The 104867-nt window shown below is 45.1% G+C and overlaps 5 protein-coding genes and 1 long non-coding RNA gene across 13 annotated transcripts; 2 read left to right on the top strand and 4 right to left on the bottom strand.

Moving 5' to 3' along the window:
* Positions 1–5857: 5857 nt before the first annotated feature.
* Positions 5858–14896, top strand: CRIP1 (cysteine rich protein 1). The gene is made up of 5 exons (XM_083446566.1): positions 5858–6080; positions 11266–11360; positions 13077–13134; positions 14424–14471; positions 14579–14896. Exons 1-4 carry the CDS (start codon positions 6041–6043, stop codon positions 14462–14464), a joined length of 234 nt encoding a protein of 77 aa, XP_083302692.1. The 5' UTR covers positions 5858–6040; the 3' UTR covers positions 14465–14471; positions 14579–14896.
* LOC310680210 lies at positions 13346–19317 on the bottom strand. Its single transcript, XR_014512690.1, has 3 exons — positions 18353–19317; positions 15268–18299; positions 13346–13485 (listed from the first exon to the last, which is right to left on the bottom strand). It is a non-coding gene; the product is annotated as an uncharacterized lncRNA (long non-coding RNA).
* A 6074-nt stretch (positions 19318–25391) lies between these two features.
* Positions 25392–51651, bottom strand: ALDH9A1 (aldehyde dehydrogenase 9 family member A1). 5 transcript variants are annotated; one of them, XM_083446528.1, is made up of 12 exons: positions 51511–51651; positions 43062–43268; positions 34870–35015; positions 33359–33488; positions 31492–31626; positions 30520–30716; positions 29707–29847; positions 28644–28832; positions 27679–27766; positions 26903–27044; positions 26456–26568; positions 25392–25919 (listed from the first exon to the last, which is right to left on the bottom strand). In XM_083446528.1, the coding sequence occupies exons 2-12, from the start codon at positions 43240–43242 to the stop codon at positions 25825–25827; spliced, it is 1557 nt and encodes a 518-aa protein (XP_083302654.1). In that variant the 5' UTR covers positions 43243–43268; positions 51511–51651; the 3' UTR covers positions 25392–25824. The 5 variants fall into 5 exon arrangements, with proteins under 5 accessions (XP_083302654.1, XP_083302655.1, XP_083302653.1 ...); XM_083446529.1 differs by lacking the exon at positions 51511–51651 and adding an exon at positions 45270–45374; XM_083446527.1 differs by lacking the exon at positions 51511–51651 and adding an exon at positions 45136–45248.
* Positions 47192–61643, bottom strand: TMCO1 (transmembrane and coiled-coil domains 1). The gene is made up of 7 exons (XM_083446543.1): positions 61485–61643; positions 59880–59957; positions 59146–59205; positions 58190–58236; positions 54729–54796; positions 51511–51655; positions 47192–47604 (listed from the first exon to the last, which is right to left on the bottom strand). Exons 1-7 carry the CDS (start codon positions 61552–61554, stop codon positions 47506–47508), a joined length of 567 nt encoding a protein of 188 aa, XP_083302669.1. The 5' UTR covers positions 61555–61643; the 3' UTR covers positions 47192–47505.
* A 371-nt stretch (positions 61644–62014) lies between these two features.
* On the top strand, positions 62015–86333 carry UCK2 (uridine-cytidine kinase 2). Of its 3 annotated transcripts, none has more exons than XM_083446548.1 (7): positions 62015–62264; positions 70173–70332; positions 71698–71794; positions 81761–81903; positions 83454–83551; positions 84534–84582; positions 84924–86333. In XM_083446548.1, the coding sequence occupies exons 1-7, from the start codon at positions 62148–62150 to the stop codon at positions 85061–85063; spliced, it is 804 nt and encodes a 267-aa protein (XP_083302674.1). In that variant the 5' UTR covers positions 62015–62147; the 3' UTR covers positions 85064–86333. The 3 variants fall into 3 exon arrangements, with proteins under 3 accessions (XP_083302674.1, XP_083302676.1, XP_083302675.1); XM_083446550.1 differs by lacking the exon at positions 62015–62264 and adding an exon at positions 63572–66934 and having other exon boundaries at positions 68146–70332; XM_083446549.1 differs by lacking the exon at positions 62015–62264 and adding an exon at positions 63973–66917 and having other exon boundaries at positions 68132–70332.
* A 5497-nt stretch (positions 86334–91830) lies between these two features.
* On the bottom strand, positions 91831–104624 carry FAM78B (family with sequence similarity 78 member B). Of its 2 annotated transcripts, none has more exons than XM_083446589.1 (2): positions 104356–104624; positions 91831–101463 (listed from the first exon to the last, which is right to left on the bottom strand). In XM_083446589.1, exons 1-2 carry the CDS (start codon positions 104616–104618, stop codon positions 100941–100943), a joined length of 786 nt encoding a protein of 261 aa, XP_083302715.1. In that variant the 5' UTR covers positions 104619–104624; the 3' UTR covers positions 91831–100940. The 2 variants fall into 2 exon arrangements, with proteins under 2 accessions (XP_083302715.1, XP_083302716.1); XM_083446590.1 differs by lacking the exon at positions 104356–104624 and adding an exon at positions 103225–103380.
* Positions 104625–104867: the final 243 nt, after the last annotated feature.

Raw genomic sequence — 104867 nt, 5'->3', positions numbered from 1 at the left:
GCCCAGAACTGGACACAGTACTCCAGGTGATGTCTGACCAGAGCAGAATACAGTGGCACTATTACTTCCCTTGATCTAGATGCTATACTCCTATTGATGCAGCCCAGAATTGCATTGGCTTTTTTAGCTGCCGCGTCACACTGTTGGCTCATTATAAAGACACCAGACTCCTTGAGAGATCCGAAGGGTGGCAACATGAAAACGGGCCTTCTCTGCAGTGGCTCCCCATATGTGGAATGCTCTCCCCAGGGAAGTTTGCCTGGCACCTTCATTATACACCTTTAGGCGCCAGGCAAAAACATTCCTTTTTAACCAGGCCTTTGCTTGATAGATTAACATCCTATACCCTTTAAAAGGTGGCTCTTTTTGGGGGGGGGGTATTGAATTATTTTTATTTTTGATGTTATATATTGTGATTTTTATTGTGAACTGCCCTGAGACCTCTGGCTATAGGGCAGTATATAAAATCAATAAATGAATGAATGAATGTTGAACCTCTTTGTCCAAAAGAATAACATTGCCTTTTTTGGTGCTGCACCATATTGTTGACTCATGTTAAGCCTGTGGTCCCCTAAAATCTGTAGATCCTTTTCACATGAACTACTGGCCAGCCAGTTGTCTCCCGTCTTATATGCTTCCTAAGTGCAGAACCTGCCATTTGTCCCTATTGAAATTCCTGTTAGTTTTTGACGAGTTCTCCAATCTGTTAAGATCATCTTGAATCCTGATTCTGTCTTCTGCAGCACTAGCTACCCGTCCCAGATGGGTGTTATCTGCAGATTGAATGAGCATCCTCTCAATTCTTTCATCCATGTCATTTATAAACAAAAATGGGCCCAGGATAGAACCTTGTGGCTCTCCATGTGTCACTTTTTCCAAGGATGAAGAGGAACTGTTAGTGAGCATTAATGGGTTTGATCAGTCAACCAGCTACAAATTCACCTAACAGTTACCTTGTCCAACCCAAATTTCAGCAGTCCCTTTATCATGAGAGACTTTACCAAAAGCCCTAGTGAAATCAAGATACACAGCATTCCCCTTACCTACAAAGCTTGTAACTCCATCAAAAAAAAAAGAAATGATATTTGTCTGGCATGACTTATTTTTGAGAAACCCATGCTGGGTCTTAGTAATCACAGCATCTTTTTCTAAGTGCTCACAGACCGACTGTTGAACTATCTATTCTAAGACCTTTCCAGACACCAAAGTCAAGCTGACTGGTTGGTAGTTACCTAGGTCTCCCCGCCTCCACCCTGCTTTTGAAGATAGGGACATTGTCTGCCTCCAGTCTACAGGGACCTCACTTGTCCTAAAATTCTCAAAGGTTATAGACAGAGGTTCTGAGATTCCATCTGCAAGCTTCTTTAGAACCCTTGCTTGCAGCTCACCAGGCCCTGGAGATCTGAATTCCTTTAAAGTAGCACCTCTTTTCCTTTCTTGGGCTGCAGCTCCCTCCTTACACCTTTTATTCTCTTATCACCAGGTTGGGCATTGCTTTCCTTTGGAGTGAAGGCAGAGGCAGCACAGGTGTTGAGCAGTTCCATCTTCTCTCTGTCACCCAATAGCAATTAAAACATAAACAGTTGTAAAAAATATCTGCACATTCACAAAAAATGGAATGTAATCATTGAAAAATACATAAAAGAACCCCCTCAATTTAAAAAAAAAAGTTTCTTTGTTGTTTGGGTTGTCCATTCACTCAGTTAGAAGAGCTATTCATAGTTCATATGAGTTTTCACCATCCTAAATAAGTTGGTGTCATTTGCAAACCTACACAGTTCATATGACAGCATTATGGGGAATAACTTGGTGAATGTTGATTGTGGTGGAGGTGGGAGTTACCTGTTTGCTGTGGGAGTTACCGGTACCTGTTGCCATGTAGCTTTTGTTTCCAGTGACATTGTTTTTCTTTCTGCTTTGCTTCTGGGAGAGCTTAGGATCACAACAACCTCATGCTCACGCTGTGATTGCATAAAAGACCAGAAACAGACTCCAAACAAAAGGTTGGTTGCTGCACAGCTTCTAATACTCAAGCAAGACATTTGAGTTTCAGCTTTCAAATACTGGCAGATGCAGCCTACATGTCACCTGTGCAACATTTAGTTATGTATTTTATAAATATATGTGTATACCGCAAAAAACAAAGCTGTTTACAAGAATAATACCATAAAACCTACAGAGAAATTAAAACAGATCACTGATTAGTTCATCGGTTTGTAAAATCCAGGCCGATTCCCTTCCACCTGGCTTTTGAATCTTCCTTTCCTGAATAGTTTTCTTTCCCTTTATAAAAGAAGTAGGGAGTGCATGTCAAAATTAAGACAGGACTAGTCAGTCGAGGACTCCCCCAGTGCTTTTGACTGTATCCACTATGGGGGGCTAACAAAAGATAAGGCGTTCCCAAGAACCAGCAGATGTACTTCTGGAATGCTGCTTCGTGTACAAGGAATCCTGATTCTGTGCTGCACTTAACTGTCTGACAAGCCAGTCTGCTAAAGGAATTTTGCTTTGATGGCCAGCAGAAAGTAACACAGTTGCTCACGAAGTTAAACTCAAACTCTGAATTTTACCTGGGTAGAAACAAAAAATAAAAAAATGTCCAGTAGCACCTTAGAGACCAACTAAGTTTGTTCTGGGTATAAACTTTCATGTGCATTGTATAATTGCTCTGTTCAGGGGCACCAACTACTGGGGACAGAGCCCTTTTTGCCCCTCCTCATGTCCAAAGAAATCAGTGGGTGGAGAAGGAGGGTCAGAGCAGCCCCTGACAGTGTGGCAGCAGCAGCAGCAGCAAGAGGAGGAGGAACAGCTGCCAGCCATTGAAACCACGCTGCCACCCCTGCACTCAGCTCTGCCCAATGTCCTGACATCACGCGAGACGTTGCCCCCGCCATCGCCCTTTCGAGCTGGCGCCTCTGTCGCTGTTCAAGTGCTTTTCTAAAAGAAAAACAAAACTTAGTATGTGTGGGGAAAATAGAAACTTAGCTAGGTTAAGAAATTAATTTAGCCTCCCTGCCTCCTGTGGGAGCGAATTCCAGTTTTAACCCTGCACTGTGTGAAGAAGCCCTTTCTTTTATCTGCCCTGAATCTCTGAACATTCAGCTTCATTGGATGTCCATGAGTTTGTGATAGGAATTTTATGGTCTTAGATATATGGTAATGTTCATAACTGCACATACATAGATCAACACAGGAAGACCAACCTGGAACCATTTTGATTCTTAAACTGACCAAATCCTTTCTCTGCAAGGTTAAACTGGAAAAGCCTCCCCATTGTCTCTTTCATCACAAGATATGTCTGTTTGAATAAGGTGTGAGCCTGTGACCTGGCCCAGGAAATAAGTATTTTACCACTACAAAAGAATGGCCAGACACCCCAGGCAATCCAATCAAGTAACTTGCCAGACAGGAGATAAACTGTGACAGGAGAAAAACAACATTTAAATTTCTGTGATGTAGGTGGGATGTATCTGAGGGGTGGTCTTAGGTTACACCCTTTCTGTGATGTATGCATAATGTTTCTGGGGGTGGTCTTGATCTAGAGAATGGGAATTTCAAAAGTCTTTATAAGCCCTTGCACGGCATTTTGGGGGGTCCTCCTCCTCTCCTGCGTGTGAGGGAGTACCCTGTAGCAACAGATCAATAAAGATCAAGCTTACTAGCTGCTTTGCTTCTGAATATTCTCTGGTTGGCCTCTGTTATATTCTCCTACCAATAGGGAACCTATGTAAGGACTCTATATGGGCTCTTGGATACCCCATAAGAGAAAAGGGCATATTTTTATTTACAACAAGTTCTACTGTTATAGAGAAAAATCCTCTATCCACTTTCTCCATGCCATGCATACTTGTATAAACTTCTATCATGTCACTTCTTGGGCACCTTTTATCTATACTAAAAAGTCCCAAATGCTGCGAACGAACTTCATAGGGGAGCTGCTCCCTTGATGATTTTCATTGCCCTTTTCTGAACACTTTCCAACTCCTACAATGCCCCTTTTTAGGGGAGTTAACCAGAACTGTGCACAGGAAGCCTTGCCTGGATCCAAAGAAGTTTAATCCCGTGTAATATGTGGTCGTACTTTATTGCCCTACGTGAAGACAGATGGGTGGAGCCTCCTGATCTCAGCCATTGTTTTGGATTGAGCTTGGCTATGCGGAGCAGAGAGTTGACTGGCCAGAGAACAGGAAACTGAAAGAAAAGTATCCAAGGCTCTCTTTGCAATAACATGTGCAATAGCATGGTACAGGAAAGGAAGAATATAGCTTTGAGGTTTTGGGACGAACTTTTTGTTTCCATAAAAACGCTTGCCATTTCACTTGATACAGCTGAGCCCTGACTGCTCTAATGAACCCGTCTCCATGGGATAAATGCCCCATATGCAGACACTGCCTTCAGGAAAGCACACACACACACACCATAGGTGTGTGCAGCGGGGGGCGGGGGGCGGCACACACTAACTAAAAAAAAAGGATCTAGGGAAGCAGAGAGGTGCAGACAGAATAAAAAGGATGCTGAGGAACTCCCTCGTCCACAAGGCATAGATCCATTCCAGCTTTTTTCTTCTGCCTCGGTCTGTTTCTATTTCATGGCTGTGTCTTCCACTGAGCTCCTCTGGCCATCCTCTGCGGGGATGAGGGGCTACTACTTTGTGGTGTGCAAGCAAAGAGGAACAGTCATTCTGCCACCAGCCTTTCAGATTTGCTCTGCCTCTGGCCAACTTTGCACAGGTATTTTTCTCTGCTGGTGGTGACTGTATATAAAGATGTAGTTAATACTAGTGGTAAGGTTGAGCAGAGCTTGTGTCCATCAGATTGAGGGCAACCAGCTGCCCCCGCAGGATGCTTCATGGGAGCCAAGCAGCTATTATGGGAAGGAACTCCAACACTCAAAGGACGAGGCTCTAACTTTTCTTTTTGTGGAGACAAGGTAAGACAAAAATGCTGAGCTGAAGTTACAGGAATTCCACCCAAAATCTGTTTTATGCTGGGTTACTTCAGCGTGTAAGAACAACCAGCAGTGTAGCTGTTCTATTAACATACATATGGCAATGGAGGCAAGAGTCCCACTCTCCTTCCTTAGCCTCAACTTGTTCCTGTGCCAGCCAATGACATATTACTGATTCAGACAGAAGGGTTCAAAGGAGAGCAATAATGCTCTGATTCAGATGAGATAGGGAAGTGCTGAATCAGTGCTTGAGCACATTAATGCACTGAATGAGAGCCAATAAAGTGAAACTCAATTCAGGCAAGATGGGTTCATGCGTTCAGGTTGGTAGTCCAGCCAGTGTTGGATGAAGCTGTACCCCCTTAAAGGAGCAAGTTCACCATCGGGGTGCGTGTGTATACCTAGACCCAGGTATGTCACTAGGGGTGCATAGGGACTCTGGACATAGAATGCCTTCTGTCAGTTTGCCACTGGGGAATTGCCCTATTCAGTGGTACAGCAGCTGCTCGGCATGCAGAAGGTTCCAGGTTCAGCCCCCCATGGCATCTTCAGGTAGGGCTGGTGGAAGAGAACCCTGCCTCCAATCCTGGAGAGCTGCTGCCGGTCAGCGTGAACAACACTGAGCTAGATGGACTGATAAGCTGACGTGGGATAAAACGGCTCCTGTCTTTCTGTATTCATTACTGGTCAGAGAGAGAGCTTAGCCCCATATCTCCATCTCTGGTCATCGCTAAGGAGCCGCCTTTGGAAACAGTTGAATTCTAACTACCTGGGCATTTCCGTTAAACAACTACACTGGTTGGTACCCAGGTCATTTCTGAGCCCGCCGAGCTGCGAACTTGGACGAGCTTCGCTTGCGTTTAAGCCAAGGGCCGTCGGCTTCGGGCGGGACGCTTCCTCGCGGCGAGGAAAGGGCGAGGCGTCGCTGGCGGAGCTTCGAGGGTGCGGCCCAGGCGGGCGGGCGGGGCCGGAGGCGCCCAGGCCAGGCAGGATCCTCTCCGCCAGCAGCGAGCAGCCAGTGCAAGGGCTCTCCGCTCGTAGCTGCCACCGCTGCCTCCGTCGGGGAGACCGAGTGCTCGCCGCCGCCGCCGCCATGCCCAAGTGCCCCAAGTGCCAGAAGGAGGTGTACTTCGGTAAGACTGCCCGTCGGGGCGCCTGGACAGGGGTGGCGGGAGGCTCTCTCGCCCTGGATCGGGGGCGCGTCTCTCGCGCGGGCAGCCCTGCTTCGGGGACCCGCGCAGCGGAGGCGGGAGGGTCGGGCAAATGCGCGTCTGGACGGGACGGGCTGGGCCACCGGCTTCCCCGGGGAGAAACGGAGGTCCAATTGCAGGACCTGGACAGCTCTGTCCAGATTTGCGGGAGCCGAGCAGCCTCGGAGCCCGCGCTCCCGGGGATTCCTCGACGCCCAGCCCCTCGGCGGCAACAGAGATCCGCAGGCTCGGGCTCTTTGCGACGACGACGTGGGCTGCTCCGCGGTGGGGCGAAGGCACAGAAGAGCCAAGTTCGAAGGCTTGGCCAAGCCTGTTGTCTGGCAGACCCAGAAAACTGGGAAGAACCAAGACTGTATTGTCAAGGAATCTGCTCCCGACAGCCCTGTTTGCAATGCAGGCCCAATAAAATAGCGCTAAGTTGGGGGGGGGGGGACACAATAGGATAGAGGAAAATGAGTAGGAAGGAACCTGGAGAAAACAAGACGAGAGGATGGGGACTTCCAGACATAAGTTGCCATGTTGATGCAGCGGGTCTGGTCCGGCATGGATGATGCAATGGTACCAGATGAGGAAATATAATAGACCATAGGAGGAATGTTCAGTTAAGACCAGGGCGCCATGGTTGCTTGGGCACCCACAGTAATACAATGGTGGAGGCTGGGCACCCACAAATTCGAGGAGAAAGGCCGGCAGGCTGCGAGAGAAAGTTCAGCTTCGCCCCCTGCATCCAGCCCGTGAGGATGCGGCCTTTTGGGGAGCCTGGACATAGAGGCAGAGTCTGTGCCTCTGCGTCCGAGCCCCTCCCTGTGTGGCGTCGCACGTCCTGAGGGTGAGTTGGCACCCCGATATTAAGTATCACTATGGACAAGTAAAGAAGATAGGCAAACATTTTACAGAGGGGAGTCACATGTAATAAGCATGTATAAAATTTGGCATCAATATGAACTGTTCTTATTCCTCAAACCCTCCCCATTGACTTCTCTACTAGAAGATATGAACAGTTCAATCTAAACAGACAATTGGGAAATTTCCAGATATGGAAAGAAAACAAATAGAAAATCTTTCAAGATTGGAAAGATTTCCAGACCATTGACCAAGCAAAATTGAAGGTAGACCCACTCAGTATTTGCAAATTGGGACTTTTCCGAACAGGCTGACAATTAGGAAATTTGGAAGGAGAAGACTGAGTCAAACAAACTGAAAGATATCTCAAATGTTCTCCAAGATACTTAAATTATTATTTAAAAAAAATAGGTAAATAATCCATAATTATATGATGAAATTGAATTACAATACAAATAGAGAAATTCCAAGGGAATAATTTTGAAAACTAGTTGAACAAAAAATCCAGTTTTTGTTTCAGAGGGGCTCTAATTTTTCAATTGCCATATCTTATAAATAAAATTACATAAAAATGGCAGTTCAGTGGTACTGGAGGGAAAAAATCTGTAAATCAGAAGAGGGAAAGAGTTGGATTTGACAGGAACCAAAAGGTGATTTTTATTGGGGGAAAGCCTTGTAAGAAAGCAGTAATATTGGCAAATGGTAATAGAAATATTTAAGGAAATGTTTCACATACAAATCTTTACGTTTGCTGAATTTTACACACCGACAAGAGCATTAAAAACATAAAATACAGATTTTGCAAATACCAATCCATTGCAAGGATACTGATCGTGGAAACAACAGACCAGAGGACCAAATACTGAACTAATCAGGAAAGTTTGGGGGGAATTAGAGGTCATAGAACTAACTGTGATGATGTGTCATTACAAAACGTTAGAGAGGAAATGGCTAAGTGAGTTCTGACAGTCCCCAAAATAGAATTGAGTACAGTGGTACCTCAGGTTACATACGCTTCAGGTTACATACACTTCAGGTTACAGACTCTGCTAACCCAGAAATAGTGCTTCAGGTTAAGAACTTTGCTTCAGGATGAGAACAGAAATTGTGCTCTGGTGGCGCGGCAGCAGCAGGAGGCCCCATTAGCTAAAGTGGTGCTTCAGGTTAAGAACAGTTTCAGGTTAATAACGGACCCCCGGAATGAATTAAATACTTAACCCGAGGTACCACTGTATAATGGATATAGGGCTGCCAATAACTTGGATTCATATGTTCATGTACAGATCAATATTTATGTGTATGTATGTTTATGATTGTGAATGATTATGTGAAATATTCTTGCTTTTTGCACACACGCACGCATTTAAAAAGGAACAATGTCTAAGTGATACAACAGCCATGTAGAATGAACATACAGTCACAGCATATTGGTTTACACAGCTGGAAATACAAAACAGGCAGCCAGAACCATAAAAAGATTAAAAAATGAATCTTAAAAGCTAAAGAACACCAATTAAGCCTCCTTTTTTCAAATAGGGAAAAGGTGTACAGTATTTGTGTTACAAGTTTGTATGGGACCCAGAGAATTAGTGTTCAAGCATCATCTGAGGGAGTCTGGACTGCCAAGCAGACACTGTTCACCTCTAAGATGCGGTAATCAATTTCAGAGCTCCTGTGTACATTTGAGGACAAAATGTACAAATCCAACTATATGTGCAGTTATGTCTGATCTGCAGCAGAGCTCAGCCCTGGAGTCTTACAATATGGGAAGGGGAGCTCTGAGCATGTGCAGAGGCCAGGGCACACTTCCACAGGCAGCTTCCTCCTTAGATGAGTGAGGCTTCAAGTCAGATATGCATCCTGCCACACTGCTGTATTTAGAAAAACCATAACACTTTGTTCATGTCACTTTTCTTTTCATGTAATAGGTGCTGTTGAACAGGAAATGGTTAACAGGAAATGATTGCCTTTGACATTGATAGCTCCAGTTCATGGGGAAGTAGCTAGAAGTTTTCTGTAGACAGAGCTGGCTTGATGCCACTGACTTGAGTTGGCTCATATCACCTTTCATCCTGTGCTGCTTTTAGCATTTTCTTACCTATTTGCTCAAGGTGTTAATGCAGGGCCTGATCAACAGAAATCCAGCAATGTAGCTCTTGCTTCAAAATGCACTTGCAAAGCCCTTTAAATCTCCCAGCCCTTATAAATTGTAAACAGCAGTGGTTTAGCCTTTTAAAAAAACTTTATTTTTTGAAGTGTGTCCAGCAAAGTCTTCTCTTTCTGCATGCAGTGGATATTTGCCTGATTTTGTTGAGTTTTTCCTTTAATTTGTGGTTTGTGATCTGGAGACTTTTGCTCCTAGATTTCTAAATGACAAAGAGCAGGACCACAGTATTCCGAAGCAGCAAAGCTATTACACTGCTGCAAAAGGAACTTGCAGGAGCACCTCAAGGCATGTTTGAAATTGGGTAGTGCTTGGAACAATGGATGTAGCGCATCTTTATGTGTGAACATAAAGCTAAACAATGTTGCTGTGAAAAATCTAATCCTTGTCCCTTGGAAAATATTTGTGAGCTGCAGTAGTTGAAAGAGCCTTATTAAAATGACACCCTTTGTAAATAGAACTAGGAGAGGAAGCACATAGATTGTACTGGTGGTGGTTGAAATCTATGTGTTTGACTGAGCTGATGTGGCAAGTGAGTTCAAATGATACTTGCGGCAGGAGAGGCTGCCTGCCTGCAGTCCCTCAGAAGCTGAACAAGTAGGTGATCTATTTGGACAAATGTGTCACAGCAAATTCCCAAGTTCTTGGTTTGGGGCTTGCAGCATTCAAAATTTGCCAGGCGCCAAGCACATTTTGCACCTGGCTTTCGGCCACTTGCAACCAGGTGAAGATGCCAGGATGGCGCCTGATGTCTCCCCCAACTGGAGGTGCATGTCTGGAGATCCTTGGATCTTGACTGTTTTCACACACCAGCAACACATCCTGTAGAGTTCTATCTGTACTATTTTATCTGCACAATTAGAATGATTTCAGGAACTGAAATGTTGTATGGAAATAATATGGCTTTCGAGACGTCTGCCCCCCAAATGGCAACTAGTCATTCCGTTTTGGTGACTGTAACCCTGGTGTAAGGAGCCACCAACACTGAGTGCTTGTATACTGGGCTCTCACTTGCGGGGTGCCTCAGGGCTCTGTCCTCTCCCCCATGCTTTTTAACATCTACATGAAGCCCCTGGGAGAGATCATCAGGGCATTTGGGCTGGGTGTTCATCAGTATGCGGATGATACCCAGCTCTATCGCTCTTTCAAATTGGAACCAGTGAAGGCGGTGAAGGTCCTGTGTGAGTGTCTGGAGGCAGTTGGAGGATGGATGGCGGATAACGGATTGAGGTTGAATCTTGACAAAACAGAAGTACTGTTTCTGGGTGATGGGGCGAGCAGGTGTGGAGGACTCCCTGGTCCTGAATGGGGTAACTGTGCCCCTGGAGGATCAGGTGCACAGCCTGGGAGTCATTTTGGACTCACAACAGCCCATGGAGGCGCAGGTTAATTCTGTGTCCAGGGCGGCTGTCTACCAGCTCCACCTGGTACGAAGGCTGAGACCCTACCTGCCTGCGGACTGTCTTGCCACAGTGGTGCATGCTGAAGTTATCTCCCGCTTGGACTACTGCTTTGAAGGTGACCCAGAAACTGCAATTAATCCAGAATGCGGCAGCTAGACTGGTGACTGGGAGTGGCCGCTGGGACCACATAACACCAGTCCTGAGAGATCTGCATTGGCTCCCAGTACGTTTCCGAGCACAATTCAAAGTGTTGGTGCTGACCTTTAAAGCCCTAAACTGCCTTGGTCCTGTATACCTGAAGGAACATCTCCACCCCCATTGTTCAGCCCAGACACTGAGGTCCAGCACCGAGGGCCTTCTGGCGGTTCCCTCATTGCGAGAAGTGAGGTTACAGGGAACCAGACAGAGGGCATTCTTGGTAGTAGCGCCTGCCCTGTGGAATGCCCTCCCTTCAGATGTGAAGGAAATAAGCAGCTATCTTCTCTTTAAAAGACATCTGAAGGCAGCCCTGTTTAGGGAAGTTTTTAATATTTAATGCTGTATTGTTTTTAATACTTGATGGGAAACCGCCTAGAGTGGCTGGGGAAACTCAGCCAGATGGGCAGGGTATAAATAAAATTATTATTATTATTATTATTATTATTATTATTATTATTATTATTACCACTATTTCTTGTTTGTGTCCCTGCCATGGTAGCTGAGAAAGTCACTTCCCTGGGAAAAGACTGGCATCGGCCATGCTTGAAGTGTGAAAAATGCAGCAAGACCCTGACTGCAGGTGGCCATGCGGAGGTAAGTCGAGGTTTGAGGTGGCTGCTTCTTGCCTGCATGACAAACTTCCAGGTGGAGCCTGTTTGTAGAGTAACTGCATATGTCCATGTGACTTTTTCTGACGTGATGCTTCTGAATAATTTGCTGCAAACATATGCATGTGCCTCTAAAGTGGGTTGAGCAACAGAAGCAGAATTGTGATGTGTGCTTGCTCTGACAGATTGTGCAGATAGCCTGCTAACTAAAGCCACTGGCTTCTTCATCTTATTATTTATTACGTTTATATGCCATCTTTATCTCCCAAGGATATTGCAAGATACTTGCAGAATATCTATGTGAAATGGACTTTAGTCAATGATTTCTGGTCACCTGTTTCTTACTGTTTTTCACATGTCTCATTGGGGAGAACAATATATGATATCATCAATTATATTTATTTCTAAAAGCTACCTGTGCATGAAGATGTCCCCTTTTTAAAGTTCTACACAGGACCTATGGTTTACCCAATTTATTGGTGGGTGGTTGTTTCCCCCCCCCCAGTTAAATTATTGGGGTTCCCATTGTTTCCCTTGCACATACATATGAGCAGGAGGAAAAGGGGATCACAAAAACATTTCTTTTGGCAGCTTATTAACTGGTCTCCCACCTTTCAGGAGTGAATGTATGCTCCCCCTCCCTCAAGTAGAAGAGGGAAATAATTCAGAAGGAACGCCGGATGACAGACAGCCTTATTGTTCAGATTAGCTGGCTGCAGGTTGTGTTTGTGCTGCCAGGGTGGCTGGTTTTCACACCACGGTAACCACCAGCTAACAAACAAATCCCTGGTATGCAGTGCCGTTTCTCATGTTCATGGAAGGAGCTGCAATGATTTGCCACTTGGATTGCCCAACACTGTGTGCGGCCCCTCCTGATTATTACAGAGTTACAATTTATTTTCTTTAGTTTAACTTTGGGGGGGGGGGGAGAGAGAGTCCCATTACTAGTCCCATTACCAGCCATCCTGTTCCCTTCTCTCTGTGCAGAAGCTGAGCAGCAAAGGAAGAGGGTGGTGCAGCTGGAACGTTGCTTTGCAGCACACCCAGCCCAGCAGCCTCTTTTGAGAACAGGAAGAGGGGAGCACATGGGGAAAGGGAGCTGGGGCTGCCTGGCGAGGGGCGGGGTGCCTGTTTGAATGGCTTGTGTGTTCTTCCTGAGTGGGTGCGGGTGTGTTGTGTTACCATGGTATCTTTGTGTGAGTTTATTGTGAGCTGTGGAATGAGTGAGTTTGGGTTTCTTCCTGGGTGGGGGAACTGAAGGTTTCTCTGTCTCTCTTTGTGTGTGTTTTAAAGGGAGTCAGAGGACATATTGCTGGGTAGGTGGGGGAATGTGGAGTGGGAGTTTTAGGAGGGGTTGGTTTGGGGTTTTGGAAAGGAGAGACTCTTGTGGGGATTGGGTTTGTTTGTTTGTTTGTGAGGGGACTGTCACAACGGTTTGTCAAAATTGGCCACCCCTGCTTTGCCATTATTTGTGGGCTTCACTCCTCTGGCAGGGCAAACAGAGCTGCAGGCAGCTGCTCTGAGCAGCAGGCCTGGCTTTTGCCCCAAGAGCAGACAGGAAAGCGAGGCTCTGCCTTCTTAGCCTCCAGCAGGAATTGGTTGGTGGCTCTGGGTCTTTCCTGTCTTCCATACATACTACAATCCTTCCATCAACTGTCCCGTCTACCCTGCTTCCTCTGAGATGTTTGTATTCTCTCTGCAGCATGATGGGAAGCCTTATTGCAACCACCCTTGCTATGCTGCCTTGTTTGGACCAAAAGGTAAGATTCCTCCAGACAAGCACTTGTTGCTCCAAAGATTTCATCTTATGGAAATAGGATCACATGCCAGAGTATCCCCATGTATATTGGAGTCTCTCTGGCTCACAGGAGGCAGAACTCTCTCTGTGAAGGAGTTATAAACCGGATGCTGGCCGGGCTGCACATTAAGTGCCTCTGCTGTTTGCTGTTGTACATTAATGTGTGGCAGCCATATGGTGACAGACTTTACTGTCACATTTGAAGATTGCCTTGGAGCTTCACCCAATCACCTTTGCAACACGTCCGAGGCTCCATTTTCCATCTCTTCGCACCTTCTGTGCAGTTAGATGATTCTGAAGACATGGGGAAACTCTGGAAAAAAACAACATATTGTAAATGCTTATTGATATTTTTACGATTTCCATTCAGATAAACTGAGAGTATTTGGTCTGGTACAAAGTATGCAGCTATATGTTTAAACTATTTACAAAACTAGGGTGGGTCCCAACATTAAATGCTTTTATTTAAAAAAAATAATGTAAGACAATCTACAGTATTAGAGAATAAATTCTTATACTGAACACTCAGATGCAATATATATTTCCGCACCAAGTCTATGAAACGAGCATACAGGTAAATAGCATGTGAATTCTTCTTGCCTTTTATATTCTAAGTTGTAAATTATACATTTTACATTGTTAAAACAGTAAAATAAGATTATTTGATATGCTTTTTTATTTGATATGTTTTTCTGAGAAACACCAGGAAGAATCTGTTTTTTAATGGCTTCAACATTTCCTGTAATTTGACATAGCTGGTACCAATGGCAAAAGGGTGTGGACATAGCCCCAAATCCCCAAACTAGGATTTCTGCACCCATTCACAAGTGGGTCTGGGAGATGATCTTGAGTCTCTGTTCGAGAGGCTAATTGCTGCAGAAGAGCCAAATAGCCAAATGTACCCTTTGGAGGAGTATGTTGAAAGTACTGCCTTTCCATGTGGTGGGGATTGATGACACAAGCTGCTTGGTGATCATGGTCCACCAAACTAGAGATGTACTGTCCTTTCATTAAATTAATATGACTTTTCAGATCCCTGGATAACTATGGATGATGAACTAATCTTGTCCCTTGAGGGAAAAACCCCTTTTCTGTATATGTCTGGGAGGCTACAACAGAGGGAATTGTCATTATCTTTAAAAAGTCCTGGCCTAGGCCTATTCAGAGCCTCATCTTGGGTGGCTCTTTTCATGGCCAGATAACCAGGTGTGGAAAGTGCCATTAGTATTGATTTATCTGGTTTCCTTTCAGGGTTTGGCCGTGGAGGGGCTGAAAGCCACACCTTCAAATGAAGTTCAGGTAAATTCCTGTTATTAAAGCTTCTTCTTGAAAGACCCAGGATTGCTTTTGTAGTCCTGATGGTTAGATCCATTTTGATCACAGTATTCTCTTTGCCTTCTTTTTAGGGCTGGAAGGATGGAATTGGCTGTGGATTCCAGCAGTTTCACAAATCATAATAGCCGCAATGTGCCTCCCCCCCACCCCAAACATGTAGCAAGCTAGCTTATTATGAAGGCTTTCAAAAGAAGCATCATGCTAGATAACTGGGAGATTTCCTGCTCTGTATAAATGGAAACATACTTTGAGGTGGAGACCAGAATCTTTTTTCCTAATTTTAACACCGAGTTTCTTGGAAATGAATTCCTGCCCAAAGCCTAGCCCTGCTTTTAGACTCTGCTGTCCATGATGATGATTGTGTCTCAGTAATAAAATGTTGATTTGAAGAGGTTTGCTGCAGCTCATCTTTGGAAGCGGGGGAGGCGTGATGTGCTTGTATTTGCTGCCCTGGAGGCTCTTGAGCAGACCCTTTGGAATCTTCTTTGGAATCCCAGATGGAATGGATACTAGCCATTGCTGTGGGGATGTTTAGGATAATAGGTAAGGAAATATTTGTTACGTATTTGTTAAATCCTTCCTTCACTCATGCTAGAGAGTGACGTAGCAGAGCAAATCCCCTCTATATTCACAGAAGCTGGCTAGTAGATTCATTTGAATCTCTACAAAATGACTAATCCAATCTCCCCTTTTCTCCCTCCTAAAATATAATAAAGACTCACAAGTCTGCATTTAAAAGTATAACAATAAGTTTACTTACAAGTTGTTCACAGTACACATCCTAGAAGGCAGGCTTTAAGCTTCAGTTTACAAACATATAACGTGGCTTACATCCTTTGTGAGGATGGGCCTAAGTGCTAACAAAATGGATTAGACTTAACTATGAGATGAATCGAACAGGAACAAACAGGGCAGAGCATGAGTCACACTCATAGGCTGAGTCACTTAGAGCAGGAACAGGAAGTTACGCACCCCCTGTCTCTGTCCACTCTAGGAAGTAAAGCATGTTGTAATTGACTGTACTGATGTCACACATCCCACAATTGCACCCATGGAAAATTCCATTCAGGCGCTGACACTGATTAGCTGGTGACATCCATCACAGCCCAAAGTGATGCTCCACCCACCTCTGGCTGCTCTCTTGGCAGCCAATCAGCAAGAGGCTTCAGACCCCTGGTGGAATTCTGAGGGACTGCATTAGCAGACCCTACTTTGGCTCTGCTGTCCCCCCTTGCCTGTGGGGAGAGGTAGAGAAGAAGAGGGGAGAGGGATGCTGGGGATAGAAGGAGAGGGAAACACAAAAGACACTCCACACTTTCACAGTTATTTTTACATCTCTCCTCATAGAACTGGGGGACTCTCAAAAAAAGAAGGGAAGTTGTTGGTGCTGGTGGGGTTTATTAGTAGGGAAGGGTGTTACCAAAAAACCCCCAAACCCACAGGAGGGGGCAAACTTACACTTCTGGGCACACACACCGTCAAGCTACTTTGCTATTTTCTTGCATTTCTCAAACCCTATGTGTAGAATTAAGGAACTGTTACTGAAGCTGGGGTGGATTTTGGGTTTTTTGGGGGGTGGGATTTTAAGCAGACAAAAAGCAGTAGCAAGCAGTTGTCATACAGAAGCCTCAGATGCTACCTGAAAGATGCTACCTCAGATGCTACCTGAAAGGGGAAGGGCAAGGCACACAGGGAAGGAATCGCAGTATAAATCCCCAGATACCTGCACATCAACAGCCACCTGGGAACCTCCTCACCCAAATCCGTTGTCAGGGATGCTGCAGCAAGCAAACAAAGGCAAACTTCCTGCTTCCCCCAGATGTGCTTGTTATGTACTAAAGTTCTCACCCTGGGCCAGCAGGGGGATACTGTAGATAGTTATGCAAATAAGGGATCGAAAGTGACGTTCAGTGATTAGATAGTTACAGAAAATGGTTACTGTTGCGTTCTAGTAGAGCTCTATATAAGCAGTCTGGCTGAACCTTTCAGTTCAGTTCTGTTCTGGCCTGTGAATAAACAAGAGCTGTCTGAAGAATCGCTGTGTCGTCTGATATGTTCACCCACAACTTAACAGTGCTTGTGCTCTTCCTCGCCCTGAGCCCATGAGAGGACCCTTGGCATAAAGTGTGATAGAACTGGAGTGGGCAGAGGGGGAGACTGGGAATCTGGGAGGCAGCAAGCAGCAGCAGCAGGAGGAAGAGGACTCCGGGAAAGATGGCCAAGGCTCACTGTTTGACAACAAATGTCTACAGTGAAGATAGTCAACAGCGTCTTACACAAGCTACACATTCAAGGGGCTTCTCAAATATTCCAAAACCATGACACAATACACATACACAATTTACTATGTTATTTACATTTAAGTACATTTATATGTATTTTACTTATAATTTACTAGTTCACACTTTCTTTTTGAGGGGACACTTCTGCTGCAGAGGTTCTGTGTTATTGCTGCACTGAAAGAGCAATGTTTTGAACTGTAGTCACAAAATGACCCTTGAGAAACAACTAACCCTTCTCTTTGTACATGAGGCTCTAATATTTACAGAATAAGGTGACACCACTCTTGTTCTTTGAGCATCTGGGCTCCCCATCTCCTACTGCAGCAGCCATATACTTGGATTGTGGAAATTACTGTCTCTGCCAGAGCCTTTATGTAGACTTCAACTTAAGCAATCCTACTGAAGGGAGGAAAGGAAAACCTAAATGGAACCTTTCACTTATTTTTAGAAGCAAGGGTCAAGGGCCACCCTTTCCTTTTGCCAGTTCTACTGCTGCTACAACTATAGCTCCTGCTAATCGTTAGGTGAATGTGCAACAAAGAGGATTACAAAGGCGTTGGCATTAAAATTCATTTGCCAGACTGCAAAGAGATAAATGTGACAAATGTCAGATCATGATAGGGTAGGAATAATATGCTTTCAAAAAAGCGTGGATGAAATATGCTGCCTTTATTGTGGTTCACTGCAGGAAATTTTAAAGTTACTGCTGCATAATTGGTTGTTTAAATGGTAAATCCATCTAACTAGCAACTTGGTCACTTCAAACTCCCAAAGCAGAAAGTTAAAAGTGCATTTATCTGTTCTTAAGGGTATTTTTGTTCATGTTTACTGCTGCAATAGGAAATGAAAAAGAAAATAATAAAGGTGATACTTCCTTCTGACAGTAAGTGTGAGCTCCCACTTATTTTAAATGGAGTTTTTCCACTTCATTCCAACACCTAGATTGGTGTTCGGGTAATATTGGGTAAAATACAAATACATTGATATGATAAATTAATCTGTTACAAAGTAGGTGGCTGAGTATTCTTCAATAGATTGAGAAGCCTTAGATAACATGGATGGTTTTTAAAAAGACCGAGGCCCTTGGTGAGTGAGGCTGGAAATATGGTGGACATCTGCTATTCTGTTCTCAGAAGAAAATTGCAGCTTCTTGCCAAAGAACCCAAACAGTCTCTTGTCATAGCAAGCTTTTCCCAAGCAAATAATCTGACACCGAGAACATGAATAGGAAACTCTTGCTGTGCCATTTCAGAGGTTTGTGGAAATTCTGGTTGCTATAAACATTTAGTCATCAAAGCAAAAAACAATCTGTTACGCTGGGCGTGGGTGGAAATGGACAGATAATGAGTGGAATGAATCAAACAGGAAGTTGGCTGTCTTTGCAACAGATGCATAGTTGTAACAGCCTGAGACCAAGAAAAAGGGGAAGGTTATTTATACAATATCCAATTTATGCTGCTTTTGCCCATATCACTCCTCCTCCTCCTCCTCCTCCTCCTCTTTTCTTCTTCTTCTTCTTCTTCTTCTTCTTCTTCTTCTTCTTCTTCTTCTTCTTCTTCCAACCCTTCAGCTGTAGATATCAATATAAAACCACAAAATACATAAGAACAACAACAAAATAATAATAATAATAATAATCCCCCTCCCGCAACACATTTAAAAGTTCATCAAATGCCGATCAGCCAAAGACCTGCTTGAAGAGGAATGCTTTTGCCTGGCACCTAAAGGTGCCAGCTGAACCTCCCTGGGGAGAGCATTGCACAAATGGAATAGCCACCCATACTCTATTTTTGGCATAGCAGAGGAAGGAGACAGAATCATTGAATTGGAAGGGACCTTGAGGGCCATCCAGTCCAACCCCCTGCAATGCAGGAATCTCAGCTAAAGCATCCCTGACAGATGCCCATCCAACATCTGCTTAGAAACCTCCAATGAAGGCGAGCCCACAACCTCAATGGGAGACTGTTCCATGTCAAACAACTCTGTTAGAAAGTTCTGCCTGATGTTCAGTCAGAATCTCTGTTTCTCCATAGATAATGTGATATCCAATATTTAAGGTGTGGCTATAATTAATCACCACATAATTATCTCTGTTGACAGACTGTTGACAGGAGATGGCTAGATAGATAGAAAGGGGGGGGGGGACACACCTTGGAGAAAACTTTTGGCCAGGGAGCCTGAATGTACAATCAGACTCCATAGCAGCCAACTGCTATGGCTTTGTTTAAGACATGGGGCTGGCTAGGACTGAGAAAGAGTGAGAGAGCCACTCCAAATTCCTATTCAGCCACTGGATGGCTTTGTTCAAGCCACTCTCTCTCCCGCGATATATAAACACACTGTGCACTGAAAGATGAGATAGAAATCTATGGAGGCAATCTCTATGCCTTCCTTATGCTCAAGAACTTTAACCTGAACCCCAAAGAAACAGGGCTTCCCCTCCTAAGAAAAGCTCAACAACTCTGACCTGAAAACCACCCCCCAAAACAGGGCTTTTCCTCCTAAAAAAAAGTCCCCCAAAACCAGGGCTTTCCTTCCTAAAAAAAGCCCAACTTTGACCCGAACCCGTCAAAAGGTGGTAGATCACTGCCATCCCTGATCTAGAATACCGTATTTTTTGCTCTGTAACTCACTTTTTCCCTCCTAAAAAGTAAGGAGAAATGTGTGTGCATCTTATGGGGCGAATGCAGGCTGCACAGCTATCCCAGAAGCCAGAACAGCAAGTGGGATTGCTGCTTTCACTGCTCAGCAATCCCTCTTGCTGCTCTGGCATCTGAGATTCAGAATTTTTTTTTTCTTGTTTTCCTCCTTCAAAAACTAGGTACGTCTTGTGGTCTGGTGCGTCTTATAGAGCGAAAAATACGGTAACTGCCGTTTTGCATAGTGATGGCCGTCAGTCTGGGATGGTTTTAGACAGATTCCTGGCTCTGTCCTGCCTTTCCATGTTTGAGGCAGCAAATCCTTCTGATTGCATTGCTGGGAATCCCAAGCAGGGCGAGTTGCTGCTGTTGCCCAGGGGTCCTGGTGGTGGGCTTCCTTTGGGGCACCTGGTTGGCCCCGAGAGTACAGGATGTTGGACTAGAAGGGCCATGGGCCGGATCCTGCAGGTCTTTTCTTCGATTGTAATGTGTTTATAAGTTGCTCACCTTAAAGATTAGCATCTCCATCCCCAAGCATGGCAGGGGGTTCAACATATGCAAGTGGGGGGTGCCAGATCTTTGTCAAATGATTTTTAATTTGCACTCTGACCCTGAGTGTGTGAGCAGATCTTTCTTTGCTTTTCTCCTTTTCCCACTGAGGCGGCAGTTGTAGTTTCACTATCTGTCTAATCTTCACAGCAAACCTATAGTCTATTGACATTTAACACTTTCACTGCAGATTAACATTCAGCCTCTTTAGAGCACCCTTCAAGTGTTTAAGCAGACATATGCTATCCCAGTAACAACAGTCCTGTGAAGTTACAGTATTTTCACCTTTTTGCACACAGAGGCTGAGATATGGTGGCATCCTTGAAGAATCATAGAATCATAGAGTTGGAAGAGACCACAAGGGTCATCGAGTCCAACCCCCTGCCAAGCAGGAAACACCATCAGAGCACTCCTGACATATGGTTGTCAAGCCTCTGCTTAAAGACCTCCAAAGAAGGAGACTCCACCACACTCCTTGGCAGCAAATTCCACTGTCGAACAGCTCTTACTGTCAGGAAGTTCTTCCTAATGTTTAGGTGGAATCTTCTTTCTTGTAGTTTGGATCCATTGCTCCGTGTCCACTTCTCTGGAGCAGCAGAAAGCAACCTTTCTCCCTCCTCTATGTGACATCCTTTTATATATTTGAACATGGCTATCATATCACCCCTTAACCTCCTCTTCTCCAGGCTAAACATGCCCAGCTCCCTTAGCCGTTCCTCATAAGGCATTGTTTCCAGGCCTTTGACCATTTTGGTTGCCCTCCTCTGGACACGTTCTAGTTTGTCAGTGTCCTTCTTGAACTGTGGTGCCCAGAACTGGACACAGTACTCCAGGTGAGGTCTGACCAGCGCAGAATACAGTGGCACTATAACTTCCCTTGATCTAGATGCTATACTCCTATTGATGCAGCCCAGAATTGCATTGGCTTTTTTAGCTGCCGCGTCACACTGTTGGCTCATGTCAAGTTTGTGGTCAACCAAGACTCCTAACAAGACTCCTAAGAAACCTAGCAATGGTGTTTCATAGGTGACTCTGCTGTACTTGCATGCTTTTGGCATCACATATAAAAGTTGTCATTGTGGGAACAAATTCAGAAGGTGGGGAGGAATGAATGCACATCCTAGGCAGCACATATTTTATTTTCATGAATGTAGGTCAATTTGAAAATGATCCTAGTTGCTACCCACATCTCTCAGAATTGAGGAAACAAGAGAATGGCTGAATCATGGCTCTTCCCGGATCCAGATTTAACTTAGTACTCTGTGATGCAAGCTGCTGCCCGACAAAGCTTCCCTTTGTGATCAAACACAAGGGGTACTCCAGATGAGGGTTTTAAACACTGCCACCCATTGTTCTCCAACTTCAAGCTACAGAGCTTTTCATGCAGCCCCGTCACCTCAATTTTCACTCACTTTCTCCAGGGGAAAGAGTGGGAATTCCACATTTAAAGACTAATGTGGAAGTCCCCACTCTACTGGGCTCAACCAAGCAAAAACCTGTTTTCACTCACAAGATCACTCAAGTGATCTTGGCTCCTTCCTGCAACTGCAAGGAGAAAAGGTACCATGGCTAGTGAAGGGAGGAGGAACTGCTAAGTTGGCAGTAATCAGCTGATTTCAAGAATTTGTGGTCAAAGGTTGAGCAGCAATGCGGCCTACTTGCTCTCCTGAAAATATGGCAGCCGGGCCAGCCTCTTTGCTTGCTGCGCTGCAAGTAACATAATGGAAGAAACTCCTTTGGAGTTTCAGAAAGGTTGAACAGCAACCTACCAGAGATGCTTTTATCCTGATCTCACTCCAAGAAGTTTCTTTAGGGTTTTGATGACTACTTTTTGCCAGTGACTGATTTTGCTTTTAGCTTTAGGCTCCCCGCCCTGCCTTCTCTGTGGACCAAGAATGAATTGCGTCTAAACATTGACCCCTGCCTGCTATGGAAAGTCAGAAGCTGGCTGTTTTCAGAAGTTCACCTCAGACAAAGCACATTCCATTAATATTTTGGATTTCCTATTTATGAAAACAGGGCACATTGAGGACAGTTATTTTTATTCTGACATTAAGGGGCCTGAGAAATGCCAATCATCATCATAAACATGCCATAAGACTTTAGAGGATGGGAAAGCTGCTGTGAGAACTGAGGGAACACCAGAAGCCGGCTGAGCAGACCAAATTAGCAATGGAGATTCTCCCTAGTATTTTTTCTTTCTTTCCCCACAGTATCCTCCACAAGAAGTTAAGCCCATGAAGTCAGAGAATCTCCAGATGACTTTCCTACTGGGCTGGCTGATGCCTGCTCTTCGAACAGCTCCAGCTCAGCTTCAAGGTTTTTTGGTGCACAGCCAAAGAGACCAGGGGCAAGTGTTGCAGAGACAAATGTCTGTAGGCTCCCATGGAAAGGAACGGCCTTTCCCATGATCACTTCTACAGTCGTCTACAACTTGGTCGCGAGGGAGATGTTGGCAGTCCCGCCTCCTCTGCTTACAAGTGAAAGCGGACTGTGCTCCCTGAAGACAGGGAACAGGGAAAGAGTGTCCTCCAGTCTGCAAGTAGGATGACTTGTGTTCCTCTTCTTCAGGGCTCCCATGAGAGAGGGGCCTTCCCTCCCCCAGCCATCATGTTTCTACCTTTCCCCTTCCCACATATGGATATTCATTCAAAATATTTATACCCTGTTTTTCAGCCAGAAAAGCTCACAGGGCAGCTTAGAAAACAACAACAATCTGAGCATGACAATCTAAAAGAAGAAATGACCACAAAAGGAAAAGAGGATTTGTAGGGAAGATGCAAACTAGCAAAATCTACTTGTTTATAAATATACAGGGTTCACCAGCTTGGATGGAAACATAGTGTTGCACGCCACCCCAATCTTTGTGCGGCAAGAGGTTCCTGGGGCGCCTGCATTTCCTTGGTGTCCTGGAATGAAGGTCATCCCAAGATGGTGGTGTCTTTAGGATATATGGTTTTATTTACACGTATGTCCATGAGACCGAAAGGTTCTTGCTTCCTCATTTGGTTTCCAGGAGAGCCCAAACTCAGCTTTGGATCCAACACCAAGCAAGACGTTGCTGTCTCCTCCAGCTTCCAGCATCAGCTCAGCTCTCATGCGCAACTCTGGCTATTGTTCGTCTACCTGGGGCCATGTGGTCGAGTAATAATAATAATAAAAAAAATTATTTATATGCCGCCCTCCCCAGCCGAAGCCGGGCTCAGGGCGGCTAAAGTGTGAGAAAAGTGTAGGAAATGCCTAAGCCACCCATTTAGAGAGCCACATTGAGCTCATTCTTTGGGCTTCTGCTGATCAGCTAAAGCCATTGTGCCTTGATAAGGCAACTGGTTTGGCAGGCTTCCTCTTTTACACTCTGCCCTCACAGTACATTTACAAAGAGGTAAAGGACCTCTATCATAGACGGAGAGCTCCTCTTCATAGAACGCCCCATAAGGGAAAGAGTTGGCACCACCCAAAAGACATAAAAGGATCTCACAGATCTCCCTTAAGCGGCAGCTCCACAGGGTCTCCTTTCTGGCCCTCTTCCAGGGGCTTTTCTTCTGTCGCCTTGGGGCTGGCTAAGGAATGTGCTAAGTGGACAGAACGTGCAGCCAACACTTTAGCTCAGAGTTTTCCAAATTTGTCATGCTTTTTAGACATGCATCATTTCACAACACAGTAATTCAGTTTTATGAACTGGAGGTTATCCCTTTCTAGCCCCGGGAGGAAGCATTCACACGACACACTGCAGCCAACAGTTTGGAAAGCTCTGCTTTAGCCTCTCTACAGTGGTCCTCTGTAGGGAAGCAACTACCAAGCCTGCTGGGGAGGAGGCTGAACTGTCTTGAGGAAGCGGAGGTGGCTCAACCTCAGCCAAGGGTCATTTGCTTCTGGGTTTTTTAGCTCTTACAGGCAAAAGCACAGAGGGTGTTAATAGCTGATGGAAGATGAAGTTCCTGTGGGTTACCTCCCTTTAGTTTAATTTCTGCCTTTTGAATGCTGGACTGTGGTTTTCTGAACATCTGGCATGTTCCCTCTCTGTGCGGGAGTTACAAAGTGAGTCTCCCAAACTTTCAACTTATCTGTGCCACCTCCCTTCTCCCTTAAGGAGCAAGATGTCTGGGGAGGAAACTAAGAAAGCTCCAGGACTGTTTCTGCAAAGAGGTGAGACATTTTTCTCCTCAGAACAGGCAGGAGGGATATGGGAGTAGCCCTTCTTCACCTGCTTGGAGGTGCTAGAATTCAGGGTCAAAACCTTGCTCTTTAGAGTTGTCTGCTTTGCCATGTGGCCCCTGGAGAGGAGGTAAAGGTCTTCCAGAGGCATTGTCCCTCTGGTGTTATTTATTCATCATTCCCAGGAAACAGATTCACAACATACCACGTTTGGCTTGCCACACCTGGCTTTCCGCTTGCATCTTTGGGGCAGGTATGGCCAAACTTGGCCCTCCTAATGTCTGGGACTACAACTCCCATCATCCCTAGCTAACAGGACCAGTGGTCAGGGATGATAGGAATTGTAGTCCCAAAACATCTGGAGGACCAAGTTTGTGTGTTGACCACATGCCTTGTGCTATTTCTGCATTGCAAGTGGCTGGACTAGATGGTCCTTGGGGTCCCCCAACACTACAAGTCTAGATTCTGTTTTACAGGACAAGCACAAAGACCCCAGACTTACTGTTCCAAGGGCAATACTGGCCCTAAGAAGCAGAGCACGTCTTGCTCAGGCTGTAGGGAAGGAAGTCTGGCAAATACTCCTCAAAATGCCCCTTTCCCCTCTTACAGACTAAGGGAAAGGTCACCTGCAATCCCTTAGAATCCTAGAATTGTAGAGTTGGAAGGGACCCCAGGGGCCGTCTAGTCCAACCCCCTGCAAGGCAGGAATCTCAGCTGAAGCATCCATGGCTCAGTGGGGAAGCCAGAGAGGAAACCGCTGCTGCTGCTTTCCCACAATCTGTGAGGAAGGAACATGTGACAGATTTGGTTCCAGGTGGAGGTAGAGGCTCCCAACTTTGGGGAATTGATTCTGAAGCTAGCTGATAACCCGCTTTTTACAAAATGCTGCAGTGACATTGCTTCCTACATAAGTGGCATGGTTTGCCAGAGAGCTCCATCCCTCTTTAAAGCAGCCATGGCTCCTTCCCACCTGGGCACAGCTGATGGCCTCTGGGTTTAAGGCAGTTCCACCAGAGGCAGATTGCATTCACCATGTGAAACTGTCACATGTCACAATGCAGCTTGTCACCCCTGCCAGCCCCCCCCCCCCCGTTGAATTTTGCATTTAAATCAAAGAGCTATTAGGGACCCTATGGATCGCATGTCTGTGATGGGTGCATGGGGACAGCTAAACTCTGTGCATGTATATATGCCCACCCCTCCACCTCCACAGCACAGGTGTCCCTTGACGGCAAAGAGAGCTATTACCTCTTGCTCTATGCAATTAATACTGAAATAGTAGCTCTTTTATTTGCTCGGAAATCTGTGTACAAAAGTGCCAGATTAGAAAAGGTAGCAGATATATATGATCTACCTTCATTGCAGTAGTAGATGTCTAGTTACCTGACAGCTAAAATAGAGAGCTCGCAAGCAGATACGTTGTCACAGCCCCTCTAAATGGGAGCAGGTGGTTTTTGGCATGCACTGCTCCTAAAGTCAGAAAATTAGGCAAGAGGCAGAATGTGAGAACTGTTGGATAGGAACATTTTCTCCTATCTTCACCGTGAATTATTTCAAGGAAGCAGAGTAGAATAAGGGAATTCAAAGAAAGAGAGGGGCAGCAAGAGCAACACACACTCCAGCCCCCCTCCCCCCATGGCACACAGCACTTCAGTCGAGTGTTAGCTGGAATAAATGGACAAGACCAGGCCATTAGAACAATGTTTCCACGTTGCCCATCTCCACGCAGACAGTCTTCAGCTGAGAGTAATATTCTATTGCTGCTTCGCCATTCTCTCGGCCAAACCCTGCAAGAGAGAGGTCCACGGTAAGATTGCAACTCTATGGCTCCCTGTTAGAAGAACTCTGGAAAACTGCATGGCAGGAATTGCACCATGGGATGGAGAACATAGCATCTGATGCCACTATTTGCTCTTAAAAATATGTTTTTCCTTGTGAAGGTTTCAGAAGTAAGCTTGCTGGCAACTAACTGTGAGAATGCAAAGGACCCAAGGGAAGGGACTTCCTTACTTAAGTGTATGTACAGGTGAACCTAAAAGCTGGAGTTAGCATGTGCATGTCCTTTCTCACAGGGTGAGCACTGCAAACAACAGATGTATGCATCTCCAACTGTTTCAGGCAGGCTGTATAGCCAACACCCAGAATGACCAGAGGAACTAAATGACATCAGGATTCTTGGCGAGCACCACATCCCTCTGGAAGGATGCAACTCTCTTGGTCCACAACCCAAGCTTGGCTAATATTTCCATTCCCTTTTGCCAACTGGTACGTAATATGCTGAGAACCAAAGCCCAGCACTGTTGCCACCAGCTGAGCAGCTCACCTGACATCTTGTATCCTCCGAAGGGCAGCTCCACAGGGCTGACGTTGTAGTTGTTGATGAAGCACATCCCCGCCTGGAGACCAGCCACGACTCGATGAGCCCGTTGGATGTCCCTAGGAAGCAGAAGGATGGGGTGAAGCACCAGTGTGTCTCCCAAGGCCCAGAAACACTGCAGTGTTTCCTGGCCTTCCTATGGGACAGGCTAGAGTAGGCCAAATGCCACTAGGCACAGCTGTCACTTCAGAGGAATGCCAGCTGATGAGGATAGCACACAATTCCAACTGGCAGCAAGCATTTGCCATCATGCTCTGGGCTGATGTGCTGCTTCCCAACTTGCATCTTCCACAGATGCCACATTACAGAGCAGGCAGCCCCATTTACTGTCCAGTCTGGCCCGTTTCATTTTCCATCTCCCTTCCTGAAACCTATGCCCTTCCTTGATGGTACCTGGTAAAGACTCCTCCTGCCAGGCCAAAACGAGTGTTGTTGGCTCTTTCTAGGACTTCCTCTTCGGTGTCAAAGGGCAGGATGGACATGACAGGTCCAAAAATCTCCTCTTGTACACATGTCATGTTGTCATTACAGTTTCCTGAGAGCAACACAGAAGTGATCAAATAATATTAAATAGGTATGCAACTGTTCTGAATGCACAAGTGAGGAAGAAACAGATTCTCCCACCCAGTTATTCTGCAGTTATGAAACAAATTGGGATTTCCGAACTACCTGCTTGTTGCTTTAGATCTGGACTATCAGCCTATAAATCTATGCAAGTTTATTTGAAAATAAATTCCACTTTGTACAACAGGACTTGCTTCCAAGTAAAGTGTGGACAGGAGCTCAGTGCCTGACAACTGAATTATTTACTGCACCCTCAATACTCTAAATATGAAAGCTTCCTGCATAAATAAAACTACTATGTAAGGAGAAGAAATTACTTCTCTGCACAGGAGGTTATTTATAGTACAGAACATTCAAACATGTGGACCTTGAGTACCATCCCAAACGAATCATCTGATCATGTAGTTCAGATCATAGCATTAGGCACCTGCAGAACAATGAAAGGGGCCACCATCCTTTCTCAACCTCAGGAAAGATTATAAGGAAGCCAATTTCTTCAGCTAAAAATGCCATACAAATCTGTGCACTGTGCTCATCTTCCATCCCCTTCAGCACCAACATGGTACTGACCATGTTGGAGAATCAACCAATAATGGGGTTCATACCTAGCACACAGGGAGACATGTAAAAGCCACCACTCAACTTAGGGTCATCTGGCACATAGGCTTCTCCTCCACACAGCACCACTGCGCCCTGTAAATGCAAAATGTCCAGAGCAAACCATTAGACTCCTTAAAAGGAAACTATGGGAAGCATCCAGTGAAGTTGTTGCGTTAGCCATGGGTTTCCGTTTGTGCAATGGAATTTCCCCTCTCCGTCTCTTTCTCTCTTGCCCCCCTCCTTACACAGCCTCCCCAGATATGCTCCAGAGGGTTGGGCAACTCCCAGAACAGATTTAGGGAGAGGAGAGGGAAGGGAAGGGACAGAAGTTGCTGCAATAACAGAACTACTTTGCTGGACAGTGCCCTCTATTTATAGTCCTTTGACCAGTCCACCCTAGTCTCCACAGGGTTCTTTTGCAACTGACAGCATTATTCAGTCTTGAAAAGAGATAATCTGAGCACCAGGCAAACAAAAGTCATAACCCTTGCCAGAAGGCAAAGTACAATTGAGGGACAAAGTCCTTAAATGTGAATAGTCAAATGGTCTCGAATTCCTTGGGCTTATGTTGACTCTGGATTTCATAACCTTTAATCTTGCAGGGAGAATGTACTCCAACAGATCTGAAGCGACCTGCTAGATCCATAAGCAGAGAACTGACAGCATGGCCACCCCTGCAAAAGAGCCCTATTTATTTGCTTGATATGAATGGCTGAATCTGCTGTTGCTACTTATGGGGAGGTACAACACTGACAGCACATCCCACGAAGTCAACTTTCCTGTAAGTTATCAGGAACTGTTCAGATGTAGTCCCTCAGAACCTAGCAAAAGAGGGGAACACAACTTCATATATATCAAAATTCTATGTATGCCTTGCCAGGCACAGCCTTTGTTGTGAGCACAGAATATGGTGTCTGTATGATGTTCTCGGGGTGAAGAGAAGCTATCTGATATACTTCATGACTCTCACCTGATCCTTTGCTTGTTTAACAAAGCTCAACACCTTCTCCAGGTGGGAGTGGTTGATAAGTGCTCCCATTCGTGTGTCTTCCAGCAGGGGGTCACCAATTTTGATATTCTGTGTCTGTTTCATGACTTCCTTGGTGAAGGAATTCAGTATCTCGCTTTGCACAAACACCCGAGTGCCATTGCAACAAACCTGAGGCACAGAGAGAGATCTAAGAAAGTACCAACCAACCAACCAACCAACCAACCAACCAACCACACCTTGCTTGCTGGCTCTGGTAGCCACAATGAGCCACCTGCTCACTGGATCTTTGGCACTGATTTTAAATCTCCTGGGAATAGAGAAAATCAGACTCTTCCACACAGTACAAGAGTGTGAGCTGTAGTGCCACTTTTTGCATAGCAAACAAATGTTAGAATATAAGAATAGCATTGAAGTGTCTTCTTATGTGTCCTCTGAATATTGAGAATCTAGCCCACCAGAAAAACAGGAGCTGCTCTCCCTTGAATGAGATAAGAAAAAAGTTTGCTGGGAAGTAGAGCAGAAAGATTTTCTTAGAACCCTCAGTGCCACCATGTGGGGGAAATATAAAGAGCAGACAAGAGTGAACTACGGCATAAAGCAAAGCAGAAATGGCCTGAGACATTTGGGTGTCTATGGCCCAAAATCCAAATGGAACTCCATGTCAGTAAAAAATGTAATCAAACGTTATATTCTTGTTAGTGGTATCTTGAAGAAAGTCTGACTTACAGTTACAACATGAGTACTCTTGATGGAGCCTTATGGCTTCAAGTTCAAGAGTGGACTAAATACAACAAGTTGCATCAAAGGGGCAAACGTGAACCTAGCAGGCCCACCAGTAGGAAAGGGATAGGCCTTGGCCTCTTGCCCTAAATAGTTGGGACTTTACAGGCATCTGTTTTCATGTCAAGATCAGATTCTCATTTATCTTAAAAACCAAGGCCTTCCATGCTGCAGTAATTTAGAAATGGCAGATTTCTTTTTCAGCTGTAGAAGAATGTTACCACTGAACTTTGGACTTCCCTGACAAGACATAAACAAGCACCTCGCCTTGTGTGAGGAAGTTGGCCATGAGAGCTCCTTTTACAGCATTCTCCAGGACACAGTCAGAGAAGATAATAAGGGGGGATTTGCCCCCCAACTCCAGAGTAACTGGCTTGATCCCTTTGGCTGCCATCTCCATGATCTATTGAAGCAAAGATGGAAGAAGGTGTATGAGCAACACAAGCAAGTCTATCACAACTCTGCAAAATCTCTAGACAAGTGAAAAGGGACGTCCTCATTTGGGAGTCTGCTGAATAAGCATCTATATCTTTTGCTTATGGAAGATACTTTCTGGTGATAAGTCAGGATTAAATGTCAAGCAATTCTGAGCCTACAGTGATGTTACGCTAACACAACTCTGTCTTCCATGCATAAAAGCATTTTGTAACACATGATAGATTTAACCACTCAGGGCTGAAATTTCATCTTGCTTTTCATGTGTCCTTGCCAGACAATTCTCCAGCAACATGGATTGAAAGGCAGGCAGTGAAAGGCTAGTGCTTTCCCCAAAGGATACAACATGGAAAGCTCCGACTGTAAGTACAGTGTTGACATGCTTTACATCTGCGGCTTGCTCAAAACACACTGTCCTCTAGCAATTCAAAAGCCCAAAGGGATCTGACTGAAGCGAATGGCAAAGGCATAAACAGAAACTTCTCCTATGCTGCTCTCTGGGGCCCACTCCAGAGGCATGCCAGGTACTCCAAACTGGCCTTTGCATCGCATGCTTGCGCTCCTGTAGATTTACCACATGGGAAGCCAAAGGGCTAAACTTTGCAGTTCAATACTGCCAGCCGGCATTGGTGTCCTGTACCTTGATTCCTGTAGGAACGCTCCCGGTGAAAGAGACTTTGGCCACATTCGGGTGCTGGCACAGGAACTGGCCTGTGGCAACTCCACCTTGCACCACATTGAAAAGCCCCTTAGGAACTCCAGCCTCATGGTAGATCTCTGCCAGCATCACGGCGGAGACAGGGGTGAAGGGAGAAGGCTTGAAGACCATGGCGTTACCTAGGCAATTCACATGGGCCAAGGGGGAAAGAACAGCTGTGCATTAACTCTATCTGGAGGTGCAAAGGAGAAAACTGGGGTGGGCAATGGATTTGGCCTCTCTGATCCCAGCTGAATGCCCAGTCCAAACATGATTGTTGAGTAAAGGCTTCTACTAGGGACAGAAGCAAGAAATGGAGCTACCACAATGCTCATCCCGCAAATCCCCATCTTAATTTGGCGGCCTCACAATCCACATTAATGTGTTCTCTCTCCTTCACGGGACGTGGGTGGCGCTGTGGGTTAAACCAGAGCCTAGGACTTGCCGATCAGAAGGTCGGCGGTTCGAATCCCCACGACGGGGTGAGCTCCTGTTGCTCGGTCCCTGCTTCTGCCAACCTAGCAGTTCGAAAGCACGTCAAAGTGCAAGTAGATAAATTGCTCCTGCTCCGGTGGGAAGGTAAATGGTGTTTCCGTGTGCTGCTCTGGTGTGCCAGAAGCGGCTTAGTCATGCTGGCCACGTGACCCGGAAGCTGTACGCTGGCTCCCTTGGCCAATAAAGCGAGATGAGTGCTGCAACCCCAGAGTCGGTCACGACTGGACCTAATGGTCAGGGGTCCCCTTTACCTTTACCCTTTACCTCTCTTCTTCATCTGCCATTTATATACTTGACTTTATAATACTGCAGAGTATTGTTCCCTACTCCATGCATGGGCGCCCTACAAAGCCACCCCCTGGTACTAGCTGTTGGGATGACACCCACATTCTCACTCCTCATATAGAGCATCTCTTTTACCACAGGCCAAAGCCGGGGCAGACTTCCAGCAGGCAATCTGGAAAGGGTAGTTCCAGGCTCCTATTCCAACACAGACTCCAAGAGGTTCTCTTCTCGTATAAGCAAAGGATCCGCCGGGAAGCTGGATGTGCTGGCCTGGACAGGAAGGACAAAGCAAGATGAGCAGGAGCAGCACAGCTGGTCAGAGTGGCTTGCAAAGTAAAAACCACAACAAACCAAACCAAAACATTTTAAAGAGGTAAGAATAAAAAGAGTATAAAACATATGGTATATTTTATATTATAAAAGGTAAAAGTAAAGGTACCCCTGCCCGTACGGGCCAGTCATGTCCGACTCTAGGGTTGTGCGCTCATCTCTATAGGCCAGGAGCCAGCGCTGTCCGCAGACACTTCCGAGTCACGTTGCCAGCGTGACAAGCTGCATCTGGCGAGCCAGCGCAGCACACGGAACACCGTTTACCTTCCCGCTGGTAAGCGGTCCCTATTTATCTACTTGCACCCGGAGGTGCTTTCGAACTGCTAGGTGGGCAGGAGCTGGGACCGAACGACGGGAGCTCACCCCGCCACAGGGATTTGAACCGCCGACCATGCGATCGGCAAGTCCTAGGCGCTGAGGTTTTACCCACAGTGCCACCCGCATCCCACATTTTATATTATAAAAAGGATTGCAAATAAGTCCCCATTCCTTGAGTCCATTTGAATGGCTTTTTGCTTTGGATTCTGAGTGCAACCTTCTTCCTGAGGAAAAAAGATTTCATTTAATTGCTCCAATTTACCACCTGTGTGGTTCAAGGTCACCAGTGACTGCAGATATTGATTTTTAGCCACTGCATGATCTTCCAGCACTATACTCAAATTCCCAAAGGTTTCTTTATACTGGTAGTTTTCCTTAACTGTATTTTTTGAGGTGAAAGGGTTCTGTTTTGCTTTGTAACCTAATAGTTTTTGCATTTCTTCCCTCATGGTGCTTTCTGGGATACGCTTTCGGCTCTGAATTGGCTACCTGGGCGGGCTGGGTGATACCTGGTTTTCATCACTGTGATCTATCAGCAGCTAAATATTGGGATATGCTGATACATCCTCCACCCAAGTCATCTCCTCATTCCACAGAGTGAAACTCCCCACGTGCCCACTGGAACCTAACAAATTCAGCATGGAAACATTCTGTAGGGGCCCTGGTTGGTTGTGGCTGCCTGTGAAGTTTCTTTCTGCAGCTTTAAAAAGAAGAAATAATGCATTTTAAATATTAGACTAGTGATGGGGAACCTCCAGCCTGCTTATTCGGCCTGCTTGGTCTCAGAGGTTGGCTCAGCAGGTTGTTTGGGGCAAAATTTGCCCATCATATGTGAAGACAGGTGCAAGAAAGCTCAAGCTGTGGATACAAGGAAGAAGAATTGAGAATGCTTTAAGTGCACTCCCAATTTTTCCTTTGCATCAAGAAGTCACTGCTCTTTAAACTTGGCACCTTTTTTGTTGCACCACATTTAAAAAGGGCCAACTTTCTGATGCAAAGGAGGAACTGGTAATCCTGATTCTTTCCTTTGTAGCTGAGCCACCTGATGTCATATTAGTTTCAGCAAGTACACAACACTGGACACACGGAACCATTTTTCATGCCCAGTAGAAGAGCTGGACTCCAGACACCACTGCATAAAGCGGAATACAAGAATTCTGGAAAAAGTAGCAAACCATATTATCTAAACAACAAATGTTTCCTGTCTGAACATTCAGGCTCCTCCCATGATTTGAAGCTGTTACCCACATTTGACTTCTGTACTGTTCCAAGGAGTGTATTAGACGACATGGGAAGAATGAAAAAATACAGAGCTAATGGAACAGAACTAACAAACGGAGTTGCAGACTCTCACCTGCTAGGGAGCCAGCTAAGCCAGCATAATACTGCAGACACTGCCAAGATGTATCAATATCTATTCGGGCTTCAGTTATGGATTTGCCATTATTGATTGTTTCCAAGGTAGCTATTTCTTCCCTTCGCTCCTAGAATCCCAAAAGAGACACAGTATGAATCAAACTATGCTAGCAGCAAGTGGAACTGGAATTAAGTGGCTGCCCAAGCTTCCTTTATATTCCACCAAAAGAAAGTCTGTGCCAAAAAAGCTAGAACTGCGAAGTGATATACATTTGTGAATATTTCTTTGTGCTCTATAATCAGCTATTTCTAGCCATTCATTTATTAAAATAATGTATATACCACTTTTGAAGCAGAACATGACAAGGCAATGTGCACTATAATAACTGAAGACAAGTCACTAAAACACTACATTTATAAACATTTTTATCTGCTGTGTCTAAGGAACAGAAAAAAGGTACCGTATTTTTCGCCCTATAGGATGCACTTTTCCCCCTCCAAAAATGAAGGGGAAATGTGTGTGCGTCCTATGGGGCGAATGCAGGCTTCAGGTAGCTATCCGCAAGCCTTGGGAGCCCGGCGCGACTTCCCTCAGGCTCCCAGGGCTTGCAGATGGCAGCCTGCGGGCTCTTCAGGGAGGTGGGGGAATTCCCCCACCTCCCAGAAAAGCCAGGAGAAGCCGCGCGCTCTTTAAAGGGGTTGCACGGCTTCTGCAGGCTTTTGCGAGGGAATCCCTCCACCTCCCAGAAAACCCAGGAGAAGCCGTGCAGCCCTTTCAAAGAGCGCACAGCTTCTGCCAGTTTTGCGGGTCCCCTGCAGAGGAAACATGCAACTCCAAGTAGCTGTAACGTGTGTGTCGGCAGGACGTGGCAGGACCAAGAGGGCTTTTCCCTTGAACTGCTCTTATTTACTACCAGCAACCTCCTGCAACATGCAAAATAAAAACAAACATTAAAACATATCAAAATACCACTAAAGTACAAATAATTCAGAATAATGCAGTCAGCCAACAGGAATAAAAACCACCTTAACTCTTTTTGGTGAATTAAGCAATGGCTATATGGCAGAGGCATAACGGCAGCTATGATCCAAGGGCCTCCAAGCACATGTCATATAAAGCAGCTCTGAGCAGTATGATAAGGTTGGGAAGGCAAGGACACCCCAAGGCTTTCAATCTGAGCAAAGGTGACTTTTACTACCTAGAGCTGTTAATAGGTTAGTGATTGACACAGCACTGCAAACCAGAGTCCACAAATCTGGCTTCCAGGGGCAAATGCACTTCCATCTCTAGCAACCTCTCCTTCTATTGACACCTTGCACAAGATCTCCTCTCATTCTTCAAGCATTGCACAGAACTCAGGAGAAGAGAGAGGCCAGCAGCAACCACAAACTAGAGTTATTAAGCCAAGTGAAAACTGGTGGGCAATGGCTGAAAAGGTATCCCCTTGGAAAGCAGCCAACGCTGCCTGAGAGGAGGCTGGGCTGGCTCATGTGATTTTTAACACATACCCGGATTATCCTGGCAGCCTCCAGCAGGACAGTGCTCCGTTCCATGCCTGACTTCTGACTCCATATTTTAAAGGCAGCCTGTGCATTTTGCACAGCCAGATCTACTTCCTTCTCTCCAGAGAAGAGAAATTTGCCAATAACTCGCCCTGAAGGGAAAATAATAACAACAATAATAATAATTCAGGTTTCTAAAGCACAACTTGTTAGCATACCTCTGTCACAAAAAGCTTTTACAGAAGCAGGTCTTGCTTAGGCCGAATTGCTGTCATAAAGATGAATGTATTGCCAAGGCTGTTGTTTTTGTTTCAAACATTGCAAATTGTGGATAAAATGGACTGTTTCAAGAAGTGGCAGAGAGATATTTCTAGATTTGTCTGGCAGGGCAAGAAACCTCGAATAAAATTTAAGATATTAACAGATGCTAAAGAAAGGTGGATTTGCCCTGCCAGACCTTAAACTCTATTATGAATCAGCCGCATTTTGCTGGCTGAAAGAATGGATGCTTCTTGAAAATACTGATCTCTTAGATCTGGAAGGTTTTAACAATGTATTTGGTTGACATGCATATTTGTGGTATGACAAGGTTAAAGTTCACAGAGCCTTTAAAAATCATATTATTAGAAAAGCATTGTTTAATGTTTGGACAAGATACAAGGATTTGTTAGAAAATAAAACCCCAAGATGGTTGTCATCAATGGAAGCGAAGGCATTGAAAAAACTCAATATGGAGGCCAAAAGGCCGAAGTATTGGGAAATTCTGGAGCAAGAGGGAGACAGGCTAAAACTGCAGTTTTGAAAAACTGAAAAACAGAGTGCGAGATTGGCTCCATTATTATCAAATAATGGAGGCATATAATTTGGACAAAAAATTAGGTTTCCAGGTGGAAAAATCAAAATTAGAAACAGAATTGCTAGAACCCAAAGTTAAGAATTTGTCAAGAATGTATAACTTGCTGCTGAAATGGAATACTCAAGATGAAACGGTGAAACCTGCTATGATTAAATGGGCACAAGATGTCGGGCATAACATCATGATGGCTGACTGGGAACAGTTATGGACCACAGGTATGAAGTTTACGGCATGCAATGCCTTAAAGGAAAATTTAATGAAAATGATTTACCGGTGGTACATAACACCAGTCAAGCTGGCAAAAGCCTATCATTTGCCCGATAATAAATGTTGGAAATGTAATGAGACTGAAGGTACTTTCTTTCACCTTTGGTGGACGTGCCCAAGGATCAAGACCTTCTGGGAGATGATATATAATGAAATGAAAAAGGTATTTAAATATACCTTCTTGAAGAAACCAGAGGCCTTTCTCCTGGGCATGGTCGGCCAATTGGTGCCAAGGAAGGATAGAACCTTTTTTATGTACGATACAACAGCGGCAAGAATACTCATCGCAAAGTATTGGAAGACACAAGATCTACCCACCCAGGAAGAATGGCAGATGAAGCTGATGGACTACATGGAAATGGCGGAAATGACTGGCAGAATCCGAGACCAGGGAGAAGAGTCAATGGAAGAAGATTGGAACAATTTTAAAGTATAGTTACAGAAATATTGCAAAATTAATGAATGTTAGAAAAATACTGGAATGAAGTTATATGGTTTTAGCAGAAATGTTATAAAGAATTAAGCAAAAACTGATTGTTAATGGGATAAAATGGAAAATTTAGAGTAAGATAAATTATAGAACAAAAAATTGAGAAAGAGGGAAAGGATTTGCTGAATTAGCTAATTTGAACTAGAATACAAAAAAGGGAGGTGTGAGGAAGTCAAGGAAACAAGTAAATGAAAGATAAAGATATGGAATTTGGATGTGTTTTTAAATGTTTTTGTTTTTTCTTGTTGTTTTGATGTACTGTTTTTTCTTTCTATTTTTGATGTATTGTTTGTTATTTTTTTATTTTTTTAAATATTTCTCTTATACTTTCTTTCTGTAACTATAAAACTTCTAATAAACATTATTTTTAAAAAAACAGAAGCAGGTCTTGCATTTTGATTTTATGTTACTATTACAGAGTTATCTGAACGGCCACATTCCTTAATTTTGAAAAGCCACAATCCAGAAAGAAGATTATTATTTATTACATTTGTATACTGCCCTTCATCCACAGATCTCAGGAAGGTTCACAACATAAAAATAGACCAATGCACACTTAAAAACAAGCATCCAAGATAGTCCACATTCAGCATCAAGAAAAGCAGAATTCTGCACAATCATACTAATTAAGCAAGTTTAATTTGTAAATTGTTTGCTTTGCATAATGTATCCTGTTTCCACCAGTCATTAGGAAGGTTAAAAGTGGAGGCAAAACTGGTTTCTCCTACATTTCCCCCCATGCTTTTACAGTTCTACGATGAGTTGACTGAAAATCTTTTGAGATGTCAATAGCTATTACTTACATGCTTAAATCATATGTAACTGTAAGATCCAGAAACTTGGTAAAGAAAGTATTTTTCAGAGTTCTTGGAAAGCTGCCTTTTCTGCACTTGCAACGGATTGGGCTTTCAGATTCCTCTTCCTCAGGCTGGTTCAGGCTGCCTGGTCAGGGTGGTTCTCACAGGTTACTCTGAGCTGTTTCTTCTTCTTCTTCTTCTTCTTCTTCTTCTTCTTCTTCTTCTTCTTCACATTTGTGCCACTGTCCATTTCAACTAGCTTCCCGCCACTCTCAGCAAGCTCTGATTCTATCGTCTCTTTCTTCTTCTTCCTTGATTTCTGCTTGTAGCTCTGAAGAGTCTGAGGTAGATGAGGCTGCTGCTCTGTGTTCCCCAACACTCTCCATGACCTTCTTTGTCTGGCTCCACTGGGACGACTTCTTTTACGCTTTCCTTTCCAGCAACCCACATAGTTATACTTCCAGGCCTGGGGATTTTTCTCATGGGGCTTGCTGTGAGTGTCCAATAAGACTCACGCCTTGATCATCATCGTCTTCTGGGCAGCTTTCGGGACAAGCACCCACTTGTGAGCGTAGGTGTCTTTTCTTTTCCATTATCACATGCTTGATTTTTGGCATAACTCCATGACTGCAAGTACTGCAGTTGTCATCAGGGTACTGGCTGTCCAAATGGCCTCTCCTTTTGTGCTGATAACAACTTTCTTATGGACTTTGAGGCTGTCTTCATACCACAGCAGGCCAGGTCACATGCTCTTTTCACCATAACAAACAGCGTTCACTGCATTGTCCTACATAACCAGTCGCTTGTAGGATGTCTTTTTTTAAAAAAAAAATATAATTTTTATTAGCAGGCCAATCAAATCACATTATTTCCAAATCACATTAGTTCCAAATTATACAGCCAGATTTTTAAATTTTTGTTGGGGGTACCCATACTTCAAGCTCCGAACAGGGATCCAAGCATCACTTATATTGCTGCTTTAATTAGACAGTTCTATCCATTTCTGTCCAGATAGTCTCTTTATTACTTTCCTCATCTTGTTGTTATCATATATTCCTTTCTTTGCGATCTCTGATAATCTTCACAAGCGGGTTGAAAACAAACATCCCCTGTGTGGGTTTTACACTCTCCAAAAATCACACCACATAAGGACAGACGCCATTTCCACACCTCCATAAAAAACTTTCCCTCAGTCTGTCCGTTGATTTTCCCAGGCTTGCCAAGCATATCTCAGAGGGCTCTGCCAGGTCTAATCACATTCCGATCACCATTTACACTCTGATGACCCTGGTCCTCCTCCCCCCGTCCTTCTTAGGCAAGCCTGTCTTGGCGAGACGCCATTTAAAACTGCGTCATAAAACTTTCCTCCGTTCTCTGATGTTTACCAATCCTCTCTTTGATCAATAATTCACTCCACACAGTTCTTGAATTCCTGCTTGTGATTAATAAATTGCAACAATTCTTCTCTCTGGGGTGGAGGGTTATTAATACTCACATAAGGCAAAAAAAAAGAAAAGTTTTTTCCTCCACCCCCTTTCCGTTTCACTCCAAACATACCAGTCTCTTAATGGTGATTCATCACTTGATTTATTTGTCCCGCCCATCGCTCCGCTCACAGAGATCCATTAATCAGCACTTTACTCCCGATCTTCGCTTGATGTATGTGCTTTAGCTTCTTTCCAATTATATATTTCCAATTATATATTTCGAGCTAAAGCGAACCAGTGCGCTGATTGGAGACAGCGTCAGGAAGAAGAAGAAGAGAAGAAGAGTTTGGATTTGATATCCCGCCTTTCACTCCCTTTAAGGAGTCTCAAAGCGGCTAACATTCTCCTTTCCCTTCCTCCCCCACAACAAACACTCTGTGAGGTGAGTGGGGCTGAGAGGAAGAAGGAAGAGCCGACTTCACCCGAGGGCTTGTGCCAAGTGTCCGCACCCCCTTCTTTTGAATCTGGGGGTGAATTATGGACACCGCTGGCAAGGCAGTCCCCCCCCCATCTCCTTGGGGGGGCCGGGAAGGCTGCATACTCCCCATAGCAGCCTCTTAATTACCTCGTGTGGGTCAGAGAGATGTTATTGTCGGCCATCTTCCAATGCGCCACCTGGTGGCCCCCGTCGCTTGTAGGATGTCAGCAGCTTCTCCAAGGGGAAGATCACCCTCCTGAGAGAAGTCTCATACTTGCTGTTGTCATATTGCCACTAGGCATCCAGCACTGTCCTTCTCTTCCAGATCACACTTGCCAAAGCTCCTGCTTCTGACCTGCCACTCTCGGCAACGAGCCCAGGTGCACACATAGCATCCAGATGCAGGTCCTGGCTGCACAGCTCACCCAGAAAGTACCCAATCTTCTTTCTGGTTCATATTCATATGCATGTGGCTTGCTGAATACACACAATCAGACCCCCAGGCACTTTGGGGTCCAGCGTGCCACTGTGCAGTCTTCTCAACATGGAGGATGCAGCAGACCCAGACCACCACTTCATAGAAGAAGGGCTGGGAGGCTTGTTCTAATTGATGAAGCCCATCCTTACACACTCGCCAATCACTCTCCTTAAGAGATTGCAACCGAAAGGAAGGTGTAGCATGCTGTCATCACTTTCAGCTTGTCAAAGTTCTTGAGATGTAAAGGCCATTGTAATATGTCCAATTGAGCCTCTCTGGATTCAGGCTTGACAAGGAATTCTTCTGAATATTGTACATCAACAACTATTTATTGGGCAGAGTTTCTATTCTTTCTTTTTCCTATGCTTCTTAAGAGATGGAGTGTGGTTCATCTATTATCTTCTGCATAGGACTGCAGGCTGTGTGCTGAACAGGAAAAGCTACATGGCCTACCAAGAGGAAAAGCTTGAAGCGTCCCATCCCACCCATGACTGCACCAGGGGTAGGCAATTCATGGCCCTTGGCCTAATTTCATGAAAGTGGCGAGGGGGGAAACCGGAAGAAAAGGGCAGGCAGAAACTCACTTACAGCTCTGTCCCTGCCCACCTTTAGCAGGGTAATTAGCCATAAGAACACAAACTGATGTTCAAGACTAAAGTATTAAAAATTTGGTTCTTTGGTGTCAATGAACAAGATAATAATTAAAAATAAAATAAGCTTATATAAGCAATATTCTATGCCAATTAAATTGGGTGGGAAATGGTCTGACTTCTCAGACACGTTGGAAACTCAGCAACCTCTATCCCATTTGATGGCACTGCAATGGCATCAGGACACTTTGGTTTATGATGGAAAATGCATTACCACAGATTTTTTTAAATTGCCTTTTCTCCCCAAATAGTTTTATTAAATACTATAACAAGCCAAGTTCAATATTTGCTTGGTGTTGATTTGCTAACTGTAGCAAGAAAGTGATTTGCCAAATATTTGACACTGCACATCTCTGAAGAAATTGCTCCAAAAGGTTTGTATTGAAAACAGGACCTGATATTATATTGTGTAGACAGACATATAAAGAGACATACATAGTCATACACAGAGAACTGAATAAATGGTGTTTATTTATTGATTATTAGAGAGGGGGGAATCCATGCTTGAGGGAAAATGATACAGTAAAGTATCAATGATTTTTGGTAAATGACAGACAATAAGACTCTCTAACTTATCATAGAATCATAGAGTTGGAAAGGATTCTGAGATTCATGTAGTCCAACCCCCTACAATGCAGGAATCTCTGCTTAAAGCATCCCTGACAGATGGCCACTCAACCTCTGCTTAAAAACCTCCAAGGAAGGAGAGTCTACCACCTCTCGTGGGAGACCGTTCCACTGCCAAACAGGTTACTGTCAAAAAGTTTTTCCAGATGCTTATTTGGAATCTCCCTTCTGGTAACATGAATCCATTGGTTCAAGTCCTACCCTTCAAAGCAGGAGAAAACAAGCTTGCTTCATCTTCCATATGGCAGCTCTTAAGATATTAGAAAATGGTAATCCTATTTCTTCTCAGTCTCCTCTTTCCCAGGCTCCCTCAACTGATCCTCATAAGGGTCCTCATAAGGGTCTGGAAGCTGGGCTTCCAGACCCTTGATTACCTTGGTCACCCTCCCCTGGATATGTTCCAGCTTGTTAACATCCTTCTTGTAAACTGTGATGCTGAGAACTGGACACCACAAGCAGGGATGAAACTAGACTTGATTTCACCTGGGTCAAAAACAAGGTTTTAGGAGCCTCAATGGCGCCCCTCTGAAGACTTCACCCGGGGCAAAAAACCCCTGGTTAGCCTTACCATAGATATGGCTCTGCCACAAGGCAGAATAGAGCAATTCTACTGCTTCCCTTGTTTGGGTCACTACACATCTGTTGATGCAGCCTAGAATAGCATTCCCTTTTTTTGCTGCTGCATCACTCATGTTTAGCATGTGGTCTACTAAGACCCATAGATCCTTTTCACATGTACGTCTTATAGTTGACCAGGTGTCTTATAGTTGTGCAGCTGGTTATTCCTGCCTAAGTGTAGAACCTTAAATTTGTCCCAACTGAAATTCATTCTGTTAGCCTGGGCCCAGTTTTCCAGTCTGTTAAGGTAATCTTGAATCCTGATTCTGTCTTCTGTGGCATTAGCTCCCCCTCCCAGTTTGGTGTTTTCTACAAATTTGATGAGCATCCTCTCAATTCTTTCATCCAAGTCATTTATAAAGACACTGACCAACATCTTTATAAACATCTTTATCATTTATTATTGTTACAGCAAATACAATAGTTTAAAAAATACATGTGTCTGGACAAAAACCAGTACTCCACTGTCTCCATTATTTGCAAGTCTTGCATATCAGCCCTCAGCCACATTTTTTTACCAATCAGCAAATTCAAAGTTCAAGCATTAAAAGATAAACAATTCAGATAAACAAAAGATAAACAATTCAGTGCACCTTGGCACGAGTGCAGCCAGCCAACAGCTTCAAAGGTCATAGATTCCCGTTTCTTCTGGTTGGAATAAATCTAAGCCAGAAACTTATTTGAATAATGTAAATAGTGATGTTAAATTCTCGAGAATAATCTTTTGGAGAAAATTCTTGAGAATATTCTCAATTAATGAAAATATTGAAGAATTTTCATTTAAAATAGTAGAATGTGGCACCTTGTACCATTGAATGGCACTGCAAAAACCAGTTACTGGCACTAAATAAAAATATAGAAGCAACAACTGTTTAAATCAAGGCCACCTCACATGCTGTTACACATAATTGTATAGGCCTAGGTACTTTAAGTGTATAAAGCATTAAAGCTACTTTCTGTAAAAATAATCACACTGTATGGCCAAGGGTATAGAATCGCTAAGAATAAGATCACACCAAAATAGAAAAAAGGCTATTACATACAGTTGAAATACATATGAATTCAAATGTTCATCATATTAAATGAAAAGCACTTTTAAAACTAAAAAAAAATTGTTTTCTGTAGCTCACATTTCAAAACTGCCAATGGTGAAAGACACAAGGCCCAGTAATGTAACTGGATCAAAAAAATCATTATTCATTACTTACACTGCTAATATCACAGCTTGACTTATGATTTACTAGTTTTTTTAAATGAGTGTTGTAAAACTGGTTCTTACACTAGAATTTACAGTTTGTGGAGTGGAATTTTCTAGTAGAGAATATTCTCATTCTCGATAATATTCTCACCTCACATCACTGAATGTGAATGCTATCTAAAATGCCAAGTCAATAGCAAATTGATGTACTACAGAGTCTGGGGTGGGGATTCCAAAGCCACCTTTTGCAGCAACTGGGCTGCACTCCCTGAAGCCCACATCCCCCCAGAACATCACCCTGGAGATAATTACCAGTTGCTGGTTCATACGTCTCCTCACTGTGATCTCCATCCACAGGCTCAATGCGGGCACCCTCTCGGTAGTTGAGGGGCTGCTGCAGCTGAAATGTGCCAGTGATGGTGCTCATTGCTGCACAACGGAGCAGACCAGGAAAACCAGGAAGAATGAGTAAGAAGCGGGGACTGTGAAGCATCTGACAGCTGGCAAGCAGGAACAAGGCTGCATTGGACAGAAGAGAGGCCTATCAACCTCTGCTCCCGTAAAGCAGCAGGCAAGGTGCCTGGGAATCCGCCTATTGCTGTGTCATTTATCTGAAAGATTTATATACTGCCCTCCATAGAGCTACCAGGACAGTTCACAAAAACAAGATAAAACACACTATCTTATCAAGTTTTACCCTTCAAAGAATTTCAAGCATGTCTATAAAACACAGAGCCATGTACAATCCACTTTTAAACCCTCCTATTATTTTACGCAATTGGCTACAGATTGTCCCCAAGAGATAGGCCACACAAATCAGCCAACAGAGGGAAGGCTCCTTTCACCTTGTGCCAAGTGAAATCCAGTTGCTCAGAGCCACTCCAGAGCTGTAGAGGAGAACTGTGGGAGAGGGCGTAAGCATGGCACCCGGAAAAATCAAAAGCAAGAGCAGCAAAAGCTTCCTGAAGACTCCTGCATCCATATGGGTGCTGTGTGCAGGGTGGCCCTCCAAACTGGCTCTGGAAGGGGTCAGGGGAACCCCCCAGAACAGCCCATGGGGGTGGGGGAGGGGACGGAGATTAGAGTACAGTGTTGAGAATCTTTTGCAAGCTGTTTTGAGGCTCCGCAAATGATGCATCCTCATCCCCAGGAGTAGTCTCTAACTGCATGGGTCAAGGATTCAGGGTGGCCCAAAAGCTTCCTGCGGGGTGTATGCCCCTATCTCTTACTCTTTTTTACAGTTTGTTCACAGAGCTAAAATTCCCAACACAACAAAGGTTCCGAATGCACATTAAATGCATGGCTGTGGATGTGACTGGGTCAAATGTGATTCAATAGCATCTCACAGAGACACTAACACATCAAGGTGAGCGTCAAGATTTGGAGCAGTCCCAACATTATTTTAGTGTGCATACCCCCTATTCCTTCATCACTCCTATATACCACAATATCATGGGCAGGGGCAGAGCCCCCTGACAGGTTCTTCTTCTCAGAACCACATTCGGCCAGAGGCTATTCAATACTGTCTCATGGAAGACACTCTCCTGGAGCAAAGTTTTATTGTGGCCCTAAGCTTATTTGGGGGGAGGGGGCAGATATTAAGTCCTTATCGTTTTCTACATATTTTAGTAATTATTGGAGGGAAGAGAGCAAAAGAAATGAGTTAATGGAGTTTAAAGCATGAAAATCCATATGCTCAAGAGTATTTTACTTTGTTTCTTGAAGTTGGAAGTGCTTTGCTGATAAAACTCCACAGGCGCAGAGAATATTTTTAGAATCTATGAAAGCTCACGCCATGACCAATTGGCTGGTCCTTAAAATACCACCAGGCTTGCTTTGTGGCGCTTTAGGGGGGCGGGGGGGGGGCTACAGCGCCAAACCCGGATTTGCTGCAAGGTCCTCCTTGACTCCCAACCCCATTTCATTTCCCGCTTTCGGCCCAGCCGAGGCAGCGCCGCCGAGCTCCCATCGCCTCCTCTGCAGCGGTGGGCGCGCCAGGCGGAAACGCCCCTCTCTCTCCACAGGCCTCCCGCCTTTAACCACCGAGGCCTCTTCGAGGCTGGCGGGGGGGGGGCATAGAAACACCCCCCTTCGTGGTCGGGGGGGGCGTCTGAAGTCCTCGGGCAGGAGAAAGCGAGCAACCAACTGAACCACAGTATTGACAGCGGGCCTTGGCGCCCCCGGCCCAGCCGACGCCGCCCTCGGCGGGACTCCCTTCACAGGCCCCGGCCAGGGAAAGGGGAGGCCCCTCGCGGAAGGCCCAGCGGGGCCTCCAAGCGCTTCTCCGGGCGCCGCCGCAGGCGAAGGGGCTTCCCGGCCCGCTGCCCTGGGGGCGCGGTGGGACCCCCCCCGGGACCCCCTCCCCTCTCCCGCGACCCTCACTCACTCCGCCTCCTGACAACGTCCACGCAGCCCCGGGAGCGGCCGAGGGAGCAGGCGGGGCGGGGCGGGGGGGGCGGCCCTTGGCGAGCGCGGCGCGGGAGGGGCCGCCAGGACCCCGCCCCCGCCCCGCCCCCTCACCTGAGCCGGGCTTTCCTTTGGGGCAGAGAGAGGATCCAGGCAGGTTTGAAGACTTGCGTGTTGAGGGGAAAGCATCCGAGACACAGCAGCTCTTTTTGTTGCCCCCAAATTCGTGTCCCCCCAAACTGCGTCGTGCGCACTTTCTCCTGTCTCAATAGGGAGAATCTAGGCAGCGCAGTTCTCTACCCGTCTACTCAGAAATAAGAAATAAGCTGAGATCCATGAGACTCACTCCCAGGTAACTGCAACCTAAACCCGGTGCTCTTCTAAATGTATTTTTTTTAGCAATTATATTAATGCATACCAAAAATGAATAAAAAGAAATGTTTGCAAACAAGTTATTACAATAATGAAAACCTATTGTACAGTTGTATCTTATCTTGATAAGTGTGATAAAGCTCATCGTTATATAAACTTATTTGGCTGGTAATTAGTAGCACTTCTATAGGAAGTTAACTTATACAGTACTTTGTTATGGCAGTCCATACTGCTCTGAGATTGAAGGTGCACAATGCTCTTTCCAATTTTACGCTGCGCAGTTTCGCAGCAATAAGATTTCTTACTATTTCCAAATCATTTAATACTGTGTTTTAAAGTATCGTAATAAAGTTCTGTGTTTGCAAGGCTATGATGCACTGTTCTCTCCTCTCCAGGACCCTAAAGCACCCCTTATTTCAAATTAATTGAATTTGGGGCAGTTCAAGATGTTTTACATGATGCTGCTGGCAGATCTTTTTTTGCCAAAAGAGAGATTAACTACTGTAACTCTAGCTTCTGTTTACTGACCCAGTGAGGGGCAAACCCCCTTTCTAAAAAGAACCCTTCAAACTCTGATGTCTTTTCAAGAAGGTGTTGTCATGTTAAGGGTAAAGGGACCCCTGACCATTAGGTCTAGTCATGGCCGACTCCGGGGTTGCGGCGCTCATCTCGCTTTATTGGCCGAGGGAGCCAGCATACAGTTTCTGGGTCATGTGGCCAGTATGACTAAGCCGCTTCTGGCGAACCAGAGCAGGCACGAAAACGCCGTTTACCTTCCCGCTGGAGCGGTACCTATTTATCTACTTGCACTTTGATGAGCTTTCTAACTGTGCTAGTTTGGCAGGAGCAGGGACCGAGCAATGGGAGCTCACCCCGTCGCGGGGATTCGAACCGCCGACCTTCTAATCAGCAAAGCCCTAGGCTCTGGGGTTTAACCCACAGCGCCACCCGCGTCCCAAGCGCCACCCGTGTTAGGTGATTAAAATGTGATTTCTGATGGTCACATGGATAGCAAGGGCTCCATAACTTCTAAAATGAAAACACAAGCCAATACTTCACTGGTACATGGCACTTGCTTCACCCAACTTTTGTTTCTAGCCTCATCCCCACCAGCTATACAGTCATATTGATTTTGTCCCTTTGTCTTCTGCTGAATCATGCAAGCGGGCACCTGGCTTGGCAGTTCCCTCCCATGATGTTGCAGCACCACCTGGTGGTCAAGTGGATTGGGGAAGAATGGAAGTCGTATTTGGAACCAACACAGAAGGAATCAGAACTGCGACCGTATGGGAGGCAATGAAAGCTGTCATACAGGAAAACTGCATCAGCAAGACAGGAGACATGAAGAAAACGTGTGCCTGGGAAATGACCCATCTTGAGGTAGTTGTAAAACTTTTGGAGCAGCACTACAAATGGAGGAGACTGCCGGAGACTTGAAATCAAGCCGCCATTTGACTCAGCAGCAAGCCAAGCCCCTCTCAGCTGTCTCTTGACATTGCTTATATACAATGCTAATCTTAACCAACTGCAATTGAAAAACATCCAGGGGAAGCCAGTGGCTGAAACAAACCAATGCTGCCGTTCTGCAGCTGTCGGGAGTTTGTGGAATAAAAGCCTCCCTCAGAATAGTGTCTGAGGTGAACTATATGAACTGGAAGCACAGAGACAAAACAATTTTTGTTTTATTTTCACTTTGGTTAAGGTAAAGGTTATTACACAAGAAAGAATGCTACTGCTGCTTACTTCTAAGTCACACTTTTCTCATCAAACAGCACTCCATGTAATTCCACTAATATATTTCTCCACTGCCTCAGAGTAGTAAGTACAAGATCTAGCCCAAAGATGTGCTTCAGTGCTGATCTCTTTGCAAAACAAAGGTATGATAGTTACATAGGCAACATGTTCAGGAAGGCTTCTGTGCAATCCAGAGTTTCTTGTAAAGCCAGGATGTTTCGACTAGTGAGATGCAACTCTTATTTCAGGAGAACTTCCCAGATTGAGGTGGGGGGCCAAGGAATCCTCCAGCTTGCTTGGTGGCAGCTCGAGAAGGAGCCAAACCCAACAGCTTCTGAATATTCTGGCAAACAGGAGAAAAACACAAACTCACATTGGTTTGCTTTTGTGCAAGGGTGTGCATTGTTTAGGGCCCAACTGGGGTGATTTAGGGGTCTTCTCAGCATAGTCGGAACAGGGTCCCCACAAAGCCTTGTTGTATTTGTACTCTTCTATATGGAATAGCTCTATGCTTTGCCCACAGAGCACTGAAGAGCACAGCATTGGTTTTCACTAACTAGAAAACTGTATTTTACTGCAAGCAAAGAAACAAACAAAACCAGAGTTCTTCCAAACTCTGCAAGGAGCATTCTAGACAGGCTTACATTGCCAGGCCTATCAAGAGGCGTGCAAGGTCTAGCACTGGAAAGGCTGGTGTAAAGTTGCAAGTTTTAAAAAATGCACAAGCTAGAATACACACCACTCATCCACCTTTTAATTGTTTAAAGGTAAGAAAGAGCAAGAGACAAACCCCCCCTTTCAAAATATGAAACTGGGAGGCTCTGACCCTCCAATACACATTAAACCCCTAGAAACCTCATTCCCCTTTCTCCAACCCTATTTTGAAGCCACTTTTCTCTTCTATTCCGCAGCCCCGCTTTGCTTCAAAGTCTGCGCAGCTGCCTCCTCTCCTTTAGGGCAGCTCCCCTTGCACACAGGACACCTCCATGGGGAACCTCCTGCACCTGTCTCCTCCCACCAATTGCAACTACAAAGCACCCTTTACACCTTTCATCCAGTTATAAAGCTGCCACCCCCATCCGATTCTGCAGACCTTTTCTTTTGTCCCTTGGCTTTCATCTTTGTCCCCATTCCCATGCCTACCTCTTCCTTTATTGCACCCCATTTTTCCCCTTCCCTTTCCCCCCTCCTCACTCTTCTCAACTCTCTTGCTCCCAGACCGTTATCCTCTCTCATATTCTGCGGCCCTCTTTGTGCACCCCCAATCTTTAAGTTTGCTCAGTTAGACATTGCCCACACAGCAGTGTTTGCTTGTAGATTAAATGTATGTTCAAAATTACTACACTGAACCTGGACCTTCATGTTGAAGACAACACAGGGAACCAGGAGTGACACACATTGTATGAAGGTGCTATGGGATATCTGAGGGCTCTGCATCCTTGTGCACAAGGCAGCTGAGAAACAGAAGAGAGAACAGTGCAGCAAGAAAGGAGAGATGCTGAAAGGAAAAACGGGGCTATTTTAACCAACAGCAGAAGTTTGAGTAAAGCAGGGATGGACCTACACTAGTGGACTTTCCCCCCTCAAATGACGCCCCCCCCACCCAGCTGTAACAAGGAGAAACAGCAGAGATTACAACACAGAAGCTAACACCAAAACACTTAACACAACAGAACCTTTCCAAACTGTACTCAGTCCTTCCTTCAAACTGCCACTTCCCCCACCACCCCCTGCTCTCTAACCTCTGCCATTATTTGAAATCACCACTTTCCCCTTCTTATTGATTGATTGAATTTATATACCGCTCTATACTCAGGGTGGTTCACAGAAAAGATCAACATAAAAACCACCAACTACTTCACCCCTACTCTACTCAAACCTCTGCTGAGGTTTAAAATCACCATTTTCCTCTCAGTGATTCCCTATACCCACTTCGCTCAAACTTCTGCTGTTGTTTAAAACAACTACTTCTATCTTCTGTTTCTCCTTCCTGGCTCCCATGCCACAGCTGTTGCGCAACCAGCCTTGTCTTTGCTCCCCAATTTCACCCTGACGTTATGCAAATCCAGGGTTGTGATGACACGCTCCCAAACCTCCAATGGGAGCTGTACAGTGATAGACCAGTTGAGATAAAATTAAAATAAGTTATGGAGGAGAGTGAATCCTTTTTACTTCTGCCACAAAAGTCCCGTCTGCAATTGGGCATGTTTAATCCACTTTGGGGATAGCAAATTTCATTCATTTTGACCAAAATTCACAGCAGTTTTTAGATTCTACATTATGGTGAACAGGGATCAAGAGCTCTGTTTTATACAGAGTGACATGGAACCCCAAACACAGATCAAAGTGGAGGGAGCACAGGGTGACTCACACACATACAAAGCAAAACACTCCATTTCTTGTCCCACTACGTGTTTGAATTTTCTCAGCAATGCTAAAACTACTCTATTACCAATAACTGCTTCTGGGACACATCACTGTGCTGCTTTAGCATAAACTTAAGATCTAATCATGCTACCACTTGACACAATCATATCAGCATTGCCCACCACTCCTGTTGTGAATGATAGTTTTGCCTATGGTTAAGCTCTACTTTTGCGCTCCATTCAACTCCAACTTTAAATTCTCCCAACCCCCATTTACACGGTATGTCTGCATATGTATCTGTATGACACCCCCCCCCCGACAATAGAGCATCTCACCCTGTATGCATTTGATGAAGGGGCTCTAGTCCATGAATATTTATGTTGTAATAAAACTGGTTAGTCTTTAAGGTTCTATAAATTAATCCATGCTAACAGAGGCAACTCAGTTATGGAAGAGGAAATGGGAACAATCTGCCTTGAGTCATTTTAATCAGCCAAATTGTCACATGGAGTGAGCAGAGGAAGAACAAACAAGGGACAGGATGTACATCTTCACACCCAGTCCAGATGCTGGTCAACTTTCCCAGCCACTTAAGGGTCCTTGAAAAACAATCCATGCAGCACTTCACACCCTCAGCAGGAAAACTCCAAGGCAGGACTGACGTGCCAAGGGGACATGGAAACAGCACAGAGGAAGTTGCTTACTGCAGGGAGATATTTCAGGCAACCTCAAGCTCAAGTCAGGAGTGAGCAGTGTCCCAGCCAAGGCTCAAAACATTTCCTCAACATCAAAACATCCAAGGGCAAATCAATTGAGACCTAAGCTATTCACATCTCCTGGAGATCACCAGTGCAATGGCCTCAAACATTCCTCCCCAAAGTGTGAAAGAGTCAAATCTCTGCTACCCTCTTCCGGATCAACAGTTCTGCAATACTGCATGTCTCTCTAACGTACTTCCACTCATCAACAGATTCCAAACAATATATTATAATGTTTATACATTAATGTACACACATTTAATTTGTGTGCATTCAGCTTTATCCGCTTCTACAAAAAAGGGGGTGAGAGTCCAGGGGAAAAAGACTGGCCGTCCCACCCACCCTTGCACTTACTGTGTTTTGACTATATGCGATTTTGGCTTTTGCCGCTTTCCCCAGAATGTAGCCCCAGCATATTTTGTGGGGTTACTGTATTGCAATGTCTAATGGGACGGCCTCTGTGGTGCATGTGAAACTTTAGCCCATGCAGAATGAGGCACCTGTTAACCAGAGCTAGTTATTGGGGCCATGTTACTCTTCCATTTAAACAGCTGCAATGGCTGCTGGTTTGTTTTCAGCACTAAGAACTTATGACTAGTTTACGTAAAAGATCACTTGCTCTTATATGAGTCTGTAACTGCTAAGCATGTCCTGCCAATTTCTGAGTTGAATTTGGCTGTTTTTAAAATGGGAAGTACAAAGGCAAGGATACTGAGGACATGGACATGAAATACCATTATTATAATACGAGACTTCAGATATGCTTACAAACACAGTCAAAACAAAAATACGCTAGTCATTTGTGGCCTCCAAAAATAAGGGAGAGCAGCGCTCACTCATTTACAATAATCTGGAGACAATTCTTATTTGATACATGTGCCCCCTGAATGAGTGGTTATTTAATAAGCCCAAGAGAAAATATCAAGCTCATATGAATGAGTATCAAAATGGTGGAAGGTTAGGGGAAAGGAGGAAGAGAAGGCGGCTACGGCCGCATCTTTATATCACAGCATTGTAGTTGTGCCAGCCCTCTCTATCAATTATGATAAAAGTAATAAAATGTGAAACACGGTATTCCCAACAAAGTTTCTGAATAAGGCAACCCTCCACAGAGTAGCACTTACCTGCCGAATAGACATAGTGCAGAGAATGTAGAGGAAGATGAAGGAACAATCTGTATAATCCTCACCCAGAAGATTACGATGGGACAAACCCTGGATGTAGGAAAGTGGCACAAAGGGGAGCTTGGCAACTACTCGGCCATCAAATCTGGGAAAAGCATACAGATGTACTTGGTTATCAGTACAAGTTGTCTGTGGTCCAGACTCACATTCTCCAAACAAGGCAGCAGATGGAGCATTTAAGCCAAACAGTGTAACATTCAATGCATAGCATGAAGAGGGTTGCCATATTTCAAAAAAGTGAAAACCGAGACACAAAAGTTGTTTCTTTGGGGGGGGGGGGGCGCAAAGTCATTGAGCTTTTGGAAATTCACCAAAATCTAGACTTCCAACATGGGTTACCATACGTCTGGATTTTCCCAGACATTTCAGTTACTTCCGCCTGGACACGGTTTCCGACTGACATATTCTGGCTATATCCAGGAAATACGCTAAGGAATCCATCTTAACTAAAATCACTCAGAGGTACCAGATTAATGGTATTGTAAGAGCTGCTGAACTGAACTGACAGTTTGATATTAGAGCTGTTTGTGCCAAAGTATGGAATACAGTGGTATAGTGGTACCTTGGGTTAAGTACTTAATTCATTCCGGAGGTCTGTTCTTAACCTGAAACTCTTCTTAACCTGAAGCACCACTTTAGCTAATGGGGCCTCCTGCTGCTGCCACGCCGCTGGAGCACGGTTTCTCTTCTCATCCTGAAGCAAAGTTCTTAACCCGAGGTACTATTTCAGGGTTAGCGGAGTCTGTAACCTGAAGCGTATGTAACCCGAGGTACCACTGTAAGTCTGTAAACACATGCTGGTACAGTCAAACCTCGGTTGTCTAACATAATCTGTTCTGGAAGACCGCTCAACTTCCGAAACGTTCTGACAACCGAGGATCAAAGGGCAGCTGGCAAAGTCAATGGAGAAAAAAGAAAAAAACACCCCAGAAGCCATTCGGTTTCTGAAAAACGTTCGAAAACCGGAGCATTTACTTCTGGGTATTCAGCGCTTGGGAGCTGAAATGTTCCAAAACAGAGCTGTTCGGGAACCGAGCTTTGACTGTAGTAAAACTTACCCAGAAACAATCCGATTGTGAAGAGTGTGCCACCAGGAACCTTAAGCCACTGGAATACTACAAGGACTACAGGAAATTTGTAGCTCCCAGGTGAAAACGCCAAATTTAACTATATATCGTATTTGGTTCAAAGCAGATTAGTCCTCTCCTGATTAGAGCAACCACAATTTCTTTAGGTGTACAGAGATAAAGAAAAACCCTTTTGTTTACTTCAGTACTTCAGAGCCCCAACCCTCTGAGGTATACAGATTGAAGGCTGTACAACTGTGTTTTGGAGCTGAGCTCAGATCGCTCAGGTCCAATATCGTCACTCAGTGTTCAGATCCTTTAACAGAAGGAGAGCAACAGCACGTAAAATAAGGGACAAACTTCTCAGAAATCAATTAACCAAACTGGGTTTTGAAAACATTTTATGAGTTTCCAAAGGGGAACGAAGTTTCTTCCAGGCTCTACTTATACAGAGGAGAAAAGAAACTTGTGTATTTTAAGCTCCTGGCAGGGAGAGAAGTGCATAATGCTCCTTAACCAAGGTTACTGTGGGGACAAATGTAGATGGTGGACTCTAGGCATCGGGCTAACTAGTTTCCAACTGCATGTCCTATAGTGCATTGCTATATGAAGCTCTCTCTCATTTTCAGCAGGTGCTTCTGGTACTGTAAACTCTTAAATGAGTGTTTCTTCCTGCAGAGTTAACAATACAAGGAGCTGCACTTCCAGTAAGTGCCAACTGGAGAGCAAAGGAATTTTTGGCAGAACAGATAGGAACGGATGTTTATCTCCCTCTGACATTGTTGTGATATTCTACGTGGTTCCTGTCTTCTTTTCTGGACACAGCTAAAAGAAAAAATATCAGAAAGTGCTACAGGGTATGGGCCCCATGCCTTTTACATTGTTAGGGAAGAAAGATGAATGTAGGAATTTAATCTAATTATCCAAATGAATATGACTAAGTCACTTTGAGAGTTCTTACAAAAACTCACTTTTAATATAATGTAAGAAATACCCTGCTGGAACAGACCAAAATCTAGTCCAGCATCTCAAAGTCAAGGTCTTTCTTAATAAAGCTCACTGAGTAGCCTGACCAGATTACTTGATCTCAGCCTAGCTCATCTCACAGAAATGATGGGGAGATAAATGAGAATTGAAAAGCACCTTTTCTATAATGAAAAGATACCAAAATTACCAATGAGAATCCATATTGCTAGTGTGAGGAGCTCTCAGCTAATTTCTGCTAGAACCGTAACACTGAATATTTGGGATAAAAGTAGAAGATTGAAGTTCACTGCAAATAGAGAGATGCATATGTTTGACCAAAAATCTTGCTGGAGTCTGAGCTGAAATTCAACAGCCAGTGCAGACAGACAGCTTATGAGTGTATGACATGGGAATTAATGGGAAGTCACAGTGGCTACTTCCATTATTGGAAAACTGCAACTTTCCCCTGCAATCATGAAAATAGCTCTGTGATCTTCCACAGGTCCTATGTCACACATACACAACTCAGTTTGTGGGAGATGGCAGTCAAATAGAACTATGCATGCCTGCTAGTTAGTGAATGAAGGGGTTAAGGACCAGAGCTGTATGGCTAGATAGACTCGGGTCACACCCACTTTCCTCTGCAGAGGAAATTAAGCTTCCTATCCTCTTCTTTCCACCCCCCTTTATATATAAATTCCTACACACACACACGCACACACAGTTGACATCAACCGCTTGTAAGAATGGCTATTGCACAGCTGCAACCATGTCTGCATCAACACTGTTTCCTTTTATGCTAATTCGATGCAGTTCCCAGGAAGGCACAGTGAGCTATGGAAAACATATACAGTATACTTGCAACTTATGCGCATTTAACTTGAGCATATTCAGCTTTATGCGCATGGCAAAAAAATAAAAAATTACAAAGGGGGTGGGTGGGAAATAAACTCTGGCAATCCCACTTGCCATATCACCCAATGTGTTTTGGCTATATACAGTTTTGGCACTGGGCGCTTCCTGTAGCCCCGACATAAGTTGTGGGCTCACTGTACCCTGAAGGAAGAAGAGAACATAGAGCATTGTGAACAGTTCTTAAAGAAAAGAAGAGTGGTAACCACTTACATGGAATTGAACATTCCCATCAGAGCAGTGAAACAAAAACCAATTGCAAACATGGACTTCATGCGAACCTGCAGTCAAAAGAACAATTGAGGACCCATATTAGTGTCTGGCAAATGCAGATTCAATGAAGAGGAAAAATTGGAGAAGTGACTATGGCCACTGAGTGTCTCCTCCCACAAAAACTGATGAATCAACTGGGATGTGCATATGCATTATCTGGAGTCACTAAATAGTCAACCTTGGTGAGGCCATTGGATGTTTATGGAGTCCTCAGCCCAAAGGCTATAGAAGGTTAGACCAGGAAATGTAGTAGCACAGGGGTCGGCAAGGCTTACCGGGCATGGCCGGATCACTCCCACGGAGATCCTCCGTGGGCTGGACCGGTGCAGCGCAATGCCAGAAATCGCATCTGCGCATGTCCACAGTGCCAGAAATTGCTTCTGCACATGCCAAGACGCAGAAAATTGCGATTTCCGGTGCCGTGGACATGCGCAGACACTATTTCTGATGTCTGGGCATGTGTATAAGTGATTTCCAGAACCACGGAAGAGAGTCCCTGCGCTGTGCTGCGCCGGTTTAGAGCAGTGCGTGGGGACTCACCAAGCGGGCAGCTCGGTTTGGGGGCGGCTTTTGGGCCGGTTAAGCGACCCTCATGGGCTGCTTCCGGCCCATGGGCCTTAGGTTGCTGACCTCTGTACTAGCACTTGACTTCCAGATGCCAACTTGCTCTCAGTCTAAGTGAAGCAAAGTAGATTTTAAAAACTTAACTGGCTGGCAAAACTAACACAGCATTAGCACTCGTTAAATTGTCTAAGTATGGTTGGCTCCATTCAAAACAGCCATCCCTATTTCTATTTTAAGGGCTCAGGTCAGCAGTGAAGGTCGCCAATAGCTTGCCTCCTAACCTATCAGTGATGCTGACTCTAAAAAAAACAAGTAATGGCCTCATTTTATGCATCTTCCCTGCTCTTTTTTATTATGACTTAGCTTCTTTTATCCTGAAGCTCACACTTGGTTCCTAATTAATAGGAAATGTTGAGCTGACCTTTTGCATCTGTGGCATTGGCATTCATGAGACTGGGCCATTTTGTTGGCACATGCTCAGAACATGATTGCTTACTAGGTCTCAATGAGAAGTTTTTCTTCCTTCATAAGAGGTGTGTCCCGTCTTAATATGCTGCTGGGACTGACATGTACTGGTTTCCCAATCCCAGTCTTTGAACCACTGCATCCTGTAACCTGCCCCTTCTTCCTGCCGAGAGCCCACTGTTTACCAACTAGCATCAGTCTCCCATTCCACAGGGGAAGGACTGGGGGCAGGGATGGTGGGAGATGTGCTTTACTGTAGACTGCTCATCGTTTGGTGTATCCTCCTCCATATTCCAACACCATACCTGGGGCACGGATGTCAGGACTCATGACATACAATTAAATGCATCATGTAGTTGCATAGGTATTGTACCGCTGCCTGCCTTAACCCTACAGTTAGCAAATGGGAACCAAAACATTACAAGCCACTTAAGGAGTTTCAAATAAGCTATCCTTCACTAGTTGCCCAAGTACAATTCAAGTGTCAAACTTCACTACAACCTACAGAACACCTTACTTCCCCAAGCAATCCATGGTCACCACATGCAACTATTTAGAGGTGTTCCGGGGGTGGGGTGGTCCAGCAAGTCTATAAAGGTCATCCTAGGATTCTCTGCCAGATCTCAAAAATACCTTCCATTGTTGTCTGCACAAAAACCAAGCATTCCAATCACATGAGTGTTTATCCTTATTTAAAGTTCTGAAACTTGCTTATGTCATACAAATTAGGGAAGGTATAAAGAAATGTATAGGAAACATTAAAACCTTCAATTATTCCCCCAGTACTGGTATAGATACATCAGTATTGGTATGGGTACACTGAATGATAGGTTAAGGATGCCAAGATTTATCCAGTCCAACTCCCTGCAATGCAGAAATCACAGCTAGATATTAGCTGTATTAGATGTTAACTATATAACATAACGGGTGTTATGGGACGCGGGTGGCGCAGGGACGCGGGTGGCACTGTGGGTAAAACCTCAGTGCCTAGGACTTGCTGATCGTATGGTCAGCGGTTCAAATCCCCGCAGTGGGGTGAGCTCCCGTCGTTCGGTCCCAGCTCCTGCCCACCTAGCAGTTCGAATAAATAGGGACCGCTTTATAGCGGGAAGGTAAACGGCGTTTCCGTGTGCTGCGCTGGTGCTGGCTCGCCAGCTGCAGCTTCGTCACGCTGGCCAATGTGACCTGGAAGTGTCTTCAGACGGCGCCGGCTCACGGCCTCTAGAACGAGATGAGTACGCAACCCTAGAGTCGGACACGACTGGCCCGTACGGGCAGGGGTACCTTTACCTTTTTATATAACATAACATGGGACACGGGTGGCGCTGTGGGTTAAACCACAGAGCCTAGGACTTGCCGATCAGAAGGTCGGCGGTTCGAATCCCCGCAACGGGGTGAACTCCCGTAGCTCGGTCCCTGGTCCTGCTAACCTAGCAGTTCGAAAGCACGTCAAAGTGAAAGTAGATAAATAGGTACCGCTCCGGCGGGAAGGTAAACGGCGTTTCCGTGCGCTGCTCTGGTTCGCCAGAAGCAGCTTAGTCACGCTGGCCACATGACCCGGAAGCTGTACGCCAGCTCCCTCGGCCATTAAAGCAAGATGAGCGCCGCAACCCCAGAGTCGGTCACGACTGGACCTAATGGTCAGGGGTCCCTTTACCTTATATAACATAACAGTGTTGTTTAATTAATGCATGCAATTACATACATAATGTATACATAATGTATGCAATTAAAACTGGGTTTTAATTGACATTTTGTACTAACATTATTTAATCTTTTGGTCAATTTAATATTTTGTTAATATCTTGAATAAAAGCATAAAAACAAACTGAACACCAGGAACTATAAGTAATAAGTAATGTTTTTTCAATAACATCAGCAATAGCAGATAATGTAGCAGAAGAGGTAAATTGCACAGCAAGTGGCCAAGGGTGGTGCCAGCTGGGCACAGAATCCAAGCCTGGCAGGAGCCTCTGTGCAACAGGTGAGAGAGACAGGAGCACGGGTGTTCTACTGCCTAAAAGAACATCAAGCAGGTGGAGTTGGATGACAGACAATACTTCACAGGCATTAGTAATGGAAAAGTGAAATGTTGCATTAGTTGATGGTAGCTCTTGATTTTTTTTTCCTTTATGGTAGCTGTTGCCTAGTTTTCATATAAACTCATCATCACTTCAGTTCACTTCTACTGATCATCTATTTCTTAAGTGTTGCATCCTACAGAGATAGTGGAATTTGGTCTCACTTCCTAGTTGTAATGTCTGGTTTTCTGAAAAGCTGCCCCAGTTCCTACTCCTTATTACTTTCTTCATTTAGGAATCACTTTCCCAAAGGGATTTACAATAAAGGTTCACTTTGCTCTGTTTCCTCACCATTGACAGATCCCTGTTGTTGTTCTTCAGCTTCTCCTCCTGCCTCTCTGAAAAAGAGAAACAAATGATTGCAGGTCACAAAGTCAAGAACTTGCTCCCAATAAGGTTGTAAGGGACTTACGGCAGGAAAACAGCAACAAAAAGGCATACTGAAAGTCTGAGGCATGTAAAGGTCACCAACCCACTTCAGGTGCTCTGACATTCAGTACAGATAGTAGCAATCCTGTTCCTCCCCATGGAAGCTCAAGAGCGTTTCTCAATACAAACCATCCAAATAATGCAAAACTGTATACAGTACAGTGGTACCTTGGTTTACAAACTTAATCCGCTCCGGAAGTCCATTCTTAAACCAAGGCGTGCTTTCCCATAGAAAGTAATGGAAAACGGATTAATCCGTTCCAGATGATGAAAAACAACCCCTAAAACAGCAATTTAACATGCATTTTACTATCTAATGAGTAATGTAATGAATTACATGTTCTTGATTAAATAAATAAATAAATAAATAAATAGAAATAATAACAAGTTTTCAGGAAGCACCGTTTAAGAGGTGATCTCATACTGCATGATTTACAGAAGGAACTTGATTTTTTTCAACAGAGAGTGTGTGAAAACCACTTCCCTCACTCCCTCATGAAACTGTCTGAACTAGGGGTCAGCAAGCTTTTTCAGAAGGGGCTGGGCTATATTTTGGAAAAAAAATAATGAACTAATTCCTATGCCCCAGAGATGCATTTTAAATAAAAACACACATTCTACTCATATAAAAACACCAGGCAGGCCCCACAAATAACCCAGAGATGCATTTTAAATAAAAGGACACATTCTACACACATTCTACTGATTCCCGGACCATCTGCGGGCCGGATTGAGAAGGCAATTGGGCCAGATCTGTCCCCCAGGCCTACCCACTCTGAACACTGAAACATGACAAACCATGTAGCCCCCAATGTTACCTATTTTCTTTTTCTGCTGTCGGCCAGCTGATTCTGTAATAGTTTCCTTTTTCTTTTCCACTGCAGAGATAAAACAACACAGTGAGTTTTTTCATAAAGAAAACAGTTCCTCTTCCCATTGACCGTCAGGCCTCATAGAAATCTCTATAACAAAAATCAGACCAATGGGTATGGCAAGCAAGAGCTGAAAAGCAATTAATAATGGTGAAATGCTTATTTTTGCCTAAATTATATTATTATAAGGCTTCAATTCTATACTGGTTTAGCTGTGTTGAAATTAATGGGTCTTACTTCTGAGCAGACATGTTTAGGATGGTGCTGTAAGTGTCCAGAAGTGAAAGCGTCCAGAATGGAGTTCATATTGTAACATAAGCTTTATGAAGCACAAATACTGATTTTTCTTTTTTAAAAAACACCAACTTTGCTGAGCTTCCTGCTCACATTTACTCCCTTTTAAAAGTTTTACCCCTATGCCTATTTAAAATAATAAATCATGGATCTGATGGAGCAGACACTAGGCCACAAAAGCTCACGAAGTGTTTCACATTAATACACAGCCCATGACTATTTATTTATCAGCCATATAACTGCATTCTCTGGGTGGTTTACAGACAAATCCATGATGAGGGATCCATTTATTTCAAGATAAAGCAGTTAAGCTCAATTTAAAGAAATATTGCCCAGAATTGGAGTGTTGATGGACAAGACAAGCTCCATCATGCATTTGAACTTACATTTTTTACTCTGCTTCTCCACTTCTGCTTTCAGCCGCTTGTACTTGTCTGTTCTATAAACTAGCACCCATGTTATGCCTGAAACAAGTAGCACAATAATCAGGAAACAGACTAACCGATGTATCTACAAAGCGCTCAGCATGGCTGCCAGAGGACTTCCAAACCCAGTAACTTGAGCCCTAGTACCTTACGGTCTCCTTCCTACAACTGCAGTACCATGAGTTACAAGCTATTCCCAAACTGATTCCACCAGCCCAGTGACAGCATGCATGACTCAACCATCATTCACAAAGTCAGAGGTGGGAGCCCCTAGCACTGATGTCACTTTCCAAGAGAGATGAAGCCCATTGCCCATCATGGTAGGTCTTGTGAGCACATGAACTTTGAGATATTGATGGTGCTTTAAAACAGGCTTTGGTGCATGAGTAGGAGCATCTGAAAATAACAGACTGGGATTTTAAGTTGGACTGCAAGCATCAACATCATGTCTCTTCATTCCCTGCACCCAAGTTACAGAATGGCAAGAAGACACCATTGTAACCATTGCAGGTGCTAGTGCAACAGTAGCTGCAGTACAGTGGTACCTTGGTTCTCAAACTTAACCCGTTCCAGAGGTCCGTTCCAAACAAAAGGCACGCGTTCCCATGGAAAATAATGCAAAATGGATTAATCCATTCCAAACTTTTTAAAAACAACCACTAAAACAGCAATTTAACATAAATTTTACTATCTAACGAGACTAATAATCCATAAAATGAAAGCAATAATGTACTGCAGTCACACAATCCATCAATTTGTAGCTGAACTGGGTTCCACACAGTCACAAAAAAGAGCCACAAAAACGCAATATAAATAGCAAAAACAGACCTCAGTGTAACACCTAAAATGGAGCACGTCCTGCTTCCCTAAGAAGATCGCAAACCAGAACACTTATTTCCAGGCTTGCAGTGTTTGGGTTCCAAGTTGTTTGCGTACCAAGGTGTTTGAGAGCCAGGGTACCCACTGTACAGACAAAGAATTCAAGGACAGTCGACAACTCTCCCCGCCCGCCCCCCCCCCCGCGCAAACTGGCATTCATTGGTTTGGCTACATAAGGATCTAGAATGAAGTCACAATTAGTATATACTAGAATGGCTTAATCCACTCCTGAAGGTGAAGTGCTGCAAATCCATGGTTATAGCGAGGATTCATTGGGGGTGGGGAGACAGGCTTCATGTTGGGGAAGGGCAGAACCTGAGTTGGTTAAGTATTTTTCTTGATTTACTTGATGCAGCTGCCCCCCTGCTCATGTGCAACTCAGCTCCCTCCCTGGCAGGGTTTTTTTATAGTATTTGGAAATTCCAACTTGAGGAATTCAAAGCATGTTGCGAGGCTGTTGCCGAGGTGGGGCGGCGAGATTCCTGTGCCTTCCAGAACGACGAGGAAATTTAGGTGGATCCCTTTGTCTATCCCTACAGAATGGGGAGAGCTCCGCTGCCTCTGCCGCCCCACGGCTGCCGGCTAGTCTCTCCCACGGAGGCTCGAGCAGACGCTTCTCGCCTGGAGAAGCCACCCGCGAGCCCTCTCCGCCCCGCAACACCCTCGCCCGGCCCGGGCTCCCCTCACCCTCGGCCAGCAGCGCCGTGCACACCGAGATGAAGACGATGAGGACGGTGTCGGCGAACATGGTGCTCATCTTGGGCGGCCGGAAGTTGGGCCCAACCGGAAATCCGCCAGCCGCTCTCGAGACACGCGCCGCTCTGCTCCCGGCCTCGCTGGCCTCTGCGTCCCTCCTGGCGGTTAGTCGAGCCTGTCCTCGGTCTCGACAGCGCAGAGAACGCGGCTCTCGCTCGGCCAATCGCAAGCTTCCCCTGCCAGGACGCGGGGGAGGGACGGAGGGGGCCTTCCCCCAATCAGCGGCCTGGACGGTCGCGGCCTCTCTCAGCTTCCCCCCGCGGTGCCGGGACTTGATTGGCCCGCCCTCCCATCTCCCGCCTCCCCTCGCCACGGCCGGCGGTGAGGCGCGAGGAGAAAGGCCGTTTCTGAGGCGCCGATAGACGCGCGTCTCCCGGGGCGGGAGCTGCCGCCTCTTTCGCCGACGCATGACTCTCTTGGCGCGCGGGCTGCACCCGATGCGGCCGAGGGACACGAAAGAGCAGCCAGGCCGCCCCGGGGTCCTGTACACGTGACGGGCGCTTCCCACGTGCGTCAGGCGGGAGGGGCGGTCCTGCGAGGGCCAGGCGGCGGGGAGACCGAGGAGGCGCCGGCCGCAGGCGAGCGGGAGCGGCCATGGCCGGCGACAGCGAGCAGGGCGTGCAGGGCCGCGGGAGGTCGCCCGGCGACGGAGCAGGCGGCGGCGGGGAGCCTTTCCTCATCGGGGTCGGCGGAGGGACCGCCAGCGGCAAGGTGATCGGGGGGCCGCGCGGCGGCGCGCTTCCCGCTCCAGGCGCCTCTCTGCACGCGCTCAGAGGCACTGTCGCCATCCAGATGGAGAGCAGCCCGGCTGGGGCGGCTCTGCGACCTCACCGGCGCCTCCGTGGCTGAGGGAGGGGGGCTAGAGCGTCCCGCCACGTGCGCGCCCGCCCGCGCTTGAGGCCGGCCGGCTGGAGCCCGGGAGGGGCGGCCGGGGGGCCTCGGGAGCGCGCGCGGGGGGGATCGGGCGGCCACGCGGCGGCCTCGAGGGCCGGGGCGAGCGGGCTCCCGTTCTCCGTGTACGGGGAGCTCCGGGCCCAGAAGTGGCCCTTTGTCAAGGCAACAGCTGCGCGTGGAACTCACTGAAGTAGTGTACGCTAATAGCGAAAAGTTTTCCCCAAAATACAGGTACGGCATCCCTTTCCCCCCCGGCGCTGCTCTCCTGCCCCTTAGAGATTGGAGTGGTGGGAGCGGGGTAGGTTTGCAGGCCTGCCGGTGAGTTGCTGGGAGCAGCTCTGAGGGGGGAGCAAGCTGCTATAAGCAACAACCCCGTCGGGTTCCTTGTGCAGCTAGCTGGCTGTCTCCACATTCCCGCAAGACAAAAGCCAGATTCCGACTATCCTGTTCTGGAGGAAAATAAGAGCTTAGCCTGTCCTTCAGTGGCTAGAAAGCCCTCAGGGTGGCTTTGCTCTGCTGGCTTATCCTTTGGTGGCAGGAATATGATCACGGACTGGTGGGATCCTTCTCTTTCTGCTTCTCCTGCAGCTGGACTGATGAAACTCTAGTCTTGTTTCTGTTTTCTCCCCTCAAGTCCTTAAGACCCTGCATGCTTGGGGGTTTATATACTGTATTAAAACAGCCACTTGAAAACTCTTGATACCCGCTCCCACATTTTTTCCAGGCTTTGTGTTGTTCCTGAGACTTGATAGTCTTGATGCAAAACAGCATGTCGGAATTCTAGGTTTCATCTTGCACCTGCCCTTCCAAATAGCGGTTTGCAGTTGTTGTTTTTTAAATAAATATTTATTAAGTTTTACACAAATATCTCCAATTAACAATTTCCCAATTAACATATTTTCATCTTTTTGACTCCCCTCAGCTTCTCCGACAATCATCCGTATTTAAATTTATTATCTACGCATTCTCCAAAATTAGTATCGCCTTTTAAGATACCTTTACAAACATATTTGCATTCTTGCAATATTCCTTATTCTTTCACAAAGCTTCTTTAAAACCCACAAGCGTTGTTTGCTCATCACATACACTCTTCAAATACTCAGAAAATTTTCCCCAATCCTCAATGAACCTCAGTGATCTCGTTGGTATCTTATTTTTCCAGTTAGTTTGTCCAGTTCTGCATATTCTGTTAACTTCATTCTCCATTCCTCAAGAGTCGGTAGTTCTTCCTGCTTCCATTTTTGGGCCATTAATATTCTCCCTGCAGTTGTTGCATACTGAAAGAGTTTATGATCCTTTCTATTTATTTCATTTCTTGCGGTTTGCAGTTTTGAGTGCTGCAGGTGCTTCCGTTCTGGGTTTCTCTGCAGATGTCGGGGGTGAAGGCAACACAGATGTCACCATTCCCTCAGCTTCTAAGAAACTTGAGAGCTGTTCCTCCATTTTTCTTAAACTATTTACTGAGCTCTATTAGGAAAACAAATTAAGAGATGTTTTTAAATAGTGAGGTTTTTTTGTTTGAAATCACAACTCCCACTTTTAACAGCTGAATCAAGTGGCCAGTAATTGTTTGTTTCCTATTAAATTGAATTAATTTGGCAATGATTTTTAATAATTTTAAAATCAATAAAAATAATTGAAAAAAGTAATTGTTTGCTTCCTGTTTAAGTATTTGACCAATAAGTTCCACCTCCCCAATTTTCCTTGTTTTCCAGTGCAAAGCAGCCAAAGTACAAGACAGATGTGCTCATGGTAAAAATCAACAAGGTTCTCTTTGGGCTTTATATGTGAACCAAAAATAACAGCTAGCAAGGAAATAACATTAAAGAGAGAGAGATCTTTAATCCAGGACCCCTGGATGGTTAAGTCCAGTCAAAGGTGACTATGGGATGCTTTTCAGGCCGAGGGAGCCAGCATTTGTCCACAGACAGCTTTCCAGGTCATATGGCCAGCAGGACTAAACCACTTCTGGCTCAATGGGAAGCTGTGCTCCTAGATACTCTGCCAGTATATGGAGAGAGGGGTGTCATGGTGGTGACTGCTTAGGGCCATATGGCAGAACAAAATTGTGCTCCTTTCTAAGCCCTTTTCTAGGGCTGGGTGGTATCAATATAACATTCAGAATTGTTTTTTGAAGTCTATCATGATAACTGTTTAATTATTTATTTCTTGGCAATATATCACAAATCATGGGGGGCGGGGGGAATGTGCTATGCACATATAGCCAGCCAGTGCTGCTTTTGATTCCTGTGCAGTTCAGCTCTCTGCTACCTCCTGCAGGGGCCGTGAGTCACAAGGCACTGGCAAAAGCAGCCAGCAGAAACTTCCCTCAGATGCTCTTGCTTTAAGTAGGCTAGTAGGTGGTGCACCAGGCTGGTAGGTGGCTTATGGAGATGCCGGTCTGAGCTGGCTCTGGGCTTCTTGGTGGAAGCCCCTTTCCCCCTTCCTTTCTCCCGTGAAACGTTATTTACTTCAGAATAAAAACAAAAACTTCGCCCTACTGTTGAAGCTTCTTTCCTCACTTCTCCCCTTCTGCATGTTTGTGTGTGATAGTCTCTCCACCCTTGTTATCCTTCCCATTTTCTCCTTCTCACCCATGAACTCTCCCAATTCTCCCCTCCCCCCTTTGCTTTCTCACATTGTTTCACCAACCCTATACTTACTTATGTGCTGCTACTGCTTCCTTTTTATTCCCTCCCACCTACCCCACTGGCAAAAAAAGGAAAGGGGAGAAGTGTTTTTATTTTCTGGGGGTGTTTATGTTGTTTGTTCCCCCTAAATAGTTCCCCTCCATATAAAAAGGAAGATTTTAGGAAGAGGTAAGTAAAATTTTATCATTTTTAGACCCGTTAGTAGTAGCAGTTGCCAAGACATTACCACATTTGCCTCTACATAGCTCCATCCTTATTTCAGACATTTTGATGTATTGGTATATCACAGTGTTGAAACCCAGATACCGCCCAGCTTAGCCAGTATTCCTTGGACGCCCTAACCCAGGCTTCCTCAACCTTGGCCCTCCAGATGTTTTTGGCCTACAACTCCCATGATCCCTAGCTAGCAGGACCAGTGGTCAGGGATGGTGGGAACTGTAGTCTCAAAACATCTGGAGGGCCGAAGTTGAGGAAGCCTGCCCTAACCTGTGATCTAGGATGTGCTGCACGCTTCTCAATAGTTGAGCAGAAAACAGTTTTATTGTTAAAGATTCTTGCTTTTAGTCAATGCTAAAAATGATTCCTGTACAACAGATTAAGAATGAAGTGTAATTTGCTCCTGGATACACAAGCTTCTGACATACGGAAAAGAAAACAGGAAAAACCCTCTAGCTAGGCTAAATGGAAGGCTAGAGTTTAACACACCTTATCTGAACTCTCTTTAAGCATTTTCTGCTGGTTTTCCCCTGTGGAGAAGTGATTTTTGGCTTACCGAAAATATTGTGATATTTAGGTTATTAGTGTAGGTATGATTGTGGACCAGTGTGTCAACTCTAAAACAAATGGTAGTTGTCCACTGGGGAGCAGCAGCAGCTCATGATATTATATAAACAAGTTATTTCTAATGAGTCTAAACCATGGGTAGGCAAACTAAGGCCCGGGGGCCAGATCCAGCCCAATCGCCTTTAAAATCTGGCCCATGGATGGTCTGGCAATCAGCATGTTTTTACATGAGTAGAATGTGTCCTTTTATTTTAAATGCATCTCTGGGTTATTTGTGGGGCATAGGAATTTGTTCATTCCCCCCCCCCCAAAAAAAATATATAGTCCGGCCCGCCACAAAGTCTGAGGGACAGTGGACCGGCCCCCTGCTGTAAAAGTTTGCTGACCCCTGCTGTAAACAGTTTAAAAATGAATGTCAATACAAAGTCCACCATCATTATACCCAGATGGTAGGGGGAGACTTGCTGAGAATGGGAATTTCTCCCGCTAACAAATCAATCATTCAGAAACAGATGGGTTTTAAATCCTGCCACAAGTTAATAAAATATTTGGGAGTGCAGATAATTAAAAATCTGTCAACTCTAAGGAAAGCAGGCTTCACACCATTAGTTTTACATGTACAACGGGATTTTAGATCTTGTAAAGACCTACATTTATCATAGTTAGGACGTACAGCTGCTGTAAATACAGCTTTTCTTCTGAAAGCTTGGTTTCTCTTTCAAGTGTTGCCTATCATAAAATTGTCAAGCTGGCAGGCACTCCAAGGGTCATCTAGCCCAACCCCCTGCAACGCAGGAATCTCAACTAAGGCATCCCTGACAGATGGCCATCCAACCTCTGCTTAAAAACCTCCCTTCCAGGAAGACAGTTCCACTGTTGAACAGCTCTTATGGTCAGGAAGTTCCTTTTAATGTTTAGTTGGGATCTCCTTTCTTGTAACTTTAATCCATTGGTTCGGGTTCTACCCTCTGGAGAGGAGAAAAGAAGCTTGCTTCCTCTTCCATGTGATTCCCTTTAGATGTCACTCTCCTTCATGGCGCTTAGGGGGGAATTGTCATCGCGCCACTCCTTGGTGTGTGGAGTACCTCAGGGTGCGATACTCTCCCCGATGCTTTTCAACATCTTTATGCGCCCCCTCGCCCAGCTTGTCCGGAGTTTTGGGCTGGGTTGCCATCAGTATGCTGATGACACCCAACTCTATCTGTTGATGGATGGCCATCCTGACTCGGCCCCAGACACACTGACCAGATGTCTGGAAGCTGTGGCTGGATGGCTACGTGGGAGCCGGTTGAAGTTAAATCCTTCGAAGACAGAGGTCCTGTGGCTGGGACGGGACGATATGGGATTGAGGGGGCAACTCCCATCTCTTGCGGGGGTGCAATTAGTGCCAGCACCGTCCGTTAAGAGTTTGGGTGTAATCTTCGACACCTCCCTTTCAATGGAGGCGCAGATTGCAGCTACAACAAAGGTGGCATTTTTCCATCTCCGCCAAGCTAAGCAGTTGGCTCCTTACCTCTCTCGTCCTGACCTAGCCACTGTGATCCACGCGACGGTCACCTCCAGACTGGATTATTGTAACTCGCTCTACGTGGGGCTGCCCTTGAGACTGACCCAGAAACTCCAGCGGGTGCAGAATGCTGCAGCGAGACTCCTTACGGGGTCTTCGCTGCGAGATCACATTCACCCGGTGCTATACCAGCTGCACTGGCTCCCGGTGGAGTACAGGATCAGGTTTAAGGTGCTGGTTTTAACCTTTAAAGCCCTATACGGCCTAGGACCCTCGTACCTACGGGACCGCCTCTCCTGGTATGCCCCACAGAGAAACTTACGGTCTTCAAATAAAAACACCTTGAAGGTCCCAGGCCACAGAGAAGTTAGGCTGGCCTCAACTAGAGCCAGGGCTTTTTCGGCCGTGGCTCCGATCTGGTGGAACACTCTGTCACAAGAGACCAGGGCCCTGCGGGACTTAACATCTTTCCGCAGGGCCTGCAAGACAGAACTGTTCCACCAGGCCTTTGGCCAGGGCACAGCCTGACTCCCTCCACTGGCAATCTTCGCAGAGCTCTGGCCCAATGGTTGCCAGTGGCTTGAATTAATTAATTTTATAATGAATGATTTTAAAGTGTTGTTTGTGCTGTTTTACTGTTGTTAGCCGCCCTGAGCCCGGCTTTGGCTGGGGAGGGCGGGATATAAATAAAATTTATTATTATTATTATTATTATTATTATTATTATTATTATTATCTGTGAGGGTTTCTTTAACAGTGATTCCTGCGTTGCATGGATTAAACTAGATGAGTCTTGGGGGTCCCTTCCAACTCTACAGTTGTGATTCTAAAACTTCCTTGTGTGGTTCAGGGAAGGAAGGGTTTCTGTTAAGCTTCATTGTTTGTACCCTACTAACTTATCCCCATTTCTAGGACACTTGCTTTAAGCTGTTACAGGCCTGAATGGGCTGTTGCCCTCTTCCCTCCATTTTCCTTGTTGTTTTTTTTGTTGTTTGTTAACTGACCCTAGCATTGTGTGTCAACTCTGTTGGGTTGGCAGGATTTCTTGTCTGTCTAGGCTTGACTCCCATCAGCTTTCTGTAAATTCTGGGATTTGTCAGGTTATCTTGGGGTGTATATTTAAAAATCATCTTTAATTTGCAGATTTAAATGCTGCTGTGTCTCCTGAGTATGTAGAAACCACTACCTTGTTTTTCGGTGGTTCCCTTTCACTTCCAGGCTGGCAGGTACTCAGTCGTCAGAGTTTGCTATTAGGCCAGGGGATTGTGATAATTGAAGGCAATTGAAACATCAACTGTTAACATGTCAGCAGAAGCAAAGGTGAATAGGGGAAGATTGAGGGGAATTTGCCTGTTTGAACCTGTAGCAGTTGCTGATATCCTGGAAATAGGAATTGGAATTAGGGGGGATACATCCCATGAGGTTAAAAGGCTCTCTGCTTCAGGACTGGCAGCCTTCTAGTACCATATAGCACAGTGGGGAAAGTTTTTGATTGGGTGGGAAAGGGAGAAAGTGTCCTCCAAGAGTGCCAGAAATGTACTGTGAGATGTTTGTTCCAGGCTGACTAGAACCCTGATTTGGAGCACTCCTATTGGGGACTAAGGATAAACTGCAATATATTGTAGGTTTCCTATGGAATTTATTATAATGACTGTGCGGAAAGGTAACAGCTAGAGATGTTCTGGAAGGGGAGGAGGCAAATGTTGCTCCCAGCTGAGCCAGTGAAGTGAGCTTTGCTTCCGGTAGAATGATCACAAGTTAGGAGCCCCGCAGAAAGTCTCAGTAAGCTCTTCTCCTGTCTGGTAGATTTATCCTGTTCCTTTGACTAGTGTAGCAAACTGGAGACTTCCTGTCAGGAACATCAGAACAGGCCTGCTGTGACCTTGACCTGGCCTGGGCTGAGCCCAAGTCCCGTAAAATAGTGGAGCGTTCCCTGCTTGGTCATGGCCCCCCCCCCCCCCAGTGCCCAGATATGATGTACTTAATGAGTGCTGGAAAGAAGGTTGCAGACTGAGCTGGAAGCAAGTTGCACTACCCTTAGCCCAAGGTTGAGGAGGGATGGTCTGTTGACATTTGAAAGACCAGCAGGAGACGTTGAAATCCTCGCTGGGAGAGAAGCAGCTGGCCAAAGGACAGTCCAGTGGAAGGACAGAGCAGTGGGCCAAAGCCTATATAAGAATATATTTTCTGCCTATGATGACAATGCTCAGGTGTTGTCATTGCCTAATGCTCCGGCTACTGATTTTGAGATCCACTGATTTATATGTGAAAAGGGAAGCAGCTGATGATACATGCCTGCCCCTTCTGTCAGCATATTTCTACTGGAAAGGAAAAGATGGGGGGGGGGTCAGGAGGTGCTTGGAATGCCTTCCAGCCATGGGGCACAAACCTGTCTCCTCCCTGGCAAGGGAGAGGCAAGGAGATCAAATTAATTGTGGGTATGTAAGCTTGAAAGGGGTGAACTAACAGGAATGAAAGGACTGCCTGTTAATGAAGGACAAGTATGCCTGCAACATTTATAAAAGAAGTTTTACATGCTTGATCCCTGTCCTATGAACATGTTCCTGCTGGACTAGGTGTTGCAGTGCCTTCACTTTTCTGTTCTTTCCAGGGGACACAGTTATATATTTGGCAGATATTGCCGTACTCCTTTCCAGCCCCCTGCCCCTTGGAAGCTTGCGGATAAGTTGGGTCCTTTGCAACTGGAGGGTCAACGCCTGTCAGTCCTTCAGTCCACTTCAGATTATGTTTCTCTCTCTCTCTCTCACTTTGCATCTTTTGCAGTCCTCTGTCTGTGCCAAAATAGTCCAACTGCTTGGTCAGAATGAAGTAGACCATCGCCAGAAACAGGTGGTGATTCTGAGCCAGGACAGCTTCTATCGTGTGCTCAGTACAGAGCAAAAAGCCAAAGCTCTCAAAGGCCAGTTCAACTTTGACCACCCAGGTAACTCATCATGAAGCCTGGGAAGGGAGTAGAGGGGCACAGGCTTTTTCCTTAGCTTCTACTTAGACTTCCCAAAGACAGAACTGGGAAATTGCAATGTCAAAACAACCTGCCCTGCTCAAGAGAGATCATTTGAGAGCTGTTGAGAGGAGGCCCCACCTTGACAATAGGATAGATTGTTATTGCTGCTGTTGTTGTTATTATTTATTAAATTTATATGCTGCCCTTCATCCATAGAGCTTAGAACAGTTCACAGGGAAAAAAATGCAAGATAAAAACACACAACACATAAAAGAAGAACAACAACAAAACAATAACCCTTTCCCCTGCAAACCTCTTAATGTTCATCCTGCTACTTTAAATTTGCTTGGAGTACAAGCTTAACCAATTCTTTCTTCCCTTCAGCTACCCAAGTTACATAATATACAATGTTCTGATCGTTCATGATACTGATTATTGAAGTTATAACAATAAGTAATGAATAATTTTTGATTATTCTGTAGATGAAGTGGCTACCTAAATTAGCAGGTTACAGGCCTCAGAAAAAGAGAGGTAGAGCTGATCCATAGCTATCAAAAATTAAATTAAAGCAATGATATACAGTATAGTGGAAAACAATATAAAGCCAAGGTGAAACTACAATGAGCAAAGAGCAAAGAAGCGGGGAGGAAGAACAAAGTAGAAACCAGGCCTCCTGTTGGCTCCCCCCCCCCCATTGTACAGGTACCAAAGCTGAAGAGGCCTTTTCACTCATTCCCAAGCTCCAGATTTCCCACTGCAGTGGAAAGTTCTGGGTCAACTTATTTTAGATAGAAAGGAACCATGAGAGCAAATATAATCTTGTTCACTCTGATGAAAGGACTGTTCCTCTCCACTGAGTGTGACAACAATTTCTCCCAAGCTTGAAACTACAGAATTGGAGAGGAATTATCTGGCAGCTACCCAGTGATCCCCCCCCCCCACCAATACCCAGAGGCTGTTTGGCCAAGGCTCCTGGATCACCTTTGCCAGGTAGAGCCAAAATGGCAGGCCCCCCTCCCTTTCCTGTTCCAGAGCAGGAAATAAGAGTTTGGGGGCTTTCTTGGCTGGTGCTGCAGTCAGAGCCCACTAATTCCAAGCCATCCTTTCATTCAGAGGCTTCCTTGGCCACTGCTGTCAAGTGGGACTGGGTAGAAACCTGGCAGGCACAATTTCTGCTTAGCCAAAAATTGTATCTTTCTCGTGATCCAGAAGACTTCACCTAACTAGGAAGGTTTTGTGGGACGTGTATGCTTTCCTCTGAGGCTTCCTCTGCCTCACTAGGGAGACCTACCTCGCACTGAGAGACACAGCTGTTTAACTTCCCCTCTCTCATTCTTGCTACAGATGCCTTTGACAATGAGCTGATCGTCAAAACTCTTAGGGAGATAGTGGAAGGGAAAACAGTTCAGATCCCCGTTTATGACTTTGTCTCTCATTCTCGGTAAGTCTGCTTCTCCCCTCTTTTGCTCTGTGCTTTGAATGTGGCGCTTTCCGTCTGCATTGCTTCTCATTAGCAGATCCTTCCAGTGAGCCCATGGTGGAAAACATTTGCATAAAATGTAAATGCTGCATCTTGCCCCGAAACCAACCTTTAATATCTAATGGTCTAGTCGAAGGAAAATTGTAAAACAGTTCTTCCTACTTCCCTCCTGTTTATCAGAGGTAAACACTAATCTGGTGTTTGCTTTGGTAGAAGAAAACAGAGGTGGACTCCCATGTTGTGTCGGGTGCGTTCCCTGCAATGAAATGACAAGAAAGGAGCTGTTGCCTTGGGACTTCCGGTCGGCGCCAGCGCTTAATGGCGGTCCTTGCCTCGAGCTCCGAGGCAGGACTGCTCTGTGAGTTCGGGTCTGACCCGCTACGGCGAGCGGGGGACCCCTAAAATCACAGGCGCTGAAGCCTGTGAACAAGGAGACTCGGCGGGCACCTTTTGCGCCCCCCGGTATTGCGAAAGAGCCTTTTTAAAGGCTCCGTAGCGGCATCGGGTGTGAGCGCGGTGCTGAGAGTCGCAACCCAGCTCGCAGAGTGAAGCCGCGTCGCCATAAGCGGAGAGCGTCGATTCCTTCCTGAAAAGAAAATTCGGACTGAACACCCGTGAGTAAGAGCGGAAAAAAGACGGTACAACAAAATTTTAAAAAATTTGGCTGAAAACGGGACGGCATAAAATAAGGAAGTCTGCCCCCCCCGGACTGCAGAAATCTAAAGCAACGTCAGACCTCGCTGCAGTTGCAAGAAAGTTACAGTTGAACTTTTAACCCTGACCTGTCAAATGTATCCTTCCCCCCCGATCGGCAAGAGAAGGGGGGGAAAGACAGTCTTGTGAAGATACTCTTTAATTTGAAAAGGAAACAAGGTTTCCCATCGCCCTGACTCCCCCGGGACGACCTGCCAGGAGTGAACACCGGGAGGAATGGGTCTTTTAAGAGCATCATTAAAAAGTCGGAAAGTTGGATAAAGTTGTAGAACTTGAAGGGGACTTTATTAGTGAAACTGATTAATTAAATCCATCAGAGGAAAAGTGTTTTTAATAACTTTAATGGCGGACTTCGGACTTTTCACATTTGGCTTCCTGTTTCTTTGTTTCCCCGAATTTGGACATTGTTAATTGCTCCCTCTTGAGGATCAAGAGGGGAAAAGTGTGACTAACAGTGGGATTTTCCATCGCGAGTTTTTCCTGTGAGAACGACCTTGGGACATGAGCGGCACAGCTGAGGAGATAAGAACCAGATCTAAAACTAAGGTAACACAAAAGAAAAGAGCCTCAATTTCTGGCCAAACAGTGCCGGCACCAGAAAGCTCAACAGCTGCATCAATGGATTCTATGACACAGGCACTACTGAAAATTAATCAATCCCTTGAGGCTTTAACAAAGCAATCCACAGAAAATACAAAAAAATTGACAGAATTGACAGTGAGACTGGACTTGAATACTACATCTGTGACAACTAATACGGAATCTATTAATAGACTGATTCAGGAATCTACAGAAACTAGGAAAATTGCTACGAGTGCGAAGGCAATTGCAGAAGAGACACAGGGGAAACTTGCGCCGATTGAGAAAAAAGTGAATGAGCATGAGGCAGCTCTCTCCCTATTGGAATTACAGAGGAAAGAACGAAATTTGAAACTAAGGCAAGTTCCAGAGAACGAAGGGGACGACCTGAAGGAATTCCTCACAGAGGCAATTTTGGAAAATTGGCGAGAGGATTTGGAAGATGATGAAATAGAAATAACAACGGCTTTCAGACTTGGCAGAAAACAAGTTAAAAGGGCAAGGGATTGTCTGATTACCCTAAGAACCAAGCAGGAGAGAGATAAGATATTGAACCTGCATTACCAAAAAGCTTTGGTCATTGAGAACACTCAAGCTCTGATTTTTAAAGATATTCCTAGATACATCTTGGAAGTGAGAACCTTTTATAGAGATCTTGCCAATTTGCTGAGGAAAAATTACATACCTTTCAGGTGGGAGTTCCCACAGGGATTGTCCTTTAACTATAAAGGGAAGAAGGTGAGAATAAGAACAGTACAGGAGAAAGAAGATTTCTTGGAGAGAAATTTGGAGGACCTGCAGAAAGGAACGGCACAAGGACTAACAGCAGAAGGGGGAGAACCAGTGGATATAGCAAACTTATCATACGGCCTACCACAATCAACAACTGAAGAAGAAGACAAACTTGGGGCAGTCGGAGGGACAAACGCTTAATAATCAAGATGTCACTGCAACTTCTTAGTTGGAATTGTAATGGTTTGAACCATCCCCGAAAAAGACGTCAAGTTTTTCATATCTTGAAAAAAGAGCAATTGGATTTGATATGTCTACAGGAAACTCATATAATCAGGACACATAGAAAATTGCTCGTGAATAAAAGATTAGGACAAGAATTTATATCTTCTGACAAAGTCAAAAAGAGAGGAGTTGTGATTTATGCAAAAGAAAAATTGGATCCAAAAATCAAATTTAAAGATGAAGAAGGAAGATATTTGGCAATTGAAGTACAGATTCAAGGAGAAAAGTATTTGGTTGTTGGAGTATACGCGCCAAATGACGGGAAGGCAGAATTTTTTAAGAAGTTGCATGGGACTTTGATGGACTATCTCGACTGCAAAATAATAATGATGGGGGACATGAATGGAGTGGTCTCTACAAATATGGATAAAGCACAAAGACAAATGATCTCTAAAGAAGGTAGATTACCAAAGATCTTTTTTGAGATGACAGAAAATATGGACCTAATAGATATTTGGAGGACTAGAAACCCTCTCGAAAGAGAGGGAACTTTTTTCTCGGAATCTAAAATGACATGGACAAGAATCGACCAAATCTGGGTATCTAGTGTGATGGCTGCAAAGATAAAAAAAGTGGAAATCTGCCCAAAAACCTGCTCCGACCATAACGCAGTGAAGATGGAAATGAAATTGACAACAACTGGATCCTTTAGGTGGAGAATGAATGACTTCCTATTTAGAGATGAACAAATTTGTGAAAAGGCCCTAAGGACATTGAAAGATTATTTTGAGATTAACTTAAGAACAAAAGTTGAAAAAAGAATAATTTGGGACGCAAGTAAAGCCGTGATGCGAGGCTTCCTGATACAACAGAATTCAATTAAGAAGAAAAAACAAAATGAAAGGAAAAGTAGAATTCTGGAAAAGATGAAGGAAGGAGAAAAGAAATTGAGGTCCAATCCAAAGTCTCATGAAATATTGAGAGAAATAAAATATTATCAGATGCAGTATATGGAACTTACAAACCAAGAGATAGAATGGAAAATTAAACAAATGAGACAGAGGACATTTGAATCAGCAGATAAATGTGGGAAGCTTCTTGCATGGCAATTGAAAAAAAGACAGAAACTGAACACTGTTACTTGTCTGGAGGAGGATGGAAGGAGTATATGTAAGCCGAATGAGATAAGTAACTGTTTTCAAAGTTATTTCAGGAAATTATATTCACAAGGGCCTGTGAAGGAACAAGAGATAGATGAATTTTTGGAAAATTATGGACTACCAAAAATCTCGGAACAGAACAGGCTGATTTTGAATCAAAAAATAACAGAACAAGAAATAGAGGAAGCCATTCAAAAGACACAATTGGGAAAATCTCCAGGACCAGATGGCCTGACGGCTAAATATTACAAGGTTTTGAAAGACTGTCTAGTACAACCATTGAAAGAAGTATGCAATGAGATACTGGAAGGGAAGGGGGCACCTGAATCGTGGAGAGAGGCTTTTATATCACTTATACCAAAAACTGAGACTGAAAAGAACCAGGTTAAAAACTACCGCCCGATCTCACTTTTAAATGTGGATTACAAAATATTTGCAGACATTTTAGCAAAAAGACTTAAGAAAGTGTTGATAGGTGAGATTCATAAAGATCAAGCTGGCTTTCTCCCGGGAAGACACATGTCGGACAATGTAAGGAATATAATTGACATTGTGGAGTTATTGGAAACAAACATTAATAGAAAAGCAGTATTGATTTTTGTGGACGCGGAGAAAGCCTTTGACAACATTTGTTGGAGCTTTATGAAAAAGAATCTCCAGGGGATGGGGGTAGGCCAAGGTTTTGAAAATGGTATAAGTGCAATATATTCTAAACAGAAGGCAAAACTAATTGTGAATAATGTGGTAACTGAAGAGATAGCTATAGAGAAAGGAACACGACAAGGATGCCCCATTTCTCCCTTACTTTTTATTTCAGTCTTGGAGATATTGTTAAACATGATTAGAAAGGACCAGTTGGTAAAAGGAATTCAGTTCGGAGCGAAAGAGTATAAGTTAAGAGCATTTGCAGATGACTTAGTCTTAACATTACAGCAGCCGAACACTAGTACAAAAAGAGTTTTAGAACTGATAGAAATATTTGGTCAAGTTGCAGGATTTAAATTGAATAAACAAAAAACTAAAGTGCTGGAGAAAAATCTAACAAATGAGGAAAAAGAGGCATTCCAAAAAGAAACTGGTTTGGGGTTAGCAAAAAAAGTTAAATATTTGGGGGTAAATCTGACATCGAAAAACGTGAATCTATTTAAAGACAACTATGATAAATGTTGGTCAGAAGTTAAGAAAGATCTAGACACATGGTCAGGATTGAAACTTTCTCTGTTAGGAAGAATCGCCGTTATCAAAATGAATGTATTGCCTAGAATGTTATTTTTGTTTCAGACTTTACAAATAATAGACAAGATGGATTGTTTCAAGAGGTGGCAGAAAGACATATCCAAGTTTGTCTGGCAGGGCAAAAAGCCTAGAATAAAATTTAAGATTTTAACAGATGCTAAAGATAGAGGAGGCTTTGCCCTGCCAGACTTAAAACTGTACTATGAATCAGCAGCATTCTGCTGGTTGAAAGAATGGCTGCGCCTCGAGAATGCAGACATCTTGGATCTTGAAGGATTTGATAATAGATTTGGTTGGCATGCATATCTATGGTATGATAAGGTAAAATCTCATAAAGGTTTCAAAAATCATGTTGTCAGGAAAGCTTTGTACAATGTTTGGATTCGATATAAAGATTTACTTGAAAGTAAAACCCCCAGGTGGTTGTCACCTATGGAAGCCAAAGAGGTGAAAAAATTGAATATGGGGCCACATTGGCCTAAATATTCTGAAATTATAGTACAGGATGGTGAACAACTGAAACTGAAAAGTTTTGAGGAGTTGAAAGACAAGGTGAGAGATTGGCTACATTATAGACAAATAAATGAAGCATTTAAACAGGACAGAAAGATAGGCTTCCAGATGGAGAGATCCAAACTAGAAACAGAATTGTTAGAACCCAATACTAAAAACCTATCAAGGATGTATAATTTGTTGCTGAAGTGGAATACTCAAGATGAAATGGTGAAGTCTAGTATGATTAAATGGGCACAAGATATTGGACATGATATTGAGCTTGCTGACTGGGAGCAGTTGTGCACCACTGGTGTTAAATTTACGGCATGTAATGCCTTAAGAGAAAACATTATGAAAATGATCTACAGGTGGTACATGACTCCTGCTAAGTTAGCGAAGATCTATCATTTGCCCAGTAACAAATGCTGGAAATGTAATGAAACTGAGGGAACCTTCTTTCACCTTTGGTGGACCTGCCCGAAGATTAAGGCATTCTGGGAAATGATCTATAATGAAATTAAGAAAGTTCTCAAGAGAACCTTTTTCAAGAAACCAGAAGCTTTTCTCTTGGGCATGGTGGGCCAAATGGTGTCAAGGAAGGACAAGACATTTTTTATGTACGCCACAACAGCAGCAAGAATTCTCCTAGCAAAGTATTGGAAAACGCAAGAACTACCCACGCTGGAAGAATGGCAGTCGAAGGTGATCGATTATATGGGATTGGCGGAGATGACTGGCAGAATTCGAGACCGGGGGAAGGAGGCGGTGGAAGAAGATTGGAGTAAATTTAAAGAATATCTTAAAAATCGTTGTAATTTGGATGAAAACTAAGGTTCAGGGCAATAAGAGGTAAAGAGCTACAGCTGTTAATACTAAGTTAAAGAAAATTTAATTGATGGAAAAAAAGGTATACATTGTTTGACTAAAAAGTTGCTGAAAAATCTGAAATAAGGATGCAGAAAAGGGGTGGTATGGGGAGGTCCATTTTATATGTTTGTTATTGTTTTTGTTTATGTTATTGTTATGTTTGTTTTTTATGTGGAAAAATAAAAATTACTTAAAAAAAAAAAAAAAAAAAAAGAAAGGAGCTGTTGCCTTCATTCAGTTTCACTATTCCAAATCCAGTGAATTGTAGCCTAGTGGTCTTCAACTGGTGGGTCGGGCCCCACACATGGGTCACACCCCGATCCAAGGCTGGTCGCGACATGAGCACTCCAGTATGCAACTACATGGTAAAAGATTAAGAAATGGTTCCCGAAAGGCATGTTTGCTCTAGTCGTGGGTCTGAGAAGGTAGGAGGTACTTGGTCTAGAGTTTATTTTTGGGCAACTCCATGGCAATGATCACGACGAGACATAATTTCCTCTCCTCCCCCATTGCATCTGCCCTCTTCCTGCCAACAGACCAGAGCTATTCCAAATGATGAGGGGCCTTTTAAAGCTGGACTCCTCAGAGAAGTTGAAGGGATCCATGGAAGCAGACTGTGAACATTGTGCGTGCATCTTGTGAATGAAATCTCTTACATCCTCTCAGTTTAGGCTCCTTTGGTACAGGGCCACTTATCAATGTGGATGGGTTCTTTTCATGTTTCTATGTTTGCTTTTTAGTTTGCATAACCTGAGGAGATAGCAAGTTGTGACATATCAGCAGGGAGCTTTCCCTGATCTCCTTTTTGTACTGTTTTCTCAGAAAAGAATCCTGAATCTAGTCAGACCGAAAGAGCGTTAGACTCGTAATCTGGTGAACCGGGTTCGCCTCTCTGCTCCTTCACATGCAGCTGCTGGGTGACCTTGGGCTAGTCATACTTCTCTGAAGTCTCTCAGCCTCACTCACCTCACAGAGTGTTTGTTGTGGGGGAGGAAGGGAAAGGAGAATGTTAGCCGCTTTGAGACTCCTTAGGGTAGTGATAAAGTGGGATATCAAATCCAAACTCTTCTTCTTGACAAATCCAAGACTGTCCATTCTAAGCCCTACAGACAAGGATCATTCCCTGTAGGAAAAGATAAAAAGGAAGCAACTTTAGTTTTGCATTCCCATAGCCCACAGAACATTGTAAACTATCATTGCAGGCAAAGTTGTGCAGTCTTAGCACTTGGGGAAGATATCAGTGAGAAATTTAACAGAAATGCCTTTTTAAACCAATAAATCCATTTTTGGGGGTGGGGAGAAGGCAGCAAATCACACATACAGATTTTATGGGGTGTGACTTATCAAGTATTGTGGCTGCATAATTCCATTACACCCAAATAACAGATTAATTTAGAAACTCAGAGTTTGCTTTAAAAACTGGGTGATGAAAGGCAGATGGTCCAGAAGAAAGAAGTGAACTTGAAATCCTATGAGGATGAGAAAATCCAAAGAAGTCAACCTGAAAGTTTTCTTAATTAAATGGATCAGTGAAGTATGCCTGGACATGCAGTGGTAGAGGAAGACATAAAATAACTAATTAAACTCTAGGACCAAGATCTCAACAGGCAGACCAACAGGCAGTCTTGATACATTTCACTAGGTACCCTTTCAGGGTAGAGGAGATGAGAAGTTAGAAGATCTTGTGCGACTTGGATTGGGTCCCAATTTCAAATGTATCAGGATCCTTGCCCTGAAACTCCAGAAGCACAAATCTCACTGCCATTTCACAGAATGCCTTTGTAAAGCAAGACCTGCTTCTCACTGGGGCTTTGCATTTAAGCTGCTGTTTCTCAACAAATGAAGTGGCACAAACTGCAATGATACTGGAAGCACTGGACATTGAGGTATCACAGTCTGTGGAGCTACCACATGAAAGAGGTTATTGCAACCTTGATCCCTGTATGGGGCAGCTGTGTATTCCTGCATTGCAGGGGGTTGGGCTAGATGATCCTCAGGGTCCCTTCCAACTCTGATTCTGATTCTATGATTATAACTTATTTGAGCAGAAAGGTAGCCCCAAAAACCTGGAGATAGCATTTGTGGGAGGAGGAGGAGAAGAAAAAACTGAGATAAGAGAACTAGAGCCCATAATCTCCAGCAGCTTCCTCCTTTAAAGGAGAATAGTGTCACCTGTCTTCCTCTTTGTGGGAAAAAGTTATAGATATTTCCCAGTGGTCTCCAGTTCCTGTCTTCTCCTCACCCTCCCTGCCCCACCACCTTTTGTATACAGTCGTACCTTGGAAGTCGAACTGCTTAGTTCTCGAACGTTTTGGCTCCCAAACGACAAAACCCGGAAGTGAGTGTTCTGGTTTTCAAATGTTCTTTTGGAAGCCAAACATCCAACAGGGCTTCCGTGGCTTCCGATTGGCTGCAGGAAGTTCCTGCAGCCAATCAGAAGCTGCGCTTTGGTTTTAGAATGTTTTGGAAGTCGAATGGACTTCTGGAACAGATTCCGTTTGACTTCCAAGGTAGGGCTGTATATTGGTTTCTCTTGTTCCAACACTTTTGTGTAGTTTTCCAGTGCTGATAAAAAATATTTGAACATGCAGTGTTAAGGTCTCTCACCACTATTCAAGTTTAGATTATAAACACCTTCCAGATTTGTTATCTTTGCTTATGAAACCAAGGATCCATGGGTAGTGCTGTAGAAATAAACAAAAACCACTGGAAACATCTAAAGTAATTTTTAGTGACATTTCTGATGCTAAAATTCAGTACTTAGATTCTTTAGTCTTATAATTCTGTTGTTTTTGTAGTGTATGGCTCAAGACATAGGTAATGGGAAAGGGACCCCTGACCATTAGGTCCAGTCGTGACCGACTCTGGGGTTGCGGCGCTCAGCTCGCTTTATTGGCCTACGGAGCCAGCGTACAGCTTCTGGGTCGTGTGGCCAGCAGGACTAAGCCACTTCTGGTGAACCAGAGCAGTGCACGGAAACACCGTTTACCTTCCCGCTGGAGCGGTACCTATTTATCTACTTGCACTTTGACGTGCTTTCGAACTGCTAGGTTGGCAGGAGCAGGGACCGAGCAACAGGAGCTCACCCCGTTGCAGGGATTTGAACCGCCAACCTTCTGATCGGCAAGTCCTAGGCTCTGTAATTTAACCCACAGCGCCACCCGAGTCCCTTGGCTCAAGACATACTACCTCACAAAATGTTTGAAAAACAGAATATTGGGAAGCCTTCAAACTTGCACATTTATTAGGGCATAAACTTTTATGGACCAAAGTTCATTTCATCAGTTATATGCCTCTCACTTGAGGATTACTCTGCACCCATCTAAGAATCATGCGCATATCTGGTGCCTTAAAAGAAACAGCTGACAACTATAAAAAGTTTGCAACAAAAGTCTTTAACTCTTTGGAGGAGTGACTCCATGTGTCAAAAATGAGGCTGCTTCCTGCAGATCTTTTGTCTGTCTGTTCCTAAACTACCATTTTTAGTTCATGGATCTGTTTGAGAACTTTCAAGTCCTCAGTTGTAGTTCACGGGCATTCTGAGTTCTGAGTGATAGGCTTGGGAAAGAGAAAAAACAATCCTTTATGTGCTCATCCCTTCCTTTTCTTGAAGTTAAATCAAGTCCACAGGTTTTTTCACTTATTTCTTGGGCTGAAAAGAATTCTCAGGAAATTGCAGTCCTATGTGGATGGAGCAACAAACTGCTCCCAATCATTTTATTTATATAAATAATTATATGCCATGTTTTGGCTCCATGTTACCTAAACATATACAAATAAATAAAACTAATTTAAATGTGAACAATAGCCTAATTAAAAAAACAAAAACAGGAGCATCATAAGAGCTTTGGATCAGACCCTGTTGTCATCTGCATGGCTTTCCTGACCATGCATTGATCTCTTTTGCGCATATTAACAGCAAAGAAGAGGCAGTGACTGTGTACCCTGCTGATGTGGTGTTATTTGAGGGCATCCTGGCCTTCTACAACCAAGAGGTTCGGGACCTCTTCCAGATGAAGCTCTTTGTGGACACAGATGCAGACACCCGACTCTCCCGCAGGGGTAAGTTGGTAGCCTTTTCAGATGAAGAGGGGAGTAAAAAAGTTTATTTTAAAAATGAAGTTCACAACCGTACAAAAGCAAAGCATTGCACTTGAGGATAACGTGGTGGTGGTGGTGGTGAGGGAAAACCTTGTTTTCCTATAGTTGTCAGGCTTCCATGTTGGCTGATCTGAGCTTTCTGCTCTCCTACTTTCAATGCCCACCGGGTTCTGGGGGGTGGAATGCCTTCTAAAGACACTGAGTCTTGTCAGCTGTCTCTCCCCTGGTGCTGCTGCTGCTGCTTCCTATTCCTCTCCCAATATTTCCCAGCTTCTCCCCTCGGCAGCCTTTCAGCTGTGACCTCTCGCAAACTCCTGTTGTCAATCTATGCTGTCTCCTTCTGTGGTAGGTTCAGGTGGAGGAGGCGGTATCCACCATTCCTCCGCCTCCTCTACCCAGTCCCTGACAAGAGTAGAGGAAGGGGGTACTTTGTGGGTTGTCATTACCCACACTTTCGAAAGGGTACATCTAGGGGCAGGGCAGCCCCCTTGCCTGTTCAACTTCTGCCAGCTCCACTGCAAGACACTGTTGCTTCCTCAGCCAGCAGCCCCCAGGCACAGCACAGAAAAGTTGGGAAAGCCATTTTGAAAAACCTTTACTTTGTCTTCCTACACTCAATCTGTTCCTCCGCCCTCTGCTTTTTGGCTTCTGCCTCCAGCAGTAATTTTCTCTCTCCCTCCCGCTCTCTTCAGCTGCCTCCTTCCCCCAGGGCCTTGCAAACCTCTGGAGGCTCCTGGTGGTTCAGGGTGGAGGAGGTGGAAAATGGATGGAGAACAGTGGAGCATTTACTGTGAAGATGGAGCTCGCCTGGATGAACATTGGCCCCCTGGGGCGTCTGTACAGGGTACCCCGGGAGTTCCTCACCCCAGGAGGTTACTCCCTGGCTGCAGAGTTTGTGGGGCACCTGCAAAGGCCTATTTGGGTGCTGTCTCCCCCTGGGATGTGACTTTTGCCCCCGAGGGGCTAGCCTGGCTTGTCTAGGCTTTGGGCCTCCCCTTCCCTCCTGCAGACCCCATGGTCCAGCAGCATCTCCCAGTTGGAAAGACGCCTCCAGTTGGGGGAGGGGCAGCAGCTTCCTCATGCGAGGAGCCTGGAGGCAGGCACAGCTAAGGGCTGTTGGGGCTGCTGAGCCCACCGTCTGTGGAGGCCACTGTTCAGCACCGTGGGAGTGGCCCTGTGGTGTCTTACATGCATCTTGTTCCGCATGGCAGAAGTCTCATACTCCTTTCCAAGCTGGCTTTGAGCAGCGCAGTGTTGTATTTTCCCCACCCAGCACAAGTTCCTGTTCTTATTAACTTCTTGGGGGGGGGGGGACACTTTGGTATTCAAGTTTTATTTCCTTTGTTTAAAGAAAAACTATCTCTGTAGTTTAAGCCTTGCTCTTTGCAGAAAAAGAAAAAGCAAGCCGCTTAGAGCACCATATTCTTCTTGGCAGGGCAACCTGTCAGTGTAGCTGTGTTCTAGCTCTGCAGCTGTCAGTCTCCTCCTCATGGTTTCTTTCCCCCCTGCAGTTCTCCGAGACATAAGCGAGAGAGGGAGGGACCTGGAGCAGATCTTATCTCAGTATATTACATTTGTGAAGCCAGCCTTTGAAGAATTCTGCTTGCCTGTGAGTAAAGGATATGGTAGCCCCAGGGCTTTTGCATCTCTGTCAGTGCTGGGCTGGCCTCTTTGTGAGTGCCTGGGAGGCTCACAAGGGGGGAAGATTTGTTGGGTGCTTTCTCTTCCCAGTTAGAGCTTTGTATTCCTGTCCATGAGAGAGATTAACTTTGGATATTTTTGTGCTGGACATTCCACAAACAGGTGCTCAAAATAAATTGTGGCATATGAAGTTGGTTTTTTGCAGGCTCTTTGCACTTGTCACAATTTCTCACACTTTTTATCTGTTACCATAAGGGCTGAGGGCTTTCTGTGAATGCATCCCTGCTGCAATTCCAGGGTCTCTTTCTGCAGAGCTTCCTCAAGTGATCCTGCAACAGCTGCCATATTATTTAAGTTTTGTCACACTTGAAAGATGTAACAAATGTATCATGGCATAAACTTCCGTAGGCTATATACTGTGTAAAAAGTGCACACAAATCCATATCTCATGGGTGTGCATGTTTTTTCCTTGTTATATAACTTTATTATCATTAATAATAATAACTTAAAATTAATTTTCTCTATGTCTCCTGTTCAGGGAAGGGCTATCAGTGGCTACTCCACACTGTGTGTGTGTTCTGTCTCCACTGTCAGGCAATATGTCTCTGAATTGCAGTTTCTGGGAATGACAGGTGGAGAGAGTTATGCTCTGGCTCTGGGAGGCCACTGTGAGGGCTGGACTAGTTGGGCCTTTGGCCTCATCCAGCAGGCTCTCCTTATGTACTTAAGGGGCCACAAAGTCTCCTCTTTTTTGCTGTGAAATGTGGAAGCTGGCAGCAGTTCTGCCAGGGGAAAAGGGGAGCAAGGAAATGTATTTTCAGCATTCGTTACTTCATCAGCTGTTTGAGCTGAGGAGAAAAAATTCTAAAGCAGTTCTCTCAAACGGGTATGGGTAACAGCTCTGGATTTCATCTGCAGCACCCTGTAATGTGATTTTATCTTTCTGGCAGACCAAGAAGTATGCTGATGTGATTATCCCAAGGGGCGTGGATAATCTTGGTGAGTAGTTGACGTTCCAAGTACAATACTTGCTTTTGACTTGTGCAGCTGTTTCTGGAGAATGTGAAACTGGAGAGGGTAATTATGAGGATTTGGGTTTCTACAGCCTTGGAAACAGTGCAACAATTCCTTTTCTTATTCCTGCATTGCAGGGGGTGGGATTAGATGACTCTTGGGGTCCCTTCCAACTCTGCAAGAAAAGGATAGATTTGTTGAGAGAGGACCATGGTGTGGAGTAGAGTGAGATGTTGAGTATGTGTGGAGGGTGATGAGGCATTTTGAAGGAAACTTGGGACTCTGTGCGGACTATATTCTAATCACTCCTCCTCTTCTCTGCCCAGTGGCCATCAATCTGATTGTGCAGCACATCCAGGACATTCTGAACGGAGGCCTTGGCAAGCGCCAGCCCAACGGCTGCCTGAATGGCTACACTCCTCCCCGCCTGCAACAACACTCAGAAGCAAGCAGCCGGCCACATTGACCTCAGGGCTGCTGCCTTAGGAACTGAATGGCCTTGGTTCCTGCCCTGCATTTACAGCCCCATGTACAAACACGCTTGCCGGGCTTGGTGGCTTCTTTTCTGACTGATGGATAGATTGATGAGTCTGTGCTAAGGACTCTTGCTTCCATGGTCAGATTTTGCCTTCCTAGGGTGGCTCTGCTCCAAACTCCAACACGGGGCAATACAGTCCTACAGTGAGGATGCTGATGATTTCTAGGTTTTGTGGAATGGAAAGGTGGCATCTCTGTCTTTGGGGAAGATGGTGCTGTGTGCAAGGCATTGGGGGAAGGAATTGAACCAGAACTGGGTGCCCAAATGGCTCTGCCACTAGCTTCATATCACATCTGGACCTCAGGTTTGCATTATCAGCTAAGAAGGGAGGGAAGGGGGTAAGGAAAGCACCATTTTTGGTTTGTGCTTTCAGAAATGTAGATCATTGGGCTCTGCTATGATGAGAGATGGGGGAGCTGTTAAGAGAAAAAGGTTTTTCACCTGGGCTCAGAATGCCCGTTTTCATCCCCCTACTGCTGAGCAATAGTTCTGCAACGGGCTAATCTTAAAAGTGATGAGAGCAAGGCGGACACAGCTCCTGAGTGCTGCTTGGCTTTAAGCCTGCACCCATGTGACTATATGGCCACATACTCTCTGCCTTCCCAAGTATTCCTGAGCCAGCCTCAGAACTGGTATTCATCTGATGCCTTTGGATCACCAGAAGTTCTGCATGTTCATCCTAGTGGTGCTAAACACAAGAGTGTTGTGTGTCCATCCCAGCCAGGGAGCAATGTATAGATACTGACTTGGATGAGCAGGGCAAATAGTGAGCATTTCTGACTGGGCCCTGGGAATGAATGGGGAGTGACCAGGACACAGGAAGAGGGGTGCGTGTGCCATGGTGCTCAGTGTAGGGTTGTGCTGATACAGATTGAAGCAGTCAACAATGTTTTCTACCACCCCCACCCACCTTAATGGTGTGGTTGGAGAGAGAAGGTGCTTGTATGTCCTCTGGTGTTTTGGGTCCTGGCTGGCTGACAAGCCACAGCTAAATATTAGCAGTTTCCTGCTCCTGTCCTAGAAGGGGAATAGGAAGAGCCACTTGTTTTGCCTGCAAGTCTAGGAGGCTTGTTCTTCAGGGTTTAGATGGAATTTCTGGATAAGGTCAGGTGGGAGAACTCTTGGGACTTTGCTCTTTTCCGTAATTATTGCTTTCAAGATGTAATATTCAGACTTAATAAAGGTGGCATGAAAAGTGTATTGTGGTTTTTGTTTATAATTTTGGTCACGCTGACTCCTCTTTCCTAGGCGTAACATCAGGTGCTCTAGAATTCTGTATTTAAAAAGATCTCCTGTAGCATACACATTGAACTCATCTGTATGCATGAGTTCTGTTTGCATACATAAACTATGCCATTCTACATGCATTATCGTAACATGCCTTGCAAAATTTAGAATGGTCTCTTTTTCTGAACAATGAATGAGGGCTGGGAACATGTGACAAAAGGAGAATGGGCTGTTGCTGCACCTAAAAATAAAGTTGCGAAAGGTGCAGAGAAAGGCGAGACTTCCGGGTTGGTGCCTCCGGTAATGGCGGAATTCCTCTGATCGGGAGGAATTTGCCCCGTGGAAATTTGGGTCTGGCCGCCACGGCAAAGGCAGAGACCCGCAAAAAATCACAGGTGGGAGAAGCCTGTGAACGTGGGATTCGGCGGGCACCTTTTGCGCCTCCCCTACTCGCGGGGAAACCCGGTTTCAGGGATCTGGAGCGACGTGGAGTGAGTGGCGCGGTGCTTCGAATCGTCTGCTTCTTCCACGGAGCGAAGCTGCACAGCTGTTGCCGGAGAGCACTGACTTTTTCTTGTGGACAATTTGACTTCAAAGTAATTACCCGTGAGTAGAGCTGAAGCGGGAGAATTGGATTTCTAAAAGTTTAATTTGGCATCGAAACGGGAAGGTTCAGCACAGGAAGTCCGCCTTCCCCTTTTGTAAATAGACTGAAGCAATGAGGCTGCAAGCTGAAGTCTTGGAAAGCCCTTTGTAAAAGAATAATTTTCCACCGGTAAAGAACATTAAACCCCCCCCTTGGAGGCAGGAGAAGGGGGGGGGGAGTTGTGGACTGAGTATGCCTGCAGGAGAGAGTGAGGAGAGTTAAAATACCGCCGCTCTGACCCTGGAAACGGGCTGCTAGCAGGACTGACGTCTTTTGGAATGTTCATTGACAGCGCTTAGAACGTGCATTGACAGCTAGCTAAATAAGAGAGATACATTGTTTCTACTGTGGCTGCTTCTAAAAAGGAGTAAAAGTAACTGAAAACTGAAACTAACTTTGGATTGTTTGAACTTTGCTTAAAAGAAGACATTATTGACTAATATAAAAAGAAAATGTTTCCCTCTAGTGGAAGCCTTTGAAACTGGTTGTTTTGCAAGAGCTGGGCTAGGGGAATTTCCAGCTGCAAGATAAAAAATTGTGATACTCTGGGACTGACCTTGAATCTTTTAAGTGTTATGGCAAATGGAAAGGAAAAAACAGATCAGTCAACTGCTGAAAAAACATTTAAGGCCCAGGAGAGGCTCAACATCAGGCCTTTCTGCTTTTCCTGCTGATGCTTTTGCATTAGTACAATCAAAACTAAGAGAAATGTAGACAGAAGAAGTCTTAGCGGTTGTATTTAATAAGATAAATGATTCATTGGAACAGCTAAACAGGAAAACAGATGTGATAAATGCGAAAGTTGATGCTACAACTATTAAAATCGACTTAAATACTGAAAGTATAAATAGTCTGGGGCAAAAGGTGAATACTAATAAAGAAACCATCCAGAAATTGATACAGCAAACTGCGGAGGAAGTCAGGGAGACAGCTGTTGCTGATGAACGCGAAGTAGTACAATCGGAGAGAGAGAGAGTCCCAGCCCTGCAGAGGCATCTTGATGAACATAAGGTGATGCTTGCTAAGAGTGAACTTAAAGAAAAACAGTACCAGAAGAACCTGGAAGTACAACAGTCAAGAGTGGAAACTTCTATGGATGTCTCGAAATATCTTTTGGATCTTAGGCCTAACTATGGAGATATTGCTGCCCTGCTGAGAAGGAATAAAATCATCTTCAGGTGGAAGTTTCCCCAAGGACTATCTTTCAGTTTTAAAAGAAGGAAAATAAAAATAAGATCAGTAGAGGACAAAGTAAAGTTCTTCTTTAAATACGAAGAAGGTTGATGGACTATATGGAATTGGTGGAAAGGACTGGCAGAATCCGAGACCAGGGAAAAGAGTCGGTGGAAGAAGATTGGAAAAAGTTTAAAGACTATTTATAGAAATATTGTAAAATTATGAATGTTAGAAAAAATGTTGGAATGAAGTTATATGGGTTTAGTAGAAAGGTTATAAGGAATTAAGTGTAAATAGATTAATAGAGTATTAAAGGAAAAATAAGGTTAGAATGTGTTAAGATAATTATAGGATAGAAAACAGAGGAAGATGGAAAGGAATTGCTGAAACAATTAACAGAAGTGGAAGACAAAAAGGGAGGTGTGAGGAGGTCATTGAAACTGTTGGATGTGTTTGATGTATTTTAAATTGCTTTTGTTTTCTTAGTTTAATGTGTTAGTGGTATGTAGTGTTTTGTATTGTATTTTTTCTTCTTCTTTTTTATCTTTTCTTTGTAATTGTTGGAAAAGTAATAAATATTATTTTTTTAAAAAAAGGTGCAGAAAAAGGCAACCCAAATCATGAAGAGGCTGGAGCAAGTCACCTGTGGGGAGACCTTACAGCATCTGGAGCTGTTTAGTTTAGAAGGAAGTTTGGGGGAGAGATGAAAGGGCTTTCACAAAGTGATGCATGCTGTGGAGAAAGGGGCCAGTGAGATCCTGAGCTTCCCCCACTTTGGACCTCCTGTCTCCAAGCTCCCCGCTCACATGTTAACCCAGAACCACTTTGATTTTGTTCTTTGGCAAACCACCCTTAACCGGTTGAGATGGCATGAAACACTTGCTCAGCAGAAAGGCAAGGCCAGTTTCTATCCATGATACCAGACATTTTTAGCTGGGCTGAAGCTGTCTTTCTCTAGCATTGAATGGATTAACTTGAGTGACAGCCCAAGCCAACCATCTGGCTAGCTCCCCCCCCCCCCTTGCCTGCAACAGCAGATTAGTTGGGGCCGAGCGGGAGGGAGACCCAAAGGATGCCTGTCATGGTAATGGGAGGAGAGGATTTCTGAAGTTTGCCCTGCACCAGTTGCACCATCATTTCCTAATAGATGAATTTGGTTGTGTGATAAATTGGATTTCTCTGTTAATAAATACCATAATTTCCTATGGTTGTCTGTTATAGCCAAACAACTGAGTTTTGTAGTGCTTAAAAGGTTTTCAGTTTGATATTCAGTTTTTCTTTCCAACCTTGAGACCACAGTATCCTTGACTGTGTATTGGGAGCTGCTGTATTTCAATGCTGCCCTTCCTCCCTGTGCAGTTGAGTACATACCGAGTAGGGCAAGGGGAGTGTCCCCCCCCCCCCCCGGCACTTCTGCTGTGGGATCCCACAGGGCACTATTTTGTCCCCAAATCCTATTTAACGTCAACATGAGCCTGATATTGGTAACTGTTTTAGAGCGCAGGGTGGTCAGTATTCTGATGGCGCACACCTGTTTCTCCTTAACATTTGCATAGGGCGTGGCTGAGCAAGCCCTGGCAGACTGGAAGAGGGCCAACAAATGGAGGCGGCTCCCAGGTACAGCTGACAAACCCATTTCCTATTCTGAATGGGGTTGCACTCCCTCTGAAGGAGCAAGTGCCTTGCTTGTCATTGGAGGCTCAAGTGTTTCAGGTGGTCCATCAGCTACATCTGGATAAGGGTAGTCTAGCCACTCTAGTCCATGCACTGGTGACCTCCAAACTGGATTGCTGAAAAGTGAACTTTGTGAGCCTGCCTTAGGCCTAGTCCAGAACTCCAGCTGGTGCGAAATGCAGCAGTCAAACTTCTGATGGGCGCAGAACACTTCTGCTAAAATTCACCCCCCGCAAACATTCCTCAGAGGAAAATAGGGACATTTCTCACCCCACCAACTGACCCTCCTCGTCCACCCTCTGAGCATTTCCACCACCGTTACACCAACGGGACACAGCACCGTCCCGGAAAAATCTGTCCATCCTGATTTGATTTCATTCTTTGGTAGATTTGCAAAAAGAAAAATACACCAATAAATGTTAGAAAGCGGACAAGATTAGATGAGGACATGCAAAGCTTTTTTTAAATAATAAAAAAAGCAGGACTCCTTGCGCTGCACTCTGCTCCCCCTTTATACCTGTCCTTCAGAGTCAGAACGTCAGACAGGGCTGATCTTTGGCAGCAGCCTCTCCTCCTCCACAGCTGCTACAAGCTGCCCAAGAGAGGAGGCTGGCGGCAGCAGCCCAGGAGAGGCAGTGGGATGCTCCCAATGCAGCCACCGCTGCACCACAAGCACTGGCTCCTCCCTAGGCTTGGTGGCGGTGGCACCAGTGGGGGAAAGAGGGACATTCTGAGATCAGATCAGAAACTGGGGTGGCTTTCATAATTCCAGGACCTTCCCTGGAAAAGAGGAACACTTGGAGGGCATGAAAACTGCTGCACTTGCTGCCCATATGCTGCCGGGCCAGATTCAGTCCACAAAATTCTTTACCTCCTTGGGTCCAGTATACCCTAAGGACTGCCTCAGCCTTTCTACCCCAGCTCAATCACTGAGATCATTCGGAGAAGAGCTAATAGTGGCCGCCTATGTTTCAGAAGGAAGGGGTGCGGGTGGCGCTGTGGGTTAAACCACAGAGCCTAGGACTTGCTGGTTTGAATCCCCACGACGGGGTGAGCTCCCGTTGCTTGGTCCCTGCTCCTGCCATCCTAGCAGTTTGAAAGCACGTCAAAGTGTAAGTAGATAAATAGATACCGCTCCGGCCGGAAGGTAAACAGTGTTTCTTTCTGTGTGCTGCTTTGGTTCGCCAGAAGCAGCTTAGTCATGCTGGCCACATGACCCGGAAGCTGTACGCCAGCTCCCTCGGCCAATAAAGCAAGATGAGCGCCGCAACCCCAGAGTTGGCCACGACTGGACCTAATGGTCAGGGGTCCCTTTAGCTTTACCTTTTATGTTTCAGAAGCCCAAACGGGTTCAGCCAGAAGTCAGGTATTTAGCGTTCCCAGTGTCATACTGTGAAATGCCCTTCCAGCAGAGATTTGGCAAGCACCCTTGCAGCTGATTTTCAGGTGTCTCTTTAAGACCCTTTTGCCAACAGGCCTATTTAGTTGTTTAAAGTTTATCAGGCTGAGTTGGTCATTTTTAGCAGGACATTAGCCTGGAACTTTGAGGGGGCCCTTCCTCCTCTGGAGTTGGTCTCCCAGCCCCAAATGGCAGTGCTGCCTTCCCCCCACTCCCTGGTCTCCTGAACTTAAGGGGATAATTTCTCCACCAACCGCCTCATTATTTGAAATTTGCCAGAGAAGCCCTACTGAAGAGTTCCATCTTACAAATGCTTAAAATGTTTTTCAAGGTATCTACGATGAAAAAGACACACATGTGTTGGGTTAGGCATCATGTTAACATCTTTGAACCATAACCAAGAAATGAGAAAATCAAAGGTTTTGCAGATGTGAGACAGATCATCGGAGCCTCTAGTTTAGTCATTTTCCTGGTTGATGAACGTCCACGGAATCCTCTCCCAAATGTTACTGACATTTGGAAGCCAGAGCTTTAAACCTGCCCCATCTCCCCTAAATAAAGGAAACAGCCTTCTGTTTGCAATACATGATATATTTGACAATTTGTTTAAAACCCCAGAAAAGTGGAATGCAACATTGCCTGACCCTCTATAAAATTCAGAGATAAAGAGCAATCCCCTTCCCATTTCAGATTAAAGTCAGTGTTTTAAGGCACTCTGCAAAGCCCGCTTGCCTCTTCCTTCCCTGCTTCCACTCTTTTCAAAATGGCAGAATACCTGATTTTTCTTTCCAAAGTGACTTCCACATGCTCCTGCTCCTATAAATATCTCTGGAAACTGGCAACATCTAATACTGCAGGAGTAAAACACACACACACCACAAAGGGAGAAGGAAGAAAACTGAGGGTGCAAGGGCAGAGGCAGTTTTAGAGTATTATGACCAGTTTGGCTGCACTGGACACCACACTGCACAGGCCACCACCACGCCACTGTAGAACAGAGCCCCAAGAGGTGGGGCTGCCAAATTTTAGTGACATGCTGGGCAGCACTGAAATTTGAGAGCCCAAAGTCTGCTACTGGTGAGGGCGATCCAAAAAGAGCAGACAAAGATATGAAAGGAGAAGTACATCGAAAGGAATAGATTCAACCCTCTTTCTCCAACCCCCTCAACTGATTTAATGGAAGTTGTATTCATAGCCACCAATCCTGTTGATAAAGGACGACGACAAGGTTCAAGCTTAAGACAACAAATAGCACATGTGAGAAAACCATCCCTCCCTATGTATAGCTCTCTGTTTCAGTACAACCGACCCCACCCTCCGTTTTCTGTAGACCTTTCATACTCATGAGCTCACTTGAGGAGGGTGCATGTGTCTCTTAATTGAAAAAAATAACTTAAAATAAATAGATCAAATAAATAAGCTGAGTAAGTACCATTCAGTTTAAAGCAGTTCATGCTCAAGTCCAAAACACAAAGTGTGCTTGCTTCCCTGATGCACAACATTAAGATAAGCACAGAATTTGGCATGGAGCTACGCAGAGTGGAGTTGTGGAGGGCCGCTTTCTCTGGGCTCATCCACACTTCCATTTACCCTGCTGCTCCCCCCACCCCTGGGAAAACCTGTGGGTTAGCACTGAATTGGAACAAACAGCCGTTGGGTTTTCTGCAGATGTAGTGCTAAAAGAGCAGGCTTCCTGGGGGATGCAGCAGGGCAGAGGCAAAACGACTCAGACCTGTGCTTGCTAAGCAGAGGACAAGTGTGGGATAAGCCCAGGGTCCAGCACGGGAACAGCTTTCTCACAAAAAGGGCAAGGCGTTTTTAGCAGAGTTGCCGCCACACAGCTCTGAGATCTGTGAGAGCCAAGGGGGAGGCTGCTCTACTCTTGAGGCCCCAGAAGATGGATCTGAAAAGTCCATAAGGGTTTACTGGCTCTAGTGGTGAAGGCAGACCGCCCAGCCTGCTGTAACAGATGTCTTGGGGATGCGGCTCCTATGCATCCACCCTGGAGGCTGGAGCTCATTGTGCAAAGGCACAGGTGTGACATGCATTTGCACAAAAGGCAGCTGGGCATTGAAGAAGGTTAATGTCCAGTCTCAGAGCTGGAGAAAGTTTGTGAGTCCCCATTCTACAAACAGGCTCTATTTTTATCCCTGAGAGATGTTGGAACCTTTCGAAACAGCCTTCTGCACCCTGGTGCTCTCAGCCTGCAGTTTGGACTAAAAGCATGTTGCTGGAGATGATGGAGTTTGGTCTAAAACAGCAGGAGCACATTGGGGGAGGCTGCTTCAAGAAGATGGGGGAACCATTTCAAAACAGACATGGCCAACTGGTAAGATTGCATACATTTGGTAGAGGCAACGATTACAGGTTGGTAGGGTCCAGAAAGTCCACTTAACTGACCCAAGGTGCAATTTGCCACACAGTTCCCTGCAACTTAACCCACTGAATCCAATTTATAGCAAGTTGCAAGTGGGATCCAGTAAAATGTTCTAAGATAGCCCGAAGAACTGGGGAAAGCAAAGACTGCCAAGGCTGCCAGCCTCTAGGAAGAAAGTTGAAGCAGTGCAGGCAGGATGTTTTATTGTGCCAATGGCTGTTGCTGGATAATGTGCACAAAACTTAGCAGAGTAGAAAGGAAGCTCATTCTCAGCCATAGTTTTTGTCTTCTAAGGTGGAGTGGATAGCGGCTGAATCATATAACTGAAAAGCCATGAATTCATTGGTCTAAAAATCAGGCTTCCTCAATCTCGGCCTTCCAGATGTTTTTGGCCTACAACTCCCATGATCCTAGCTAGCAGGACCAGTGGTCAGGGATGATGGGAATTGAAGGGCCAAGGTTGAGGAAGCCTGGTCTAAATGGTCACTGAGGTTGCAGCAGTTGGGGGGGAGTGAAGGGGCCACAACTCTAATAGTGTGCACCAGCACACTGAGTGTTCACCTTTAAACTGTCATTTATTTAGCTATCGTTTAAAAATACATGCAAATGAGGCCATTATATCCAAGTTAATGCTTATATTTTTATGTCTATATAAATTCCTAATACAACCTCAACATTAAGGAAAAAATTGACAACTTTATAGTGCTAAGCTCCTTGCTCTCTTCCAGCCTCATTGCAGACACCAAAAACACTTTCTTAAAACAACAACAGCAGTGCTTCCAAAACCTATTAAGGGCTAGGAACTATTGAGAATGCAAAATGTGCCCATTTTGTACATCCTTAATGCAAAATAATTTAATCAAAAGAGAATGCTCAACAGTTATGAAATGAGGGGAGCATTAGTTTTTAGAAATAGCATTGTCCTATGCACAGGTGAGAATTTGGAAGGGGTGCTGTTTAACAGAAAGGCTTGCATATTTACATTGGCAGATGTCAGCCCCATAAAGATCTGGTTGGCTGTTTTCAATCAATATGTAGTATCAGTCATCCTCACCTCTTTGACTGTTGGCCATAGTCTTTTGTCTTTCCATTCCCTCTAAAGATGCTAGTCTTTTTTTATATGAGGAAAAAGTAGGGGGGGCTTAATGAAACCCACAAGCCACCCTGAGTCACCCCAATTTTAGCCCAATCATGCTTTCTGCAGCCTTTAGAAACAGGAGCTAAGGGGGCCAATGAAAGGGTAAGGGGTCAGGCCTTCTCTTGCCCCCAATGTAATCTGAGAACTGGCCTGGTACCTTCTCTGCATTTTTCTTGCTTTCCTAGGACTCCATCCCATTCTAAATATACCCATTTCATGGGATCCTCTACCTATTGTATGTCAGAACAGCTGACCCAGGCACTGCCAGAGACCCTTCTGATGACCCACTAATCCAGTATGTAAACCAGTTGTGCTAAATGTTTTTTAAAAAATATTTTTGTTATTGACAAAAAGCAGCCTGGCGTGGGGGCCAGTTTTGACTTGGGCCTGAAATTAGCTAGTGGGCTACACACCTGCATTCCTTCACAGCTGGGCATTACACTCAAACAAAGACTAAAGTGCTTACAATATTAGTCCCTGCTTTGAACATCTTGGGCTCATTCTCCCTGAACATTCCCTGCACCTTAAGTTGTATCTATTGAGTTCCATGCTCTCGCTCACCCAAGAAGCAATGAGGTCCTGCAATGTGCCTAAGAGGGACCTCTTAAATCACCACCCCTGATTGATCTTCACTTGAGCAACACACTTAAAATACACACACAAAGACTTTTTAGTTACAGTATCTCAAACAGTGAAGTAGCTTGAAGTAAAGTCAAGTTGCAAGGAGAACGGATACCAATTATCAGTTTTGCTGGCTAAGCCAAACTTGAAGGCCCCAACCCCCCCCCCCCCCCTCTGGGCAAGTTGGTGTCAACCCTTGCTGAAGCTGCCACTAAAATCTGAAAGACCAAATTCCACCCTGACACGGCTCTCCAGGGTATATTTGCCATGTAGCTGGCAAACAACCTCCAACCTTCCTCACACCTTTGGAGGTGGTGGGGACTGCCAAGCAACTAGCAGGCAGATCTCTGCCTACACCTGCAGGTTCAAACCCTGGAGGCGGGTCATTCCTCCTGCCCAAAGGTAGCACAACACTTATCATGGCAAGTGGGATTGTTGGAATAGCCATGTCTAATGTACACAACACCACTTACTATACTGCACAGATATGGGTTCCATCTTTTATATCCCAAAGCCAAGTAACAGGACATCAGTATTAGTTGTCAATCAGATCTCTATTCTACTGCACCAATGCATGTTTGCTAGCTTGCATTTCTGGCCTGGGGACTGGCTGTCTGCAAATCTTCAATGGGGACAGTTTTTGGTTCTTCACACAGGCCTTTTAACGCTGCCAGGGACAAACAATATTGTTGTCCATCTTCAAAAAGAAACAACTGCTGAGAAGCAGCATTCTGACCATGGGGCCAGGACCATGTAAAAGAACAAGCATTAGGCACATGATAGCCAGAAAAGGGAACTGGGGTGCATGCACACCTCTCTCCTAATGAGTTTCTTCAATACTCCAAAAAGGCTCATCTGCGGGATCAGACCAAAGGCCAATCTAGCCCTGCAGGTTGTTCCCCCAGCCTATGGGGGAACAGTCTATGGGAAGCCAGGGAGCAGACATGAAGGCAACAGCCCACCCCCAATGATGCTGCCCAGCAACTGGTCTTCAGTCCAATGTCTGTGCGAAGCCCACCGAACACGGCAATTTACTCTGTGCTGGGTGAAAAAGTGCCAGTCTCCCATTCTTCTGCTTAACTGGATGGGTCTTGGATTGGAGTGTTGTGAGAGAGGAAGAAAGACTTGCCATCCCCCTGGGGTCAGATCCCTCCTTCAGGGGATGAGGCCACAGAGCTGAAGTGGGAGAGGAATTTCTGCAAGAGGACCTAGTTGGGCCAGGATGTCTCCCGCCTGAAGTTATGCTGTTGCCCTCTTCTACCTCAGAAGCCTTTGTGGAACCTCTGTACTGCTGAGGCCATGGTTCAAAACAGAACAACTTCTCATCACTTTCTCTACACCATACATAATTTTTGACCCCTCTATCATGTCCTTCTTTATGTCTTTCTTTCATGTAAATAGTCCCAAATGTTGTAAGCCTTCCTCATGGCAGAGTTGCTCCAGTCCCCTGATCATGGCTGCCCTTACTTTAAGTTAGATATTCAAGTACCAACACTTAGGGTGTGATTGGGGCAGGGGTATTCCATACTATAATTCACTGTTCCTTTCCTTTTCTGCAACATTGTTTATTTTCTTTTTCCCAGAATTAGGATAATTAATTTTAATGAGATATTATATCTCATTTAATTTTAAATGAGATATTTTCTAAGAAAATATATATTTAAAACTGCACTACCTTTCAATAAGCTGTTCCATTTTAATTTTCAGAAACAGCAGAAAATAATAAAACTCTCCATTCAGCTTTTTGGGAGGCCATTATAATCCTTTGTGCAGAACATTTCCAGCAAGAGTTTGTCCTAGTCTTTCAGAGCATTAGGCTCCTCAAACAGTCACTGGTTTGCTGAGGTAATGGAAATAGCAGTTGCTCTTAGCCAGGGCCAAGCAAAGGCACAGGTCTTGAGAATCCACAGAGGCTGGGCAGGAAGACTTTGGTTACATTCCCCCAATGTTCTTTATCTGAGATGAAAACATGGGCAGACTATCACGGATGAGGACACATGAATAGCCAAAGTTGTAGGGCAAGTGTCAGGGAGATAAAGCTCAGGATGAACTGAGGCTTGTGAGAAAGGTTAAAAACAACAACAAGGAGCCAGTCTGGAGCAAGTGGAAGAACAAGAAAACCATAGATCAGTTGAATGGAAATGTTAGTGGGAGGCAGGGAGAAGATGGGACTGCTCAACTCCCACTTCACCTCTGTCTTCTCCCAAAAGTGAAATTCTGTCAAAAATAAAAAATAAAAAGATAGACGAAATAATTAAGGGAATTATTACTCAAGATGCAAACAGCAACACCTAGCTGCCCTAAATGTGGCCCAGGGTCACATGAGCTGCATTGCAGAGATAATGCAGTGGTACCTCTGGATGTGAACGGGATCCATTCCAGAGCCCCATTTGCATCCTGAAGTGAACATAACACACGACTGCGCGGGTCGTGTTTTGCCGCTTCTGTGCATGGGCGTGATGTCATTTTGAGCATCAGTGCATGTGGCAGCGCAACCCAAAAATGCTTAACCTAAAGCATATTCATCCCAAGGTATGACTGTATCAGAGTCCCTGTAATTTTTGAGACTTATTGGAGAACAGGTGGCATGCTAGGTGACTGATGGCGGGCAAATTCCCCCCTTCTGAAGATAGCGACACAAAGGGTGATTGATGGCAAGTTCACTTGGCATCAATGCTTAGAAAAATTCTAAACAGATTATTAACAGTTGGTCTGTCTTTAAAAAAGCACAATGGTTACAAAGAGCCAGCAAGAATTCATGTCAAGCTAATTTCATCTCCTTTTGGGCTGCAGCTAATGGCTTGCTAGATCAGGGGTGCAGATGTGCACAAAGTATCTTAGCGATTTTTAACAAGCTCTCTCATATTTTGATGGAAAGCCAGGTACTGTTCCCAAAGAGTGCTCTTCAATGGGTCATCAACCTAGAAACCCTCAGGGTTTCCCTAAACCCAGTGCTGTCCAATGTTTGCTCATCACATTTCCAAATGACACTAAACTGAGAGTTCTTGATAATACTTAGATGCAGGAATCAAGGTGATCTTGGCGGGATCTGGGCCAAAACTAACAAAACCAAACAAGCAAAATGAATTTCAACAGAAATGAATATGAAGTTCTGCATTATGGTAGGCTAACTAAGGTGCCCAAATAAAGGATAGGTGATACCTGGCTTGGCAGCAGTACATGTAGAAAGGATCTAGGGGTTTTAGTAGCTAAACATGATTCAGCAGGATGAAGTGGCAGTTAAAAATGCTAAGGCAATTCTAAGCTACATCAACATAAATATAGTGCCCAGATCACGACAAATACCCCTCTATTCCGCTCTGATCAGACCTGCCTGGGCACTTCAGCTGAAGAGCTGAGTGAGGAACCTGGAGACTAATGAAATCATAGCTCTAAAAGAGATGGGACTAGATGAAGAACTCGGTGGAAAATGTATCACTCTTTAGGAGTGCCAATCTCTGTTCACTTGAGAATTTAAATTCTTAAGGCCAGTAGTTGACCACTTGCAGAATTATGGTGGGAATCCACAAAAAGGCCCCATGTGCTGTGCTATTATGGATTCTGCAACCAATTGTTTGTTATACAGTAATTCACAACATAAATCTTCAACTTCTGTTTATCTCTCATCTACATTTTCTATCTGAAATAGTATGTTCACATTATTCTGGGAGTTAATGTCAGTAGTTTTGATCTTCTACACACTTTTCTACACTAATTTTGCTCAAAAGCCTTTTAATGCTCCATTTCCACAGTTGGAGAACCAAAAACCAAAGCTTGGAGCTATAGTCACTGACGCACTGTGTTCCTTCTCCCAGTTTCCCAGAACGGGTGTTGGCTGAGAGTCAGCAACAGAGCAGAAAGAGAAGTAAGCTGACTGCACATCTCTGGAGATTTCACAGGAGCTAAACTCCATAGGTTCTCTTCCCTTTCCTGCTAGGACACCATCACCATCATAAGCAAAGATGCTACCAATCTGTGGTTCTGACAAATGCTCAAGAGAAGTTCCCATTACCTTCCAATCTTCATTTATCCTACATAAAATCAAAAATTCCTCCTCAAATATGGGATGATCTAGTAATACTTTCCTTAACTACATTAAATATGGGAAAGGAATAATTTTCAGAAAACCTTCCCTCTATGTCATGCATTTTCAAATAGTGTTGGACAAGGACTTGGCAACCCAGATACAAATCCCCACTCAGCCATGAAGGTAATTTCATGATCTTGGACAAGTCATACTCTCTCAGCCTAAGCTACTTCACAGAGCTGTTGTGAAGACAAAATGAGGGAGCCATTGTATGCCATCCTCCGTTCCTTGGAGGAAAGTGGGAAATAAATAAATAAATAAATAAATAGGTCAGTCAGTCAGTCAGTCAGTGGCATCTAACCTTGTGAGTTTCTGTCCAGCTCTGACTGTCCATTAACAAGATAACGCTTTTGCTCCAGGTGGTGTTCTTTCTCCCAGTCTTTTCTCCACCATGAGCAAAACTGTCACTGATTGGGAGGCTATGGAAAGAAGTAGTGTTTCCAGCATTACCCATTTTCCTTGTTCAATGGCAATCTCAATCTTCCTATGGCAGAAACAACATACCAAGATTGTTAGAATCCAACCCGTCCCCCGCCCCCCGCCCCCCGCCCCCCGCACACTGAGCGATATTGTGCCTGGGCTTTTCTGGGTGCCAGATATAACCCTTTCCCACTGTGCTGGAGAAACATACTGTGCACAGACAATCTTCTGAAATACAGATTAACTGTGCTTGGATAAAAAGCAGAACTGGGGATGGTATGTGGTTTTTCATTTTGTTTTGTTTTTAAGGTGTAGGCAGTTGATTTGCCTTGCATTTCACCCACAGCATAGAAAACTATGGCAGAACTCCTACACTTACAACTACTTGAAACACACTGAGAAACATGCAAAAGGTCTGAACCCGATGAGGCCGAATCAATTAGCCCCAGAAAGAGGGAGAGTGGGTGATATTATTGGTAGTTCAAAATGTGTTTTAGTTCAGCACCATGGACAGTTTCCTCGGGATAAAGCTGCACTTTCTACAAATGTGAAGCTTAACAGACGGCATTCTTGTCCCCCCCTTTGTAAACATTTTCTTCCTTCTAATGAGCAGGTGATAATATTGATTATCAATAAAAAATGCATAGGTATCATGTTGTGGGGATATGCCATTCCTGTCTTAACCCAAAGAGCAGGCATTGCACTGAATGTCTGGTAAGAACAGCCTCCAGGACTACATCTAGTTGGCTGGGAAGCAGCATTGGCCACAGGCACTGGAAATCAAACACTGGATCTCTGTGTTTCAGCCTCTTTTCACATGAGAACACACTCAAAGTGTGAAACAACCTAAATCTTCTGAAGTCCATACGTCCAGCTACTCTACTGTGGCCTAGCACTGGCCATTGTGATCTCACGCTGTCTTGAAGAAGCCCTCTTTGCATTTGTATCGCAAAAGGCAGGTGAACACAGAGGTCTTCTTTGGCTCAGTTATCCATGCCAGTGGTGGCAAAAGCCCTCATTGATACCATCAAGTGTATTTTTTATTTGGGTGGTATCACTACCAAAGGCGGTCCTCTTTTGGGTCTCCACATAAGGACCTGGGCATCATTGGCATTGGGTTTCACTAGTGCATTTGGCGGGATGGGTTCCATTCTGCTCAAAATTTTGGGCTGCTCCTGCTGAGTCCTCCCCACTAGCCGGGCTCGCTTGCCCAAGAGTTGCATGGGGTCAACTTCAATGTCCACTCGCATCCTCCACTTTATAGTCTGCAAAATAATCTTTTCCTTGGTGGTCATATTCATGGCTACTAGCCATGTCGTAAAGCTTTGGTCCCGTTTGATCCTGGTTAGTAGTGGGACATTGCTGTCACTCACAGGAACAGCCCACGTTACGCTGGGGTAGAAATTGTCATTCATACTGACGGAGAACCTGGAGACCTTATTGGTGGGGCCAATCAAGGTCACTGTTTCTGTGGTGTTCCCGTACCAGGGGTAGCTCACTCCATCAGAGTCACTGATGGCTTTTACACGCCCTTCTCTCAAGTCTGGAAGTTCCCAGCTTGACCTAGAGGGGCAAAGCAAAAACAAAATAAAAACATGGGTTAAGAGCTGTATTAACAGTTGCTAAGAATGTTTAAGAGCAAGAGGGAAGAGGGGGGAAATAGGAGGGCAAGGGGAATGAAAGACTAAAAATACAATAAAAGGTATAGAAAAAATACTAAAAGTGAGTCCTATGCTTCAGGCTGGATCTAAATGTATTTCCCAGGCCTGGAAAGATTAAAAACTACCACTCTAAATGGCAAAAGAGCTGAAGTACAACACTTCAGCAGCAGAGAGCCTTCTAAGCAAATAGCTTTGGCTAGTATGTATTGATTGTGACACAACCTTCTCACATAGACAGCATCCCTTCACTGGCAACTTTTGCAACGATGCCACTGAAGCAGCAGGAAGCTGACTGTGCCCAACACTTTCAAGCACGCTAATACAGCAACCTCAGGGATTCCAGTAGGAGGGATGGATTCAGGTTTGGATCCACTTTTATCTATCTACCCCATTTCACAGTATGAGAACAAAGGGAACCCAAGAGAAAGAGAACAGGGATAGCAATTACTTTAGCGATACACCAAGAGCAACGTTAACCTGTCCCCTTCTAATTGAACTGCTGCTAATCACTCTTCTGGTAAAGTGTAGTGCTGCTCTTTGACATACTACGTCACTCTCTAAAATAGGGATAAGGAACCTGTGGCCCTCCCAATGCTGTCGCCATCCAACTCTCATTAGGCCAATTGCCAGCGATGATAGGAGTTGTGCTCCAGAAACATCTGGTGGGCCACAGATGTTTTCTGCTCTAAAATCTGACCTTCACACTAGGGGAACATAGAAGGCTATGCAGTAGATCTATGAGAACCCAACAGGGAGCACCCGCAAGAGCTTCTAAGATGCAGGTTTTCTCTCTCACACATGTGCATACCTCAATTTCTACCCCATTCCATTGTTCACTTAAATAACAAAGAGTCTTTCAGCACCTCCAATATTAATATATCTGCTGTGGCAGGATCTTACTGCAACTGAAAAACAAACATTGTTCTGGAACAATGTCCTTTGGACAGATGAGACCAAAGTGGAGATGTTTGGCTGTAATGCACAGCATCATGTTTGGTGAAAACCAAACACAGCATATCAGCACAAACAACTCATGCCAACTGTCAAGCACGGTGGTGGAGGGATGATAATTTGGGCTTGTTTTGCAGCCACAGGACCTTGCAGTCATTGAGTTCGCCATGAACTATATACTAAAGTATTCTAGAGTCAAATGTGAGGCCATCTGCCCAACAGCTGAAGCTTGGATGAAATTGGGTCATGCAACAGGACAATGATCCCAAGTACACCAGCAAATCTACAACAGAATGGCTGAAAAAGAACAGAATCAAGGGGTTGCAATGGCAGAGTCAGAAGAGTGGGCCAAAATTCCTCCACAATGATGTGAGAGACAGATTAAGTCCTACAGAAAACAATTAGTTCAAGTTTTTGCTGCTAGAGGTGGTTCTACAATTTTAAGACCTTCTAAAGAACAGATGATTATGTCCTTAAATGCAAAACCACAGAATTCAAAGAGGGTGTACTTTCTTTTTCCCATGATTGTATGTTCTATGCTGAGCTGCCTTTGAACAACTGTTCAGAAACTTTCAAAATGTGGTGAGCAATTTATGACTGGGAATGAGCCTTGGGCCTATCAGCAGCAATCTACGTCAGGGAAGACTTCAAAATGCTGGTCTTGACCTTTAAATCACAAATAGCCTTCATTCGATTTAAGGATCAACTCTACCTTTTGCATGGAGGCCACGTTCCCCACAAATGTCAAGCACAATGCCTTTTATCTGGTGGCAGTGTCACTGGGGAACTCCCACAATGCAACTGCTTCCCCAAAGAACCTTGCCAGGGCTGCCACAGTCTTTACTATCAGAAGGGGGGGGGGAGGAGAGGGTGACAATTAACAAGCTGGCAACGGGTTTCTTTTGTAGAATCTGTCATACATATGTTGCTACTATCCCTCAGCTCCTCATATGGGGACAATCCATTGACTTCTCTTACAGAACTGCTGTAAGGATTTCTGAAATAAAAGTACAATACAATGTAAAAATCAAATATCATTATGATTGCTGATTAGGAAGGATAAGAGCTCAAGAGTATCAAGTTATTCCAAATCATCATGAGGCCCAAGACAACCACATGAAAAGGAGCGCTAAAGTGCTGTTGAGTCTTCTAGCAACAGGAGGTAATTCACTGCCAGGACAGAACATTCACTTTCCTGATGCTACACTTAAAGGGGGACGTGTAGCTTTGCAGTGGTTGGCACAGCAGTGCACTGTCCAAGGTGCTTTCTTGCAGGAGGAGAAGGGTGCCTGGTGACATGGGGACAGGTGCACTCACCTGCCCAGGTGGGCTCAATTAGCACTGCTCACAAAGGACCATGTTGCTGTAGGTGTTGGAGCATCGAAAGGGGAGGGGAAGAGACACCCACAGAGAAGCAGCTGAGGGCCAAGCTACACCAGAGGACAGAAGACCCGCAACTCACCAACCTCTCCCATTTTCACTTTTACTTGAGAGCTGCCACGGGGCTTGTATTTCAGCAATTTCCTCCCTGGGTTTGCTGCGATTTGGGCTGCTTGGCCCCAGAAAACTCTAGGCGAGGAGGAGCAGCCTTTGCCCAAGACAGCAGCTAAGGAAGGTGCTGCTCCCAAGGGCGCCGTCCCACCCCGCCCCCGGGCCGAGGGGGGGCTCTTGCTCCCGGGGCAGCCTCGGCCGGCCCAGCTGTCCTGCCCGGTGTCTTCCGCCGCGGCGGCCTCTCCCTTTGGGGTCCATGAGCGGGTGGGGGGGGGGCAGCCATCTTTGTGGGAGGGCGCAGGGTTCCTAGGGCGACCCGGTGAGCCCCCCCCCTCTTCCCGGCGCCACTCACATGCCCAGGTCGCTGTAGGTGTTGTAGAACTCCATGTGGTTGCAGGCCTGGATCCAGCCCACCACCCAGGTGTGGCGCCGCGGGATGGGCGGCATGAGGACGCGCGCGGCGGCGCGGAAGTAGGGCGTCCGGTAGCGCAGCACGATGGGCGAGGTCTCCTCCAGGGCCGTGGCGCCCGGCTCGATGCACGCCGACACGTCCGACACCACGATGTGCTCCCGCCGCACGCGCGCCTTGCACGCCACGCTCTGCAGGCAGCCCATGGCCCGGCCCCGCCGCCCCCGCTAGCCCGCCCGGCCCCCGGGGGCCCCGCCGCCGCCGCCGCCCCCCGCCCGCCGCCCCCCGAGCATCGCCGCCCGCCCGCCCGCCCGGCGGCTCCACCTGCTCGCCCGGCCCGCCACTCGCCGGCGGCTTCCTCTCCGACGCCGAGCAGGGCGCGCCGGGGACACGTGTGAGGGAAGGAGTCACGTGAAGGGAAGGAGAAGCGGGTCAGAGCAGCGGCGCCCAAGCGC

This window comes from Podarcis tiliguerta (genome assembly GCF_965153285.1).
Source record: "Podarcis tiliguerta genome assembly, chromosome: 6".
Taxonomy (NCBI): domain Eukaryota; kingdom Metazoa; phylum Chordata; class Lepidosauria; order Squamata; family Lacertidae; genus Podarcis; species Podarcis tiliguerta.
The sequence above is the reverse complement of the archived record's forward strand: the minus strand, read 5'-3'. Positions and strand labels throughout refer to the sequence as shown.

What these genes read in the sequence shown, in the direction of transcription:
- CRIP1 (XM_083446566.1), top strand. Translation starts at nt 6,041, where the DNA reads ATGCCCAAGTGCCCCAAGTGCCAGAAGGAGGTGTACTTCG. An exon ending in CTGCAGGTGGCCATGCGGAG is followed by an intron (nt 11,361 to 13,076) that starts GTAAGTCGAGGT and finishes TTCTCTCTGCAG; the next exon opens with CATGATGGGAAGCCTTATTG. An exon ending in TGCCTTGTTTGGACCAAAAG is followed by an intron (nt 13,135 to 14,423) that starts GTAAGATTCCTC and finishes GTTTCCTTTCAG; the next exon opens with GGTTTGGCCGTGGAGGGGCT.
- ALDH9A1 (XM_083446528.1), bottom strand. Translation starts at nt 43,242, where the DNA reads ATGCTTCACAGTCCCCGCTTCTTACTCATTCTTCCTGGTTTTCCTGGT. An exon ending in TGCCCCGGCTTTGGCCTGTG is followed by an intron (nt 30,717 to 31,491) that starts GTAAAAGAGATG and finishes TGAATTGCCTAG; the next exon opens with GTAACGCCATGGTCTTCAAG. An exon ending in ACTTCCTCACACAAGGCGAG is followed by an intron (nt 28,833 to 29,706) that starts GTGCTTGTTTAT and finishes TCTGTGCCTCAG; the next exon opens with GTTTGTTGCAATGGCACTCG.
- TMCO1 (XM_083446543.1), bottom strand. Translation starts at nt 61,554, where the DNA reads ATGAGCACCATGTTCGCCGACACCGTCCTCATCGTCTTCATCTCGGTG. An exon ending in ATGGGAATGTTCAATTCCAT is followed by an intron (nt 51,656 to 54,728) that starts GTAAGTGGTTAC and finishes TGCTTTTCCCAG; the next exon opens with ATTTGATGGCCGAGTAGTTG. An exon ending in GCACTATGTCTATTCGGCAG is followed by an intron (nt 47,605 to 51,510) that starts GTAAGTGCTACT and finishes CCTGTTTGCCAG; the next exon opens with AATATTCAGAAGCTGTTGGG.
- UCK2 (XM_083446548.1), top strand. Translation starts at nt 62,148, where the DNA reads ATGGCCGGCGACAGCGAGCAGGGCGTGCAGGGCCGCGGGAGGTCGCCC. An exon ending in GAGGGACCGCCAGCGGCAAG is followed by an intron (nt 62,265 to 70,172) that starts GTGATCGGGGGG and finishes CATCTTTTGCAG; the next exon opens with TCCTCTGTCTGTGCCAAAAT. An exon ending in GTTCAACTTTGACCACCCAG is followed by an intron (nt 70,333 to 71,697) that starts GTAACTCATCAT and finishes TTCTTGCTACAG; the next exon opens with ATGCCTTTGACAATGAGCTG.
- FAM78B (XM_083446589.1), bottom strand. Translation starts at nt 104,618, where the DNA reads ATGGGCTGCCTGCAGAGCGTGGCGTGCAAGGCGCGCGTGCGGCGGGAG. An exon ending in ACCTACAGCGACCTGGGCAT is followed by an intron (nt 101,464 to 104,355) that starts GTGAGTGGCGCC and finishes TTGCCCCTCTAG; the next exon opens with GTCAAGCTGGGAACTTCCAG.